The following is a 142,264-nucleotide window of genomic DNA, read 5'->3' as shown; positions in this document are numbered from 1 at the left end:
TCTTTCTTACCCTGTGAAATTACTGATAAAATTGAATCCAATTACATCCCTTCTCTGAAATAATGACAGAATCGGAAAGATCTTGTACAGTTTATCTAGGTTGCAAGTATTGGATCTCACCCTCAAATACAAGTATGAACTTACTGTCACCGGGTCCAAATGGTGCAATGTACAGAACATGTTAATGAGGGCTGAGGCAGTCACCAAAATCAATGTTATTGTCTACACAGTGTTATAAATAAGTAATGGGATATTTTCGAGTCAATTTAACAACATTGCACATTGCTGTTAAAGCAAAATTTCTATTCTCTGGTTTGTTTAATAGTCGCAGTGGAATCACCTATAGGGCGTACACAAACTAACACTGTATCATAATTTTGCTGCTCTTAATATTAATGACCCATGCTGTATCTATACCGGACAATATCTGTAACTAAATTCTGACAATAGGCGTCATCATTTTACTTGGACTTTTCTGTGTGTCTGGTGAATTGATTGGTCAATCTTGAGAGGTGAAAAAAATATCATGCATGATTGAGGGGGAGGGTTAAGTGAGTGGGGGTGGATGGGCTCAGTCCCACGTTAACCCTATATGCGCCAGACCCTTATACTAAAGGGCCTGTGTTGTCTCCAGTTCATTCAGCTGTTTCTTGATGTCAAGTGGACTGAATACAACTGGCTGAAGATGTGATGGTGGAGACCTCAGAAGGAGGCCAAGATTGATCATCGACCCGGCCCTTCTTGCTCAATATGGTTGTAAACACCTCAGCCTTGTCTTATACACTCGTGCCGGGCTTCTCTATACTTCATTGATATAGAACTGGCAAGGTGCTTTCCTGCCTCTGACTTCCAGCACACTGCAAGGCCACTGTGATCTGTTCCACTTTGCCAACTTTTCAACACTTCCCTCCCCCTTTTGTATTCTGCTTTAAGCATTCACACAGCTCACATTTTTCTGTTATTTCTCTCATGGATTTTGCATTTCAAATAATAGCAAGGCAAAGAGCACTCAAGTAAAGGAGATTCCATGCATCTGTCAGGAAAAGCAAATTCCGATTTGGAGATACTTTCATTGGGGGAAAGAAGGTGGAGATCCAGACAGGTTCCTAATTTCAAATAGCCAAAAGTAATAGCTAATGCAGATGAAAACAGTTCATTTAATTTGCACTATGCATACAGATCTGGTCCACACGGAAAAGCGTGTTTATATCCGTGAGTATGCACAGTTCTTTTGGGGCTGTCTGAGTCTCAGCTAAATGTTTCAGTTTAAAAAGCTGATGGAATAGCCTCCTCTAGACTAACGTTTGTGGGGTTTTCTTGCAAACATGATTAAAAAGCTTTAAGAGAGGACTTGCATTTATATAGCCTTTTCATGACCATCAGACATCTCAAAGTGTCTTACAGCCAATGAAGTACTATTGAAGTGTAGCTACTGTTGTAGTGTCAAAAACGCGGCAGCCAATTTGTACACAATAAGATTCCACAAACAGCAATGTGATAATGGTTGGATAATGTTTTTGTGATTTTAATTAGGAGATAAATATTGGCCATGACACTGAGGAGAACTGCCCTCCTCTTCTTCAAAATTGAGCCTAGGTTCTTTTACATCCACCCAGGCAGGCAGTTTGGGTCTTGGTTTGATGTCATATCCAAAAGACGGAAATTTCTGAGAATTTTTGTTTCTCCTCGAACATATTTTAAAACTGGACTGTAAGATTGCAGTTTCCAAGTGGCTGCTGAGAGGACTTCATAATGAAAATTTACCCTCCACACATAAAGACCCTTGCATCAGTGCGTCTTAACTTGTAGATCGCAACCCCCCAGTGGGATCGTGAGATGAGATTTTAGGGTCAGGAGCTCTGAGGCACCAATGACTGTCGTGGAGCTCGGACTGACAACTGGGAGGCAGCTTCAAATCTTTATGTTTTTTTGTGGGTGTGGCAAAACAAACTGCTCTCTGAGACCCGAAAGCTGCTGCAAAAAACCTGTAAAAAGGTAGGTGTTCATTTTTTTTATAGAAAGCCCATTTGATTAATAATTGGATTCCTATTGCTTCAATAATGAAGATCCTTATGAGATTTAATACAGAGAATCCTAAGGTGTTCACTTTGGGAGAAGGGATAGAGAGAGACAATATAAATTTAATGACTCTATTGAGTGTACAGAGACAGGGAGACCTGGCATTCCTGTGTATGGATCTTTGAAGACAGGAGGACATATTGGGGGAGTAATTTGCAAAGCACACAGAATCTTGGGCTTCATAAATAGAGGGATTGAGTACAAAAACTAGGAACCATTTTCAGCTCAGCTTAGGCTTCAACTAGGGTATTTATTGCATCCAGTTCTGGTCGCCACACTTTAGGAAGGATGTGAAGGTTCTTAAGATGGTGGAGAGGAGATTTACCAGAATGGTTCCAGGGAGGATACATTTTAGCAACAAGGTTAGTTTGGAGAAGCTGTATTTATTCACATTGGAGCAAAGAAACTGAGCAGAGATTGACAGAGATAGAGATGTACATGACAAGTTTAGATAAGATGGACAAGGAAAAACTGTTCCCATTAGTCAATGATACAAGGACTAGGGGGGACACATATATAAGGTTTTGGGCAAGTGGTGCAGAATGAGGAAGAACGTTTGTACCCAGCGAGTGGTAATCACCTGGAACTTGCTGCATACAAGGTTGATGGGAGCAGAGACAAATCAATGCTTTGAGAAGGAAACTGGATGGGCACTTAAGAAAAATAAACTTACAGGGCTACGTGGATAGAGCGATAGAATGGGACTGAGTGGATTAATCTGCATAAAGCCAGCATGAATTCAATGGGCCGAATGGCTTCCTTGCTGTAATTACTCAACTCTATGATCGCTCTGGTGTATCCATGGATTCAAGATTAATGTCCACGACACTTCTAGGACCAACCCAGAGAAAAATCATAGGAGCATCAAAAATTTGTGTCCCTTTTTCATTCTTTGAATAATTGATCAGATATAAAAGTGTAGGTGATGGGGATAAAAGGCTAAAGAGGCTGGAGTCCACTAATTGGCAGGGCTCTGTGAGAATGGACATGTTGGGCAACCAATGGCAGGAGCATGGGGGCGGGTTAGTTGGAGGTGAGAGGTCACATAATGAAGCCTCCAGGAATACATCCATTCACCTTAACATTCACATGGAAGAGTGATCTTTTCTCTTCGAACAGCCAATTAACTGCACACTATTGTGTATTAAACAAAGGGTCATATGGGTGGAGGGTCGGGCTGATTTATCCTTAATGATCGGTGTAGTAAAACCATAATTATGTTTATAAACGAGAGGGTAATGATTTCACCAAAACTGGCACTCATCCATCACTCATAATTAGCAAAAACACATTTAATAACATGGATCCCCACGCACCCCAATTCACTGTCAAATGCCCTGCCCCCTAGATGAATCCCTCCAGTTTAAGTTTGAACAGATACTTTCTTCACTGTGGTCAATGGGCAATTAATCAGCAAATCCAGCATAACATAACTAACGGTCAGATGTTGTTTGTGTGATGCAAATGGGAGCGGGGGGGTGGAGGGGTGGCAGGAGAAGTCATCCAGCAAATTCTGGAAATTCACAACTCCTGCTGTATCTCTCACTTTACTGAAAATTCCGGCCTCTTTGTGCATTACAGAATCAAAGAATCTTTACAGTGCAGAAGGAGGCCATTCGGGACAGAGTGTTTTGTGAACGGTGTGTAAACCTCACTAGCAGGACTCAGCACAATGAAAAAATAACAGCCACTGTGTAGAAAAACACACGCACACACATTTCTAGAAGTGATTAAGAAAGAAAAGGAAAATCAGGTAAATAATGAACGAGGTGTTTACATCAGCGACGGACAGCACACACATAGGGGTACTTGGGGGTTGAAGTCAATCCCACAACAGACTCGAGCCCCAATTCACTGACGTTCGGCGGAACTTGAAACTTATATTTTTGTATCAGAGTAGTAAAGAACAGGAACAGTTCCATCTTAGCCAGGGTCTCACCAACACAGGCCCTCCGACCTGCAAAAAGAAAACAATTGCAAAAATTTCAAAGCTGCTCTTCAAAGAAACAAAGTTATTCAGAATGATTTTTAAACTAGCCAATGTTGCATTGCTGTTCTATACGGCAGTATCCAAACAAACATGCCTTGATGTCCTGCGACCAGTCTACATGTCTGTTCAAATTCAAAATAAATTTCTTAATGATTTAAGGCGCCAGCCAGAGCTCAGTGGGCAGCACAATCACCTCTCAAACACCGGGGCTTGTGGGTTCATGCCTTTAAGGACTACAGTATAAAAAATGTTAGAAGCAGTATGTTCGCTGCAAGAAGTGTTAATGCCACAATCTATGGACACAATTGGACAATTGGTAGCTTTGGTTTCACACAGTTCAATATACTATCTGTGTAATAGGAATGTAATGAACACAAGAACTTCTTCAATCTCTTCAGAGGCTGATCATCTGCCAGGACAGGAAGCTGGTGCAACAGTTCCCACTGCCATTAACCTTGGTTGGAGATAGTTCTGATCATAGGACCTGCCTGTGGGTGGGATCTCTGCCAGCATAGTAAGAGCTAAAGTTTGCCAACGAAGGACTGATCACACATCTGCTGGCCAACCACTGAGGTGAGATGAGCATGCATAGTGAAGAGATACAAGAGGAAACCCTTCCGGAGCTCAGGAAGCGATATCAGGAGAAAGAAGAAACCTACGGCACAGCCCCGATCAACTTAGAAGAGGTACGATTCCAGTCAGCTCTGACCTCCACGACCCAAGGGTGCAGCGCTGCTGGAGCACCTTTAAGGCTTTAATGGCTAGTCCTGTAACCCACCAATCTGTGGCCCTGCCTGATTCATAGGGACCGTAACAAATAGTTACCCCCGATGCCTGTGGCGTTTAGATGCCTGCCCTTAACTCAAAGAGCTCTTGGATCAACTGAGCTTGTCCAAATCCAGTCTCTCTTGCCTGACAACAATACAAAATATTGATAAGGAAGTGAAATCACTCACGAAGGAAGCATTTGTATAAATTCTGGAGGTCAGCTGTGAATTTTAAAACCAACATGAGAACGGTAACGGGTGCAGAAGGAGGGCAGTGTAAAATGTAAAGTGGTGAAACATCTATTCAAATCGTTTTAAGGCTGAAAATTCAGAGAAACTAAAATCTCTTAAATTTATTGCGTAATAAACAAATCTGGGGGTTCAACAAGAAATGAGAGCGTGGAAAAAGTGAAGCTTGTCTTTATCTGGTCTCAGTTTTCTTAGTTTTCACACAAAATTTACACATCCTTAAGATGTAGCAAACTGAATGATAGGATTGTCCTGACTAATTCACCATTAGCAAATGCTGCATGATTTTTTTTTGTCATAAAACACCAGATTGACATTAATAGTGTATATTTGCATAAAAGGCGACATGAGAGAATGCATCATTAACCTATTGCACGTATATAGTACGGTAGCTACTCGCCACGCCTATAGGAGGCATATATGGTGCGAATGGCCAACATATCTTGCTTCACCCAATTGAGATGCCAGAAAATGGAACACCACCTTTTTCCTGCTCCCAACAGAGCATGTCCAGCAGTCCCTGAAGATTAGTGGCTAATCACTCAATAAAATCCTACTCCGTTGATATATATGTCCATGTGGTTTCTGTGTCTCGGGCTCCGAAAACAAGATGAAGATTCTCTCAGAAAAAGGTCCTACAAGCCCCACTCCAGAGATTTGAGCACCAAAATTCCACCAATATATAATCCAAAAATTCATAAATTGTGCTACCTGCAGAGAAAGGCATGAAGGCATCTCTCTTCACAAACTTGCCCTCAGCGTCCAGAAAGTGAGATGGGTTGAACTCATTTGGTTTTTCCCATTGGGTTTTATCGTTCAGCACAGAGGACAGCAATGGAATCACGTGGGTTCCCTAAAATATTTAAATATAATTTCAATATGATTTCATTGTTATTTTCAAAAGGAATTACCAAAATTATTCACACAGAAAGAGCCTTTCAGTCCATCGTTCCTGTGGAACTCTTTGAAAGAGTTGATCAATTATTCCCACTCTGCTCTTTCTCCATTACCAACTTAACAACAACATGCGACATTAAAAATGAAACACCCCGAGGTGTTTAGACGTAGTCACATTAAAGGATTCTCTATATAATGGTACATGTAAGCTGATGCGAGCTAGCCGACTTCTTCCCTAATGGTGCACAATGCAATTAGATACAACCTTGAGAGCTCACTTCCTCCCCTACCCCACCCCTTTCCTTACCCCTATTAAATGTCAGAATATTGAGCCCCAACTGTGGCCATAACTCCCTTAAGGTACCTTTGGAATGAAGTATCCTTTGAAGTTTAAGTCCACTGTGGTTTCATGTGTGACGCTCAGTGGCACAATGTCACCAAACCTCTGGATTTCGTGGATCACTGCATTAGTGTATGGCAAACTTTTCCGATCTTCAACTCTGGGAGATCGTTCTGATCCGATAACACTGATAATTTCCTTGTGAACTTTTTCTGCAAGACAAGCACATTTTTAAAATGATTGGAAACACAGTTATAGTTTTATTCAGGCAAGTTCAAAATCACACCCAGGGTAATCCAGGAATATGAAGCTTTCAAAATGATACAAGGTCAGGTCCAGACACGAATCAATCCAACTGCTACTTACTCTGAATCTCTGGATACTTCATCATCAAAAGCATTCCCCAACGAATTGTGGTTGAGATGCTCTCCATCCCTGCAGCAAACAGGTTGATTGTGATGTATGTTAAGTTGTTTTCATGGAAGTATGAATTGGGATTGTCCAATTCCTGCAAGAATTAACACCACAAGAACTCAGAATTGGGATTGGAATCTGTAGAATACGGCATGTGATACATAATCAACCTGAAACATCGATTACAGGGAAATGCAGCACAGAAAAGGAGCCAGGAATCAGAGACAGCAGTGGGATTATTCCAGTGTGGTACTGAGGGTATGCTGCGCTGTCAGAGGTGTCACTTTCAGATAAGATGTTAAAACGAGGCCCAATCTGCTCTCTCAGGTAGAGGAATTACAAGGAAAAGAAGGGGAGTTGTCCCGGGTGCACTAAGATCTTCCATTGCCTTTCGCTTCCTTCGGATGTCCCAAAGCGTTTTGCAGCCAATAAAGTGTTTTCTGAGTGCAGTCACTGTTATAATGTAGGAAACAGGCAGTCACTTTGAGCAGGGCAAATACCCACAAACTGCAATATGCTAATGACTAGGTAATCTCTTTTAGCGATGTTGGTTGAATCCACATTACAACAATGACTGCACTTCATTGGCTGTAATGTGCTTTGGGACATTCTGGGGTACTGAAAGACACTGCAAATGACAGCTCTTTCTTTTTAAAACGTGGGACTCTTTTTAAACCCTTTACATGGAATACAATAACAGAAATACCTGCAAAAAACTCAGCAGGTCTGGCAGCATCGACGAAGAAGAGGAAAGTTGACGTTTCAAGTCCTCATGACCCTTCAACAGAACTAAGAAGAAATAGGAAAGGGGTGAAATATAAGCTGGTTTAAGGGGAGGGGGGGGGGTGGGTGGAGGGGAAGGGTTGTTGGGACAAGCAAGCAGTGATAGGAGGAGATAACCAAAAGATGTCGCAGACAAAAGAACAAAGAGGTGTTGAAGGTGGTGATATTATCTAAAAGAATGTGCTAATTAAGATTGGAGAGCAGGACAAGCAAGGTAGCTCTAGTGGGGGTGGGATGAAATAAACCATGGGTGGAATACATTTAAAAATAATGGAAATAGGTGGGAAAAGAAAAATCAATATAAATTATTGGAAAAAACAAAAAGGAGGGGGAAGAAACGGAAAGGGGGTGGGGATGGAGGAGGGAGTTCAAGAACCAAAGTTGTTGAACTCAATATTCAGTCCGGAAGGCTGCAAAGTGCCTAGTCGGAAGATGAGGTGCTGCTCCTCCATTTTGCGTTGAGCTTCACTGGAACAACGCAGCAAGCCAAGGACAGACATATGGGCAAGAGAGCAGGGTGGAGTGTTAAAATGGTGAGCGACAGGGAGGTCTGTGTGATGCTTGCGGACAGACTGAAGGTGTTCTGCAAAGCGGTCACCCAGTCTGCGTTTGGTCTCTCCAATGTAGGGGAAACCGCATTGGGAGCAACGAATGCAGTAGACTAAGTTAGGGGAAATGCAAGTGAAATGCTGCTTCACTTGAAAGGAGTGTTTGGGCCCTTGGACGGTGAGGAGAGAGGAAGTGAAGGGGCAGGTGTTGCATATTTTGCGTTTGCGTGGGGAGGTGCCGTAGGTGGGTGTTGAGGAGTAGGAGGTGATGGAGGAGTGGACCAGGGTGTCACAGAGGGAATGATCCCTATGGAATGCCACCAGGGGGGGTGAAGGGAAGATGTGTTTGGTGGTGGCATCATGCTGGAGTTGGCAGAAATGGCGGAGGATGATTCTTTGAATGCGGGGGCTGGTAGGGTGATAAGTGAGGACAAGGGGGACCCTATCATGTTTCTGGGAGGGAGGAGAAGGCGTGAGGGAGGATGCTTGGGAGATGGGCCGGACATGGTTGAGGGCCCTGTCAACTACCGTGCGTGGAAAACCTCGGTTAAGGAAGGAGGAGGACATGTCAGCGGAACGGTTTTTGAAGGTAGCATCATCAGAACAGGTGTGACGGAGGTGAAGGAACTGAGAGAATGGGATGGAGTCCCATGGAATCATACATTTACACCACGGGTGGCCATTCAGCCCATCATGTCATGCCAGTTGAACGAAGTTGCCTTTTCTCCCTCCAAAAAAACAAACATAGCCTACAAAAAAATCTACAGTACTTCTTAAGAGGGAAGTGGAGTTTCTACCTGCTGTTGTCTCAACATGAACGCCTCAATAAAACTCCTCAGGTCATTCTCATCCGGTTCCCGATAGTTTTCATTGAAGAAGTTCTTGAAGAAAGCAGCAGTCTGCTTGACATTGGAGAAAAATCTTTTGTGCAATCCAGGAAGGAATCCCAAGAAGGGAAATGCATTGTATATCTATAGAATAGAAATAAGTTGATGATATGTATGTTAATGTCAAAGGAAACCAATAATCTCCTCACATCAGTATTCTGTAAGTAGAAAAACGCAATAAATAAATCACAGAATCACAGAATATTAATGGCACAGAAGGAGGCCATTCGGCCTATCATGTCAGCACCGGCTCTACAAATTATGACCTAGTGCCATTGCCCCACCTTTTTCCCGTACGCCTGCACATTGTTTCTCTTTAAATAGTCACCTAATGCCCTCTTCAATGCCTCAATTGAACCTGCCTCCCACCACACTTCCAGGCAGTACATTCCAGACCGGAACTGCTCGCTGTGTGAAAAAGTTTTTTTTCTCACATCACATTTGCTCCTTTTGCAAATCACTTTAAACCTGTGCCCACTCATTCTTGACCCTTTTACGAGTGGGAACAGCTTCTCCCTATCTACTCTGTCCAGACCCCTCATGATTTTGAACATCTCTATCAAATCTCCTCTTAGCCCTCATCTCGCCAAGGAGAACAGTCTAACCTTTCCAATCTATCCTCATAGCTGATGTTTCTCATCCCTGGAACTATTCTTGGAAACCTCTTCGGCACTCTCTCCAATGTGTTCACATCCTTCCTATAATGTGGCACCCAGAACTGTACACAATACTCCAGCTGAGATCTAACAATTGCCTTATATAAATTCAGCATAACCTCCCTGCTCTTGGAATCTATGCACCTATTAATAAAGCCCAGGATACTATATGCTTTATTAACTACTCTCTTCACCTGTACTGCCAACTTCAATGATCTATGCACATATACACCCAGGTCTTTTTGGTCCTGCATCTTCTTAAATTTTTCCCCTCTTTTTATATTGTCTGCCCATGTTCTTCCTACCAAAATGCATCACCTCACACTTCTCTGCATTGAACTTCATCTGCCACCTATCTGCCCACTCCACCAACTTGTCTGTGTCCTTTTGAAGTTCTGCACTGTCCTCCTTGCACTTTACAACACTCCCAAGCTTCGAATTATCTGCAGATATTCAAATTGTTCCCTGCACACCAAGATCTAGATCATTAATATAGACCAGGAAAAGCAAGGGTCCCAAATCTAACCCCTGGGAAACTCTGCTACAAACCTTCCTGCAGCCCGAAAAATATCCATTGACCATTACTCTCTGCTTCCTATTTTTCAACCAATTTTGTATCCACATTGCTACTGTCCCTTTTATTCCATGAGCAATAACTTTTTCTCCCAAGTCTGTTGTGTGGCACTGTATCAAATGCCTTTTGAAAGTCCATGTACACCACATCAACAGCATTACTCCATTGACCTTTTCTGTTTCCTCTTCAAAAAACTCCAGCAAGTTAGGTAAACGATTTCCCTTTTAGAAATCCATGCTGGCACTTCCTTATCAACCCATATTTTTCCATGAGGCTACTAATTCTATCCAGAATAATTGTTTCTAGAATCTTGCCCACCACTGAAGCTAAACTGACTGGTCTGTAATTGCTGGGCTTATCCTTACAATCTTTTTTTGAACAAGGGCGTAATATTTGCAATTTTCCAGTCCTCCGGCACCACCCCTGAGTCTAGGGAAGACTGAAAGATTATGGCCAGTGCCCCTGCAATTTCCACTCTCACTTCCTTCAATATCCTTGGATGCACCTCGTCTGGTCCCCGGTGCCTTGTCAACTTTAAGTATTGACGGTCTATTCAACACGTCCTCCTTATCAATTTTGAACCCTTCTAATGACAGAGTTTCCTTGTCTGTCACCATGACATGGCATCTACCTCCTTGATCAAGATGGATGCAAAGTATTCATTTAATACCTCAGCCATGTGTCAATGTGTAAATTCCTGTTTAGGTCCCTAATCGGCTCTACTCCTCCTTTTACCACCCTTTTACTGTTTATATGCTTGTAGAAGACTTTGGGATTCCTCTTTATGTTGGCTGCCAGTCTTTTCTCATAATCCATCTTCGCTTTTCTAATATGCTTTTTCACCTTCCCTTTCAATCTTCTGTTTTCCTCTCCGTTTTCAATTGTTTTTTCTACCTGACACCTGTCATAAGCACACTTTTTCTTCTTTATCCTAATTTCTATCCCCCTTTTCATCCAGGGAGCTCTGGATTTATTTGCCTACCTTTCCTTTTCGATGGAATTTTCTTTCACTGTGCCCAAACCAATTCTTTTTTGAAGGTAGCCCATTGTTCAGCTACAGTTTTTCCCGCCAATCTTTCATTCCAGCCCATCTGGCCCAGCTCCGTTCTTGCCTCACTGAAGTTAGCTCTTGTCCAGTTAATTATTTTTACTCTGGATTGCCCATCATCCCTTTCTATCATCATCCTAAAACATACAATACAATGATCATTGTCACCTAAATGTTCCCCCCCGGACACTTGATCTACTTGTCCCACTTAATTTCCAAGAACCATGTCCAACAGTGCATCCATCTTGTTGGATTGGACACATACTGCTGTAGAAAACTTTCCTGAACACAATCTAAGAGCTTTTGCCCCTCTCTGCCCTTTGCAATACCACTGTCCCAGTCTACATTCAGGTAATTAAAGTCCCCCATTATACCTACTCTATAACGCTTGCAGCACTCTGTAATTTCCCTGCAGATTTGTTCTTCGACATCCCTCTCATTAGTTGGCGGCCTATACACTACACTGAGCAATGTAATTGCACCTTTTTTGTTCCTTAGCTCTAGCTTAATTGACCCTTGAACCCTCTGTGACATCCTCTTTCTTCAGCACTGCAAAGATCTCCTTAACCAATACCGCCACCCCTCCTCCTTTTCTTCCTTTCCTATCTTTTCTGAACACCTTGTACCCAGAAATATTTAACACCCAGTTCTGCCCGTCTTTGAGCCAGGTCTCTCTTATCGCCATCATCATGGCCTGAACCTTCTGGCTGGCGTGTGGGGGCAGGCCCCGCTCGCAGACGCATAAAATGACATGCGGTGACGTCGGGCATGCGTCTTGACGTCACCACGCGTCATTTCAATCCTCAGTTCGGTGGGCATGCAGCAGAGTCGGCTGCGCGCCCGCCAAACTGTCAAAGGCCTATTAAGGCATTAATCAACTAATTAAACTGATTCTCAGGGCTGCCCGTCCAACCTTAAGGTTGGTGGGCAGGCAAAGAGCCCAGGCGACCTTTACACCTTTCATGGAACCTCATCCACAGACGGGATGAGGTTTCATGAAGGTTTTATAACTTCAATAAAAAATTTTAATAACATTCATAGACTGTCCCAGCTCATGTGACACTGTTAAATGAGGGGACATGTCCGAATAATTTTTTCAAATCTTATTTTCAGGTTTTCACAATGATAGATGTAACTCAAAATTGTGATGAATGTTTTTCCCTAAATTAACCAACCATATCAAAAAAAGAAACTTCACTAATATTTTGCACCACAGACTCTCTAAGACTCTCCATTCCAGCTACTGCTAGTTCCACATGTTCTTTTCTGGAACGTATTTTTGTCGCTAATGAAAAGTGAGGTTTACCTGGACCATAGTCGAACCACCGAGTTGACTGTTTTCATTCACTCTCTTTACTAAACTGGCAAACGTTTCATCCTCATAATCAAATCTGTCCCCCAAAACTATAGAGCAAATTATGTTGGCCACAGCAGAGTTCAGTTTGATGGTTGGATTAAAGGGTTGGCCTGCAAAAAAAAGAAGAAAAGTCACACACAATTTAGCGCTGATCCTTTATAGCAAATCACAGTTGTATCGTTCATCAGGTAAGATACTGAGCTTGTTCGCTATGCTGTTAAAGGAAGGTAGAGAGGAGGTAGCAAAGACTCTGGCTAGAATGGGGGACAGTTCAGGATTTGAGAGTCGGATAAACGAGAAACTAAAAAACCAGTTGATCACATCAGTAGCGGGAGAAACCCTTGATTCACATCAGAGGAAGGGACAGAGCTATGGGCACCCAGCAATAAGTGGGATTACTTTGGACTGTTCTAGCAAAAAGCTAGCAGGGACACAATAGACCAAATGTCCTCTTTCTGTGATATAGATTTCTGTGATTCTTTAATACTCATCTGCATTTATAAATAATTACAAGCACGCAGAGAAAAGAAACACTGATAATTCTGTTAATTTACCAAACACAAACTCACCTTTATAAGAATCAATCATTCTTATCAGGAAATCAGTTTCCTCAATTATTTTGTCTTCAATGGTTTTTTTGCCCATTCCAAAATCTCGTAATGTGGTTAAGGTGAACCTTCGCATTTGCTTCCATGACTCCCCATGACTAAAAATAATACCTACAATTGAATCCATCAGAAAGAAGTCATAAAAACTTCAAATATAAAGAAAAATATTTACATTTAACAGATATTAATATCTCCTCAGTTGTCTATTAACTAGAATAGAAAATGATGGAAGCCTAGAAATTACTATTGGCGACATTAGGGTTATATTTGCGTGCCATTGCCTTTCACGAAGACACAAAGTTACATCAAATTTACAGCACAGAAGCAGGCCATTCAGCCCAACTGGCCTATGCCGGTGTTTACGCTCCACATGAGCCTCCTCCCTCCCTACTTCATCTAACGCACACGGCAATTGGCATTGGGTCAATTGTTATCTTTAAATTTGAGATTGTTGGTTTCTCTTAACCAAAGGGGTTAAGGAATCTAGAGCAGAGGCAGGTATGCGGAGTTAGGTCACAGATATGGTCTCACTGAGTGTCAGGACAGGTTCGAGGGTCTAAATGGCCAACCCTGTTCTTATGCTTCCAGCCCTAACAGCATATCTTTCAAATCTTAATGTATTAATAAAGATATTAACACCACTGTGTAAAACATGGAAAATAGGATGCCATGTGAATTTGCTAATCATTCTTACACTAACATCACCAAATGTAATTCATAGCTAATCATTTTCAGATATTGTGTGATTAAATATAATCACGTTTTATAGAAATTACAGGAAATTAGTTACTAATCTTATTCAAAGGGTTGATTTTTAACTTCTAAAGTTCTTTAAAACATTAAGCTTTAGAAAAATGAACCTTGGCCAAACTCTGAAATTTATTAATTATCTGAACCAGGGCAAAATGCAGCCAGATTTTAACTTAAAGATTTTAAAATAATGAAGTTAAAGGTGAGAATTACCATATCCCTTCATGGTCACCTCAAATATTGGGATGCGTGCTCTTTCACCAAATTCATCTGCATGGTTGACAAGTGCATCCTTCACTGCCTCATAGCCAGTCAGCACCACCACATTTCTGGGTCCTAGCTTGATGCTGAAAACTGTGCCGTACTTCTCAGATAGCTAGAACAAAAGGAATGAATTTTCATGAACAACTAATTCAACATTTTACATTGCACATCTTGTGCTGCTTCTGAATAATACATCGTAACATGTTCACCAGGGATGAGGAAACACCATAGCTTGATAATGACACTTGCAGTCACCTGATACTGTTACTTACCATAGAGAGTAGTATAGAGAGTCTAGATCTTCACATAATGAGTCCACAGGGCTGCAGTCACAAAAGTTGAAAGGGTAATTTATGTAAGAGCTCACTGGAATGTGAGGTGGCAGATGAATTCTGGTCAGGTGGTAGAAGTGGATACAGGGCCGTTGCCCCAAGCAGCCAGACTATGGTTCTCTGTGGAGGTCTGAAGATGATGGGTGTGCCTGACTGGCACAGGGTGAATACAAGGTGGCTGCTGACAGGATAGTGAGCATTCAGCAATGTGTTGTATTAGGAATGTGGCACAGCAATTGCACGGTGATTGATTGGTAATCCTTAAGTTTTGTGTATCTCCCCATTGTCATGGGGGTTCCCAGAGATCCACATGTGTGTGGTGGGTGGCTCCCTGCACCATTGGGGATCCCACTATCCTGACAAAGCCACATGCACTCTCACCCTGCTTGTTCCTGCCGAGGAAGAGATGGTGTAGTCGCCTCATCGGGATTACATGGCCTCCGTGACCTCCCTCATGCACTAATGCACAGTGTAAGCAGTTCTGTTAGAGGTGTTACCTGCTCCCACCTGTGAATCTCACGGGAAGCCCGAGTCACGTTTCCTCGCAATGTAAATCCAGGACGCGATTGTCCCCTTCCCCTGTCAATGACGGGCCACGTTTCCTACCATCGAACTTCAGGAAATTATTTTAAATAACTTTGCATCTCGTTATTGTGGCCACAAGCCGGAATCATAAAAAGGCGTTCACCTGCAGACCTCACATTCAAGGGGAACTCGGAGGTGAGTGCACATAACTTTGCGCAGCGCTCATGATGATGCCAGCGGCTCCACGGATTCGGGGGGGCATAGGCAAGGTTCCGCAGCGACTTTTTTGTGGGTGGCTTGTGGTGACGGAGCAAAGGCAGTGCCAGGGAGAAAGGGGTGAAGGCAACCTGAGGGCAAGGTGACAGTGCCGGGGCGGTTCATGGCAGCACCAACTGAAGTTTGAGCACAAGCACTTGCGGGGGGTGGTGGGGGGTAGGAAAATGCCTGGGCTGATGGCAAAACATGTCAAAGATCAGCACTCTACTGCAGCTGAGAGTGCTGTTCTACTCAAGCAGCACTAATTCCTCACAGTGCCAATGATTGCTCCATTACTGTTTACCCCTCATGCTGCAGAACCATTGTGTGATTGGGCAAGCTTGAGGATGCCCTTGGGAAATGATGCCATCGAATGCTGATGGAGGGGTGCACTCCGAGTCCCTTGCGTTGTGTGTCACTGACATTGAAAAGTCACCCTCATGGTACAAGCAAACTGCGAAGCCTTGGATTCCAGGTTAGGACAATGCTTCTGAGATGAGAGTTCAGATGCAGTCGAGTGGACATAGCTGCCACCACTCAGTCATGTGGTGTGGGTGGCGAGGGGTCTGGGCATGGTGAACCATCATGCACACTAACACTGGCCATCCACGTGGTGGCCTGGACTCTCCAGTATGTGTTAAGGGGCCTTGAGAGTCAGCCGCAGGCGATGACTTGTCCAAGAGTGATCTTTAGGAGACAATTACTGACCCTTGCATCTCTCTCTTTGATACTGCAGTGAGGAGAAGGAACATGGAGTCTGGTGATCTCACTGTCTGATGATTGTTTATAGGTAGGAGAGAAGAAAGAGAAGAATATGACAGAGGTACCTGGCTAGCCAAAGTTGGGAGCAGAACCCTGGGGGGGTGCATGGCCTCCTCTGCACAAACTCCACAGACCCATCGTTCGTAGGCACATGGCTAGACCCAGGGTCTACAGACGACACACATGCTACCTGCAGATGAGCGAGAGCCCGGTGCCACCGACGCCTGTGCATGCCAAGGGAACTGGTCATGCACATGTGCCACCTTCTGAAGGATTTGGCACTATGGGGACTCGGAGGGCATCCACTGCCACTAACAGTTAAAGTTACCGCCGTGCTCAATTTCTACAGCACTGATCGACAGGATCAGGCAAGGCAGGAAGCAAGAGCGCTGGGATTTGCTGAGATTTCCAGATTCCCAAAGATGCAGGATGCCATCAACTGCACCACTTGGCTCTTAAATCTCTCTGGCAATGAGCGGTCCAGTATGTGAATTGCAAAGGCTTCCACTCTTTCAATGTTCAGCTGGTCTGCAACCATAACCAACAGATCATGCAGGCATGTGCAAGATACCCCAGAAGCGTCCATGACCCTTACATCCTCAGCAGGTCTCAGATCCCTGACATCTTCCAGGGACCACACAGGAAGCAGGGCTCGCTCCCCGGGGACAAGGGCTACCCACAAAGGATTTGGCAGATGACGCCCGCGCAGCGGCCTCAGACCCCTGGTGAGAGAAGGTAGAACGAGGCTCAAGCTGCAACCTGGAGCTTGCTTGAGCAGACCAACGGCATCCTGAAAATGAGGTTCCGGTGCCTGGACAGATCTGGTGGAGCACTGCAGTACACTGCCCAGAAGATGTCACGCATCATAATGGTTTGCTGCGCGCTACACAACCTGGCGATACAAAGCGGGGAGGTCTTGGATGATGAGGAGATGCAAGAGCTTCATTTCTCTTCTGATGAGAGGGAAGTCAAAGGGAATGAGGGTGATGAGGTCCCGGAAGGTGAGGTGCAGGCAATGCCACTGCACTGGCCAGAAGAGGTAGGCGTAGTCGTGAGGCCCTCGTTGCCACAGGATTCCAGGGGGATGATGACGGGATGCAGTAGGGACACTCCTGAGATCTTCACATTGCACCTGGGAACGTCTGGCTGAGGGCAGCGCACATACTCTCTATGATGGGACATATTATCGAGACGCTGCTGAGACACTGCAACCATGTGGACTTTAAGACAACTTTATATTTGACAGCCTTCACCACCTGCTCCCTTCAGCACCACACTGTCAGGAATGGTGTCGAGGTTGGGGGGCAGCACCGCCTCAAAGGTGCTGAGAGCACAAGAGAACATCATGGAACCCAGTGACACTTGGGTATGAGATTCTTGCAGCAAACACAAACCACATGGAGGTGCACGCATCACTAATCTGGAGAGTGACTTTGAAGCTGGCCAATCACTGTGCTCAAAAGATTACACTCTGCATAGGGGAGAGGCCCTGGGCTGCAACAATAACTTTCATTTTGTGCAGGAAACAAGGTTTCACATCTGATTGACACTGCTCATCACAACAAGGAGCCATAGACAAGGAGTATATTTGCAATGGTCAACATTGAGTACAGGTGTTTAACACCCATTGCCACATTGTGCAACTGAATCTTCTTGACCTTTCTAACCCTGCTGCTATGTCTTGGTGCTCCCCCAACATCCACAGTGGAGGTGGAGGTGCCCTGCTGACTGCTACGCCCCGTTGTGTGTGATGATCTTGGCAGGCGTCCTCTCGAGGGCCGAGACCTGGAGGGCCCCGGCCTGCTTTCGGGGTCCTGCTGTGTGGCCGTGGCACCCTCCTCGGCCTGTGGAGCTGGAGCTGCCGGGGTCACAGGAAGAGGGGATTGGGATGGGCCGGACACTCTTGGAGTCACCTGGGTGGATGGTCCTGGCGTGTGCACCTGCTGATCCTGCTCCCTATGGGTGCCCGGGGGGCATCAGGCTGACTCCTTGAGGGAAAGGGCAGCTGGAGTGAGCTCGAGATGCCCTGCAACCCCCTCGTGTTGACACTGATGGATGCCTGCAAATGCCTCACCAATGGAGTGCAGCTCCTGCAGCAGTGCAGCACCGGTGTCTTCAACCAAGGTCTCCATGGCAGCTGCCAATCTACCAGTGTTGACCTCAGTGCATTGTTCATGACATCTTTGTCCATCTCTCCTTTGCCACCACCTATCGCTGGCCTTCTATCCAGCTTCACCTGCTCCACCCCCCCTTAAACAGTAAAAATTTCATCTAATTTTTAATTCTCTTTGGCTCTGAAGAAGATTCTTAGGGACTCAAAACGTTAACTCTATCTTTTTCTCTCCGCAGATGCTATTGCACCTGCTGAGTTTTTCCAGCATTTCCTGTCTTTGTTTCACAATTCTGAGCTCATCATGTTCAAACAAATATGAGAGAAATGGGAATCTATATCTTGTCCTTATATTGGAAACACAGTTTGGAAACACCCAGGTCAAGTAAAGTATTCATACTCTGAAAACTGGCAGATGGCAAAGGCACCACATTCCATGTTAGAAGACAAAGTTTGAGCCTGGGCCTCCAAAATTACCATCTTCTAAACAAAGCTTGTGCATAAAGGTAAAGGGTGGAAAGGTTAGGAGTTGGGGAAGTGCCTAAAATGCAGTCTCTGTTAGCACGCAACCTGGGCATTATCTAAGCAGAAGCAAGCATTCTCAGATAAACATAGAACCTGTTTGTCTTTTAATGCAAAGTGTTTTCAAGGTCAGAAGCCATGCAGAGGGCCTGGAGGTGTGAAGCTGGTCACTCTAGAACTTGAATGAATGGTTTTGTTCTCTTGGGTCAGAGCTGCTCTCAGGGTAGTTGGAGCCTGGGATCCAGGTTGTGTTCAAAATCACGAAGGAGCAAAACAAAGTAGGTAGGGAGAGACCATTCCCGTTGGTGGAAGGGCTGAGAAACAGAGGGCACTAATTTAAGGTAAAAACACCAAAGTTGACGTGAGGAAAAACTTTTTAAAGCAGTGTGTGGTTGGGATCTGGAATGCACTGTCCAAGAAAATGGTGGAGGCAGATTTAATCATGACTTTCAAAAGGGAATTGGATAATTATGTGAATTGAACATTCTCTGAACTACTTCCAATGCAAGTATATCCTTCATTAAGTAACGAGACCAAAACTGTCCCCAGTACTCCAGATGCAATCACACTACTGTCCTGTACATTTGGAACAAGTCTTCCCTACTTTTATTCATCATTCCCCTTGCGTTAAAGGCCAACATTCCATTTGTCCTGCTGTGCCTGCAAGCTAACTTCTTGTGAAGGGGGTGCTCTTTAAATCTTTTATTTCATAATCTGTCAATAATGGCTAGCATTAAGGATTTAGAAACGTCCACTGAAGTCAGTACCCCAATTGCACTGCAAATGCCATTTGTACCCACTTTTGTTTCATAACACACACATTATGTCTATTTGGAAAACAGCCAAAGTGGTGGAGAGTTGAAAGGATACAGGGAACAACACTACACCCAGTTTCTTTACCTGCCCAGCATGATGTCAATTTACCAGCATTGCCCCTGGGGAGAAATCAGTTGCTCTCTGGTTCGTTTTCCGTATGAGACAACAATTTGCATTCATGTAGCGCCTTTGGGGCAGAATGAACTTCTCGAGGCGCTAAACGGAGGTAACAAACAGGTTTCCCATTTACTGTAAGAATCTGGTTGCCTCTTACCTCCATCAAAGATTTGTGCAGCTTCTTCAGATCCAACATGTGCAGGTTGCCAATCACTGGGAGAGGAGAGGGACCCGGAGGAAAGTTGGCGATTCCATGAGATTTAGATCCGGTGTTAAAATACACGAGGAGGATAATGGTCAGAACCCCAAACAAAACCAGGGTGACGGTATCCAAAGGGAAAACACTTACAATCGACATACTGGGCACTAAACTGGCGATAGGAGTTGTTGCAGTTTGTTAGATCTCAGTAACTTCCTGAATGAATTCCACAGTTTTAAATTGTTCATCCAGATTCAATCCAGAAATCTTGTCATATGATAACTTGTGGGCAGCGACAAGGCCTTTTAAATCAACAGGAAGGGCAGGACACAAAAGATTTGTTCCACCCCCCACAAACACAGCCATTCAGCAGTCCTGATATAACACATCCACTTCCCAGACTGTCAGATTAACAGCAGTGCCAATGACACAAAAGTGCAATAGGTTGCACATAGATTTACTATTAATTTTCCTTAATCTACACTTGGGGAGTGTATAATTACCTTTGCTGATAAAAATTAAACAGCTGAACCAGAAGAAACTTGAAGCTTCTTTTCTGTTGTAGAAGCAGTGACTCCCTCCATTGGTCACCACCTTGACTTGGTGGAGAGGATCAGCTGAGCGCTGCCATCGGGAGATCCTTGCTTCTGGTAGGGCCGCCCATAGCAGCAAGATTGGGGGGCCTCACTGGCTGCGAAAGCGGAAGAATGCTGCAGCGGCAGGTGGCCCTGGTCAGCGTGGCTCCACACGTCACCGAAATCTGATCACCAACCTGTCAAGATAACGTGGGCAATGACAGAGCACCAAGATCCTCACTTTGAACAAAGTCTCGCACAGGCTTCTATCAGGGTCCATTTGCCAAGTCCTGTGTCAATGGAAAATTGGTGGTGGGGACAGGGCTGTGACCTGAGAGTCCCTAGTCAAAAATCTGCACAGCGGCAACAGATGTGTGGAAGTCATTGGACGTGTGTTGGGACAGGTGCGTCTTTGGGCAGCAGTATCTGTGACTGAGCAGCCCTCCAGGATATCCCCTGCTCACCCCAAAGGGGAAGGGGCTAGAAAATATACAAACATACATATTAGAAGCAGGAGTAGGCCACTCGGCCCCTCAAGTCTGCCCGACCATTCAATAAGATCATGACTGATCTGATGCCCGAAAATATGGCCTAAAAATAGGCTGTCCCCCTTTTTCCTGGCTGGGGAACTACATCCTGTGGGATCACCATCTTTGTGAAAGAAAAGAAAGAAAGAAAACTTTAAAGGTTCAACCTGAATGTTAAAAAACTCATGGATCATCTAAAGACTAACCATCCAGAAAGAAAAACTGAAATCATCTCACGGGAGCTATCAAGCCTGTAAATTTACATTGCCGCCCTCAATGAGAGCTGCCTTCCTGGGGAGGGGCAGCTGAGGGAACAAACAGGGGGACAGAGCTTCTATTGGAAAAGGAAAAACAATCGGCAATCCTCATGCCCACGGAGGTGGTTTTGGCAGCCAGAATAGAATCTTGGATGCACTTCCAGAACTCCCCAATTGTATAAATGAAAGACTCATGACATTTCACCTACACCTCAGCTGTTGCCAATATGCCACTGTCATCAGGGTTTATGACCTGACCCTTGACTCTGATGAAGATGAGAAGGGAAAATTCTATTCTGACCTTAATTAAAGAGTCATACAGACTCGAAACATTAACTCTGTTCATCTCCGCAGATGCTGTCAGACCTGCTGAGTTTTTCCAGGTATTTTTATTTTTGTTTTTGTTTTGGATTTCCAGCATCTGCAGTTTTTTGCTTTTATCTTAATTCAATCCTCACTGCCATCCCAAAGGAAGAAAAGCTCACCCTGCTGGGGGACTTTAATATCCAGGTTGGCCATGACTCCGATATTTGGAATGGAACCATTGGGAAAAACGGGGTTGGGAACGTCAATGCAAATGGTGTTCTCCTGCTCACAAAGTGGGCTCAGTGTGGCCTCATTATAACCAACACCCGCCTTCTGCCAAACACAGATGGAGGCTTCCTAGATCAAAGGACCGGCACTTCCTGGATTATCTCACTGTTCAGGTCAAAGATCTAAGTGATGTGTCTATCTCCCGATCCACACGTTGGACATGCATGAACATTCACCGAGCAACAAGATTTCGCAACACCCAAACATCCAAGAGGGAAAAGTCAATGTGTCAACCCTAAAGCAGCCTGACTGAAGAGAGGAATTCCAAGTGCAGCTCACAACCAATCTGGAAAATCTTCACACATCCAACTCAACTCCAGGACCATGGGCTCCAATAAAGTCAGCTGTACTAGAATCCTGTGCCCAGGCCATTGGGTTCGAGCACTGTCATCAGCAGGACTGGTTTGATGAAAGGGATGCTGAAAAATATGACCTCCTACAACAAAAAAGTGCAGCCTTCATTGCCTGGCTGAACAACCCCAGGCTGAAGTCAAGAAGGCAGCATTCTATTAGCTCAGAGATCAAAGAAAATCCAGAAGGTAAAGGACATGTGCTGGGACATGAAAGCTCAAGAGATTCAACAATATGCTGACCATTATGACATGCAAAGTATTTTTGAAGCTACCTGGGTCAAATATAGACCAAGGTCAAATGGACAAAATCCCCTTTTGCTCACAGGATTGTGTTTCTCCTCTTAAGGGTGACAATGCCATCCATCAATGCTGGAAAGACAATTTTCAACAACTTCTCAACTGTGAATCTCAAGTGGCAGCTGAAAATCACCTGGCTATCCCTCGACATCCTGTGGAAGAATCCAGGGGTGAACCACCATCGATGGGAGAGCTGCCACAAGCAATCAAACGGATGAAAAACAATCGAGCCTTCAGCCCTGATGGTATTCCAGTGGAGGTCTTCAAAGCTGGTGGGTCTTTGCTCGCATCAAGGCTCCATGTACTCATCCTATTTAGATTTCTGAGGGCAAAGAACTACACCATCCCCACCCCAACTTCAGGAATATGACAATCATAACTATCTTCACGAAGGGAGTTAAATCATTCTGTGGAAACGATCGAGGTATTTCCTCTTGTCCATGGCAGGGAAAATCCTGACACGCATTCTCTTAAACGTCTACTTCCTGTGGCTGAGGAAATCCTCCCAGAGACACAGAGTGGCTTCACACCTTCCAAAGGAACCTCCAACATGATCCTTGTTGTCAGACAAATCTAAGAAAACTGTTGAGAACATCACCAGGAACTCTTCATTGCATTCATCAACCTGACCAAAGTATTTGACTCAGTAAATCACAAGGCTCTCTGGATTGTGCTCCAGAGATTTGGATGTCCAAGAAACTTTGTCACAATCCTGCAATTGCTTCATGATGATATGACTGCAACTGTCTTTGGTGGAAGATTTGAAATAGACACCTTCAAAGTCTGGACTAGGGTCATGCAAGGCTGTGTGCTAGCCCCCTTACTATTCACAATCTACCTGACAGTGGCTATTCACCTCATCATGGATCCACTGCCCTCTGGTGTGTGTTAAGTACTGTCTAGATGGAAAACTCTTCAATCTCAGTCACATCCATGACAAGTCTAAACTGACTACCATGAATATACATGACCTGCAGGTTGTTGATATCTGCACCAGGTTTTCAAGCTCTCTTTGATCTCTACAAACAATTCTCCCTGTCCTTGAGTGTCGCCAAAACAAATTTATATCAACTCATACCTGGACAGCCAAATTTTCTTCCTCCCAAATATGTTGAAGGAGAGACTCTGGAATACGTCAAGCACTTCCCAAACTTTGGCAAGCACCCTCTCTCAAAAGGCCACCATTGATGAAGATATCCAATGCTGGATCAGCTGTGCAAACTCAGTCTTCTACAAACGACAGCATTCAGGGTTTGACCACAAAGGCTTCCTCAAGCCAACAAAAGTCCTATGTACAGAGCAGCTGGCACCACCACCTGGACTGTATATAAAGTACACATAAGAGTGCTAGAGAAATTCCATCAGCAATGCCTGCTCCATTTCTTCTGGATTCAATGGGAAGACCATTTGCGAAGGAAATATGCAAATAAATAGGTAGAATTCATATATATTTAGGACATTATACTTCAAAATTAAGAAAATGTCCACAGGCTAATGGTTAGCCATTTTTACCCAGAAGCCAGAAGCTGGAAATAGGGATAAGCTTAATTGCTTTATTCACTAGGAAAGGAATTTTAGGAAAGATTAATGATGGTATAGCATGGTACTGTTGCCAATATCTATTAAGAAGACATCCCTAAAACTTAGCTCAGTGTATCAGAATTGGACATGATCAGACACCCAACAGAAGAATAAATATTATAGAATTGCAGTTCTATCCAAGCTGGTGAAAAAGAAAACAACTCTTAAAAGTCTCTATTTCTTCATTAAAAGTTTAAAATCACTTTATGAAGATATAGGGCGGAATCGTCCCAGGTTTGCGCTAAGTACGGTAGAGGGCGGGTAAAGCAATGTTCTGGCCACAATGGCGGGTTTTCATGCTGTATCCTCCCAATCCCGTCACATAATTTATGCATTCCCAGGGAACGTGCCATTTCAATGATGGAGGGAGCTCTCATTCACCTGCCCGCCATCACCTCACCGCTTCATCACGCCGGGCGCCATATTTAAATTCCAGCCGTGCGCACACATCTCAGCGCTTCCAGGCCACAACCACTACAGGGAAGATGTTCACGATAGGCAAGAAGACTGTGGTGCCCAGGTTTAGTGGCGCGTCACTGGAATGGCTTTTGGATGCCGTGGAAGCCCACCACGATGTCCACTACCCCGTTCTGGCTGCAGGATGGGCAGCGATGTTACCAACCAGGCTTGGGAGGTGGTGGTAGCTGTGGTCAGCGCCAATTTCCTGTAAAAGAGGACAGCCACCCAGTGCCACTACAGAGTGAATGGTCTCATCCATTCCTCAACTCTCAACTCATACACGCATAAACCCATCACACATCCACAGGGACCTCAGTGCTCAAGGGACAACACCACTAACTCTCACACGCACACACTCACATCTCCATCAGGCTCATATCCTCTCCAGCTCACTTCCTCATTCCTGTCCATGGTGCCGCTCACCACACAAACATCCCACGCAGTGCCATGTGTGCTGCTCACACTCTCTCCATCTGGTTTCATGCAGGAGAAGCTGGCCCACATCAGCAGGGAGAGGTCCCAGACAGAGGGTGGAGTGGCTCACTCACTTTGAGGAGCGTGCCATAACACTGACTGGTGAGGATGCGGACCCTGCCTGCAGTGACAGTGACAGTTCGGAGGCGAACACCCACCTGAGGATCCTGCACCACATCGTCTCTCTCTATGCAACTGTGAGGGCTCTCTCTCCTGCTTTTGACTCTGCTGCCTTGCACTAATTATCTCTTCTTTGGATCACAGGGAGCTCTGCCAAGGGACCAACACCCTCAGCCAGCCAGTCCCTCAGCTCCATCCATATCCTCACCTCCGGCCAAGAGGACACCTCCTCCAGTGAAGAGCTGGAAATAAGCAGCCTCGAAGACCCATCACTGCAGAAGGAGCAGCCGGCCCACGAGTGGTTCTGGAGGGAAAAGCGTTTGTGTGGCAAGACCTTTCAGAGCCTCATGCAAGCACTCTCCCACACATGCATACCCTTCACATTTCACACTCACCTCAATGTCCTGAGCATTTTGAATGCTGCCTGCTGGGGTTCACTTTCAGTTATCCATCTGAGCTGACCTGCATCTCCACCCACCCAATGATCACACTCCCATGCAGCACATAGTCTCTCCCACCACAATGGTTTCTCTTTCCATATAGCAAACATGGTCTGGTTTCATTGTGCATACCACCATCTTTTACACTCCCCCAGTCGCCCATTTCCTCTCCCCCATCACAACTGACCCCCTAGCATCACCTTCCAGCTCCCCTCCGTTACCTATCAGCCAGAACCCTTTTCCTTTGGGGATGTCCAGGCGAATGTTCATGTTCCCTTCCTTCCCAAAAATCCCACCCCCATCCACATTAACCACCCCGACCTCCTCCTTCCCACCCACTGGATCCATGTCTGCCTCCGGGACCCCACCAACCACCCTCACTGTCCTTTCTATTGCTACCTGCAAACCCTCACCCTCCCAACCTACCGCCTCACTCTTCCATCGGTCATTCTCAGCCTTCCTCCATACCACACCCACCCTCGTTTCGCTCCCCAGGAGGCAGGGATTGATCTATCCAACCCCTCCCATGCACGTTCACCTGCATATCCACCCCTTTGCACCCCTTCCCTCCTTTGCACCCCTTCCCCTCCTAGAACCACTTTCCCCCTTGGAACCGCTTCCCCTGCCCAGACCTCCAACCCCCCCTCAACTCCTCCACCCTCCCCACTTGGTCCCAACCTCTTCCTGACTCCTTCCTCCACCCTTACCTCTTTCATCACCTTTAATCCCTCCCCATTCCCAACTCCTTCCTCCAGACTTACCTCTTCCTCCAGCCTCATTTCTTCCTCCAGATTTACTCCTAACCCCTTCCTGACTCCTTCCTCTGTTCTTACTTCTTCCTGCACCCTTACTCCTTCCAATCTCTGCTCCCCTTCCTCCTCCTGGATAGCCTCCACTCTCCAAACTCCTTCCTCCCCCTGGGCACCCTCCCCTCTGTGCTCCCCTTCCTCCTCCGGGACACCCTCCCCTCTCCACACTCTATCCCTTGCACCTTCCAGCCCCCTTACGCCTACCTCCCCAGTTGCTGTCTTCTCCCCCATACCCCCTCCGCCCACCCCATTCTCCCTCCCCGCCAACCTCCCTCTGATACCTTCATTCTCCCCTCCCAACCTCACTCCCCCCACATCTCTTCCTCTCTCAGCTGATCCTAACCCTTCCTCCCCCACCCCCTCATCCATCATCCGTTGTGACCATCAATGGCGACTGCAGAGCCATGTCCGTGAGCATCCACCCAGCAGGCCATGGACATCCCTCCAACGTGCCAATGGTGTCGGGCTCCAGCATCTTCTGCTCCTTGGATGTCCGCGATGTGAGCAAAACCCTGGTGGCAAGTCCCAACTTCTGCAAGTCACAGTTGTCGAGATGTGTTTTTCACCAGCGTGATTTCCCGCTGACGTGTGCGAAGGAACCAGCAGGGTGGGTGGGTGGTGGGGGCGGTGGGTATTGTGGTGGGGGAAGATTGCAGAGGGCAGGCCTTATAATGATATGCAAGATATGCTGATCTATTACAATGAGGTTTCCGATGTCCGATGGCGGAGAACGCAGCACACCGATTGGACGATCACTAACTGGTTTCATGCCGTTGTGAAACCGATTGTGGCATATTGTCCACTGATGTCACTGAACACGCCCGATGCCAGCGGGCACGGAAAATCACCGCCACAGCAGCAATTGAAAGTTATCAGGAATAATATTAGAACATATTATAAGTACAAGTTGACCAGCCATCGGTTCACTGCGTTGACAATAATAAAACCATTTCAACAATTAAATAACGGTGAACTTTCTGGGTCAATCAAAAGGAGGAGTTTTAATGAAGTAGGCGCCTCCCATAGCTGATAATGATGAGGTAACCTGGTTTTAAAGAAGGGTATAAATGTACGAGTTTCCCTTCGGAAAATCAGAGATATTGTTGAAGGGTTTCAGGTCAATTGTGAGCCCTCCAATATTTCTCTGGTTGTTGAGGAGCTGGAAATCTCAAAGCAGAAAGTTTTTTGTGTTCTGCTGGTCAGGCAACTGTGCCACGCTGGGATTTAAGGTAACACATTATTTGAATAGTTGATGGATATCCATAACCGATTTTAACTGCAGCATTGTATTTTACAGTCTTTTTCACTGGATTCTCTATTAGAACTAGGTTTGCTACCTTTTATAGTCATTAACGTTGCGATTTACTTATCCACTTTAAAGTGTATTACATGTTAAACAGTTCTTTAATAAATTTGTAAATAGGTTAGTAAAGTATAACGTCTCTTGTCATCTTCTGTGTGCAGTTTAAGAACCCACCTCTTCTGCATTTTCTGAAAGTGGGAATAAACAATTTTTTGCAAAAGAGACCCCCGGACCCTTATAATATCTGGGTAATTGTAAATCAGCCGGCAAATTATTCAACAGGCTATCTGGAAGAAGGCAGCATCTCTATCAATGCCATGTGTGGCAGACCTGGCCACGCAGACCGTGATAAGACGAGCTGGATCTTATATAACCTTGACAAGTTAGACAGTTGCTGTGAAGTTCTGGGGCTCCCGGACATTTTAGACAGTTCCTGCAGATGATGCTGCGAGTGGATCTAGCTCCCCCACTTAACCAGTCAATAACTGGATTCAAATCTATGCCTATGTCCTACAGGCAACTCAGGGTGGGTCATATTACGGCTTCAGTCAGGGAGATCCTTCATAGCACAGTAAAATCTAACGGCTTGATAGCTGCTTACCGGTTGGGCAAGATTCTTACTAACAGTAAATGGGAGACTGTTCATAGTTGCGGAGCTGACTGGTATGACAATTCTGCTCTCAGGATGCCCTGTGAGGGCGCCCTAGCTGCTTATCCTGATGACCAACAAAGATAGGATAATGTTGAACACAGTCTCCGCCACCATTATCGCCTGGCAGGCTTGGACCATGTTCAGGCACAACTAGACCACACCTATCTAGAGGAGGGGGCTAAACTGCTCCTTAACAAATATTATTCTTATTTACAAAACCATCCTAATCGATGTGGCGAGGTAGATTTTGAGCCTCACTCACTCCCTTAACGCCGGTGGACACAGAACTCAAAAACACTGGCCTATCGCAATCATAAAGGGAAGCTGGATCTTTCCAATACTATTAGAGATTGAGAGGGACAGGATGTCCTGGTTAAAATGCCTTCTCGTACTAACTCCTCTTTGTTTGGTGTCCCTGAACCCGATGATAGATGGAGATTAGTAGTTGATTATACATCCCTAAATAAATTTCTGCCCCTCATTCAGCTCAATAGCAGAATTCTGCTGTGCTTCTCACTGGTATCAGGAGGGAGAAGCACAAATCAGGTATCGACCTCGCAGATGACTTTTGGTCCCACTCACCAGCTGAATGGCTGACAGCCCCAGATGGGGTTCAGTCTGTCTGGACCCACCTCCCTCAGGGTTTCCTTGGTAGTCCAGCACTTTTTCTTGCTCATGTCATTAACATTTTAAAAGACATGCCTAATACTAACTCTTAGGGCGGATGACATCTCCCTTCCTCACAGGGATCTGCAGGATCACTTTAACGCTGTTGGTATGGTTTTATCCCGGCTCACTGCGGCTGGGTATTTAATCAACATGAAAAAGAGTCAGTTTGTCAAGGAGCGAGTAGGATTTCTAGGTTTCCGTATTACTGGGAAAGGTCGGAGATTAAGCCTTTCCTATAAGGAAAAGCTAATTTCAGTTCACCCTAAGACTTTGAAAAACTTGCAAGCCAGTTTGGGGACTCCTAAACGTTGCCAGATCTTACACCGAGCTTTGCTGAACTCCCAGCGCCTCTCTAAGCGAGAGTGGGCGAAGCGACAAGAGGCTCATTTACCCTTTTTTCCCCTCAGGTGGCTTTTCGAAATGACAGCAATTGTGCGGTGATGTACAGAAAGCCGTGGATTTGGAACAGGGAGACTCGCAGGTCCCACTCAGTATCCCTATCCGGACTTCGCCTAAGGGAGCAGCTGCTGCTTTTCACAATGAGAGTCACAACGCTTCTGTTCGCTTTCATTCTTATCATTTCTCCAATGTTGAAAGGAGGTACAGTTAAAAAGGAAAGAGGCATGACTATGATAGGACTGCGTGCCCTGTCAAGACCCTTCGAGGGACACACCCCATGACCATTTCTGCTGAAATCGCAGATTTGCGATCGGTTTTGCGGATGGTATCAGACGAGAAAAGAGCCACTCAGATTGGACACGATAAATGGGCTTCATTGCTGAACGATCCAACACTCGTTTTCAAATTCTTACCCTCAGACATGAACTTAGATCACCGACCTGTTATGGGAGATGATGATACGGAGGAGGGAATTAAACAAATGCCTTTGAGACCACTCACAGAGTATCATCAGGTTATTTACTGCGATGGGTCATCAATGGTGGCTAAACAAGGGACATCGCAACAGGCCTCAGCTGGGATGGAGATAGCGACAGGTCTCTTCCGGGGCTCTTATTCCTTCTATCCAGAGGAATTACTATCTATAGCCCTTGGCCAGCGGACAGCACAGCACGCTGAAGTAGTAACATTGCCATTTGCTTAGATAAATATCACCACCTTCAACACCTCTTTGATCCTTTTGTCTGTGACATCTTTTGATTATCTGCTCCTATCACTGCTTGCTTATCTCCACAACCACCCCACCCTCAACTTCTCTCTCCCCCCGCACCCCCCCCCACCTTAAACCAGCTTATATTTCTCCTTTCTCCTAACTATGCTTCAGTTCTGCCGAAGGGCCGTGAAGGCTCGAAACGTTGACTGATTTCTTCTCCACCGATGCTGCCAGACCTGCTGAGTTTTTCCAGGTAATTCTGTTTTTGTTTTGGATTTCCAGCATCCGCAGTAGCTTTTAGCTTTTTGTTTTTATCTTAGTAACATTGCGCTACGCTTTAGAAGGAGCAGAAGAAGCCTATTACTATACCACTTTAATTTGTACTGATAGTGACTATTGCAAACGGAGCTATAACCTGGACTTTGTGTTCTGGGAACAGACAGGTTTTACTAATCGTAAACATCACCCTATAAAACATGAGTCACTATGGGAAGACATTCTCCATTTGCGGACGGAGAAATGTAATTGTCAGGTAATTTATGGAGCCGGGCATATCACTGTTTCAATCCACTCGAAGGGGCAACAGTCTGGTAGATGGGCAGGTGAAGAGCGCAGTCTGCAATTCACCTCCTCGGGAGGGGCCGCCACGGTTACTGTTCTAACTCGGGCCTTGAGATCAGCTCACCAGGATGAGGAACTGATCCAGCTGTTAGACCTGAGAAAGGAGAATCTGAAAGGATATCCATCCAAGCACTTTTACTCGGACACCCGGACTGATATTGTACTGGTTAAGTTGCCCAAGTCAGTCCGAGAAGCATCCTCGAGTCACAAACGAGAACAACTTGTAAAAGAAGCTGACGAGGGTATAGGTCAGGCGCTTTGCAGTGACTGTACAACATGTTGCGCATTGACTCCTTTACATTGGTGGCCAGGCAGGCTCTGTGCCTGTAAAACATACGTGGCGAATTATGAACCATGTAATCTGTTGTACAGGTACAACACTGGCACCTACCCGGCTATGTGGAAAATTGCCCAGGTATGTTCTGTACACATAAAGCAGGACAAATCCAACCCCACAAATTACTGCCCCATCAGTCTATTCTCCATCATTAGTAAATTAATGGAAGGGGTCATCAACAGTGCTATCAAGTGGCACTTGCTTAGCAATAACCTGCTCACTGACTCCCAGTTTGGGTTCTGCCAGGGCCACTCAGCTCTTCACCTCACGACAGCCTTGGTTCAAACATGGACAAAAGAGCTGAACTCCTGAGGTGAGGTGATAGTGACTGTCCTTGACATCAAGGCAGCATTTGACCAAGTGTAGCATCAAGGAGCCCCAGCAAAACTGGAGTCAATGGGAATCAGAGGGAAAACTCTCTGCTGGTTGGAGTCATACCTAGCACAAAGGAAGATGGTTATGGTTGTTGTTGGTCAGTCATCTCAGCTCCAGGACATTGCTGCAGGAGTTCCTCAGGCTAGTAGCCTAGGCCCAACCATCTTCAGCTGCTTCATCAATAACCTTCCTTTCATCATAAGGTCAGAAGTGGGGATGTTCCCTGATGATTGCACAATGCTTAGCACCATTAACGACTCCTCAGATACTGAAGCAGTCCATGTCCAAATGCAGCAAGACCTGGACAATATCCAGGCTTGGGCTGACAAGTGGCAAGTAGCATTTGCGCCACACAAGTGTCAGGCAATGACCATCTTCAACAAGAGAGAATCCAACCATTGCTCCTTGATGTTCAATGGCATTACCATCACTGAATCCCCCATGATCAACATCCAGGGGGTTACCATTGACCAGAAACTGAACTGGACTAGCCATATAAATACTGTGGCTACAAGAGCAGCTCAGAAGCTAGGCATCGTGCGACAAGTAACTCACCTCCTGACTCCCCAAACCTGTCCACCATCTACAAGGCACAAGTCAGGAGTGTGATGGAGAACTCTCCACTTACCTGGAGGAGTGCAGCTCCCGCAACACTCAAGAAGCTGGACACCATCCAGGACAAAGCAGCCCACTTGATTGGCACAACATCCACAAACATTCACTCTCTCCACCACCGACACACAATAGCAGCAGTGTGTAACATCTACAAGATGCACTGCAGGAATTCACCAAGGCTCCTTAGACAGCACCTTCCAAACCACAACCACTACCACCTAGAAGGACAAGGGCAGCAGATAGATGGGAACACCACTACCTGGAAGTTCCCCTCCAAGTCAGTCACCATCCTGACTTGGAAATATATCGCCATTCCTTCTTTGTTGCTGGGTCAAAATCCTGAAACTCCCTTCCTAACAGCACTGTGGGTGTGCCTGTACCACATGGACTGCAGTGGTTCAAGAAGGCTGCTCAGCACCACCTTCTCAAGGGCAATAAATACAGGCCCAGCCAGCGCCACCCACATCCCATGAACGAATTTTAAAAAGTAACGAATAAATCACCAATCCTTAAACCACCAACACTGGCTCCTGTGAGCCTACTAAGTCAATGCAGAAATCTTTGGTAGATTTTATTGGACCACTTCCCCCTTCATCATGGATAGACATGTTCTCATTTGTGTAGATGGTTGCACATCCTTCTGCTGGCTGGTCCCCGTGAAATCTGTTTCGGAAAACTCACTTGTTGATGCCATTACTGACATTGCTATTGTAGCTGGTGCACCCGAGATCCTACACTCCAATCAGGGCAGTGCCTTTGTTTCCAGTGTCTTCAGGGACTATTGTAAGCAAAGGGGTTAAAGCACATCACAGAACATCATCCACAATCGGCAGGACTGGTGGAACGTAAAAACCAGGAGGTAAAACAGTTATTGACCAAACTCTTGAGAATCAGAGGGAATAAGTGGACCGCCATCATTCCAGAGGTGCAACTATCAATTAACAATGTGTCCACATCTGCTTCTGGGACTGTGTTGCCCAGAACACCCTGTTACTTGATGTATGGAGTTGACATGCACACACCACTTACCCATGGTTCTTTTATTGCTTCTACACTTTCTGGTTCCTTGACCCAACAGCAACAGTTAGATTTAAAACAGGGAATAACAAATAAGCTTCATGCAATTGGTCAGAGGGTACGTGAGTCACATAGACAAAATCTGCTGACTCGTGAAGTATGGCTACCTCTAGCTGGGGAATGGGTACAGGAGAGAAAGTTTGAGCAAAGGCCTGGTTTGAGATCTAAGTGGAGAAAACTTGTTCAAATACATTCCATTGTTAATGAAAGAACTGTGTAAATATTTACTAATTTGCCAACTGGTGGGCAATCTCTTAAAATTGTCCCTGTAGACAACTTGAAGAGGTGCCCTGACCTCTTCCCCGACCAGGTCCTGTTTTCTCAACTCTCAAATGGCCAACGTTCTAGGGTAGGACAAAGAAAATGCTTCAAATGTTAAATCGATCCAAGCCAGTCGACGAAGTACGAAACAAGACTTAGATCTTTTGCTTGATAGTAATGGTAAGATGCAGCCTTACCGATCCCTTCCTCCCAACTCCTCCCTCTCCCCTGGAAAATCTCAGCAGCTCTAGCAGCATCTGTGGAGAGAGAAACAGAGTTAATGTTTCCAGTCCGTATAACTCATCTTCAGAAGAAGTGTCATACCGACTCAGAACGTTTCTCTGTCCACAGATGCTGCCACACCTGCTGAATTTTTCCAGCATTTTATAACAGAAGGAGACTATCTGGTTTATCATGTTTATTCCAATTCATTGAATCATGGAATACCAAAGCACAGAACAAGGCCATTCAGCCCATCATTTCTTTTTTTGTATTCATTCACAGGATGTGGGCTTCTTTGGGCTGGGCCAGCACTTATTGCCCATCCCTAGTTGCCCTTGAGAAGGTGGTGGTGAGCTGCCTTCTTGAACTGCTGCAGTCCATGTGGCACAGGTACACCCACAGTGCTGTTAGGAAGGGAGTTCCAGGATTTTGACCCAGTGACAGTGAAGGAACGGCGATATATTTCAAAGTCAGGATGGTGAGTTACTGCACCAGCTCTTTCTCAGAGCAGTCCACTATTCCCACCCACCCACTCTTTCTCCATATCCCTGCAATTCTTTCTCCTTCAAGTATTGATCCAATTCCCTTTGCAGGTTCCTATTCAATCTAAACCTACCGCCCAATCAGGCAGCTTTCCAACCTGTTTCTGTTTGCCATATCATTTTTCATATTGCCATATGATGAATTTTAATTCTTCCACTTCTTCCATGACACAAATAAAATGGATAAAGTGAACAAGGAGTTTTTCTTCTTCTCAAAACAATAAGTTCCTTAATTCTTTTCATGAGACAATGGCTAGCTTCCCACTTTAAATCACTGGCATACTCCCACACTGACCTCTCTGTCCTTAGCTATCTACACTGTTTCAGTGAAGCTCCAGGTAGACCACTTCATTTTTATAATAGGCATTTTGTTTTACCATTGACTTTAACAACTTCAGTCAACCACAGCTCCCATTCTCTCCCTGTCAACAGCTTTTGGTTTGCTAGGATGATGTATCAGTGCTTCTGGGGATGGAGCAGGTTGCGGATCTAGTACTTTTATTGAGTTATTCATGAAATGTGGAACTTGCCAGGAAGATATTTGTTACCCATCCCTATTTGTCCTTGAAAAGGTGGTGAACAGCTTTCCTGAACCACTGCAAATCATGTGGTGAAAGCATTCCCAAGGTACCATTAGGGAGGGAGTTCCAGCACTGACCCAGTGACGATGGGAGAAGAGCCAAACAGATCCACAACAGAACGGTGTGTGCCTTGGCGGGGAACCGGCAGGGGGTGGTATTGCCACGTGCTTGATACTTTTAACCTTCTAGTGGTAGAGATGAAGTGGGATGTCAATCAAATGGGCTACTTTGTCCTGGAAAGTGTTGAACTTCTTCAGTGTTATTGGAACTGCACTCATTCAGACAATTGGAGAGTATTCCATTGCACCCCTGACTTGTGCCTTGTTGATGGTGGACAGGCTTTGGGAAGTCAGGAGGTGAGCCACATTCACCTACACATCGTGAATTAAGCTCCTAAACTAAAAGTGAAATACTGCAGATGCTAGAAATCTGAAATAAATGCAGGTCTAGCAGCGTCTCTGGAAAAAGAGAGTTAATGTTTCATGTCCAATATGGCTCTTCTTCAGAATGGAAGAGAGGTAGAAACGTGACGGGTTTTATTCCGTTGAATTATTGCATTCTGTTCCTCAGAACTGTCATTACAAGACACACGAGTATGTGAGGTACAGGGTGCCTCATTGCCTTCCATCAGCTACTCAGATTCTGAGAGTTTGCAATCAATCACAAATGACCATGAGGAATAAACCTTAATAGTTTGATTACCATGTTAGATAACCACTGTCTTACCAACACATCCTGGTGCCTTACTAGGACCTTTCCATTTCTTATGGCCCTCTCCTATATAATACGCCATATCCCCAGATCAAGTCGATCTCAGACGGTCTTATACAATGCCTTAGAGCTCTCGGGATTTTTACCAAGATCTCAGACTGGAGAAAAACTCTACTCCCTGCAATCTGCATGTAAAGCATTCAAGTGTGCCGAAAAATGGAACTAGGGCAGAGGGACTATCAGCCAGCACAGAAGATAATTTGGGGTTCCTCCCATAGACCAGTTGATAGGGACAATAACACCACCCCGGCAGCCCTGGCTGTTAATTGGCAGCCAGAGTGAAATCGCGGTCGGGGGCCACTAGCGGGTGGCGGACCGTTTCCCGGCCATTCCTGAGCCAGCAACACTGTGCCTGCCTGATGACCCGAAAATCCTGCTCTTGAAATCTATCAAAGTCCGACATGCCTCATCGGCATCTAATAGATCATCTTTCTGGTAAATTTCATCCATGTAGCCTAACAGAAGATCCAAGCCTCCATCAGTATCCAACTGATGGACCTCCGGCTCAGAAAACACTTTGCTTCTAATTTTACTTTTGTCAGGATGTGACAATGCCAAGGCCACACCTTGTTTCTTTCTTGTTGGGAACATAACCACTTCATTCTTTGACTGGTCTTAAGGTTTAGACTCTGAGAACATTAGTGGGTAATTATACCCTGACAATTCAAGCTAGTTTTCAGCCATTCTTCATCAAAGCTACTCGGATTGTAATCTTCTGCCTGAAAAATCTTTTTCTTAGTTTTCAACCTTCACATTTGGGCAGCCATTCTCTGCTACCATGCTAAACTCCTGACGGCCAGTAGTGAAGGAAGAGGCCAGAAGTCAATCTGCACTCACTTTTAGATTTATTCACAAAGTGAGACACTACAAATTATAACTCTACAAGACATACCAGTTTCAATAAGTCTTTCTTAATATTTGATAAAGTAATCATCTAGTCAATGCCTTCCACCTGTATTTCCTTACCTTATACAATTAATACCAGGACAACTTTCCACATTGTTGGGTAAATGCCAATGTTATAGCTATATTGGAACAGCTTGACTAGGGGCACAGCTACTTCTGGAGCACAAGATTTTAGCACGACAGCCAGGATATTATTGGGGCCAATAGCCTTTGCTATATACACTCAGCTGGTTCTTGATGTCACATGGAATGAATAGAATTGGCTAAAGACTGGCATCCATGATGGTGGAGACCTCAGAAGGAGGCTGAGATTGATCATTGACTCGACGCTTCTGGCTGAAGATGGGCACATATGTCTCAGCCTTGCCTTTTGCACCCATGTGCTGGGGTTTTCTACATTTCATTGGTACAGAGCTGGGAAGGTGCCTCTCAAGTTCCACCACCCTACCAGGCCACTGGGACCTGGTCCACTTCATTAGTTCTCAACGCTTTCTTCCTCTTTTGCTATTATGGTGTGTGCTGTTTAGTGTCGTTCTGTCTATCTGAGTGTCAGCTCAATGTTTTATTTTATAAAGCTGATGGAATATCCCGCTCTTAGCTAACATTGTTTTTTTTTGCAAACATTATTAAAAAAGATTTAAAAAGAAAGAACAGTCTTACATTTGTATAGCCTTTTAATGACCATTAGATATCCTAAAGCGTTTTACAGCCAATGAGTACCATTGAAGTGTAGTTACTGTTGTAGTGTCAGAAACATGGTAGCCAATTTGCACACGATAAGATCCCACAAACAACAATGTGACAATGGCTGGATAATCTGTTTTTGTAACATTAAATAAATAAATAGATAAATATTGGCCAAGGCATTGGCGAGAACTCACCTCCTCTTCTTCAAAATTGAGCCTCAAGTGCATCTGAGCAGGCAGATATGGGCCTTGGATTAATGTCTCATCTGAAAGATGGAGAATTTTTGAAAATTTTCATTTCTCCTCCTGAACATATTTTAAAACTGGACTGTGAGTTTCCTGGAAGTGGCTGCTGAGAGGAGTTCATAATGAAAATATACTCAAAGTTTAAAGACCTTACATTAGGACTTCCCAACTTGTGGGTCGTGACCCGTAGTGGAATCAGGAGATGGGGTTTTGGGGTCATGAGCTCCAAAGCAGCAATGGTTGCCATGGAGCTTGGACCGATTTCTGATCACTGCGAGGCTCCTTTAAATCCTCACATTTTTTGGCGGTAGGCATGGCCTAATGGACTGCAGTCTGAAGCCCAATTGTTGTTGCAAAAAATACATGTAAAAAGGTAGGTGGTTTTTTTTGTAGAAAGTCTATTTATTCAATAATCAGCAATCAGCTTCCATCAATAATCAGTATTATACTACGTTAATAATCATGATGCTATTGGATTAATAATTAGAGTCCCATTGTATCAATAAAGAGGATCATATTACATCAATGCTCAGAATCCTATTACAGTAATAATCAGGTCACTATTACATGAATAGTATGGTGCCTATTGCATGAATAATCAGCATCTTATTGCATAATTAATCAGCATCCTATTACATTAATAATCAGGATCCTATTATTACATTAAAGTCATTTGCCAATTGTGTCAAATACGTTAATAATAACACCCCCTCCACTCAATAGCTGAATCTTGCCCCCGCCCTGCTCAACAGCTCTTGTAACACCCAAATTTCCACTCTGGGGTCCCAGAAAGTCTAAGGCATTAAAATGGAGTCACACCGGGAAAAAGTTTGGGAAGCACTGCCTTACATGAATCTGTCATACCCATATCTCTTTCCAGAAATTAACTTTGCAAATTGATCCTTGCTTTCACATAGAGTCCAAATTGGAAGGCCATTCTCAGGTTGCCAACTCTCCAGGGAACCAAAGCCTGAATAATGGTGGATGATGCATGTCACATGTCATGCCCAGTGAAAGGCATGTCATAGTCATAACTTTAAACATGGGCTGTGCCCATATGCAAGCTCCTGGAACTGCCTTTATTTATTTTTAAATGGACACGATGAACTGTTAAGGTGGCTGACAAGGGGTCAGGTGACCTAAGCAACTTAAACACAGACTACCAAGCTTCTGAAAAGTTCTGGATTGAATTAGAATGGGCGGGGTCTCCCCCTTGAATGGACTGCCCTCCTTTGTGTAATTTCACAACTGCCACTGTCGACGCTTACTCCAAATCACAGGGACAATGGACCACCTAGGCTCATCTGCAGGTTGGCAATATAAATAAGGAAAGCTGAGGCGGCCAGTTATCCACAAGTTAGGTTGGAGAAGCCGTAGTTATTCTCCTTGAAGCAAAGGAGATTGAAGGGAGATTGATGGAGGTGTGCAGCATTAAGGCAGGTTTGGATAAAGTAGACAAGGAAAAACTGCTCCCATTAGCTGATGATACAAGGACCAGAGGGCACAGATTTATCGTTTTGGCCAAGAGATGGAGGCAGGGCTAATTTATCCTTAATGATCGGTGTAGTGAAATTGTAACTATGGGTGGAATTTTCCGACCCCATCACAGTGGAGTCAGGGCTGGAAAATGCAGCGAGCCATTCAAAAGTCCATTGACTTCAGCGAGACCAGAGATCCGGCTGGCGGGAGAGGTTGGAAAATTCTGGCCTATATTTGTAAAGGAGACGATAATGATTTCACCAAAACTGGCACACGTCCATCACTCATAATTAGCAATTACACCATTAATAATAAGGATCTTCACCCACCACAATTTACTGTCAAACGTCCTGCTCCTCAGATGAAGCCCATTCACTCTCCAGCTTAGGGTTTAACAGATACTTCCTTCAGTGCGGTCAATAAGCAATTAATCAGCAAATCCAGCAAGTTCTTAACATAACTGGGAGGTTAAGGCTTGGATGTTGTTGTGTGAAGCAATTGGGGTGGGGGGGGGGCGGGGTGGGGGGTGCGGTTGGGGTGAGGGCAGCTTAAGTCACCCAGCAAGTTCCGGAAATTCTCAACTCATGGTGTACCTCTCAACTCACTAAACGTTCTGGCCGGCTTGTTCATTAGTGACAGGACGTAATGGGAAGACACCATAAACCTGACTAGCTGGACTCAGCACAATGACAAACATAACAGCCACTGTGTAAGAAAACACACGCACACACATTTCTATAAGTGATTAAGGAAGTTGAGAAAAGGAAAATCAGGTAAAGCATGAACGAGGTGTTTACATCAGCGACGGACAGCACACACATAGGGGTACTTGGGGAATGAAAGAAGTCCCACATAAGGCTCGAGCTCCAATTCACTGACATCCGGTGGAACTTGAAACTTAAAATTTTGTATCAGGGCAGTAAAGAACAGGAACAGTTCCACTTTAGCCAGCGTCTCACCAATACAGGCCCTCTGACCGGCAAATAATACAATTGCAAGAAATTTCAAAGCTGCTCTTCAAAAAAAACAAAACTATTCAGAATGATTTTTAAAATAACGAACATGGAATTCAGCTTTTGACAGGATTTATAGGGGGACATGCCTTGAGGCCCTACGGCCAGTCTTCACATTTATTCAAATTGAAAATAAAGTCCTCAATGGTTTAAGGTGTCAACCAGAGCTCAGTGGGCAGCACAATCACCTCGCAAACACTGGGGGTTGTGGGTTCTAGCCTACAATGACCACAGTATAAAAAATGTATAAACTAGTGTGGCAGGGGGATGGGATCCCAGGATCAGATAGGTCAGATTCAGATCAGAAAAATGGAGGTAGCACGTTAGCTGTAACATGGAGTTACAGGAGAAGCAAAGTTTAAAAAGTGTCCAGCAAGGGAAATTGACGGGGCTAAACTGTTTATACTTCAATGCAAGGAGTATTACAAACAAGGTAGATGAGTTAAGGGCACAGGTAGACACATGGCAGCAGGATGTCATTGCTATAACGGAGACCTGGCTAAAGGAGGGACAAAACTAGCAGCTTAATATCCCTGGTTAGAGAATCTTCAGACACGATAGAGTAGGAGGTAAAAAAGGAGGGGGTGGGGGTAGCACTAATGGCTAAAGAATCAATTCCAGTTGTGAGAAGGGATGATATACTAAATGGGTCAACAAATGGGGCTTTATGGATTGAGCTTAGAAATAAAAAAGGGGCAGTCACACTACTGGGAGTATACTACAGACCCCCAAATAGTGAAAGGGAGATAAAAGAACAAGTATGTAGGCAGATTTCTGCTTGTAAGAACAAGAGGACAATAAAGTAGGAGTCTTCAACTATCCTAATATCAACTGGGATTCAAACAATATAAGGGGCAGTGAGGGAGAAAAATTCATGCAGTGTGTCCAGGAAAATTTTTTCAACCAATTAGTGACAAACCCAACGAGAGGAGATGCAATTCTAGACTTGGTCTTGGGGAACGAAGAAGGGCAAGTGGGTGAAGCGACAGTTGGCGACCATTTCGGGGACAGTGATCACAATTCAGTTAGATTTAGCATTACCATGGAAAAGGGCAGAGATAAGGCAGGAGTAAAAGTCTTGAACTGGGGGAAGACAAATTTTGCAGAAATAAGGAGGGACTTGGCTGAGGTGGACTGGACAGCACTGCTGGAGGATAAAACAGTGGAAAACCAGTGGGAAGCACTAAGAAGTGAGATCCTAATTGTACAAAGTAGATATGCCCCCTACAAAAATAAGAGTGGGACTGCCAAATCTAGACCTCCCTGGTTGTCTAGAGGAATACAGGGGAAGATCAAACAGAAAAAGAAAGCACACGATAGGCACAAAGAACTAAGCACTGCAGATAGCCTAGACAAATATAGGAAGTGCAGGGGCGAAGTAAAAAAGGAAATAAGGAAATCAAAGAGAGGGCATGAAAAAAGATTAGCAAGTAAAGTTAAAGATAACCCAAAGATGTTTTACCAATACATTAATGCTAAAAGGTTAGTTAAGGAAAAAGTGGGACCTATCAGAGATGAAGATGGAAACTTGTGTGTAGATGCAGAGGCTGTGGGAAGGGTTTTGAATGAATATTTTGTCTCTGTGTTTACAAAGGAAGGGGAGGACGTAGATATAGTAGTCCAGGAAGAACACTGCGAGATATTGGACGGGATAGTCATAAAGAGAGAGGAAGTACTCGAAGGGTTGAAATCCTTGAAAGTTGATAAGTCACCAGGGCCAGATGGATTGGTTCCAAGGCTGCTGAAGGAAGTCAGGGAGGAGATAGCAGATGCTCTGAGGATGATTTTCCAATCTTCACTAGATACAGGGGAGGTACCGGAGGACTGGAGAAATGCAAACTAAAATGCAAATTAAAAAGGATCAAAGGAAATGCCAAGCAATTATAGGCCAGTTATTCTTACATTAGTGGTGAGCAAATTAGTAGAATCAATCCTGAGAGATAGGATTAACTGTCATGTGGAAAGACATGGACTAGTCAGGGATGGTCAGCATGGATTTGTTAAAGGAAGGTCTTGCCTCACAAATTTGATTGAATTCTTTGAGGAAGTGACAAGAAGGGTTGAAGAAGGTAGTGCAGTGGATGTTGAGTACATGGATTTTAGCAAGGCATTTGACAAGGTCCCACATGGCAGATTGGTCAGGAAAGTAAAAGCCCATGGGGTTCAGGGTAATGTGGCAAACTGGATAAAAGGTTGGCTTTGTAACAGGAAACAAAGGGTAATGGTCAATGGATGCCCTTGCAAATGGAAAGTTGTCTCAAGTGGTGTTCCACAGGGCTCGGTGTTGGGACCCTTGCTGTTTGTGTTATATATTAATGGTTTGGACGTGAACATGGGGGGCACGATTGGGGAAATTTGCAAATGACACGAAGATTGGCCGAGTAGTGGATAGTGTAGAGGATAGCCATAATCTCCAAAACGATATAGATGGGTTGGTGGAGTGGGCGGTAAAGTGGCAGATGGATTTTAACATAGAGAAGTGTGAGGTCATACATTTAAGGAGGTCAAACAGTTACAGGGATTACAAAATAAATTGGGATATACTAAGAGGGGTAGATGAAGTGAGAGATCTTGGCGTACAAGTACACAGGTCCCTGAAGGCAACAGTTCAAGTAGACAAGGTTGTAAAGGAGGCATATAGAATGCTCTCCTTCATTGGCAGAGGTATAGAATATAAAAGTAAGGATATAATGTTGGAATTGTATAAAAAACTGGTGAGGCCTCAACTGGAGTATTGTGTGCAGTTCCGGTCACCATATTACAGGAAGGACGTAATATCTCTGGAGAGAGTGCAGAGGAGATTTACAAGAATGTTGCCAGGGTTAGAAAAGTGTAGCTACGAGGAGAGATTGGATAGGGTGTGGTTGTTTTCCTTATAACAAAGAATGCTGAGAGGTGACTTGATTGAGGTGTATAAAATTATGAGGGGAATAGATAGAGTGGACAGGATAAAATTGTTTCCCTTGGTGGAGAATTCTAGAACCAGGGGACATAGATTCAAGATAAGTGGCAGAAGGTGTAGGGGGGACATGAGGAAGAACTTCTTTACGCAGAGGGTAGTGGATGTCTGGAATTCGCTGCCCAAGTTGGTGGTAGAGGCAGTAACTTTAAATTCTTTTAAAAAGTACCTGGATCTGCACATAAAGTGCTGTAAACTGCAGGGCTATGAGCCGGGTGCAGGAAGGTGGGATTAGAAAGTGCACCTGGGTGTCCTCAGGCTGGCACGGACAAGATGGGCAAACTGGCCTCCTTCTGTGCTGTAACTTTTCTATGGTTCTATGGTTCTATGTTAGAAGCAGTACGTTCGCTGCAAGAAGTGTTAATGTCACAATCTATGGGCACAATTGGACAATTGATAGTTTTGGTTTCACACAGTTCAGTATACTGTCCATGTATTAGGAATGTAATGGATACAAGATCTGCTTCAGTCTCTGGAGAGGCTGATCATCTGCCAGGGCAGGAAGCTGGTGTGACAGTTCCCACTGCCATTAACCTTGGTTGAAGATAGTTCTGATCATAGGATCTGCCTGTGGGTGGGATCTCTGCCAGCATAGCAAGAGTTAAAGTTAGCCAATGAAGGACTGATCATACATCTGCTGGCCAACCACCGAGGGATAACAGTTTGGACATGAGATGAGCATGCATGGTGAAGAGATACAAGAGGAAACCCTTCCGGAGCTCAGGAAGCGATTTCAGGAGAAAGAAGAAACCTACGGGACAGCCCCGATCAACTTAGAAGAGGTACGATTCCGGGCAGATCTGACATCCACCCCCTGCGTTCATTTTGAACGGTCCATCTGAGAGGTAACTGTATGTCTTATCAAATGTAATATTGGAATATGTGCAGTTTGGTTCCTACTCCGTTGATATATATGTCCATGTGGTTTTTGTGTCTCGGGCTCCGAAAACAAGAAGATTCTCTCAGAAAAAGGTCCTACAAGCCCCACTCCAGAGATTTGAGCACCAAAATTCCACCATTATATAATCCAAAAATTCATAAGCTGTGCTACCTGCAGAGAAAGGCATGAAGACATCTCTCTTCACAAACCTGCCCTCAGCGTCCAGAAAGTGAGATGGGTTGAACTCATTTGGTTTTTCCCATTGGGTTTTATCGTTCAGCACAGAGGACAGCAATGGAATCACGTGGGTTCCCTAAAATATTCAAATATCATTTCAATATGATTTCATTGTTATATTCAAACGGCATTATCGAAACTATTCACACAGAAGGAGCCTTTCGGTCCATCGTTCCTGTGCTCTTTCTCCATTACCAATTTAACAACAACATGAACTGTAATAATAAAACAACCCCAAGGTGTTTAGACATCGCCTCATTATTAGGATTATATATATAATGGTACATGTAAACTGATGAGAGCTGTCCACTTATTCCCTAATGGTGCACAAAGCAATTAGATACAACCTTGAGAGCTCACTTCCTCCCCGACCCCACCCCTTTCCCGACCCCTATTAAATGTCACAATATCAGGCCCCAGTTGTGGCCATACATCCCCTAGGGTACCTTTGGAATGAAGTATCCTTTGAAGTTTAAGTCCACGGTGGTTTCATGTGGGATGCTCAGTGACACAATGTCACCAAACCCCTGGATTTCGTGGATCACTGCATCAGTGTATGGCAAACTTTTCCGATCTTCAGCTCTGGGAGGTCGTTCTGATCCAATAACACTGATAATTTCCTTGTGAACTTTTTCTGCAAACCAAGCACATTTTTAAAGTGATTGGAATTATGGTTATGACTTTATTCAAGCTTGTTAAAAATCACACCCAGGGTAATCCAGGAATATGAAGCATACAAAATGATACAACAAGATCAGCTCCAGAGAGGAATCAATCCATCTGCTACTTACTCTGAATCTCTGGATATTTCATCATCAGGAGCATTCCCCAACGAATTGTGGTCGAGGTGGTCTCCATCCCTGCAGCAAACAGGCTGGTTGTGGTGTATGTTAAGTTGTTTTCATGAAAGTATGAATTGGGATTGTCCGATTTCTACAAGAATTAACGCCACAAAAACTCAGAATTGGGATTGGAATCTGTAGAATACGGCATGTGATAGATAATTAACCTGAAACGTCAATTACAGGGAAATGCAGCACAGAAAAGGAGCCAGGAATAAGAGACAGCAGTGGGATTACTCCAGGGTGGTACTGAGGGAATGCTGCACTATCAGAGGTGTCACTTTCAGATAAGACCTTAAAACGAGGCCCAGTCTATTCTCCCAGGTGGATGTATTGCAAGGAAAAGCAGGGGAATTGTCCCGGGTGCACTAAGATCTTCCATTGCCTTTCGTGTCTTTAGGATGTCCCAAAGCATTTTACAGCCAATAAAATGTTTTCTGAGTGCAGTCACTGCTATAATGTAGGGAAAAGGCAGTCACTTTGAGCAGGGCAAATACTCATGAACTGCAATGTTCGAATGACTAGGTAATTCCTTTTAGTGATGTTGGTTGAATCCACATTACAACAATGACTGCACTTCATTGGCTGTAATGTGCTTTGGGACATTCTGGAGTTCTGAAAGATACTGCAAATGACAGCTGTTTCTTTTTAAAAAGTGGGACTCTTTTCAAATCCATTACATAGAATCATACATTCCCAGCACAGAAAGCCATTCAGCCCATCATGTCATGCCAGTTGAATGAAGTTGCCTTTTCTCCTGCCAAAAAAAACAGACATAGCCAATAGAAAATCTACAGTACTTCTTAAGAGGGAAGTGGAGTTTCTACCTGCTGTTCTCTCAACATGAACGCCTCAATAAAACTCCTCAGGTCATTCTCATCCGGTTCCCGATAGTTTTTATTGAAGAAGTTCTTAAAGAAAGCAATAGTCTGCTTGAAATTGGAGAAAAACGTTTTGTATAATCCAGGAAGGAATCCCAAGAAGGGAAATGCATTGTATATCTATAGAATAGAAATAAGGTGATGATATGTATGTTAATGTCAAAGAAAACCAATAATCTCCTCACGTCAGTATTCTGTAAGTAGAAAAACGCAATAAATAAATCAGAGAATCATAGAATTTTAATGGCACAGAAGGAGGCCATTTGGCCCATCGTGTCTGCACTGGCTCTCCAAATGAGCATTATGACCTAGTGCCATTGCCCTGCCTTTTCCTTGTACCCCTGCACATTGTTTCTATTTAAATAATCATCTAATGCCCTCTTGAATGCCTCAATTGAATCAGCCTCCACCACACTCCAGACCCGAACCACTCGCTGTGTGGATAAGTTTTTTCTCACATCACATTTGCTTCTTTTGCAAATCACTTTAAATCTGTGCCCTCTCGTTCTTGATCCTTTTATGAGTGGGAACAGCTTCTCCCTATCTATTCTGTCCAGACCTCTTATGATTTTGAACATCTCTATCAAATCTCCTCTTAGCCTTCTTCTCTCCAAGGGGAACAGTCTAAACGTCTCCAATCTATCCTCATAGCTGAAGTTTCTCATCCCTGGAACCATTCTTGGAAACCTCTTCTGCACTCTCTCCAATGTGTTCACATCCTTTCTATAATGTGGTACCCAAAACTGTAAACAATACTCCAACCGAGGTCTAACAATTGTCTTATATAAATTCAGCATAATCCCCCTGCTCTTGTACTCTATGCCCCTATTAATAAAGCCCAGGCTATTATATGCTTTATTAACTGCTCTCTTCACCAGACCTGCCATAATCCTTCAATAATCTATGCATATATACACTCTGGTCTTTCTGCTCCTGCACCCACTTCAACATTTCACCCCTTCTTTAGTATCATCTGTCCATGTTCTTCCTACCAAAATGCATCACCTCACACTTCTCTGCATTGAACTTCATCCGCCACCTATCTGCCCACTCCACCAACTTGCCTGTGTCCTTTTGAAGTTCTACACTGTCCTCCTCACAGTTTACAACACTCCCAAGCTTCGTATCATCTGCAGACGTTGAAATTGTCCCCAGCACACCAAGATCTAGATCATTCATATATATCAGGATAAGCAAGGGTCCCAATACCGACTGCTGGGGAACTCCACTACAAACCTTCCTCCAGCCTGAAAAATATCCATTGACCATTACTCTCGGCTTCCTATTTTTCAAACAATTTTGCATCCACGTTACTACTGTCCCTTTTATTCCATGAGCAATAACTTTGTCTCCCAAGTCTTTTGTGTGGCACTGTATCAAATACCTTTTGAAAGTCCATGTACACCACATCAACAGCATTACCCTCATCGACCTTTTCTGTTACCTCTTCAAAAAGCTCCAGCAAGTTAGTGAAACGATTTCCCCCTTTAGAAATCCATGCTGGCTCTTCTTTATCAACCCATATTTTTCCATGTGGCCACTAATTCTATCCAGAATAATTGTTCCTAGAATTTTGTCCACCACTGAAGCTAAACTGACTGATGTGTAATTGCTGGGCTTATCCTTACAATCTTTTTTGAACAAGGGTTTAATATTTGCAATTCTCCAGTCCTCTGGCACCACCCCTGAGTCACAGAATCACAGAATCAGAATCACAGAATCACACAGTGCAGTACAGGCCCTTCGGCCCATTGAGTCTGCACCAACACGTGAGAAACACTTGACTTACCTACCTAACCCCTTTTACCAGCACTTGGCCCATAGCCTTGAATGTTATGACATGCCAAGTGCTCATCCAGGGAAGACTGAAAGATTTTGGCCAGTGCCCCTGCAATTTCTACTCTCAATCCCTTCAATATCCTTGGATGCATGTAGTCTGGTCCCGGTGCCTTGTCAACTTTAAGTACCAACAGTCTATTCAACACTTCCTCCTTATCAATTTTGAACTCTTCTAGTGACAGAGTTTCCTCATCTGGCAGTGTGGCCTGGGTAGCATCTACCTCTTTGGTAAAGACGCATACAAAGTATTCATTTAATACCTCAGCCATGGCCCCTTCATCAATGTGTAAATTCCCTTTTAGGTCCCTAATCGGCCCTACTCCTCCTTTTACTACCCTTTTACTATTTATATGCCTATAGAAGACTTTGGGATCCCCTTTATGTTGGCTGCCAGTCTTTTCTCATAATCCATCTTCGCTTCTCTAATATGCTTTTTCACCTACCCTCACAATCTTCCGTTTTCCTCTCGGTTCTCAATTGTTTTTTCTACCTGACACCTGTCATAAGCACACTTTTTCTTCTTTATCTTAATTTCTATCCCCCTTTTCATCCATGGAGCACTGGATTTGTTTGCCTACCTTTCCCCTTCGATGGAATTTTCATTTTTGAAGGTAGCCCTTGTTCAGTTATAGTTTTTCCCGCCAATCCTTCATTCCAGTCCATCTGGCCCAGCTCCGGTCTTGCCCCACCGAAGTCAGCTCTTGTCTAGTTAATTGTTTTTACTCTAGATTGCCTATCATCCCTTTCTATCATCATCCTAAAACATACAATACAATGATCACTGTCTCTTCAATGTTCCCCCACTGACACTTGATCCACTTGGCCCACCTCATTTCCAAGAACCAGGTCCAACAGTACATCCAATTCCTCTGACGCCCTACATCATATCAACAATTTCCAGTACGCTGGCCCCAACTGCCTCCTCTTCACCATGGACGTCCAATCTCTCTATAGCTCCATCCCCCACCGGGATGGTTCGAGGGCTCTCCGCTTCTTCCACGAACAGAGGCCCGAAGAATCCCCATCCACCACCCCTCTCCTCCATCTGGCTGAACTTGTTCTCTCACTGAACAATTTCTCCTTAAACTCATCTCACTTCCTCCAAATAAAAGGTGTGACTATGGATACCCGCATGGGCCCCGGTTATGCCTGTCTCTTTATGGGGTATGTGGAACATTCCTTGTTCCAGTCCTACACAGGCCCCCTCCCACAACTCTCTCTCTGGTACATCGACGATTGCTTTGGTGCCGCTTCATGCTCTCGTCTGGACCTGGAAAAATTTACTAATTTTGCTTCCAAATACCACCCCTCCATCATTTTCACATGGTCCATCACTGACACTTCCCTTCCCTTCCTTGACCTCTCTGTGTCAATTTCTGGTGATAGACTGTCCACCAATATTCATTACAAGCCTACTGACTCCCACAGTTACCTCGACTACAGCTCCTCACACCCTGCTTACTGAAAGGACTCCATCCCATTCTCTCAGTTCCTTCCCCTCCGTCACATCTGTTCTAATGATGCCACTTTCCAAAACAGTTCTTCTGACATGTCTTCCTTCTTCCATAACCGAGGTTTTCCACCCACGGTGGTTGATAGGCCTAGACCGTGTCCGGCCCATCTCTGGCGCCTCCGCCCTCACATCTTCCTCTCCTTCCCAGAACCATGATAGGGTCCCCCTTGTTTTACCTTTCAGCCTATTTCGCTCCCTTCCCCCCACCCCACCCCCACTAGGGCCATCTGTCACTTGCTCATCCTGCTTTCTACCCTTAATATCACCGTTAGCACATCCTCTAGCTAATATCACCACCGTCAACACCGCTTTGACCTTTTATGACATCTTTGGCAATCTCCCCTTTGCCTCCACCTATCACTGGCCCTCTATCCAGCTTCACCTGTCCCAAACCCTTAAACAGCTTATATTTCACCTCATTTCTATTTCTCTTTAGTTTTGATGAAGAGTCATACGGACTGGAAACGTTAACTCTGCCTTCTTCTCCACAGATGCTGAGTTTTTCCAGCTATATTTGTTTTTGTTTCAGATTTCCAGCATCTGCAGTATTTTGCTTTTATCTTAGTGCATCCATCTTGTTGGATCGGACACATGCTGCTGTAGCAAATTTCCCTGAACACAATCTAGGATCTTTTGCCCCTTTCTGCCATTTACACCACCACTGTCCCAGTCTACATTCGGGTAATTAAACTCCCCCATTATAACTACTCTATAATGCTTGCATCTCTCTGTAATTTCCCTGCAGATTTGTTCTTCTATGTCCTTCTCATTAGTTGGCGGTCTATAGACTATACCGAGCAATGTAATTGCACCCTTTTTGTTCCTTAACTCTAGCCAAATTGATTCTGCCCTTGAACTCTCTGGGACATCCTCTTTCTCCAGCACTGCAATGTTCTCCTTAACCAATACCACCACCCCTCCTCCTTTTCTTCCTTTCCCATCTTTTCTGAACACCTTGTACCCAGAAATATTTAACAACCAGTTCTGCCCTTCTTTGAGCCAGGTCTCTCTTATCGCCATCGTCACGGCCTGAACCTTCTGGTCGGCGTGTGGGGGAGGGCCCCACACACCAATGTATAAGATGGTGCACGGTGATGTTGGGAGTGTGTCCCGACGTTACCGAGCGACATTTCCATCCTCAGTTTGGCGGGCGCTCAGCGGAGTCGGCTGCGCGCTGACCGAACTGGCAAAGGCCTATTAAGGCCATTACTTAACTAACTAAATTGATTCTCAGGGCTGCTCATCAAACCTTAAGGTTGGTGGGGGGCAGGCGAAGAGCCCAGGCGGCCTTCGCATTTTTCATGGAACCTCATCCAGGGGCGGGATGAGGTTTCATGAAGGTTTTATAAATTAATTAAAAATTTTTAATAAAATCCATACACACTGTCACATGAGGGGACATGTCTGAATAATTTTTTCAAATCTTATTTTCAGGTTTTCACAGTGAAATTGAACTCCATGAGGCCGCTCTGTGACTCAGGGAGATTTCTGTGCTCTTTTGCACGCATGCGTGGAAGTGCACAGGCCCCGACTCTCCCTCCTCCCCTCGCCCACACAGGGAGCGCTGAGCGCTTCCGGCTGCAAGTCACGCTGGGCGTGCCTTAACCCTCCCCCAGAAGAATGTCCTGCAGCCGCTCTGTGACATCCTTGCCCCTGGCACCATGGAGGCAACAAACCATTCACGAGTCACGTCTACGGCCACAGGAACACCTGTCTGTTCCCCTAACTGATGAATCCCCTATCAATATTGATCTTCTTTATTTTTCCTCCCCTTCTGTACAGCCGAGACGCATGTGGTGCCACAAACCTGGCTCTGACTGCGCTCATCTGAAGAACCAGCGCCCCCAACTGCTTCCAAAATGGAAAACCGATTTGTAAGTAGGATCCCAGGGGACTCCTGCATTACCTGCCTACTTCTCTTGGACTGCCTGGTGGTCACCTATTCCCTCTCTGTCATCAGGCCCTTAAGCTGCGGTGTGACCACCTCTCTGAACGTGCTATTCACCTAGCTCTCAGCCTCCTGGATGTGGCACAGAGACTCCAGCCTCTGCTCGAGCTCTGAAACCCGGAGCTCAAGTTCCTGCAGCTGGCAGCACTTCCTGCACATGTGGTCATCTAGGGCACTGATACTGTCCATGACTTTGCACATATTACAGGACACGCATTCAACTCGACTGAGCTGCCCTGCCATGTCTTAACTCTACTTCCCTTATGTTAACTTTATTCTACTTTGGATTATTTACATTACTTTATTATATTTGCTGTGGATTTCCCTTATTCCTGGCCCTTGAGTTAACTCCAAGTATGGCAACTTGTTTAAAAATATTATACTTTTCTTCTTTACTTACCAAGTCTTACTTACCAAGGCCACCATTCATCTTTGAGGAAAGGTAGAAAAGGAAAGGTAAAAAAGGAAAGGAGTACTTCCTCCCCGAATTCCTTCAGTCACCAAACTCCAACTGAAGCACCCTACTGCAGCCAAAAACAGCACTCCAGTGCAGACAAAGTCAGCACTATGAGATAGTCTACATTTATACTCACTGAACCTAGCCTCAGAAAACCTGATTACAGCAGTTATCTAGTTAGTTAGTTGCAGCTGTAAGCAGAACCTGAATGAGCCCTGCTTTAAGGCTGGACTAATACTCACTTTCTTCCAACCCAAACAGCAACTGTTAGTTAACTGCAAAATTAAATAAAGACTAGACTTTAGATGGAATTTAACCCTTAAACCCCCTCAGTCACCAAACTCCAACTGAAGCACTCTACTGCAGCCAAAGCCAGCACTCCAGTGCAATATTAAATATTATGCAGCTGCCGCATTAAAGTGTCCAAATTGTGCATCCATTAGTGATCATCCTATCAAACAGCTCTGGAACAAAATGTTCACATCTCTCTCGAGTAGATCATTTCCAACCTTCTGCTTTTGAGCTCAGATTTGCAACATTCCCTTTTTTAAAATAAGAACACAGGAACAAGAGGCCATTCAATCCATGGGCCAGATCTCCCATAAAATTATAACCTGGCTGATCTCTATTACAAAAAATACTTTCCTGTCCTGGTTCCATAATCCAAAGGTTCTCAAACCCAGCTGACAGAATAACCTCCTGATAAGTTATTAAGGTGCATTTCTGCAGCAAGCAGCTTAAGAGAGTTTTTGTCTGGAAAATGCTGAGTTTTTTACCCTCCATATTAAATTAGATAATTAAATAGGATGTAACTCAAAATTGTGACTAACGTTCTTTCCTAAATTAAACAGCCACATAAAAAAAAAGAAACTTCACTAATATTTTGCACCACAGACTCCCCGAGACTTCATTCCAGCCACTGTTAGTTCCAAATGTTCTTTACTGGAATGTATTTCTGTGGCTAATGAAAAATTAGATTTACCTGGACCATAGTCGAACCAGCGAGTTGAATGTTTTCGTTCACTCTCTTTACTAAACTGGCAAATGCTTCATCCTCATAATCAAATCTGTCCCCCAAAACTATAGAGCAAATTATGTTGGCCACAGCAGTGTTCAGTTTGATGGTTGGATTAAAGGGTTGGCCTGCAAAAAAAAGGAAAGATCACACACAATTTAGCGCTGATCCTTTATAGCAAATCACAATTGTATCGCTCGTCTGGTAAGACACTGAGCTTGTTCGCTAGGCTGTTAAAGGAAGGTAGAGAGGAGGTAGCAAAGACTCTGACTAGACTGGGGGACAGTTCAGGAATTGAGAGTCGATTAAACTAGAAACTAAAAAACCAGTTGGTCACATCAGTAGCGGGAGAAACCCTTGATTCACATCAGAGGAAGGGACAGAGCTATGGGCACCCAGCAATAAGTGGGATTACTTTGGACTGTTCTAGCAAAAAGCTAGCAGGGACACAATAGACCAAATGTGATATAGATTTCTGTGATTCTTTAATGCTTATCTGCATTTATAAATAATTACAAGCACGCAGAGGAAAGAAACACTGATAATTCTGTTCACTTACCTCACACAAACTCACCTTTATAAGAATCAATCATTTTTATCAGAAAATCAGTTTCCTCAATTATTTTGTCTTCAATGGTTTTTTTGCCCATTCCAAAATCTCGTAACGTGGTTAAGGTGAACCTTTGCATTTGCTTCCATGACTCCCCATGACCAAAAATAATACCTACGATTAAACCCATTAGAAAGAAGTCATAAAAACTTCAAATATAAAGAAAAATATTTACATTTAACAGATATTAGGTTAATACCTCCTCAGTTGTCAATTAACTAGAATAGAAAATGATGGAAGCCTAGAAATTACTATTGGCGACATTAGGGTTATATTTGTGTGACATTGCCTTTCACGCCGTCACAAAGTTACATCAAATTTACAGCCATTCAGCCCAATTGGCCAATGCTGGTGTTTATGCTCCACATGAGCCTCCTCCCTCTCTACTTCATCTAACGCACACGGCAATTGGCGCTGGGTCCATTGTTAACTTTAAATTTGAGATTGTTGGTTTCTGTTAACCAAAGGGGTTAAGGAATCTAGAGCAGAGACAGGTATGCGGAGGTAGGTCACAGATATGGTCTCACTGAGTGTCAGGACAGGTTCGAGCGTCTAAATGGCCTCCCCTGTTCTTATGCTTCCAGCCCTAACAGCATATCAGTCAAATCTTAATGTATTAATAAAGATATTAACACCACTGTGTAAAACGTGGAAAGTAGGATGCCATGTGAATTTGCTGATCATTCCTACACTGACATCACCAAATGTGGTTCATAGCTAATCATTTTCAGATATTGTATGATTAAATACAATCACGTTTTATAGAAATTACAGGAAATTAGTTACTAATCTTACTCAAAGGGTTGGTTTTTATGTTAAAACATTAAGCTTTAGAAAAATAAACCTTGGCCAAACTCTGAAATTTAATGATTATCTGAACCAGGGCAAAATGCAGCCAGATTTTAACTTATAGATTTTACAATAATGAAGTTAACGGTGAGAATTACCATATCCCTTTACGGTCGTCTCAAATATTGGGATGCGTGCTCTTTCACCAAATTCCTCTGCATGGTTGACAATTGCATCCTTCACTGCCTCATAGCCGGTCAGCACCACCATATTTCTGGGTCCTAGCTTGATGCTGAATTCTGTGCCGTACTTCTCAGATAGCTAGAACAAAAGGAATGAATTATCATGAACAACGAATTCAACATTTTACATTGCACATTTTGTGCTGCTTCTGATTAATACATCGTAACATGTTCACCAGGGATGAGGAAACACCGTAGCTTGATAATGACACTTGCAGTCACCTGATACTGTTACTTACCATAGAGAGTAGTATAGAGAGTCTAGATCTTCACATAATGAGTCCACAGGGCTGAAAGGGTAATTTATGTAAGAGCTCACTGGAATGTGAGGTTGCAGACGAATTCACATTGTACAACTGCTGCCCTTGCCTGGTCAGGTGGCAGAAGTGGATAAAGGGCCGTTGCCCCAAGCAGCCAGACTATGGTTCTCTGTGGAGGTCTCAAGATGAAGATGGCACAGGGTGAATACAAGGTGGCTGCTGACAGGATAGTGAGCATTCAGCAATGTGTTGTATTAGGAATGTGGCACAGCAATTGCACAGTGATTGATTGGTAACGTTAAGTTTTGTGTATCTCCCCATTGTCATGGGGGTTCCCAGAGATCCACATGTGTGTGGTGGGTGGCTCCCTGCACCATTGGGGATCCCACTATCCTGACAAAGCCACATGCCCTCCCACCCTGCTTGTTCCTGCCGAGGAAGAGATGGTGTACTCGCCTCATGGGGATTACATGGCCTCCGTGACCTCCCTCATGCACCAATGCACAGTATAATCAGTTCTGTTACAGTTGCTACCTGCTCCCACCTGTGAAGACCTGGGCACATAAAATTTCAATGACACAGCGACCTTGATGCTGCTGGCAGGGCCATCCTTGCCCTCGTGTTTGGCTCTAGGTCGGGTTGTAGGAGGTAGCACGGTTTAGTTGCCACCTCCCTGCTGACTCTGAGTAACCCAGGCAGTGATCTTGCATCAGGTGGAGGTAGGAGAAATGTTCCTGAAAAGCCTCCCGGTGGAGACCCCTCCTTCTCCTCGCTCCTTGCTGGGCTTCCGCTCTCTGAAGCATTCATTCCGTTTGATGGTCATTTTTCAGGCTTGGAACTCCTGCACCCACAGCCTCCATATCTCAGTCACCAAATCCTATGTCCTTCCTGATTTTAAACACCAGCTTTCCAAAACACCTCCAAAAACACACCACTTCACTTCCACAAACTTAGTCTAAGTTGTAAGTCAAAAGCACTTCACCCTCAAGTTGGTGTCTGGTCCTTTAAATAACGTTAGTAGGGGAGGCCCCTCGTGTTGGTGAACTCCCCTCCAGCTGGGAGTGATCAGCACAGGTGTTCACTGAACCCAGTGCAAACAAAGGCCGGGATTTTGCGTGCCTGATCATGATGGGCATGTTCGGTGGCGAGATCGGAGAATCTCGCGAGAACGCCCTCGTCGCATTTCCTGACAACACAAATCTAGGACGTGATTGCCCCCTTCCCCAGTCAATGGCGGGCCGCGGTTCTTGCCATCGAACATCAGGAAATTATTTTAAATATATTTGCATCTCATTATTGTGGCCACATGCCAGAATCATTCTCCCATGATTTCACGATGATGTGATTTACAAGTGCCTTTAAAAGGCGTTCACCTGCAGACCTCAACCTTGAGGGGAACTCGGAGGTGAGTGCACACAACTTTGCGCAGCGCTCATGATGATGCTGGCGGCTCTGCGGATTCAGGGGGGACATGGGCAAGTGTCCGCAGCGGCTTCTTTGTGGCTGGCTTGTGGTTGTCGGAGCAAGGGCAGTGCCAGGGAGAAGGGGGAGAAGGCAGCCTCAGGGCAAGGTTACAGTGCCGGGGTGGTTCATGGCAGCACTGACCGAGGTTCCAGCACAAACACTTGCAGGGGTTGAGAGGGTGGGAGCTGAGGAAAGAAAATGGCTGGGCTAATGGCAAAACATGTCAAAGATGAGCACTCCACGGCAGCTGTGAGTGTTTAGCTTGAACTCAATTGACATGCTTGGAGTCAGCCTAGTCCATCAATGTGCCCACTCAATCAACACTAATTCCTCACAGTGCCAATGATTGCTCCTCTACTGTTTACCCCTTGCGCTGCAGAACCATTGTGTGATTGGGCAAGCTTGAGGATGCCCTTGGGAAAGGTGGCCATTGAATGCTGATGGAGGGGTGCACTCCGAGTCCCTTGCATTGTGTGTCACTGACATTGAAAAGTCACCCTCATGGTACAAGCAAACTGCGAAGCCTTGGATTCCAGGTTAGGACAATGTCTGCTCCTGAGATGAGAGTTCAGCATGCAGTTGAGTGGACATAGCTGCCACCACTCGGTCATGTGGTGTGGGTGGCGAGGGGTGTGGGCATGGTGAACCATCATGCGCACTAACACTGGGCATCCACGTGGTGGCCTGGACTCTCCAGCATGTGTTAAGGGGCCTTGAGAGTCAGCCGCAGGCGATGACTTGTCCAAGAGTGGTCTTTAGGAGACAATTGCTGACCCTTGCATCTCTCTCTTTGATATTGCAGTGAGGAGAAGGAACATAGAGTCTGGTGATCTCACTGTCTGATGATTGTTTATAGGTAGGAGAGAAGAAAGAGAAGAATATGACAGAGGTGCCCGGCTCACCAAAGTTAGGAGCAGAACCCTGGTATTTTTATTTTTGTTTTGGATTTCCAGCATCTGCAGTTTTTTGCTTTTATCTTAATTCAATCCTCACTGCCATCCCAAAGGAAGAAAAGCTCACCCTGCTGGGGGACTTTAATGTCCAGGTTGGCCATGACTCCGATGTTTGGAATGGAACCATTGGGAAAAATGGGGTTGGGAATGTCAATGCAAATGGTGTCCTCCTGCTCACAAAGTGGGCTCAGTGTGGCCTCATTATAATCAACACCCGCCTTCTGCCAAACACAGACAGAGGCTTCCTAGATCAAAGGATTGGCACTTCCTGGATTATCTCACTGTTCAGGTCAAAGATCTAAGTGATGTGTCTATCTCCCGATCCACACGTTGGACATGCATGAACATTCACCGAGCAACAAGATTTCGCAACACCCAAACATCCAAGAGGAAAAAGTTCAATGTGTCAGCCCTAAAGCAGCCTGACTGAAGAGAGGAATTCCAAGTGCAGCTCACAACCAATCTGGAAAATCTTCACACATCCAACTCAACTCCAGGACCATGGGCTCCAATAAAGTCAGCTGTACTAGAATCCTGTGCCCAGGCCATTGGGTTCGAGCACTGTCATCAGCAGGACTGGTTTGATGAAAGGGATGCTGAAAAATATGACCTCCTACAACATAAAAGAGGAGCCTTCATTGCCTGGCTGAACAACCCCAGGCTGAAGACAAGAAGGCAGCATTCTATTAGCTCAGAGATCAAAGAAAATCCAGAAGGTAAAGGACATGTGCTGGGACATGAAAGCTCAAGAGATTCAACAATATGCTGACCATTATGACATGCAAAGTATTTTTGAAGCTACCTGGGTCAAATATAGACCAAGGTCAAATGGATAAAATCCCTTTTTGCTCACAGGATTGTGTTTCTCTTCTTAAGGGTGACAATGCCATCCATCAATGCTGGAAAGACAATTTTCAACAACTGTGAATCCACAGTGGCAGCTGAGAATTTCCTGGCTATCCCTTGACATCCTGTGGGAGAATCCAGGGTGAACCACCATCGATGGGAGAGCTGCAACAAGCAATCAAACAGATGAAAAACAATCGAGCCTTCAGCCCTGATGGTATTCCAGCAGAGGTCTTCAAAGCTGGTGGGTCTTTGCTCGCATCAAGACTCCATGTACTCATCCTATTTAGATTTCTGAGGGCAAAGAACTACATCATCCCCACCCCAACTTCAGGAATATGACAATCATAACTATCTTCACGAAGGGAATTAAATCATTCTGTGGAAACGATCGAGGTATTTCCTCTTGTCCATGGCAGGGAAAATCCTGACACGCATTCTTTTAAACGTCTACTTCCTGTGGCTGAGGAAATCCTCCCAGAGACACAGAGTGGCTTCACCCCTTCCAGAGGAACCTCCAACATGATCCTTGTTGTCAGACAAATCCAAGAAAACTGTTGAGAACACCACCAGGAACTCTTCATTGCATTCATCAACCTGACCAAAGTATTTGACTCAGTAAATCACAAGGCTCTCTGGATTGTGCTCCAGAGATTTGGATGTCCAAGAAACTTCGTCACAATTCTGCAATTGCTTTGTGATGATATGACTGCAACTGTCTTTAGTGGGAGATCGAAATAGACACCTTCAAAGTCTGGACTGGGGTCATGCAAGGCTGTGTGACAGCCCCCTTACTATTTACAATCTACCTGACAGTGGCTATTCACCTCATCAAGGATCAACTGCCCTCTGGTGTCAGTATTAAATGCTTCAAACTCAGTCACATCCATGCCAAATCTAAACTGTCTACCATGAATATACATGATCTACAGTTTGTGGATCACTACAGTGTCATTGCCCACTCTGAAGCTGATTTGCTAGCCACTCTTGATCTCTTCAATTCTGCATACAAGAGACCTGGCCTCTCCTTGAGTGTTGCCAAAACAAAACTCATACCAACTCACACCCAGAAAGCCAAATACTCCATCTTCTATATATATTGAAGGAGAGACTCTGGAATATGTTGAGCACTTCCGAAACCTTGGCAGGTGCTTCTCTCAAAAGGCCACCATTGACAAGGAGATCAAACAATGGATCAGCTGTGCCAGCTCAGTCTTCTACAAACTACGGCAGAGAGGGTTTGACAACAAAGACTTCCTCAAGTCAACAAAAGTCCTGTGTACAGAACAGTTGGGGTCACCACACTCCTGTACTGAAATGAGGCCTGGACTGTATTGTGGTGACACTGAAGAGGGTAGAGATATTCCATCAGCAATACCGCCCCCACATCCTCTGGATTCAATGGGAGAACCATTGACCAAATGCTTATGAGCTTCTTGAAGCCAGCTCCAAAAGCATTCAGGGAAAAATGCAGCAAAATCCATTTTGATGGACTGTGCCCAGATGGTTTTCAGGCTGAAAACCATCTCCCACACCAGGTCCTGTTGTCTCAACTCTCAAATGGTTACTGTTCCAGGGGAGGACAACGAAAATGCTACAAATGTTAAACGGATCCAAGCCAGATGGTGAAATATGAAACAAGACTTAGGTCTTTTCTTTGGTAGGAATGATAAGATGCAGCCTTACCGATCTCTTCCTCCCAACTCTTATCCCAGTGTCCCAGTTGACTCCCATTATGTACTCTTTTAATAAAAACAAATGGTCAATAAGACAAACTTATAGAAGGGATGCGGCACCGGAACAGAAATCAAATTTACAAAAGAAAACTTAGCCAATCAAATTAAGATATCATTTCCAAGGCTGACGTTGCACTCCAGCCCCCGCAGTGCCCACTGGTCATGGAAGGCCTCAAGCAAACCGGTGTGCTCCCTCGTCAGGTCACCCGGCTGCAAGCGTAGCCGTAGAAGAGGGCCAGACTGTTGGTTGGATGACCCGTTCAAACTACCGGCTGCCTGGACCTTGGCCAGGCTCAGGAGTAGGTTTAAAGGAGGTCCTCCTCCTTCCTCACCACCCCTCCGCAATGGGTGGCCAAAGATCAGGAGGGTGGGGCTGAAGCGCAACCAAAAAATTGAGGAGCAGCCCCTTCAAACAACTAAAAAGGGGAAGCAACCTCTGGCAATCTATATGCACATGGAATACAGACTCCTCTAGGCTGCAGAAAACACCTGCGGCCTGATGGCTGTGAACCGCCTTAACCTACGGTTGCATGGCACTGCTGCATGCAACACCCTCGACACCTGGTCCCCGATGGAAAAATGGAGGACTCCCAAAAGAAGGGTCCTCCACTGGGGACCTCCCCCACTGCCAGGTTGCAGGACAGAACACAATGGCGTGTTGACTCCCATTATAGACTCTTTTAAGCAAAACAAAAATCAATAAATTAAACTAAAAATCAATAAATCAGAGGGGGTTACAGCCCCCAGTGGGGCACTGTAACTAAAACAAAAACATGAAAGGAAACTTACAAAATCAAATCAAAATGTCCCTTTCGGTGGTGATGATGTACCCCAGCCCACCAATCATTGAAGGTCTCTAGCGCTCTGGTATATACCACATGCTCCCTCTCCAGGGCCACCCAGCCGTGAACATAGCCACGGTAGAGGGGCAAACAGTCAGGTCAGTTGACTCCCATTATATGTGATCCCACTCTTTAATCAAACATTGCCCATCACCTGTGTATCATTAACAACATAATCAACAAACCATTAACATCAAAGATACCCTGAAGTTCCTTTTGAAGTGTGGTGGCAATGACATTAATGACTGGGAGGAAGTTGCTACCAATCGTTCAAGACTTATCAACTACTTGTCCATCAAGCTACATCACACTTTGAATCACAATGTATTAATGATGAGACAGACTGGCGGCCAAGAAGAAAAAGAAAAGGAAGCAAATCCTGCTCTCCAGATACCACTGCCTTATGGGACATCCTGCCTCAAGTGCCCAAAGATTTGCGGGTCAAGAATTGACCTGGTCAGTCACATGAAGATCCATGGCAGAAACTCATGTCCCTGAGTCGACATCATCCTTGAATTGAGGGACAGCCAACAATGATGACAGGAACAATGGGCGGAATCTTCCCCCTCCCACCGTAAGTTCCGTCCCGGCATGACAAAGTCGGAGTGATTCCTGACACCGAGTGCAGTGGGCTTTTCTATGCAATCATGCACTCCCTGCCTCATTAGATATGCAGACACACATTCCATGTCGACTCTCGTGGCGGGGCGGGCAGGATGTCGGGCGCCCCATCATCATGTCCAGGCACCAGGTTTATAAAGGCACCTAGACAGGTGCTGTACTGTCAGCGAGTCAACTGCAGAGTTTTCACCCAGCAACAGTGAAGGCACAACCATCACAGGGTGGTAAAGAGGGCAACTTGCAGATATTGCTGTTCCCATGCGTCTGGTTTTGATATGTTAACAAACCAAGAGGGACTTCCATCAGAGTTTTACATAAAGCGATCAGAGGAGCGTTTTTGAATTGAGTTGTTTTAGTTCAAAGGGGGATATATGCAGGTTGTAAAAGATGTAAGGTAAAGATAGGGTAAGTTTGTTTTTACAAGTCTAAGAGCTAGGGTAACGAAACATATTTAATCAATTCTGGGAAGAAAGCATTTCTGAACAGATTGGTTGAGACAATAGAGAGATCAAAGGGAAGGAATGCATTTAAAGAAACATTGATACCTAGGTGGGGTAGCTGGTCAGATCTCCCAGAAGACAGCAGGAAAGCTGGGCAGATCTCCAAGAAAACAGTGTGAACAAGGCCAGACCTGAAGACCCAATTGTTGTCAGCCTCAGAGGAGACCCCCCAAGGGAAAAAGACACTGTGTGGTAAAAATTACTGGAATTCTATAGATTTTAAAATCTATAAGGATAGTTGCTGAACAGAAAAGGGGAAAGTTAGCGCTGAGGGTCGTTAAGTTAACATCTTGTGGAACTGTTCTGAAGTAATGTTTACTGTGTTTATGTTTGCTGGAGTTTTTTGAAGAGGTAACAGAAAAGGTCAATGAGGGTAATGCTGTTGATGTGATGTAGATGGACTTTCAAAAGACATTTGATACAGTGCCACACAACAGATTTGTGAGAAAGGTTATTGCTCATGGAACTAAAAGGGCAGTAGCAACATGGATATAAAATTGGCTGAGAAACAGAGGATAATGGTCAATGGATTTTTTTCAGGCTGGAGGAAGGTTTGTAGTGGAGTTCCCCAGGGGTCGGTATTGGGGCCCTTGTTTTTCCTGATATATATTAATGATCTAGATCTTGATGTGCAGGGGACAATTTCAAAGGTTGCAAATGATATGAAGCTTGGGTGTGTTGTAAACTGTGAGGAGGACAGTGTAGAACTTCAAAAGGACATAGATAAGTTGATGGAATGGGCAGATAGGTGGCAGATGAAGTTCAATGCGGAGAAGTGTGAGCTGATGCATTTTGGTATGATGAACATGGACAGACAATATAAAATAAGGGGTGAAAGTTTGAAGGGGATGCAGGAGAAGAGAGACCAGGATGTATATGTGCATCGATCATTGAAGATAGCAGGACAAGCGGAAAGAGTAATTAATAAAGCATATAGTATCCTGGCCTTTATTAATAGGGGCGTAGAGTGCAAGAGCAAGGAGATTATGCTGAACTTATATAAGACACTCGTTAAACCTCAGCTGGAGTATTGTGTACAGTTCTGGGTGCCACATTATAGGAAGGATATGAACACATTGGAGAGAATGCAGAAGAGGTTTCCAAGAATGGTTCCAGGGATGAGAAACTTCAGCTATGAGGATAGATTGGGGAGGTTGGGACTGTTCTCCTTGAAAAGAAGAAGGCTAAGAAGAGATTTGATAGAGATGTTCAAAACCATAAGGGGGCTGGACAGAGTAGGTAGGGAGAAGCTTTCCCCCCCCCCCCGTAAAAGGATCAAGGACAAGAGGGCACAGATTTAAAGTGATTTGCAAAAGAAGCAAATGTGATGTGAGAAAACACTTTTTCACACAATGAGTGGTTCAGGTCTAGAATTTACTGCCTGGAAGTGTGGTGGAGGCAGGTTCAATCGAGGCATTCAAGAGGGCATTAGGTGATTATTTGAATAGAAAAAATGTGCAGGAGTATGGGGAAAAGGTAGGGCAATGGCACTAGCTCATAATGCTTATTTGGAGAGCTGGTGCAGACACAATGGGCTGAAAGGCCTCCTTCTGTGCCATTAAAATTTTGTGGTTCTGTGATTCTGTGTGAAGCCATTCTTGTATTTAAGTGTAATTGTGTTTTTTTCTCTATTTTCTTTTAATAAACGTTAATTCTACTATAAAATCATCACAACTAGTCAGGGACATAATTTTCTGATTTCAGAATCTTTCATCATACTATATAAATTGCAAAGACCATTTTGGCAGCTGTTTCAAATTTCTCTCTGGGATTTGGACAGCTCAGCATTTACCATCAGCCATGCCATAACATAATTGGAGGTTCTTTGTAGGATATTAAAAGAACAATTCCTTGATTGGCTTGGAATTGGTGAATTTAAAGACAACGAGGGTGAGGAGTATACTGAAAAAGGAGTGGTATTGTGAGATTTTAAAGTAGGAGACTGCAATATGGCTTTGGTGGTTGCTAAGACTTGTCTGGGAGTTGAAGTTATAACCTTGGTTGATTTACAAAACGTAACTAAAGCTAAGTTAATGGAATTGGCAGATAAGTTACAATTAGGATTACCTGCAGGGGTAAGGAAATCAGGCATAATTGAAAGTATTTTAATTGACAGCATTTGAAATTGGAAGGAATATCTGAGACCAAGTTCTCCAAGGGGGTGGGTCATTGGATTGGGCTCAAATTCAGTTGTAAATGAAAAAGATTGAACTGGAGGAAAAGGAAAGGGAATGAGCACTTCAGCTGGAACAGGCAGAAAGGCAGGAGAGAGAGAAAGAAAACAGGAAAGGGAATTGGAACTGAAGAAATTAGCAATGGAGGAAAGAGAAAAAGAGAGGGACAGAGAATTCCAGCTTAAAATGCTGGCAGTTAAAAAAGAGACACCAGAAGGTCATGCAGGACTTATTTCCAAATCAGAATCCAGTGGGGAGATGTTTAAATTTGTACAAGCTCTTCTGAAGTTTGAGGAAGGAGATGTTGAAGCATTCTTTACCTCATCTGAGAAGATAGCTAAACAGATGAAATGGTCAAAAGAAATTTAGACATTGCTATTACAGTCTAGGTTGGTGGGTAAAGCTAATGAGGTTCATGCATCGCTATCAGAAGAAATACCTGGGGAATATGATGTAGTGAAGAAGGCTATTCTGAGTGCCTATGAGTTGGTTCCAGGAGCATACAGACAGAAATTTCGACATATGAGAAAACGGCCTGGACAGACTTATATTGAGCTTGAAAGTGTCAAACTAAGTAATTTTGATAGGTGGATCAGGGCATTAAAAATGGAAAGAACCTGTGAAGCCCTTAGGGAAGGATTCTTTTGGAAGAATTTAAAGATTCACTTCCTTCAGTAGTAAGAACCCATGTGGAGGGACAAAGGGTTAAAACTGCTAGGCAGGCAGCAGAGATAACAGATAATTATGAACTGGTCCATAGATCTAAACCTTTTTTGCGACACCCTTTTCAACCTGAGAAGGATAGAAAATGGGAAGGTGAGAGCAAGGTTGGTAGTCAAAGGAGAGAAGGAACAGCTGGAGATTCTAAGGAGATTTCACCTCAGACTAGGAAGGAAGGTGCTGAGAGTGAAAGGGATGTAAGGAGGCTTAAATGTTTTCATTCACTTTGTATGGCCAATTTTATTACAATGTGCTGGGGGTTACATGGGAAACATTGTGGATTAGGTAGGAACTACAAAAAGTACTGTAAAGTCAAAAGTTTTTAGAACAAGACAAATTGGTAGGATTTGTTCAAGTAGAAAAACAAGTCACAGCCTATTCAAAGGAATTTTGAAAGGAATGTTGAAGACATGTTTAAAGATTTCATCTGTGTGGGGAAAGTCTTTTCACCTGTACAAGGTGGCAAAGATATACAGATTATAAGCGATACAGGAGACAATAAATCCTTAATCATATGGGATAATGATATTTCTTGTCATGAGGGAATTTTGCAGGATAAGGTATTAATAAGGGTAATTCATGGAGAAACAAAAAAAAAATTCCATTGTGTAAGGTGAATTTAAAAAGTAGCTTGAAAACAGGTGAAGTGATTGTAGGAGTAGTGGATAAATTGCCTATTTCAGGGGTTCAATTTACCTTAGGAAATGTGTAGCTGGGTCACAGATGTTGGTGATGATGACTGTAGTTGAACAGCCTGTGGAAAAGCAATCCACAGAAGTGTTGCAGGAAGAACATCCTGGTTTGTTTCCAGACTGTGCGGTAACACCATCACAGATTCATAAGTTGAGACAGGAGGAGGAGGAGTCTAGAAGACAGGGCAAAGAGACTGAAGTGCAACTAGCTGATACTATCTTTGATAAGGTTGTTCAGGAAGAGAGAATGGAGGAGAATGAAGCTGAAGCATTAGCTCAAGGAAATTGATAAGAGTTACAGCAAAACGATCTGAAAATAAAACAATTATACCAAACAGCTTACTCGGAAACAAAGGTGAAGTGTATTCTAGAATGTTATTATCTTAAGGATAATATATTAATGAGTAAGCGGAAGCCTTCTCATGTTCCGGCGGATCAGAAGTGGGCAGAAATACATTAGGTAGTAATTAGGAGACAGGAAGGAAATTCTGAAAGTAGCTCACGCAGTTCCAGTAGAGAGGACATTTAGGAATATAGCTGAAATATAGAAGCAGTTTTACTGGCCTGGATTGCATAAAGGTGTAGTCAGGTTTTGTCTAACAATTCACACATGCCAGGTGATAGGAAAACCTCAAGCAGTAATAAAACCTGCATCTTTAATTCCTATTCCACCATTTACTAGGGTCCTAATTGATTGTGTAGGACCCCTCCCTAAGACAAAATGTGGAAATCAGTACTTGCTGACAATCATGGGTGTATCCACTAGATTCCTGGAAGCGATACCATTGAGAAACATCACAGCAAAAAATATTGTAGAGGAATTAACCAAATTCTTTACCAGACAAGGTTTGCCAAAAGAAATACAGTCGGATCAGGGTTCAAATTTCATGTCACAGTTTTTTAGGGAAGTCACGAACAGCCTAGGGATAAAGCAGTTCAAATCGTCAGCTTATCATCCTGAGTCACAAGGTGTGTTAGAGAGATGGCATCAAACTCTAAAGACCACAATGAGGGCATTTGGTCAGGATTACCCACAAAACTGATATGGAGGAATTTTGTCAACAACAAAACAAAAACAGAATTACCTGGAAAAACCCAGCAGGTCTGGCAGCATCGGTGGAGAAGAAATCAGTTAAGGTTTCGGGTCTTCATGACCCTTCGGCAGAACTGAGTATAGTTAGGAGAAAAGTGAAATATAAGCTGGTCTAAGGTGGGGGGGGCGGGGGGAGAGAGAAGTTGAGGGTGTGGTGATTGTGGAGATAAGCAAGCAGTGATAGGAGCAGATAATCAAAAGATGTCACAGACAAAAGGATCAAAGAGGTGTTGAAGGTGGTGATATTGTCTGAGAAAAGTGCTAATTAAGAATGGAAGACAGAAATTTCCCACCTATTTCCATTATTTTTAAATCTAAAACTAAAACTTTTTTAGTCTTTCCACCCCACCCCCACTACAGCTGTACCTTGAGTATCCTGTCTTCCATTCTTAATTAGCACTTTTCTCAGACAATATCACCACCTTCAACACCTCTTTGATCCTTTTGTCTGTGACATCTTTTGATTATCTGCTCCTATCACTGCTTGCTTATCTCCACAACCACCCCACCCTCAACTTCTCTCTCCCCCCGCCCCCCCACCTTAGACCAGCTTATATTTCACTTTTCTCCTAACTATACTCAGTTCTGCCGTAGGGTCATGAAGACCCGAAACGTTAACTGATTTCTTCTCCACCGATGCTGCCAGACCTGCTGGGTTTTTCCAGGTAATTCTGTTTTTGTTTTGGATTTCCAGCATCCGCAGTAACTTTTAGCTTTTTGTTTTTATCTCTGTGAGGAATTTTGTTCTTATTATTCGCTATTAGAGGTGCACCTAATGACTCAACAAAGTTTAGTCCTTTTGAATTAGTATATGGTCATAAAGTGAGAGGACCATTCTAACTAATTCAGGAGAAGTTAGTGAGTAGGAATTCAGAAACTACACTCTTGGACTATGTATCAAAGTTCAGGGAAAGATTGAAAAGAGCATGTGAGTTAGCTAAAGAGCATTTAAAAATATCCCTGAAGGTGATGAAGACAGTGCAGATAGGAAGGCAAAGACTCGTGGCTTTGTAGCTGGGGAAAAAGTGTTAGCTTTGTTGCCAGTGTCAAACAAACCAATAAAAGCCAGGTTTAGTGGGCCTTACCAAATTGAAAAGAAATTAAGTGAAGTGAATTATTTGGTAAGAACTCCAGATGGAGGAAAAACCCCAGAGGGTATGTCACATAAATATGCTCAAAAAGTACTTTGATAGGGAAGATAACCAGAAAGAAGAAGTATTAGTAATGATGAATCAGGAAAAGGAAGATTCTGAAATTTACTCTCCTCAAATTCAATTGGACGATGAGGAAGTGCTTAAAAGTTGAATGAAATACAAGTTATCTTCCAGATAAGAATCGAAGTGACTTGAGAGAGCTATTGCAGTCACATAGAACTATCTGTGGGCATAAATTGGAAAAAACAAAGGTAACTGTACATGATGTAAATGTGGGGAATTCTGTTCCAATCAAGCAACATCCTTATAGGTTGAATCCAGTAAAATTATCACAAGTGCAAAAAGAAATTGAATTTATGCTCAAGAATGGCACTATTGAGTTGAGCTGCAGCAATTGGTGTTTACCTGTTGTGATGGTACCGAAGTCAGATGGAACACAAAGGCTGTGTGTGGATTATCGAAAAGTGAATGCAGTGATAAAAGCAGATTCATACCCTATTCCACATTTGGAAGACTGCATTGAGAAAGTGGGACGGTCAAAGCTTATTACAAAGATTGACTTGCTGAAAGGATATTGGCAAGTACCTCTATCGGAAAGGGCAAAAGAGATTTCAGCTTTTGTAACACTCGATGGACTCTATCAGTTCAAAGTCATGACATTTGGTATGAAAAATGCACCAGCAATCTGCCAGAGACTAGCGAATAAGGATATTGCTGGACTGAGTCACTGTGCTCTGTACATTGATGATTTGGTGGTATTCAGTCAAAAATGGGAGGAGCACTTACAGCATCTGGGAGAAATATTCAATTGACTACAAGAAATTAATTTAGCTGCGAACTTGGCTAAGAGTGAATTTGCAAAAGTACGGGTGACATATTTAGGCCATACTGTTGGACATGGTAAGATGGCCAGACAAAATGTAAAAATAAAGGCGATTGACAAGTTCCCAGTGCCTTCAACAAAAAGGAAAGTTTTACGATTTCTAGGCATGATTGGTTTTTACAGGAAGTTTGTGCCAAATTTTAGCAGTGTGGTTGCTTCTTTGGCTGAACACTTAAAAAAGAACAAAAAGTTCAACTGGACATCAGAGTGCCAAAATACATTCAAAAATCTGAAAACTGTGTTGACAACAGTGCCAGTTTTAGTGACACTGAATTATGCCAAGCAGTTTAAATTGGCTATTAATGCAACTGTTGTGGGTTTTGGTGCTGTATTGTTGCAGGAAGATGATGCAAGTATTGAAAAGCCCGTGGGATATTTTCCAAAGAAGTTAAATATTCATCAACAGAAATACTCCATTGTTGAGAAGGAAACATTGAGTTTGGTACTAGCATCACAACATCTTGAAATTTATGTTGCCAACAATTCATCAGAAACAGTTGACTGACCATAATCCATTAAAGTTTTTGGAAAAGTTTTGAAACTGGAATGCTAGACTGTTTAGATGTTTTTGTTACAACCATTTAACTTGCAAATTATATATGTCACTGGATGAGTAAACCTAAATGAAGATGCATTATGAAGGGTTTAAGATGTAAGGAAGGTTGGACGTGTGAAAACTGGAAAAAAAGGGCTGAAACGGACCCCATTGTTACTGAAACCTTGGGTATATTATCATGTTGATGCATGCATCTTATAATGTGATAGTATAGTGTATAGAGATAAGTAGTAATTAATAAGAAAATAAGAAAAAGGTTGAGTAGATGAAATTGTCTTTTTGAATTGTGACGGTTCATTTTCTAAAAAAGGGGGGAGGTGTAAAGAAAACAAGAAATTGTAATATTTTTCATCTGCTAATATCACTATCATTATTCTTATGTACTGTTTATTCTACTATAAAATCATCACAAGTCGTCGGGGACATAATTTCCTCATTCTATATAAATTGCAAAAAACATTTTGGAAGGTGTTTCAAGTTTCCCCCTGGGATTTGGGCAGCTCAGCATTTACCATCAGCTGTGCCATAACAGGAGGGATAATTAGTGCATGGCAGTGGCCTGTGAAACAGGACACATCACTCATAGCATGGTTGTCTGATGGATGTTGCACTGCTGGATCCTCACTTGGTAGAGCACTGCCGATCACACATCAGCACAGGAATGGTCCAGATCCTTGCCAGAAAGCTGGATGGCTCTGTTTTCAAAGTCCGTGAGGATCTTGATTTCAGACATTCCTCCACCAGTCTGTGACTTCTCCCTGTTGTTGTGTGCCAGCTTGTCCTGCATGAATAGAGACGGAGACAATGTAAGCAGGACATCTGCCAGGCCAGATGATAAGTATGCCTGGCATGTATGGGTGGTGAGTGGTCCCATGGATGGGATGAGGACAATGAATGTGAGTGTGAGATAGAGAATGATGATATCCCTTGAACTGGCAGTGAGTGAGAGCCCTGTGGATGTGTAATGGGTTTGTGAGTGTGTGAGTTGAGAGTGATGAGAAGAGTGACTTACCCTGGCGGAACGGAGGAGATCACTCTGCTCTGCTGTAGTCTGAGGCTACCGCATGGGCGTCATCAGTCACATCCCCTTGGATGTGAGCCATCCCTGCAGCTTCTGTGGACCATGGACGATGTCAAGGATCTGTGACCAACTGAGAATGTAGGAGCCATGCACACTCCCTGGAAACTGTGTGCACACCTGCAGGATGCGTTTATGGTGGTTGCGCACCAGCTGCAGATTCAGTGAATGGAAGCCCTTGTGGTTGACATAATTGATCACTTGTTGTGACAGAGATCTGAGCACCACATTAGTGCAGTCGATCGCACCCTGCGCCTGTGGGAAACCACAGGCCCGGGCAAATCCTATCGCTCTTGCATCCAAGACTGCACATGTATAGTCCTCATGTTTTGCAATTGGACATGGAGAGCATTGCCTTGGCCCGGAGCTGCCTCTGTCTCAGGATGGTGCGTGTTTCATTTCAAACTATCTCCACCACCTTTTACTCTCCTCCTATCACCCACCACCTTCCCCTCATCACCATTGCCCCCCACAATGTCACCTTCACTCTCCCCTCAATAACCCTTGAACCTCCCCCCATCACCCTGGAACCTATCACTGTTAATTTGGACCTTCCTTCCCTCCCCACTGAGCCCATCCAAGTCACCATTCCTATATGCACCTTGCTCGGTCCCACTCCTGCAATCTGTGCCATCATCCTTGACCCCCTCAATGACCCCCCCCCCCACCCCCCCGCCAGATGGGAACTATACATGCCATACCCAGACCCTGACCCTAGCACCCTATCGCATCCCACTTCCCCCTCTCCCAGGCACTGTCCCCTCATAACACCAGATACCCACTTCCCATTGACTCGGCCAAACCCTCATTCTGAAGCACTCTAGTCCCACCCCACCACCCCCTACCCCTTCATGGTTGAGTGGATGATTACAAATTGGTTTCACAATGTCGTGAAACTGATTTCTGGCCTTCTCGCTCACACTGCCAAACAAGCCCTAAATACGGCACCCGGCATGGTGAAGCGGTGAGGTGATGGCGTGGCCGGAAAATGAGAGCCCACCTGCCATCAAAATGGCGTGTTTCCCATGATTTCACAATTAACGTGGCGGGTTTGGGACGATACAGCATGAGAAGCCGCCATTGTGGCCAACGGGTACAAAGTCACTTTCCCCACTCACTACCACATTTTTTGCAAATCTGGGCCGATTCCGCCCCTTGTCACGATGGAAAGACTAACCACATGGGCCCTTGTCAGGCAGCTCAGGAGATTGTCAGGAGACTTGCAGTTGAGCTGTAGTGGGAGACCTGGCCCGCCATCAACTCACCATAAACATCAGGAGGGGACTGTCCCAACCTCGTTTCCTGACATCGGGAAACTGATTTTCCACTCCCCGCCATATCTTCCACCACCGCCCACCACGAACCCTGCTGATGGCGAGAGGGGGCGATTCCAGCCAATGATTTATGAACATGGTTTGCTCCATCAGGGAACCTGATCAGTAAAAGTTGCTCTTGATCTTTCAGTGTGTATCTGAGAATTTGCTGAAATAAACCAAGCCTGAATTTGAAATATAATACATGTTTTCATTCCCACAGGAAAAAAATTATCATCTGCCAAATCTGTAAATGACCTGGACTTAGCAAATCATTGTTTTGCATTATAGAAAAGACAGCTAAATATGCCTACACTGTTGAACATTTTGTCCTCCAACACTTATTTGCAGGTTGAGGGTAAATATTGATCAGGACACCAGGAACACTCTACTGATCTTCTACAAATATTACCATAGGAAACATTACACCCACCCGAGGTGGTAAACAGATGCCTTACTTTACATGTCTTGCCCAAGTTACAGGGGTGTGATATTGGAGAATTCCAGGAGTGCAAAACATCCTGATAGTGAATACAGGAGCAGGGAATTTCCTATCTCCATTTAGATAATGCTTAATGCCCTCGGCAAAATGTCACCAGGAGAAAAAAACAACCTTCATCCGATAATATTGGCCATGCTACACTGGAAAAAATTGAGTTACCTTGCAATGCACAGCAATCAGCGGACTCTTTCGGACTTCACTCAATGACATCCCAGCCACTGCATGCATTCAACGCCCAATAGGTTTAGGTTTCTGAACAGTCAGTCCTCAGTGTTGTCTCTAGCACCCTTTTCTTCTTGGACCAATTGAAGTATGAAAAATTAATTATTTTTGAAGGTCAATAATCTCAGCTCCAGGACATTGGAGCAGGTGTTCCTCAGGTTAGAGTCCTACCTTCAACTACGTCATTAACGATATTTCTATATAAGGTCAGATGTGAGGATGTTTGCTGATGATTACACTGTGTTCATTATATTGTAATTATTTTATAATTTTAAAATTCTTCAGTTCCCTGAGGCAGCTCTCTGCCTTCAGGGGGCTTTCCTTCCGCGCTCCCCCCCCACTGTGCCTGCGCCGGCTTCCGTGCTCTCCCTCCTCCCACCCCCACCCCGCCAGTGCTGAGCCTTTCAGCACGCCTTTCACGCTAGCTGGCTGCTAATTGGCCGTGTGAAATCGCGGCCGGGGGATGATCACAGGTGGCGGACCGTTTCCTGGCCACTCCCAGGCCCGCCCAACGACCTGAAAATCCTGTCCTTAGTTTCCATCTTGCTTTATTGCAACAAATTAACAAGTGATGTAGCAATGTTGACGATTTTTAAATACAGAGTTCATGAATACATACAGAATGGTGCCTTGCAATGAAGGAGGGTGCCAGGATACCTTACTGGTGGATAATAAATAATTGATGTCAGTTGGGACAGAAGTAAGGGCACTACAATTTGCTCCGGTATCCTTTGATCAAAATGGATCAAAAAAATCAGGAGTCCTGTTGGTGACTTGATACCTGCTTCCTGTATGTTGGAAAATGCAATGGCTGTAGGATAGCAAGTGAAGACAGGATGGGGTTGAACTCCAGGTACTAGGCAATGGAGGAACTGTCCAACCAACATTGGTGTCCTTCTTGAAGCCAGCTCCACATGCATTCAGGCAAAACTCCTGCAAAATGTAAGTTATGATGAACTTATATAAGACACTGGTTAAACCTCAACTGGATTGTTGTGTACAGTTCTGGGCGCCACACTATAGGAAGGATGTGAACGCATTGGAGAGACTGCAGGAGAGGTTTACGAGAATGGTTCCCGGGATGAGAAACTTCAGTTATGAGGAAAGGTTGGAGAAGTTGGGACTGTTGTCCTTGGAGAGGAGAAGGCTCAGAGGAGACTTGATAGAAGTTTTCAAAATAATGAGGGGCCTGGACAGTGTGGATAGGGAGAAACTCCAAATGGATCGAGAACCAGAGGGCACAGTTTTAAAGTGTTTTGCCAAAGAAGCAAAAGTGAGGTGCGAAAAAACTTTTTCACACAGCGAGCGGTTAGGGTTTGGAATGCACTGCCTGGAAATGTGGTGGAGGCAGATTTGATTGAGGCATTCAAGAGGGCATTGGATGATTATCTAAATAGAAACAATGGGCAGGGTTACGGGGAAAAGGCAGAAATTGGTACTAAGTTGAAATGCTCAGAGAGCCGGTGCAGACAGGATGGGCTGAATGGCCTCCTTCTACACCGTAACAACTTTGTGATTCTACAAAATAAATTGGGATCGGCTAAATGGTTAAATGATCCTGTCAATGGCCTCAATTGGCCATTGACAGGTTGGCGGGCCCACAGCTGCTTTTCCTGCGCCCCCGCCTTCCTGAAAATTTAAAAGGGGCGGGATGATGTCAGGGGTTCCGCCCAATGTCATCCCGCCTCATTTTACATGCCGGCAAGCGGGCCCCGCCCCCTGCTCGCCAACGGCAAAATTCTGCCCAATATTTTTCACTTAAAAAGCATAGTTTTACTGACTTTTGGGGACTCAAATCATCAATACATAGACACTGCTAGGACCAACCCAGAGAAAAATCATAGGAGCATCAAAAATTTGTGTCCCTTTTTCATTCTTTGAACAATTTATCAGATATAAAAATATAGGTGATGGGGATAAAAGGCTGACATCCAATGAAGAAGCTGAAGTCCACTAATTGGCTGAGCACTGTGAGAATAGACATGTTCAGCGCCCAATGGCAGTGACATGGGGGCGGGTTAGTTGGCGGTGAGAGGTCAAATGATGAAGCTTCCAGCAATACATCCATTCACCTGACCATTCACATAGAAGAGTGATCTTTTCTTTTAGAATAGTCAAATAACTGCACACTATTGCGTATTAAACATAAGTGATGAGTGGGGCCGACTTATCCTTAATGATGAGTGTGGTGAAACCGTAATTATGGGCACAATTTTTGGGTTGGTGGGTAGTCACAATTGGCGAGCCCGGGAGTGGCCAGGGAACAGACCGCTGACCGCGATCAGTCCCCGACCGCAATTTCACACTGGCTGGTCAATTAACGGCCAGCCAGCATGAAATTTGCGCTGAAAGGCTCAGCGCTGCCAAGGTGGGGGTGGGAGGAGGGCGACCGCTGAAGTCAGCACAGGTGCTGGGGGAGCACGGAAGGAAAGCTCCCTGAAGGCAGAGAGTTGTCTCAGGGAGCTGACGAATTTAAAATCGTTAAAAACAGAATGTAAAATCGGGAAAAAACGTCCACACTTCAGAATGAGACACCTCTACATACTGATGATGAAAATTTTCTCAAAACATTTTAATCTTTATTTTAATCAATCACCGAAACCTCATGGATGAGGTTTCCCCAAAAATGCAAAGACCACCTGGCCGATTCGCTTGCCCGCCAACCATAACATTGGACGGGCAGCGAAAAATCGCCGTCAATCGCTACTTTAATGGCTTTAGTAGGCTTCTTAATTGTCGGCGGGCACGCTACCAACTCTCGCACGTGCCCACAGACCGAAATGTTGCGCGAGTGTGTGACGACGTCTGGGTGTTCGCCAGACGTCATCGCACACTATTTCACGCTCGAGCGTGCAGGCGAGCGGAAAATTCTGCCCTATGTTTATAAAGGAGAGGGTAACAATTTCACCAAAACTGGCACACGTTCATCGGTCATAATTAGCAAATACACCATTAATAATATGGATCCCCACCCACCCCAATTTACTGTCCTTAGATGAAGCCCATTCACTCTCCAGTTTAGAGTTGAACAGATTTGAATGGGAAAAGAGTAACTAAAGCCAGTGTTGGCCCTCTACAGAGTGAGTCTGGGGAATTGATAATGGAAAACAAAGAAATGGCAGAAGCGTTGAACAGGCATTTTGTGTCAGACTTCATGGTGGAAGGCTTAGGAAACTTCCCAAAGGTAATTGAAAATCAAGGGGTGATAGGGAGGGATGAACTTAAAACAATCACCATCGCCAGGGAAAAGATTCTAGGAAAATTATTAGACTAACAAGTCCCCAGGGCCGGAGAGCCTGCATCCTAGGATCTTAAAAGAAGCGGTGGCACAGATAGTTTATGCATTGGTTATAATCTTCCAAAATTCCTTAGAATCTGGAAGGGTCCCAGTGGATTGTAAAATAGCTGATGTGATAACTTTATCCAAGAAAGGAGATAGGTAGAAAGCAGAAACTAGAGGCTAGTTAGCCTAACATCTGTCATAGGAAAAGTGCTAGAATCCATTATTAAGGAGGTTATAGCAGGATACTTAGAAAATCGCAATGTGATCAGACAGAGTACCTTGTGAAAGGGAAAATGTGTTTAACTAATGTTTTTTTGATGAAGTAACATTCAAGGCGGATAAAGGAAAACTGGTAGATGTAGTGTACTTGGATTTCCAAAATGCATATGATAAGGTGCAACATCAAAGGTTACTACAAATAGTCGTTTGATAGTACAGAGCTTGAGGATCAGTTAACTGTCAGTCACCATCACTGGTGCATTCTCCATGGCAACACCTCAACCAATCAGCGCTCTCTTCACATACAGTATAAAATGTTGTTTTCTCCTCATAACGGTGTTCTTGCGAAGTGCCCTTGTGAGTGCAAGACAAAAAGCTTCGACATGTCTCTTTTTTCAGCAATACTAAAGGTTATTACACAAGATAAGAACACCTGGTGTAGGGAGTAACATATTATCATGGATAATGGATTGATTGACTAACAGGAAGCAGAGAGTAGGGATAAATAGGTCTTTTTTGAATTGGCAAGCTGTAACTAGTGGAGTGCCACAGGAATCAGCGCATGGTCCTCAAGTAGTTACAATCTATATTAATGACTTGGATGAAAGGACTAAATGTATGGTAGCTAAATTTGCCGATGACACCAAGATAGGTAAGTTGTCAAGAGGAGGTAGACAGTCTGCAAAGGGATATAGACAGGTTAATGAGTGGGCAAAAATTTGGCCGATGAAGTATCTTGTGAACTTGTCCATTTTGGCAGAAATAATATAAAAGTAGCACATTATTTACATTGAGAGAGAATGCAGAACTCAGTGATACTGAGGGATCTGAGTGCCCTGGTACATGATTCACATAAAGTTTGTAAGCAAGTACAGCAAGTGATCAGGAAGGCAAATGGAGTGTTGGCATGTATTGCAAGAGGAATGGAATATAAAATTAGGGAAGTTTTACTGCCACTCTAGAGCCTTAGTGAGACCACATCTGGAATACTGTGTGCAGTTTTGGTCTTCTTATTTAAAAAAAGATATAATTGCTTTAGAACCAGTACAGAGAACGTTTACTCGACTCATTCTTGGAATGAACGGCTTTTCTTATGAAAAAAGGATGAACAGATTAGGCCTTTACCCATTGGAGTTTAGAAGAATGAGAGATGATCTTACTGAAACATGTAAGATCCTGAGGGGACTTGATAGGGTGGATACCAGGAGGGTGTTCCCTGTTGTGAGGGAAACTAGATCTTGGGGACATGGTTTAGGATTAAGAGGTCTCCCTTTTAAGACAGAGATTAGGAGAATTTTTTTTCGCTCAGAGGACCATTAGAGTGTGGAATTCTCTTCCCCGGCAGCTTGTGGAAGCTAGGTCATTGAATTTATTCAAGTCTGAGTTAGATAGATTTTTGTTAGACAAGGCAGTCAAGGGTTATGGGGGTGGGGGCACAGACAGGGAAGTGGAGCTGAGGCAACAACCAGATCAGCCATCATCTTATTGATTGGTGGAGCAGGCTCAAAGGGCTGAATGGCCCACTCCTGCTCCCAAGTCCTATGTTCCTACGTCCTAGATACTTTCTGTAGTGCAATCAATGAGCAATGAATCAGCAACCCAGCAATTTCTTAACATAACTGGAACGTTAAGGTTCACATGTTTGTGTGATGCAAATGGTGATGGCAGCATAGCTCGCCCAGCAAATTCTGGAAATTCAAAACTCATGGGGCAGAATTTTACAGCCCCATTTCGATGGGGACGGGGCTGTAAAATGCAGCAAGCCATTATAAACCCCATTGACTTCAGCGGGAACGTAAAGTCCCGCTGCCGTAAAATTCTGCCCATGGTATATTTCTCAATTCACTGAACCTTCTAGCCTGTTTGTGCATCAATTGTGAATATGCCATAAACTTCACTAGCATGATTCAGCCGAATGACAAACATGACAAGCAAAAGAAAAAACATTCATTTCTTCAAATGATTAAGCAAGAAGATCAGGTAAATCATGAATGCTGTTTACATCAGTGATGGGCAGCACACACATACTGGTATTTAGGGGATGAAGTAAAACCCACACCAGACTTGAGCTCCAATTCACTGACATGAAAGGATTACAGTATAAAAACTCATTGGGAGCAATATGTTCACTGCAGGAAGTGTTAATGTCACAAACCATGGGCATAATGGGAGAGTCAATAGTCTACTGAACTGTGTGAAAGCAAAACTATCTGCATAATAGGAATATAATAAACACAAGAACTGCTTCATTCTCTGGAGTGGCTGATCATCTGTCAGAGCAGGAACTTGGTGAGATAGTTCCGACTGCCATGAGCATTGGTTAGAGGAAGTTCTGATCAAAGGATCTGCCTGTGGGTTGTATCTCTGCTGGCATTGCAATAGTTAAAAGTTAACCAATGAAGGATAGGTCACATACCTGCTAGCCAACCATTGAGGAATAACAGTTCAGGCATGAGATGATCATGCATGGTGAAGAAGCTTTTCCAGAACACAGGAAATAAATGTGGAGAAAGAATAAACCCAGGGGACAGCCCCAAGCAACTGAGAAGAGGAACAATTCCAGTCAGATCAGACCTACGCAATCTGCATTCATCTTAGACAGTACATCTGAGGGATAGCTGTACATCTGAACCAAGCTTAATATTGGAATAAGTACAGTTTTATTCACTTATTGAATGTCGCTCAATAAAATCCTACTCGGTTGATATATTAGTCCTTGTGGTTTCTGTGTCTCGGGCTCAGAACAATAACAATGGACTTCAGAGTCTCTCACAAAAAGGTCCTACAAGTTCCACTCCAGAGACTTGAGAACAAAATCCCGGCTGGCGCTCCCAGTGCAGAACTGGAAGTGCCACTGTCAGAGGGGCTGTCTTTCGGATGAGACGCTAAACCGAGGTGCTGTCTGCCATTGTGTGTGAATTGCCTGCAGTGTTTCCCTACATTTCAATACTGACGATGATTCAAAGACATTAGCGTGATGCGTTTTATGATTCCCTGAAATTGTGAAGGTGCGTTTTTAATAAATGAAAGTTTCATTAATTCCCAGACTATGTGTCATTTGTAAGCCAATGTATTATTTACTTTCTTTCAATGTATAAATCGTTCTCAACCATATAACTGTTTCTTTATTTCTTTTATATTAATGAATGTAGACTGGTTGCTTGGTGGCCTGTGTGCAGAGTTTGTCTCATGGTGGTAACATGGACCATCGAACAGAAGCAGTACCTTGACTGCTGACACATGAAGAATTGCATTGTTGGCCTGTGGATGCAAGGCAGGATGGTCAATTTAGTCAAGACACAGCCTTGTCAGAATTAGCAAGCTCTGCAAAACAAATTAAACTGTGCAAGAGAACTGGCGTCAGACCATGAGAAATATGGACCCTTTTTGTGCTCATTAGAGTTAATCTATCTGTACCAGCCTGGGATTGATAACTGTAAGAGATAACAAAGCGGTGTCAGGCTCTGTGGCTCTGTTCCTTCAAACATGGCCTTGTGAGAGGACCAGGGCATAAAGACGAGGGAGAAAACACTGATGCAATTGAAACCAATTAAATGAGCTAAAAACAGGTATTACCTTATATGGTAAAAGGTCAGAGCCCAAAACAGTATAAGATCACACAAAGACATCATTTCTGCAGTGGATAGAGTGGTTTGGTCAGCCGCTCTGAAGATGCACATGGGACCTCATCAGCTTTAGAAAGCTTTAAGGTTTAGTGAAATGAACCTTGGCCAAACTCTGAAAATCATTAATTATTTGAACCAGGACAGAATGCAGCCAGATTTTAACTTGTAGATTTTACAATGATGAAGTTAAAGGTGAGAATTACCTTGTCCCTTTACGGTCGTCTCAAATACTGGGATGCGTGCTCTTTCACCAAATTCCTCTACATGGTTGACAAGTGCATCCTTCACTGCCTCATAGCCGGTCAACACCACCACATTTGTGGGTCCTAGCTTGACGCTGAATACGGTGCTTTACTTCCCAGATAGCTAGAACAAAAGGAATAAATTTCCATGAACAACTAATTACATTGTACGTCTCGTGCTGCTTCTGAATAATACATCGTAATAAAAACAAAAAGCTACTGCGGATGCTGGAAATCCAAAACAAAAACAGAATTACCTGGAAAAACTCAGCAGGTCTGGCAGCATCGGTGGAGAAGAAAAGAGTTGATGTTTCGAGTCCAACATGACCCTTCAACAGAACATCGTAACATGTTCACCAGGGATGAGGAAACAACATAGCTTGATACTGACACTCGCAGTCCCAAGATACTGGCACTTACCATACAGAGTAGTAGAGAGAGTCTGAATCTTCATGTAATGAGTCACTGGGCATGGGTGGGCTGAAGCCAAGAAAAACTGAAAGGGTGATTCAAGGTCCCACATGAGAGACTTATAAAGAAGGCAAATGCACATGGGAAACAGGGTAATTTGATAAGGTGGATTCAAAATTGGCTTATTTGTAGGAGACAGAGGGTGATGACAGAAGGATGCTTTAGTGACTGGAAGCCAGTGTCCAGTGGTGTACCACAAGGATCTGTGCTGGGTCCCCTATTATTTGTCTTTTATATAAACGACATAGATGACTATGTGGGGGGTAGGATCAGTAAGTTTGCAGATGACAAAGATTGGCTGTGTGGTTAACAGTGAGGTTGAGTGTCTTGGGCTACAGGAAGTTATAGATGGGATGGTCAAATGGGCAGATAAGTGGCAGATGGAATTTAACCCTTAAAAGTGTGAAGTGATACACTTTGGAAGGATTAATTTGACAAGTAAGTATTCAATGAACGGCATGGCACTAGGAAGTTCTGAGGAACAAAGAGACCTTGGCGTGTGTGTCCATAGATCTCTGAAGACAGAGGGGCACGTTAGTGGGGTGGTGAAAAAGGCATATGGGACACTTGCCTTTATCAATCGAGGCATAGATTACAAAAGTAGGCAGGTCATGTTGGAGTCGTATAGAGCCTTGGTGAGGCCACAGTTGGAGTACTGTGTGCAGTTCTGGTCACCACATTATAGGAAGGATGTGATTGCACTGGAGGGGGTGCAGAGGAGATTCACCAGGATGTTGCCTGGGATGAAACATTTAAGCTATGAAGAGAGGTTGGATAGACTTGGGTTGTTTTCGCTGGAGCAGAGAAGGCTGAGGGGCGACCTGATCGAGGTGTACAAAATTATGAGGGGCATGGACAGGGAGCAGCTGTTACCCTTAGTTGAAGGGTCAGTCACAAGGGGGCATAAGTTCAAGATGAGGGACAGGAGGTTTAGTGGGGATGTGAGGAAAAACTTTTTTTACCCAGAGGGTGGTGACGGTCTGGAATGCGCTGCCTGGGAGGGTGGTGGAGGCGGGTTGCCTCACATCCTTTAAAAAGTACCTGGGTGAGCACTTGGCACAGGCACATCATAACATTCAAGGCCAAGGGCCAAGTGCTGGTAAATGGGATTAGGTAGGTAGGTCAGGTGTTTCTCACATGCCGGTGCAGACTCGATGGGCCGAAGGGCCTCTTCTGCACTGTGATTCTGTGATGTGCCAATTCACCAGAGTGTGAGAATGCATGTGAATTATGGGGAGATGATGGCCCAGTAGTAATGTCACTGGACTAGTAATCCAGAGGCCCAGCCTAACACTCTGGGGGCATGGGTTCAGATCCCATGTTAGCAGCTGGTGGAATTTGAACTCAATTAATAAAACCTGGAATATAAAGCTAGTATCATCAGTAATGGTGACCATGAAGCTACCATCAATCATTGTAAAAACCTCTCTGGCCTGCCCACTAATGCCCTTTAGGGAAGGAAACCTGCCACCCTTACCTGGCCTGGCTATGTGACTCCAGACCCCACAGTGTTTGACTCTTAAATGCCCTCAGCTCAAGGGCATTCAGGGATGTGTAACAAATGCTGGCCTTGCCAGTGATGCCCGCATCCCATGAAAGAATAAAAAATAGAATTCACATTATACAACTGCTGTTTTCTGTGCCAGGTGCAGACAGTGTTATTTTCATGCTTCAGGGCTTCTGTAACACCGGTATCAGTGGAGCTACAAAGCCCAATGTTGCTCTCATAATGTTAAAGCCAATATAACAGAAATGGAAATCTTATCTCGATATTGAAAAAACACAGTTTGGAAACACCCAGATCAAGTTCAGTGCCAGATGGCAAAGCCACCACATTCCATGTTAGAAGGCAAACATTGAGCCTGCGTCTACATAATTACCATCTTATAAACAAAGCTTGTGCATAAAGGTAAAGGGCGGAAAGATTAGGAGTTGGAGAAATACCTAAAAAACAGTCTCTGTTACACTCAACCCGGGCATTATGCAAGCAGAATCAAGCATTCTCAGAAAAACATAGAACCTGTTTGTCCTTTAATGCAGAGTGTTTTCAAGGTTAGGAGCCATGCAGATGGCCTGGAAGCTGGTCACTCTAGGACTTGAATGAATGCTGTTGTTCTCTTGGGTCGAAGTCGCTCTTGAGGTAGTTGGGCCTGGGAACCAGTTTTTGTTCAAACTCATGAGGGGGCTGAACAAAGTTGATAGGGAGAAACTTCTTGTGCTGTTATCCATAAATATGACCGTAAGCTCCCCATGAGGTGTCACTTTAGTAGGCGCACTAATTCACCCAAAGATCTCTGTCTATTGCACCATGTGCCCCTCACCCATCACCACTGTACTTGCTGATATATATTGGTTCCAGTCTGGCAACGCCTTGATTTAAGCGCACTCATTCTTGTGCTTAAACTCCTATCTTTTTAATCTTCCTGCAAAATGACAGATCAGTGAGAGATGCTGAAAGAATTTGATGTGACACCAGGCCAGTTTATACCTATGTAAGGGTAAGTGCACTACTTACCAAGAAAAAAACTGTTACAGATAGCTAAGATTGCCCCTCAACTCCACATTCCTGCCTACCCCTGATAACCTTTGACTCCCTTGTTAGTCAAGAATCCATCTACCTCTACTTTAAAAATATTCAATGACCTTGCCTCCACTGCTCTCTGGGGAAGAGAGTTCCGAGACTAATGACCCTCTGAGAGAAAAAAATTCTCCTCATCTCAGCCTTGAATGAGAGACCTCTTATTTTTAAATGGCGTCCCCTGGTTCTAGTCTTTCCCACAAGGGGAAACATCCTTTCAGCATCCACCTTGGCAAGTCCCCTCAGGATTTTATATGTCTCAATAAGATCCCCTCTCAATCTTCTAAGATCCAAAGGATACAGGTCCAGCTTGTTCATAAGATAACCCTTGATCCCAGGTATCAATCAAGTGAACCTTCTCTGAACTGCTTCTAATGCATTTATATCCTTCTTTAAATAAGGAGACCAAAACTGTACACAGTACTCCAGGTGTGGTCTCACCAATGCCCTGTACAACTGTGGCAAAACATACCCACTTTTATATCCCTTGCAATAAATGGCAACATTCCATTTGCCTTCCTAATCACTTGTTGTACCTGTGTACTAACTTTCTGTGATTCATGTACCAGGACACCCAGATCCCTTTGCACCTCAAGAGTTCTGCACTTTCTCCACATTTAAATAATATGCTGCCTTTATTTTCTTCCTGTCAAAGTGAACAAGTTCACTTTTTTCTTGCATTATACTCCATTTGCCAAATTTTTGCCCACTCACTTAACCAATCTACATTTCCTTGCAGGCTCCTTATGTGCTCTTCACAACTTACTTTCCTACCTATCATTGTGTCATCAGCAAATTTAGCAACCATACATTCATCCAAGTCATAGATATAAATTGTAAATAGTTGACACCCAGCACTGATCCCTGGGGTACTCCATTTGTCATATCTCACCAACTTGAAAATGCCCATTTATGCCTACTCTCTGTTTCCTGTTAGCTAACCAATCCTCTATCCATGCTAATATGTAACCCCTTACACCATGAGCTTTTATTTTGCGTAGCAACCTTTGATGTGGCACTTTGTCAAATGCCTTTTGGAAATCTAAGTACAGCACATCCACAGGCCCCCCTCTATCTGAGTTTTTTGTTACTTCCTCAAAGAACTCGAATAAATTAGTCAAACATGATTTCCCTTGCACAAAACCATGTTGACTCTGCCTGATTGCATTGAGATTTTCTAAGTGCCCTGCTATAACTTCCTTAATAATAGGTTCTAGCATTTTCCTTATGACAGATGTTAAGCTAACTAGCCTATAGTTTCCTATCTATTCTCCCTCATTTCTTGAATAGAAGAGTCACGTTCGATATTTTCCAATCTGATGGGACTTTTCAGAATCTCGGAAAGTTTGGAAAACTAAAACCAATGAATCCACTATTTCAGCAACCACTTCCTTTAAGACCCTAGGATGAAGTCCATCAGGACCTGGGGGCTTGTCAGCTTTTAATTCTAATAATTTTCTTAGTACCCTTTCCCTGGTGATTGTAATTGTTTTAAGTTCCTCCCTCCCTTTCACTTCCTGATTCACACTTATTTCTGGGATGTTATTTGTATCCTTTATAATGCAGACACAAAATACCTGCTCAGCTGGTCTGCCATTTCCTTATTTTCCATTAATTCCCCAGAATCACTCTCTAGAGAACTAACGCTCACTTTACTTACTCTTGTCCTTTTTAAATATCTATAGAAACTCTTACTATGTTTTTATATTTATAACTAGTACTTTTTCATGTTCAACTTTCTCCCTTCTTTTTAATCTTTTAGTCATTCTTTGCTGTTCTTTATATTCTGTCCAATCTTCTGACCCACCACTCGTCTTTGTGGAATTATATGCTTTTCCTTTCAATTTTACACTATCTATAACTTCCTTAGTTAGCCACAGATGGTGTGTCCTTCCCTTAGGGTCTTTCTTACTCATTGGAATGTATCTTTTCTGAGTATTCTAAAACACCTGCCACTGCATCTCTACTGACCTATCCCTTAACTGAATTTCCTAATTCACTTTAGTCAGCTCTGTCTTCATGCCCTCATAATTATCCTTAAGTTTAAAACACAAGTCTTAGATCCCCTCCTCTCTCCCTTGAGCTGAATGTGAAATTCAGTCATATTATGATTACTGCTATCTAGGGGCACCTTCACTATGAGGCCATTAATTAACCCTGTCACATTGCACATTACCAGATCTAGTATAACTTGTTCTCTGGTTAGCTCTAGAATGTGCACCAGATGGCCAAAGATCAGCAGCTTAAGGCTGAAGTGCAACCACAAGTTGAGGAGCAACCCCATCAAATAATCAAAATGTGGTGGCCATCTTGCACAACCAATGGAACATGGACTCCTCAAGGATGCAGAAAATACAGATGGCCTGGGAGTCCGTGAACCACCTTAACCTTCTATTTCACGGGACTGCAAGGTGCAACATCCTCCATGCCAAATCCAAGTGTCTCTTTATACTTATTTTTGAGTACAATCAAATGAACAAAATGAATACATTAAAAGTGTCCCTTTATACTTCTTACCAATAAAACAAACCAAATAACTAATTAACAAATTGACATCCCCTTAAAGGGACACTGTAACTAAAAGCGAAAACTTAAATGGAAACTGAAAAAACTAAAATAATATTTTGGGGTTTGATGATGGGCTCCAGCTCCTGCAGTGCACAGTGGCCACAATATGCCTCAAGCTCACCAGCGGACATCGTGTGCTCCGTCTCAAGGGACACCCCAGTGTGAACATGTCTGCGGAAGAGGAACTAATAATTAAATAATCAAAATGGGACAGCAACCTTGCACATCCTATACAGACAAGGAACACAGACTCCTCAAGGCCGCTGAGAATACAAGTAGCCTGGCAAGTCCATAAACCATCTTAATTGTTTGTTGGATGGGACTGCTGCATGCAGCACCCTCAATGCCAAATCCCTAAATATCTCTTCATACCCTTTTGAGCATACCAATAAATTAAACAAATGAACTCGATCAAATTAACTAATTAACAGCCCCTTAAAGTGGCACTATAACAAAAAAACCCAAAACTTTAAAGGTAACTTAACACATTAACTTAAAATAACACTCCTGGGGCTGATGATGCACTCCAGCCCCTGCAGTGCCCACTGTTATGGAAGGCCTCAAAGCGTACCAGCAAACACTGCATGCTGTCTCTCCAGATAATTAGGCATTATCCACAAAGGGCCATAGACATCGCCCTCCATTAAAGGGGCAATGGGTTATATATAGCTTGAGGGGCACTACTCCATAAGTGTGGGGCAAGGATGAGGAGACAGGCCTCCGTGAACTACCAAAGTCATTCTCCATCACACGCTAGCCAAACTGAGCCCCATAAGTGTCTTTTCATATGTGCTCAAGTAATTATCTAATGAATGCCCTCAGCTGTATATCCTTAACCTTAAGTTATACAATTAACATATTCCCTTCTTTTCTTTAAATGAAAGCTAACAATTAATATTTATAAGCAATATTTCAAAACAAATTGAAGAAAAATATATATATATACTGTGCCAAGCTTTAGATTACAAGATGTCCCTCTTCCAGGACCCCAAATAATTTCTTGGTATGAACTTTTCATAAAAGAATGAGATAATTGATGACTTACATCAGTCAATTTGATCTTGGAAATTTCCTTTCTCTCCAACATTTGTTTCACACTAGCAAGGTCAATCATTAATCTTTTTTCACTTACACTTTTTGTAGAGTATACAGTATCCCACAAGGAACAAGTAACCTCTGCAGCATTCAATGGGCAAACCGTCTTCAGCATACCCCTTGTATAGAATGCCCCCCAAAATATTTGACAAAAAGAATCCTATATCTACTGCTTTTACATGGGCCAGTGTTTCTCTAGGTAAAGTACTTTTAACAACTTGTTATATTTGCCCGCTTCCCGGGCTAAAGAGCAATTTTCGTCCACAAAAATTATGAAACCAGCTGCACTCAAATACCCATCACAAAGATTAGCATGAGAAGCATCAATGAAAATAACTACTTTCATGTTCTTTGGGTCATCCAAGGATGGAAACTTAAGTATGCATTTCTCCATATTCAATTTTTTAATGTTTTATTTGCCCTTAAAAATTTTTCAACTTCGGGATATTTCGTTGTAGTACATATTTCCAATACATTAAAATGAAGATCCAGTCTTGTCTGAGTGCATAACCAGTTCAACCTGACTCTCCAGGTCGCTGCTGAAGCTCCCTCTTGCCAACTTTCCAGCTTGCAGCTTACTTCTGCAGCTTAAACTGCTCCACCTGCCTCTTGCCACTCATTTTGCAGGCCCTCACTCACAGCAAAGGTTCAGGAAAGGGAAGTGGCGAGTGAGAGAGACGGCAAGAAGGAGGTTCAGTGAGCACGATCACTGGCAACCAGGAGGGTCGGGGAGCGGGTGAGGTGGCAAGCTGGAGCTAAGTAGAAAGAGTCAGCATGCAGTATTTCTTTTAGCATAAAATAAATTTAACAATATAAAAGTTTTAATTTACGAATATAGGAATTTAGTGAAGTATTTAAATACAGGGTATAATGTCTTAACGCTTTGTTCTGATGAGAAAGGTCTTATAGAACCTAATTACAGCTTTATATTGGGTATAATGGGAAAATCTGATTCGCTTAACATTGTTTCATTTAAAGTTGCAATTTTCAGGAAGGCAGCTACAACGTTAGGTGAGGATTTACTGTACGCCATATCCCCAGAATTAAAGCCCATCTCAAACAGTCTCGTACAATGCCTTAGAGCTCTCCAAGTTTTCTCTGAGATCTCAGCCTTGATAAAGCTATTCTTCCTGCATGTAAAGCATTCAAATGTGCAGAAAAATGAAACAAGGGCAGGGGCACTATCACCCAGCAGAAAGTAATTTGGGATTCCTTCCATAGACCAATTGACAAGGACGATACCCACTAACCAGCTGAAGCCAACGCCTTGCATGAACTACCCAAGCCAATGAAGTTGTCAACTCGCAGTTTGGTTGATCTGCTAAGGTTTTATACAGCATTTCATCATGACTGCAGTTATTTGTACTAGAACACTGGAGGAGCACTTCATGCACATGAGCAGATACAGTGCCAGTCACAGTGAATCAGGCTGTGACTTTGTCATTTGCAACCAGACGGACACCTTAAATTAAGCTTTGAGATGCAAATTGAAACTGAGTAAAAGGGACTAAATTAAAACAGAATTGTGTTAGAATTGACTGTTCCTCAAAATGTTCTGCTCATTTATCAGTCATTATTACTAAAGTTCTGAAAAAAAGAAACATACTATTGAAGCTTTCATCTTGCACTCATCAGGACTGAAATTTTGCATTCTTGTATCAAAGGGATGAAGGGGTACTGATTGGTTGGCAAGGCATTGCCATGGAGAATGTATCAGGCAATTATTGTCCCCCACACTTTTGTTTAATTCAAAAAAGGCACAATGCCTAGATATGCTTTTTTGCCTTCAAAGGTAGCTTCTAGCAAGCCTAGATAAGGAACATTGTGAGCTCAACTGATAACCCTAAATTGGTTGTTAGTGTAATTCTTAGCACACTCTGGATTGTCCGGCAAGTGTTGTCCATTCGCAGAATCACATCTAATGTTAAACATTATTTTCTGAATTTTGCAAGCACGGGCTGGTTATGTACGTTCAGTACTCTGCTTATTGCGAACAACCAAAGGGATGTGGTGTTTGATATGATGCGTGATTTGTTGGGATGTACAGCCTACGCACCTGAGATTGCACCGGCACTGAAACTCATATACCACATTACTCATTTGTGTGGTAGGCAGAACATCTTTTTGGCTTGATGGCAACATCCTGTTAGTGGAGAATACAGCTCGTGTGGCCACCACATGGTAGCAGGATGAAATGGTTAGCTTCACCTGTTGCTCAGATTTTTGAGATGCCTTGCCCATCCAGGGTAATTTGAGGTAGGCTGAACACTTTTCAGGTACGAAAGTGGCAGCTTTAGGCCTATTCATGAGAATACACGATACACAGCAAGCAATGATCTGAATGAGGGAGCCATTCTCCTGCAGGATGGCTTTGACGTACCCTATTTCAGCATCAAGCTTGCACGGTGAGCAAATGGCTTGGGCCTTTTAATGAGACAGCCAATAAGCTCAATCTTATAGTGTGTGGTGCTCTAGGAATCTGTGGAAGGCCTATTTCTTCAGTAATCAGGATCATCCCGTCACTGGGTCAAAATCCTGGAACTCCCTTCCTAACAGCACTGTGGGTGTACCTGCACCACTTGGACGGCAGCAGTTCAAGAAGGCAGCTCACCACCACCTTCTCAAGGGCAACTAGGGATGGGTAATAAATGCTGGCCCATCCAGCAAAGCCCACATCCCGTGAATGAATTTTAAAAAAATCCTGTGACAATAATCAGGATCATAATACATTAATAATCATGATTCTATTAGATTAGAGCCCTATCGCATCAAGAATGAGGATTATATTACATCAATGCTCAGAATCCTATTACTTTAATAATCAGGTACCTATTACATTCATAATCAGTGTCCAATTACTTTAAGTTTCAGTATATTACTACATTAATCATCAGGAATAATATTACATTAATAATCTGGTGCTTATTGCATCAACAATCAGGATCTTATTGTATAATTATTCAGCGTCCTACTACATTAATCAGGAATCTTTTACATTATTTACACAGTGTCTATTGCATTAATAATCAGCTGCCTATTGAATCAATAAGCAGGAAGCTAATATATTAATGATCAGGTATTTCAATTAATAATCATTATCCCATTACAGAAATAATCAGGAGTTTGTTATTACATTAAAGTCATTTGCCAATTGTGTCAATCATGATCTATAAGATTAATCATTGCTATTATGTTAATAATTAGAGTCCAAATACATTGATGGTCCATTAAGAATGCCCCTATACCCCACTCAACAGCCGAAGCCTTCCCCTTTCCTCTCTAATAATCCCCCAAATTTTCATTTAGGATCAGACAAAGTCTGAGGCCTTACATGAATCTGCAACATCTATTTCTCATCCCAAAAATTAACTTTGCAAATCGATCTTAGCTTCTGCATAGAGTGCTGATTTGGAAGGCCATTCTTGGGTTGCCAATCCCCCAGAGAACCAAAGGCAGGGCTATTTGAATAATGAGGGAGATAGAGAATGTGGTTGAACAAAAAAGGGGTGGATGATGCAGGTCAGTTGGATTCTTCCAGCGAGAACCAGGCCAAATACGATAAGTTGAGGCGGGAAGTAGAGTATTTATTGCGTCCAGCTCTGGTCACCACACTTTGGGAAGGATGTGAGGGTTTTTCAGAAGGTGGAGGGGAGATTTACCAGAATGGTTCCAGGGAGGAGGGATTTTAGCAGTAAAGTTAGTTTGGAGAACCTGCATTTATTCTCACAGGAGCAAAGAAAATTGAGGGGAGGTTGATAGAGCTGTACATGACAAATTTAGATAAGGTAGACAATGAAAAACTGTTCCCATCAGCTGATGATACAAGGACTAGGGGAATGCATGTTTAAGGTTTTGAGCAAGTGATGCAGGATGAGGAAGAACGTTTTTACCCAGCGAGTGGTAATCACCTGGAATTTGCTGCCTACAAGGATGATGAGAGCAGAGACAATCGCTGATTTCAGAAGGAAACTGGATGGGCACTTGAGAAAAATAAACTTACAGGGCTATGGGGATAGAGCGAAGGAATGGGACTGAGCAGATTGATCTGCAGAAAGCCAGTATGAGTTCAACAGATTGAATAGTCACCTTCCTTGCTCTAATCACTCTACTCTATGATCACTCTAATATCTCCATGTGTTCAAGATTAATGTCCAGGACACTGCTAGGACCAACCCAGAGAAAAATCATAGCAGTGTCAAAAATTTGTGTCCCTTTTTCATTCTTTGAACAATTTATCAGATATAAAAATATAGATGATGGGGATAAAAGGCTGACATCCTATGAAGAGGCTGAAGTCCACTAATTGGCTTGCTCTGTGAGAATGGGCATAAATACGGGAAATGCTGGAAAAGCTCAGCAGGTCTGGTTGCATCTGTGGAGAGAGAAACAGAGTTAACGTTCTGAATCCGTATGACTCTTCAGAGCTGTGGTGATGGTCTGGAATGCACTGCCTGGGAGGGTGTTGGAGGCGGGTTGCCTCACATCCTTTAGAAAGTACCTGGATGAGACCTTGGCACGTCATAACATTCAAGGCTATGGGCCAAGTGCTGGTAAATGGGATTAGGTAGGTAGGTCAGGTGTTTCTCACATGTCAGTGCAGACTCGATGGGCCGAAGGGCCTCTTCTGCACTGTATGATTCTGTGATACGGGCTTGAAACGCTAACTCTGTTTCTCTCTCTACAGATGCCTGACCTGCTGAGTTTTTCCAGCATTTACTGTTTTTATTTCAGTTTTCCAGCCTCTGCAGTATTTTGTTTTTATTTTAGTCAGAATGGACATGTTGGGCAACCAATGGCAGTGGCATAGGGGTGGGTCAGTTGGAGATGAGAGGTCAAATGATGAAGCCACCAGGAATACGTCCATCCAACTTACCACTCACATGGAAGAGTGATCTTTTCTTTTAGAACAGCCAAATAACTGCACACTATTGTGTATCAAACAAAAGGAGCACATGGGTGGAGTGTGGGGCTGATTTATCCTTAATGATCGGTGTAGTGAAATCTTAACTATGTTTATAAGAAGAGAGTAATGATTTCACCAACACTGGCACTCATCCATCACTCATAATTAGCAAATGCACCATTAATGATATGGATCCCCATCCACACAATTTACTGTCAAACACCCTGCTTCTTAGATGAAGCCCACTCACTCTCCAGTTTAACAGCCACCATGTTAAAAACACACACACACACACACACCTTTCTAGAAGTGATTAAGGAAATTGAGAAAAGGAAAATCAGGTAAATCATGAACGAGGTGTTTACATCAGCGACGGACAGCACATACATAGGGGTACTTCGGGAATGAAGTAAATCCCACACCAGACTCGAGCTCCAATTCACTGACATTCGGCGGAACTTGAAACTTAAATGTTTGTATCAGAGCAGTAAAGAACAGGAACAGTTCCATCTTAGCCAGGGTCTCACCAGCACAGGCCCTCCGACCTGCAAAAAATACAATTGCAAAAAACTTCAAAGCTGCTCTTCAGAAAAAAAACAAAGCTATTCAGAATGATTTTTAAAATAACAAACATGGAATTCATCTTTATACAGGAGTTCCAAAACAAACATGTCTTGATGTGCTGCGACCAGTCGACATGTCTGATCACATTGAAAATAAATTCCTTAACGGTTTAAGGCGCCAGCCAGAGCTCAGTGGGCAGCACAATCACCTCTCAAACACCGGGGCTTGTGGGTTCAAGCCTTTAAGGACTACAGTATAAAAAATGTTAGAAGCAGTATGTTCGCTGCAAGAAGTGTTAATGTCACAATCTATGGGCATAATTGGACAGTTGATAGTTTTGGTTTCACACAGTTCAATATACTATCTGTGTAATAGGAATGTAATGAATACAAGATCTGCTTCAATCTCTGGAGAGGCTGATCATCTGCCTGGGCAGGAAGCTAGTGCGACAGTTCCGACTGCCATGAACATTGGCTGGCAAAATTTCCGACACATAGCATGATCATCACTGGGTGGGGCTTTTGCTGGTATAGCGACAGTTAAAGTTAATCAGTGAAGGACTGATCACACAACCGTTGGCTAATAGCCAAGTGACAATAGTTCGGGCATGAGATGATCATACATGGTGAGAAAACCCTTCCAGAGCATAGGAAGCGATATCAGGAGAAAGAAGAAACCTATGGGACAGCCCCGATCAACTTAGAAGAGGAACAACTGTGGTCAGGTTTGACCTCTGCGACCTGCATTCTTCTTGGACAATCCATCTGAGTGGTAACTGCATGTATAAACCAAACGTCATTTGGAATACATGTAGTTTAGTTCACTTATTGAATATCGCTTACTAAAATCCTACTAGGTTGATATATTTGTCCTTGTGGTTTCTGTGTCTCGGGCTCAGAACAATAACAATAGACTTCAGAGTCTCTCACAAAAAGGTCCTACAAGCTCCGCTCCAGAGACTTGAGCGCAAAATCCAGGCTGACACTCCCTGTGCAGAACTGGGAGTGCCACTGTCAAAGGGGCTATCTTTCAGGTGAGATGCTAAACCGAGGTGCTACCATTGTGTGCGAATTGCCTGCAGTGTTTCCCTACATTTCAATATTGACTATGATTCAAAGACATTGAGGTGATGAACCTTATGATGCCCTGAAATTATGAAAGTGCATTTTTAGAAATTAAAGTTCCATTAATTCCCAGTCTGTGTTTCATTAGCTGGTCTCAACTTTGCACAGGTAAGTAGGTTTCGGCAGTCTTAGGAAAAAGTCAAAGTGGCCCGGATTCCAGCTCCTGATAGCTTTCAACTGGGGAGTGAGCAATGTGCACAGATAGTGGATCAGACTTTGCAATGACAGTAGCCCATGTGTTTGCAGCCCCACAACCACATCCCGCCCCCCGCAAAAAAAAAATAATAAAAATGCAATTTCCTTAATGTTGCATTTCCATTTTATTTTCCCCAACAAGGGAGGGAAAATTCCATCAATATATAATCCAAAAATGAATAAGCTGTGCTACCTGCAGAGAAAGGCATGAAGGCATCTCTCTTCACAAACTTGCCCTCAGCATCCAGAAAGTGAGATGGGTTGAACTCATTTGGTTTTTCCCATTGGGTTTTATCGTACAGCACAGAGGACAGCAATGGAATCACGTGGGTTCCCTAAAATATTCAAATATCATTTCAATATGATTTCATTGTTATATTTAAAAGGCACTACTGAAAATATTTGCACTGGTGTTAATTTAAAGAAAACATTTCCATTCAAATTCTGGCCTCCTGACCATCTCCGAAATTATTCACACTGCCAGCGGAGACCATGCTGGTCTCCTGGGCCCTTAATTCTGGAATACCCTGCCTTATCCTCTCCACTTGTCCAAGCCTCTCCCCTTCAGGCCCTACTTTTGTGCTCGCCATGTCTTAGTTGGTTGCATATTCACCTCTGTGTCACAAGGTTCTGGGTTCAAATCCAACTGCAGGGCTTGTGCACAAAAATCGCCACTACGATACAAGAGTACTGCAATATCAGAGGTATTTTCTTTCAGAGGAGACATTGAAATGAACGGAGGTACCATTTCTGTCTACTAGTGATGTAAAAGACCATCTGGCTATTATTACAACATTCTTGGTATTGGTAAACTAATACAAAATACTTAATTGGTCTGCAGTGGTATATGAAACAGGAGCTTTATTGGAACATATTTTACATTGTCCATGAGGCTGTATGCAATATCAAATCATGTAACATTGCATCACTCCCTGTGATGATATACAATTAGAATTAATTATTAACAACCCAATGTGACACATTGCACTAGACTACAATTATCACATTGCTGTTTGTGGGAGTTTACTGTGTGCATTATCGGCTGTTGCATTTCTTACTTTCTTTAAAAATTCATTCACGGGATGTGGGCTTCGCTAGCTGGGCCAGCATTTATTGCCCATCCCTAGTTGCCCTTGAGAAGGTGTTGGTGAGATGCCTTCTCGAACCGCTGCAGTCCATGTGGCGCAGGTACACCCACAGTGCTGTTAGCAAGGGAGTTCCAGGATTTTGACCCAGCGACAATAAAGGAACAGCGATATATTTCCAAGTCAGGTTGGGGAGTAACTTGGAGGGGAACTTCTGGGTGGTGGTGTTCCCATCTATCTGCTGCCCTTGCCCTTCTAGATGGTAGTGGCCGAGGGTTTGGAAGGTGCTGTCTAAGGAGCCGTGGTGAATCCCTGCACAGATTCTTTACAACGATGACTGCACTTTGAAAGTATTTCATTGGCTCTAAAGTGCTTTGGGACATCCGGTAGTTGTGCAAAGCATGACATAATTGCAAGGCTTCGTCCAAACCCTGCCTCTTTGACCAAGCTATGTTACCTGTCCTAGTATCTCCCTACGTGGCTCGGTGTCAAACTTTTTGATATTGCTCCTGAACAGTTCCTTGGGACATTTTACTACATTAAAAGATGCTATGCAATGTAAGTTGTTGTTGTTAAGTAGTATACTTTCAATTTATTCTCCATTCTCCCCTGCTTTCTCTACTCCTTTACAGCTTAAAATAACTCAGAATGATGCAACAAAGAAAGAGGCTGTTTGGCCCATCATTTCTGTGCCAGGTCTTTGATTGAGCTGTCCAATTAGTCCCACTCCTCTGCTCTTTCTCTACTATCAGATGAACAACTAGCAACTGCAATAAAACATCCCAAAGCATTTAGGCATTGACAAATTGTTTAGATTATATATAAAACGGTACATGAGATAAGTATTAGCCACTTGGGCACTAATGGTGCACAATGCAATGAGATTCAGCCTTGAGAGCTCTTACCCTTCCCCACCCCGCCACCACCCCCCCAACCCCCACCTCAACCCCCACCTCACTCTCTATTAAATGTCAGAATATCAGGCCCCAGTTGTGGCCATACTTCTCCTAGGGTACCTTTGGAATGAAGTATCCTTTGAAGTTTAAGTCCACTGTGGTTTCATGTGGGATGTTCAGTGGCACAATGTCACCAAACCTCTGGATTTCGTGGATCACTGCATCAGTGTTTGGCAAAGTTTTCCAATCTTCAGCTCTGGGAGATCGTTCTGATCCAATAACTCCGATAATTTCCTCGTGAACTTTTCCTGCAAGCCAAGCACATTTTTTAAATGATTGGAATTATGGTTATGACTTTATTCAGACAAGTTTAAAATCACACCCAGGGTAATCCAGGAATATGAAGCTTACAAAATGATACAACAAGATCAGCTCCAGAGAGGAATCAATCCAACTGCTACTTACTCTGAATCTCTGGATATTTCATCATCAGGAGCATTCCCCAACGAATTGTGGTCGAGGTGGTCTCCATCCCTGCAGCAAACAGGTTGGTTGTGGTGTATGTTAAGTTGTTTTCATGGAAGTATGAATTGGGATTGTCCGATTCCTACAAGAATTAACAGCACAAGAACTCAGAATTGGGATTAGAATCTGTAGAATATGGCATGTGATACAGAATTAACCTGAAACTGGGAAATGTAGCACAGGAAGGGGGCCAGGAATAAGAGGCAGCAGTGAGATTACTCCAGTGTGGTGCTGAGGGAATGCTGCACTATCAGAGGTGTCACTTTCAGATAAGATGTTAAACCAAGGCCCAGTCTATTCTCTCAGGTAGATGTATTACAAAAAAAAGCAGGGGAGTTCTCACTGGTATCCTAAGACTGTTTTGAGTTCAAATACAGCAGTGCTTTCTCAGCGAGAGTTTTTATTGAACTGATGTAAAATGCAGCCGACAGAGAGCTCCTGTATGACAGAGCTGACATGGCTACAGCAGGCCAGATAGGACATGTAGTACTGTTGCATTTCAAAACCTAAAAATCCCCTTTTTCCTAACGAACAAAAGACAAGCCAGTTATGATAGTCACAATGCAAATGGCAGTCCTGCCTTTTGAAATGTATCACTCTTTACATAGAATCATACATTTACAGCACATCATGCCCTGCTGGATTGAACAAAGTTGCCTTTTTTGCCCCAAAATATCATAAACATAGCTTATAGAAAATCTACAGTACTTGTTAAGAGGGAAGTGGAGTTTCTACCTGCTGTTGTCTCAACATGAATGCATCAATAAAACTCCTGAGGTCATTCTCATCCAGTTTCTGACGATTTTTGTTAAAGAAGTTCTTGAAGAAAGCAACAGTCTGCTTGGTGTTGAAGAAAAAATTTTTGTGTGATCCAGGAAGGAATCCCAAGAAGGGAAATGCATTGTACAGCTATTGAACAAAATAAAGTAATGCTATTTACATGAATGTCAAAGCGATCCAATAACCTGCTCACATCCCAGTCTTCTGTAATTAGAAAATTTCAATAAATAAATCTTTGAAATATTATGAATCTATCGCATTAAAGTGTTCAAACTGTGTACCCATTAGTGATTGTCTTATTAAACAACTCTAGTATAAATGTTAGATTGTTACCAACCTGCTTCTTTTTAGTTCAGATTTGCAACATTTCTCTTTATTAAATAACAGCACAGGGACAGGAGGAGTCTATTCAGTCCCTTGAACCTGATTCCCCCATTAAGTTAGATTATGGCTAATCTCTATCTGAAAAGCTATTTACCTGTCTTGGTTCCATAATCCAAAGGTTCTCAAACTGGCTCAAACACAACTGACAGAATAACCTCCTTCCAGTGAACTATTGAGCCGTGCTTCTATGGCACATAGCTTAAGAGAGTTTTTGTCTGGAAAATGCGGAGATATTTTTTCCCTCCATTTTTAATTAGATAATTAAACAGGGTGCAACTCAAAATCATGACTAATGTTCTTATCCAAATTAACCAGCCATGTAAAAAAGCAACTTTACTAATATATTGCACCACAGATTCTTGGAGACTCCACTCATGGATCCCTTCCAGCTACTGCTAGTTCCAAATGTTCTTTTCTGGAATATATTTCTGTGGCTAATGAAAAATGAGATTTACCTGGACCATAGTCGAACCAGCGAGTTGAATGTTTTCGTTTACTTTCTTTACTAAACTGACAAACATTTCATCCTCGTAATCAAATCTGTCCCCAAAAACTATAGAGCAAATTATGTTGGCCGCAGCAGAGTTCAGTTTGATGGTTGGATTAAAGGGTTGGCCTGCAAAAAAAACACACACAAACTAGTGCTGATCCTTTGCAGCAAAATCACAATTGAATTCCTCATCAAGTAATTAAGACACTAGGCTTGTTCCCGAGGCCATTAAAGGAAGGCAGAGAGGAGTTGGCAGGGACTCTGACTAGAATTTTCTAATCCGCCTTAGATATACAAATTGTGCTGGGGGAATGGAGAACAGTTCATGAATTGGGAGATGGATAAACTAGAAAACAATGAACCAGTTGCTCACATCAGTTATGGGAGAACACCTTGAATTCATGTTAGGGAAGATACAGAGCCACGGACACAAAGCAGTCAGTGAGATGGTCAAAAAGTTAGCAGAGGCACAATGGATCAAATGTCTTCTTTCTGTAATTCTGTCCCAGAACTTCCAATCTCTGGGAGGTTGTACCCCGTAAGTACCCCAGAAGGTGAGCAATGCCCCCCTCAGCCCCAGAAGTCCCCATGCAAAGACTGAATGGGGATCTCCCAGGAAGTTTGAACTTCCGTTGGGCAATTACCCTGCACTGGGAACCATCCGATACTCCGATTTAAATCACAGACTTTGGATGGTTCTGACTCTTTTAGCAGAATAGTCATCCAGGAAAAGTTAGAACAATTAAAATCACTTCTAACTCCTGAACCACTCCCCCCGCCAACACCTCACTGAACCCCCTGACTACACCCCCAAGCCACCACCTTACTCCCTCACCCACATACCTTACAGACTTACCTTCTCTCCTGCCAAATTGGTCAGGGCCCTTAAACCTACCTGGTTTAAAGCACCGAATGCCATAAAAAGGACATCATCATTCCCCCGGATGCTGCTGCACTGCACTGAAGAGTCCCAGGGGCTGATACACTGCACATTCCTCTGCAGGCCCGTGTTGGAAGATCGGGCGAGAAATGTGCAGCTCCTGACGTAGGCAGTCTGACAGTGATTGGCATTCCTCGGAAATTCAGGCCCATGGATTTCTGTGATTCTTTCATGCACATCAACATTTATAAATAATTAGAAATGCACAGAGAAAAGAAACACTGATAATTCTGTTAATTTACCTCACACAAACTCACCTTTATAAGAATCAATCATTTTTATCAGAAAATTGGTTTCCTCAATTATTTTGTCTTCAATGGTTTTTTTGCCCATTCCAAAATCTCGTAGCGTGGTTAAGGTGAACCTTCGAATTTGCTTCCATGACTCCCCATGACCAAAAATAATGCCTACAATTAAATCCATCAGAAAGAAGTCATAAAAACTTCAAATATAAAGAAAAATGTTTGCATTTAACAGATATTAGCCATCTCTTCAGTGGTCAATTAACCTGACTAGAAAGTGTTGGAAGCCTCAAAAATGCTATTGGTGACATTAGGGTTATATTTGTATGACATTACCTTTCTCACAAAGACAAAATTATATCATATTTACAGCACAGAAACAGGCCATTCAGCCCAACTGGTCTATGCTGGTGTTTATGCTCCACATGAGCCTCCTCCCTCCCTACTTCATCTAACGCACACGGCAATTGGCGCTGGGTCCATTGTTAACTTTAAATTTGAGATTGTTGGTTTCTGTTAACCAAAAGTGTGAAGGAATCTAGAGCAGAGGCAGGTATGGGGAGTTAGGTCACAGATATGGTCTCACTGAGTGTCAGAACAAGTTCGAGGGACCAAATGGTCTCCCCCAGTTCTTAGGTTCCCAGCCCTAACAGCATATCCTTCAAATTCTTAATGTATTAATAAAGGTATTAACACCTTTGTGTAAAACGTGGAAAATAGGGTGACATGTGAATTTGCTAATCATTCCTACACTAACATCACCAAATGTGACTTATAGCTAATCGTTTTCAGATATTGTATGATTAAATAGAATCATGTTTTATAGAAACTACAGGAAATTAGTTACTAGTCTTATTCAAATGGTTGGTTTTTATCTTAAAACATTAAGTTTTAGAAAAATGAACATTGGCCAAACTCTGAAATTCATTAATTATCTGAACCAGGACAGAATGCAGCCAGATTTTAACTTATAGATTTTAGAATAATGAAGTTAAAGGTGAGAATTACCATGTCCCTTTACGGCCGTCTCAAATATTGGGATGCGTGCTCTTTCACCAAATTCCTCTGCATGGTTGACAAGTGCATCCTTCACTGCCTCATAGCCAGTCAGCACCACCACATTTCTGGGTCCTAGCTTGATGCTGAAAACTGTGCCATACTTCTCAGATAGCTAGAACAAAAGGAATGAATTTTCATGAACAACTGATTAAACTTTTTACATTGCACGTCTTGTGCTGCTTCTGAATAATACATCGTAACATGTTCACCAGGGATGAGGAAACACCGTAGCTTGATAATGACACTCGCAGTCACCAGATACTGGCACTTACCATAGAGGTTAGTATAGAGAGTCTGGATCTTCACATAATGAATCTCTGGGATGAGTGGGCTGCAGCCAAGAAAAGTGAAAGTGTAATTTATGTAAGAGTTCACTGGAATGTGAGGTTGCAAACGAATTCACATTGTACAATTGCTGCCCTTGCCTGGTCAGGTGGCAGAAGTGGACACAGGTAAGCCAGCCAGACTATGGTTCCCTGTGGAGGTCTGAAGACGGTGGGTGTGCCTGACTGGCACAGGGTGAATACAAGGTAGCTGCTGACAGGATAGTGAGCATTCAGCAACATGTTGTATTAGGAATGTGGCACAGCAATTGCACGGTGATAAGATTGGTAATGTTAAGTTTTGTGTATCTCCCCATTGTTATGGGGGTTCCCATAGATCCACATGTGTGTGGTGGGTAGCTCCCTGCACCATTGGAAATCCCACTATCCTGACAAAGCCACATGCCCTCTCACCCTGCTTGTTCCTGCCGAGGAAGAGATGGTGTACTCGCCTCATCAGGATTACATGGCCTCCGTGATCTCCCTCATGCTCCAATGGATGACATACGCGGTTATTTTCAAGATGTTGCCTGTTCCTACCTGTAGAGTCCAGGGCACATAAAAATTTGCTGACACAGTGACCTTGACAGCTGCTGGCAGGGCCATCCTTGCAAGGGGAATGGAATATAAAAATAGGGAAGTTTTACTGCTACTGAACCAGACCATATCTGGAGTACTGCATGCAGTTGTGGTTTTTTGGAAAAAGGATATAATTGCATCAGAAGCAGTTCAGAAAAAGTTCACTCAATTCATTCCTGGGATGAAGGGCATACTTTAAGGAAGGTTGAACAAGTTGGACATATATATTCCTAGTGTCTGACTCGAGGTCATGTTGTAGGAGGCGTCACAGTCCAGTTGCCACCACCCTGCTGACTCTCAGTCACCCAGGCATTGATCCTGGGTCACTGGTCAGGTGGGAGAAATGTTCCTGAAAAACCCTTCTGTGGAGACCCCCTCCTTTCCCTCTGTCCTTGCAGGGCTTCCCCTCTGAAGCATTTGCTCTGTTTGATGGTCATTTTGCCAACCAGGAACTACTGCACCCACAGCGTCCATATCTCAGTCACCAAATCCAATGTCCTTCCTGATTTTAAATGCCAGCTTTCCAAAACATATCCAAAAACCACACCACATCACTTCCACAAACTTAGTCAAAGCAGAAGTGAGTCAAAAGCACCTCACATGGGAACATAGGAGCAGGAGTAGGCCATTTGGCCCTTCATACCTTCTCCACCATTCAATAAGATCATAGCTGATCTGACTGCGGTCTCGACTCCACTTTCCTGTCTGCCTCACATAACCCTTGACTATCAAAAATCTATCTAACTCATCCTTGAATAAATTCAATGACACAGCCTCCACCGCTTTCTGGGGAAGAGAATTCCACAGAATAATGACCCTCAGAGAGAGAAAAAAAACCTCATCTCTGTCTTAAAAGGGAAACCCCTATTTTTAAAATTGCGTCCCCTAGTTCTGGTCTCCCCTACAAGAGGAAACATCTTCCTGGTATCCAAACTATTAGGATCTTACATGTTTCAATAAGATCACCTCTCGTTCTTCTAAATTCCAATAAATTTAGGTGGAACCTGTTCAACCTTTCTTCATAAAACAAGTCTTTCATTCCAGGAATGAGTCAAGTGAACTTTCTCTGAAGTGCTTCTTTTTTTTCTTTATTAATCCATGGGCTACATGTGTCACTGGTCTTGCCAGCTTTTGTTGCCCATCCCCAATTGCCCTTAAACTGACTGACTTGCTAGGCTATTTCAGAGGGAGTCAACCACACTGCTACAGATCTGTAGTCACATGTAGGCCAGACCAGGTAAGGATAGCAGATTTCCTTTATGGTCACCATTACTTAGGCTAGTTTTAATTTCAGATTTTATTAATTGAATTTAAATTCCACCAGCTGCTGTGTCCCCAGAACATTAGCATGGGCCTCTGGATTACTAGTCCAGTGATAGTACCACTAAACCATTGTCAAGAAGACCAAAACTGTACATAGTATTCTAGGTGTGGTCTCAGCAACACCCTATACAGCTGCAGTAAATCTTCCTTACTTTTACAATTCATTCCCCTAGCAATAAACACCAACATTCCATTTGCCTTCCTAATCACTTGCTGTACCTGCATAATAACCGTCTTGTGATCCATGTACCAGGACACCCAGATCTCCCTGTACCACTGAGTTCTGCAATCTCTCTACATTTAAATAGTATGCTGCTTTTCTATTCTTCCTGCCAAAATGGACAAGTTCACATTTTCCCACATTATACTCCAGCTGCCAAATCTTTGCCCACTCATATAACCTATCTCTTTACTTCCTCTTGAAATCTTATGGCCCTACCTATCCTAGTGTCATCGGCAAAATTTAGTCCCTCCATATGAGTGATTGATATGGATGGTAAATAGTTGAGGGTCCCAGCACTGATCCCTATGGCACTCCACAAGTTACAGCTTGCCATCCCGAAAAAGACCCATTTATCCCTAATCTCTGTTTCCTGTTAGCTAACCAATTCTTTATCCATGCTAATATGTTATCCATATACCATCAGCTCTAATTTTGTCTGGTGGCACCCTTTTGGAAATCCAAGTACACCACTTCTACAGTTTCCCCTTTATCCACCTTGCAGCCTCTGTTAGCACGCAACCTGGCATTATCTAAGCAGAATCAAGTATTCTCAGATAAACATAGAACCTGTTTGTCTTTTAATGCGGAGTGTTTTCAAGGTCAGAAGCCATGCAGCTAAGCAGAGGGCCTGGAGGTGTGAAGCTGGTCACTCTCGGACTTGAATGAATGGTTTTGTTCTCTAGGGTCAGAGCTGCTCTTGAGGTAGTCTGAGCCTGGGATCCAGGCAGTGTTCAAAATCACGAAGGAGCAAAACAAAGTAGATAGGGAGAGACCATTCCCATTGGCGGAAGGGTCGAGAACCAGAGGGCACTAATTTAAGGAAAAAACATCAAAGGTGATGTGAGGAAAAACTTTTTAATGCAGCGAGTGGTTAGGATCTGGAATGCACTGTCCAAGAGAATGGTGGAGGCAGATTTAAGCATGACTTTCAAAAGGGAATTGGATAATTATGTGAAGTGAACCTTCTCTGAACTGATTCTAATGCAAGTATACCCTTCCTTAAATAAGGAGATCAAAACTGTCCCCAGTACTCCAGGTGCAATCACACTACTGTCCTGTACACTTGCAGCAAGTCTTCCCTACTTTTATTCATCATTCCCCTGGCATTAAAGGCCAACATTCCATTTACCTTCCTAATAACCTGCTGTGTCTGAATGCTAACTTCTGTAATTCATGTACAAGGGCACCCAGATCCCTCTGTACTGCAGCATTTTGCAGTCTCTGCATTTAAATAATATTCTACTTTTCTATTCTTCCTCAACAGGCAAGCTGACGTTTTCCCACATGATACTCCATCTGCCAAATTTTTGCACGCTTGCTCAACCTATCTATATCCCTTTGCAGACTCTTTGTGACTTTGTTTCACTACTTGAAGGGCTGTTCCTCAATTTTTCGGTCGAACACGCCTGATCTTTGGCCACCAGGTGTGTAGGGGAGCGGGCAAATCAGAGGAACTCCCTGTGGAATTGTGGTGGAGAGTGACAGAACGACAATAGGGGTACAACACTACAACCAGTTTCTTTCCCTGCTCAACATGATGATAATTTACCAGCATTGCCTCTGGGGAGAAATCAGCTGCTCTCTGGTTGGTTTGCAGTGTGTCGACAATTTGCATTCATGTAGCGCCTTTGGGGCAGAAGTGACCTTCTCGAGGCGCTAAACAGAGGTAGCAAACAGGTTTCCCATTTACTGTAAGAATCTGGTCGCCTCTTACCTGCATCAAAGATTTGTGCAGCTTCTTCAGATCCAACATGTGCAGGTTGCCAATCACTGGGAGAGGAGCGGGACCCGGAGGAAAGTTGGCGATTCCATGAGATTTAGACCCGGTGTTAAAATAAACGAGGAGGATAATGGTCAGAACCCCAAACAAAAGCAGGGTGACGGTATCCAAAGGGAAAACACTTACAATCGACATCCTGGACTGTAAACTGGCGATGTGTCCTTGTCACAGTTTATGTATCTTCCTGAATGGGCTCCAAAGACCCCTTCAAGGGTAAGCTCTCACAGGTCGAAGAGGTGTTCAGTGGTTGCTCCCTAACCAATTGGACTTTCCACTGCTGAAACTTTGTCCTGTAGTTAGCTGGGGGCGGGGGGGAGGTAAAGCCTCTTCACCTTTAACAGGAAAAGAGCGGGACGTAAGAAACGTAGTCCCTTGCCCGGGGCCTCAAACGCTCAACCACACAACAGTCGCCAGGTACAACAGACGCACCTCCCAAGCAACGAGAAATAACATTGGGTGTCGATCACACACAGAGAGAGAAAAAAAAATGAATAGGTTCCTCAAGGGTAAACCATTACTTTTCTCCCCCCTCTGCTTGGGGACTATATATATTGGGGACCTTCTCTCCTGGGAAACCGCGAGACCAGCGGAAGGTCAATCAAGCGAAGACGTCGGAATAAAGATTGGGGAATGAAACAGTTTAAGTCGGAGTGATTCGGTGAATTAATGAGGTTCAGGTTTAGAGGTATTCATCGAAATCATTCGCTCAAACGGGGCACTGGCTGCATTGTTGAAGAGGGAATAGTTTGTTCTTTTGGTCATGGGTGGGGCATCTGCCACCTGGTGTTTGCAAGTCCCGCGCCATGTGGGGACTTCCCAGGACACTTCAGGGGAGAGCGCGTGTGTGGGAGGCGTCCGCAGCTCAAGCGCTGGATTCCCGAGCATTGAAGGTCAAGATAACTGGAGGCATCAGGGAGGCGAGTGACCATCGGCTGGAGTAGGAAGAGGCAGGAGGTTTTAGGAGTGCGTGCCGCACTCACAAACAGGTACTCAGGGCTGGAGACTTGTGGGGAGTGACGATAACCGCAGACTGGACCATGGCACCAATGGCCAAGGGGACAGTAACGGGTGGGAACAGCAAAGAGTAGAAATGGTTATGGAAGATTCCATAGACAAGGGGGCAGGCGGGCATTTCTGTAACTATCGTTGTGAGATCTACATGGTGTATTGCCTCCCTGGTGCCAGGGTAAAAAAACATCAGGGAGAGGGTACAGAATATACTGCAGGAGGAAGGGACTGAGCCAGAAGTTGTGGTATACGTTGGTACCAATGACATGGAGAGGGCAGGCATTTATCTCCTACATCAGGTTTTTAGGAGCTATGGAGGAAGTTAAAAAGTAGGATTTCAAAGATAGTAATATCTGGATTACTCCCAGTGCTAGGCGCGAGCGAGAGTAGAAATAGGAAGAAAGCAAGGGTCAATGTATGGCTTGAAGCATGGGGCACGAGGGAGAGCTTCAGGTTCTTGGGGCATTGGGACCAGTTCTGGGGCAAAAGGCACCTATTCAAAAGGGATGGATTGCACCTCAACAGGACTGGGATCAATGTCCTCGCAGAGAGGTTCACTAGTGCATTTGGGTAGGGTTTAAACTAAATTCATAGGGGTATGGGCACAAGCATATAGAAGTAGAAAAGAGGAATAAGGTGCATAAAGTTAGAATACTAGGCAATGCTAAAGAAGGTGCTAAATATTCCTGGCTACAAAGTACTCAGAAAAGATAGGAAAGGAAGGAAAGTGGGAAGGGTGGCAGTATTGATTCAGGAGAACATTGCAATGCTGGAGAGAGAGGATGTCCCAGAGAGATCAAGAACAGAATCAATTTAGCTAGAACTAAGAAACAAAAAAGGTGTAATTACATTGCTCGGTGTAGTCTATAGGCCACTAACTAGTAGGAAAGATATAGAGGAACAAATTTGCAAGGAAATGACAGAAAGGTGCAAGAATTATAGAGTACTTAAAATGGGAGACTTTAATTATCTAAATATAGACTGGGTTAGTAGTAGTGTAAAGGACAGAGAGGGGCAGGAGTTCTGAGAGTGTATTCAGGAGAATTTTCTACAGCAATATGTTTTCAGCCCAATGAGAAAGGAGACCTGGTTCTTGGGAATGAAGTGGGCCAAGTAGATCAAATAGCAGTGAGAGGACATTTAGGAGGACAAAGATTATTGCATCATAAGGTTTAGGTTGGCTACTGAAAAGGACAAGGAACAATCCAGAGTAAGAATAATTAACTTTTTAAAGTTCATTCATGGAACATGGGCGTCGCTGGCTAGTCCAGAATTTATTGCCCATCCCTAATTGCCGTCAAGAAGGTGATGGTGAGCTGCCATCTTGAACTGCTGTAGTCCATGTGGCGGAGGTACACCCAGAGTGCTGTTAGGGAGGGAGTTCCAGAATTTTGACCCAGTGACAGTGAAGGAATGGCAATATATTTCCAAGTCAGGATGGTGAGTGGCTTAGAGGGGAGCTTCCAGGTGGTGGTCTTCCCATCTATGTGCTGCCCTTGTCTTTCTAGATGGTAGCAGTTGTGGGTTCAGAAGGTGCTGTCTAAGGAGCTTTAGTGAATTCCTGCAGTGCATCTTGTAGATGGTACACAGTGCTGTCACTGTGCATCAGTGGTGGAGGGAGTGAATGTTTGTGGATGGGGTGCCAATCAAGTGGGTTGCTTTGTCCTGGATTGTGTCAAGCTTCTTAAGTGTTGTTGGAACTACACTCATCCAGACAAGTGGAGAGGTTTCTGGTCAATGGTAACTCTCAGGATGCTGATAGTGGGGGATTCAGTGATGGTAATGCCATTGAAGGTCAAGGGGGCAATGGTTAGATTCTCTCTTGTTGGAGATGGTCATTGCCTAGCACCTGTTTGGCGCAAATGTTACTTGGCACTTGTCAGCCCAAGCCTGGACATTGTCCAGGTCTTGCTGCATTTGGACATGGACTGCTTCAATATCTGAGGAGTCGTGAATGGTGCTGAACATTGTGCAATCACCAGCGAACATCCCAACTTCTGACCTTATGATGAAAGGAAGGTCATTGATGAAGCAGCTGAAGATGGTTGGGCCAAGGACACTACCCTGAGGAATTCCTGCAATGATATCCTGGAACTGAGATGATTGACCTCCAACAACCACAACCATCTTCCTTTGTGCTAGGTATGACTCCAACCAGTGAAGAGCTTTCCCCCGATTCCCTTTGACTGCAGTTTTGCTAGGGCTCCTTGATGCCATGCTCGGCCAAATGCTGCCTTGATGTCAAGGGCAGTCACTCTCACCGCACCTCGAGAGTTCAGCTCTTTTGTCCATATTTGAACCAAGACTGGAATAAGGTCAGGAGCTGAGTAACCCTGGCAGAACCCAGACTGAGCGTCAGTGAGCAGGTTATTGCTAAACAAGTGCCGCATGATAGCACTGTTGATAACCCCTTCCATTACTTTACTGATGATGGAGAGTAGACAGATGGGGTGCTAATTGGCCGGGTTGAATTTGTCCTGCTTTTTGTGTATGGGACATACCTGGGCAACTTTCCACATTGCCAGGTAGATGCCAGTATTGTAACCTCCACTGGAACAGCTTGGCTAGGGGCGCGGCATGTCTGGATCTCAAGTCTTAAGTGCTATTCCCAGAATATTGTCAAGGCCCAGCCGTTTCTTGATATCACGTGGAGTGAATTGAATTGGCTGAAGATTGGCATCTGTGATGCTGGGGACCTCCGGAGGAGGCCAGATTGGATTATCCACTGGGCACTTCTGGCTGAAGATTGTTGCGAATGCTTCAGCCTTACCTTTTGCACTGATGTGTTGGGCTGCCCCAGTATTGAGGGTGGGGATATTTGTGAAGCTTTCTCCTCCAGTGAGTTGTTTAATTGTCCGCCACCATTCACACTGGATGTGGCAGGAATGCAGAGCTTCGATCTCCTCCCCCTGTAGCAGAAGATCGGCGCATAAACCCTCCCCGCCCCCCCCCCACAAGGAAACATCGAGGCATCTGCCTGTCTTTGTCTCCTCTATCTCCCCCTCTCCCTTTCCCTCTTGCTGTTTCCTACTCCCACTCCACTTTGGTTCAGACTGTTCTTTTTTGCTTGAATCGGGGTGGGTGTAGCACATTTCGATGGCGATGTCATCTTTGCCGGTGGCAGGGCCTTCTCGGGCCACCTATGCTGGGGCGGTGGCCTCTTCGGCGCCTGCTTCTCCTGCGGTCCTAAAGCCATTTAAATTGCAGATGCATCAGCTTGAGGTGAAGTGCTACACCCACCCCACCATGTGACAATCGAGGTCTGCATCAAGGCTATGGCCGGGGCTGTCGACCCCTTGGCCGTAGTCGCAGCCTTGAAGATGTACGGGAGGACCATGTTCTTTCTGAAGACCCAGCAGGCGGTGCACCCCGCCCTCGAAAAAGGGCTCACGGTGAGCGGGACGTTCCTGGCAGTGGAGGCCACCACCCAGAGATTAATCCTTTCTAAAGTCCTGCCCTTTGTCCCCGATGAACTCCTCCTCTCCCACCTCTGTCATCTGGGGGAGGTGAGGTCGGGGGTGGCACGGGTCCCGCTCGTCCTGAAAGAAGCCAGTCTACGCCATGTGTACTCCTTCTGGCGCCAGGTTTTCGTTGGCCAGGCCCAGGCGGAGTGCTCTGAAGGAGGTTTGACGTTGCCGACGAGGGTGCCGCCCATCATATCTTCTGATCGGTGGACAGTGTGTGGTGCTATGTCTGTAAGAAGATGGGGCACGTGAGGAAGAACTGCCCCGCCTCCAAGGCCGCCAGCCAAATCCAGGCGGCAGCGGCTGGCACCACACCCTTCCTTCCTTCTTTCCCCTCCCTCCCTTCCTCCCTTCTTTCCCCTCCCTCCCTTCTTTCCCCTCTGACAAAGCCATGCTGAATATCCCTGATCAAACCTTGCCTCTCCAAGTGGAGATAGATACTCTCCTTCAGAACTTTCTCCAATAGTTTCCCTACCACTGATGTGAGACTCACTGGCCTGTAGTTCCCTGGCTTATCTCTACAACCCTTCTTAAATAGCGGAACCCATTAGCTGTTCACCAGTCCTCTGGCACCTCCCCTGTGGCCAGAGAGGAATTAAAAATTTAGGTCAGTGCCCCTGCGATCTCCTCCCTTGCCTCCCTCAGCAGTCTGGGACACAAATCATCCGGACCTGGAGATTTGTCCACTTTTAAGCCTGCCAACACCTCCAATACCTTGTCACTCCCTATATCAATTTGCTTAAGAACCTCGCAGTCTCTCTCCCCGAGTTTGATACCTTCATCCTCATTCTCTTGGATGAAGATGGATGTGAAGTATTCATTCAACACTCAATCTATGGGTGGAGCCAGAGGACATCGCAAGAGTGTTGAATGAATACTTCACATCCATCTTCACCCAAGAGAATGAGGATTCTTAAGCAATCTATGGGTGGAGCCAGAGGACATCGCTAGCTCCCTTGGTCCCTTATGGGCCCTACTCTTTCCCTGGTTATCCTCTTCCCATTTATAGAATATCTTGAGATTTCCCTACTTTTACCAGCCAGAGCTTTCTCATATCCCCTCTTTGCTCTCCTAATTGCTTTCTTAAGCTCCACCCTGCACTTTCTATACTCCACTAATGCCTCTGCTGATTTGCTTCCCTTGTACCTGCTAAAAGCCTCTCTTTTCCTTCTCATCGTTACCTGACTATCTCTGGTCATCCATGGTTCTCTGGGCTTGTTACTCCTTCCTATCACCCTAGAGGGAACATGTTGAGCCTGTACCCTCCCCATTTCCTTTTTGAACACCCACTACTGTTCCTCTGTAGATTTCCCCACAAGTAACTGTTCCCAGTCTACCTTGGCCAGATCCTCCCTTATTTTACTAAAATCCACTCTTCCCCCCAATCCAAAATATTTTTTTGCAACTTGTCGATTTCTTTGTCCATAACAAACTTAAACTGTACCATGTTGTGGTTGCTATCACTAAAATGCTCGCCCACCACCACCTCAGCCACCTGTCCGGCTTCATTCCCCAGAATTAGGTCCAGCAATGCACCATCCCTTGTTGGACCCTCTATATATTGACCTAAAAAGTTGTCCTGTACACATTTCAAGAAATCCACTCCATCCAAGCCCTTAACACTATGTCTATCCCAATTAATGTTGGGAAAGTTGAAATCACCTAATATAATTACCCTATTGTTATTGTTTTTACACACCTCCACAAATTGTGCATATATTTGCTCCTCAATTTCCTAACTCCCTGAATTCTTGATGCAAGACCTCATCCCTCTTTCTACCTATGTCATTGGTACCAATATGTACCATGACCTCTGCCTTATCTGCCCTGCAGCCGTTCAGTGACATCCAGGACCCTGGCACCAGGGAGGCAACATACCATCCTGGAGTCACGTTGACGGCCACAGTAGCGCCTATCTGTTCCCCTGACCCCTATTACTATTGCTCTTCCTCCCTTCCTCCCCTCCTGTACCAACAGGCTGCTTGTGGTGCCAGAAGCTTGGCTCTGTCCGCACTCCCTGGAGGAACCAGTGCCCTCATCAGCCTCCAAAATGGAATACCGATTTGCGAGCGGGGCCCTAGGGGACTCCTGAACTACCTGCCTGTTTCTATTGGACTGCCTGGTGGTCACCCATTCCCTTCCTTCCTCAAGTCCCTTCATCTTCATTGTGACCACCTCTCTAAACATGCTATCCACGATGCTCTCAGACTCGCAGATGCTGCACAGTGTCCCCAGCCGCCGTTCCAGCTCTGAAACCCGAGCTTCCAGGAGCTGCAGCTGGACACGCTTCCTGCACACATGCTGGTCCCAGGCACTGGAAATGTCCCTGGCTTCCCACATGGAGCACGAGGAGCACACCATGGCTTTGAGCGCTCCTGCCATGACTTATCACTTTAAATTAAACCTTTTAATTCAATTACTCTAGGGCCCTTCTTTCCTGATCCTCATTACTATAGAATATACAAACTATAAACCACAAAAAGACCTTGAACTATAAGCGATTAAAGTAGTAAATACCTTACCCACTACTTACCAGTGATTCCTTTCCCTTGTAGCCTCTACTGCTGTAGCAGGGCAAGACCACTCTCTGAAGATTTAAGAAGTTGGATAGCAAGGAAAAAACGCAAAAAATGCTTCCTGTTCTAGGAGACAAAGCTACATGGCTCCTGGAGTGGAGGGGGGGGGGGGGGGTCTACATGAGCCACCTAGCCTCCAATTCAGGCAGGGTGGCTATCTTGGTAGCCCCACATTTTCAGTCGAAGATCTTAGGGGTCAAGGAGTCTGTGCTGCACCTTACTGTGCACCTGGGGGGCGTGACACTTCAATTTGTGAACGTGTACACTCCGCTGGGTGCACAGCAGCAAGCGAGCTTCTTTTGAGGAAGTATCCACTTATCTTGGCTCCATCGATGCAGGTGAGTGCATTGTCCTTGGAGGGGATTTCAGCAGTACCCTCGAGGCTAGGGACCGCCTCGGTGCCCCGCAACGCAAGCTCGGTGTGAGTAAATTGAGGGACCTGGTCGGGTCCTTCAACTTGATGGACGTCTGGCGACATCTCCATGCTGACTCCAGCATTTTCACTTTGTGTCACCTGGAGTCGGAGCATCCAGACTTGACCGCCTTTACATTTCCAAGGCGTTCGTGTCCTGTGTTCCATCGGCTTCCATGTAGCAGTTGCCGTGCTCAGACCACCATCTGGTGTAGGCAGAACTCGTTTCATTCTGTGTTCAGACGGGGTCCACGTACTGATATTTTAACAACTTGCTGCTGGAGGACGAGCGGTTCCTGGACTTGTTCTGTTTTTTCTGGGTCAGCTGGAGAAGGAAGCTGGGAAGCTTCCCCTCGAGGCTATGGTGGGATGTTGGCAAGGCTCACATCTGCGTCTTCTGTCAGGAGTACGCGAGAGGGTCGACAAAGAGGCGGAAATCCAGGGTCAAAGAGTTGGAGAAGGAGGTCCTGGACGTGGAGGCACGTCTCGGTCAGCTCGATGAGGACCTGGCCCTGCAGCTGGCGTACAAAGAGAAGAAGGGTGCGTTGCGGTACCTGCAACTCGTCAGGTCCCGCGGTGCGTATGTGAGGTTGCAGATCCAGTTCTTCTACTCGCTGGAAAAAAGGCACGGGGTCCATCACCAGCTCCTTACACTGCTGGCCGACGACAGATCCCTTGTCTCGGTGTCATAAACCAGCTGATTGCTGCCATGTTGTGGCACCAGCTGGTCATTATGACCTCTCTCCCGAAGTTTGTCACAAAAATCCAGAGAATGCTCGTCGATTTCTTCTGGGACAAAAGGCTGCACTGGGTCGCTGCTGAGGTACCGAGTCTCCTGCTTAGGGAGAGCGGTCAGGCACTGCTGTGTCTACGCACCCAGGTGGTGACTTTCCGCCTTCAGGCCCTGCAGCGATACCTTTACAAAGAGCCTCCTCCGACATGCTGTGCCCTGGTGACGTATTTCTTCTGTGAGGTGCACAGCCTGAATTATGACATGCAGCTCCTGTTTATAGACCTGAGGGGCTTTCATGGCTCCTTGCAGGCGTTACCCGACTTTTACCAGGACCCGATCAAAGTCTGGAACATAGTTGCCTCGCGCTGCAGCTCTCTGCCATCGGGAGCGGCGGCTATCATCAGAAAGCTGCTGCTCAGGAATCCGCACCTCCGCCACTTTAGGTGGCTGGCAGAGGGGGGAGGGCTGTGGCTGCTGGGGTGACCAGGATCGGGCACGTGCTGAGTGGCGGAAGAGTGGGCTGGATGATTCCTCAAGAGTTGGCGCATCATGCGTTGGTGGACGCCCGGCTTGCAGCTAATGCCATCCATGACCTTAGGATGGTCGTGATCGGCCCCGATGTCATACATGCTCTCGAGGACGTTTTGGTGTGTGGTGGGCACCCGTCCGAGTGTACCCCTGCTCGGACAGAATTCCACATCAGCCCCTCCCTCGGGTGCCAGAGCTCCACAACCCGAGTCGTCTCACAGAAATGCCCTCCGTGCTCTTTAGCCCAGCGCAATGGGCTGCTGCTGCACACCCTTCACCTCCTTACCCTCGCCTGGGCCCCCTTGTTGCCGTCCGGAGGCGGGGGTCCCAAGTGGAGGACTCTCTATGCGGGAGTCCTCCCTCTTACCATCGGGGATCTGGGGTGGAGGGTGTTGCACACAGCAGTCCCATACAACCGTAGGACGTGTCAGTTCACGGACTCCCAAGATGCCTGCGTTTCTGCGGCCTTGTGGAGTCCGTGGACCACATATATACAGGATGCTATAGGCCGCACTCATTTTTAATTATTTAAAAAATTTGTTATTTCATTTTTGGTTGCACTTCAGTCCCACACTCCTGATCTTCGGGCACCCGATGCAGAGAGGGGCAGGGAGGGAGGAGTACCTCCTCGTGAACCTGCCCCTGGGCCTGGTCAAGTTGCCCATTAACAGGTCCAGGCAGCAGGCGATCGAGGGGGTCATCCGGCCCGACTGTCTGCCCCTTTTCCGCGGCTACCTTTGCGGCCGGGCGTCCCTAGGGAAGGAGTACACGATGTCCACTCGCACCATCAAGGCCTCCTGTGCTCGGTGGGCACTGGGGTGCTTTATTGGCCCCTCTAATCACATTTTGGTTTAATGTTTGCAAGTTTCCTTTAAATTTTGTCTTTGTTTTTGCAGTTTCCCTTTAAGGGGCTGCCTTTTACTTTGTCCCTAATTTTGTTAATTTAGTTTACTTGGTTGACTCGAAAGAGTCACATGGACTGCAGCAGCTCAACAAGGTGCCTCACTACCATCTTCTCAAGGGAAATTAGGGATGGGCAATAAATGCTGGCCTAGCTGGCCACACACACCCTGTAAAAGAATTTTTAAAAGACTGCATTTCACTATTTCTTGCACCAGTTTTGTTTTTATGGTACCAATATAGCCCTATTCCTTATGTAGTTCGGGTCCTCAATGATAAAATTTATATGTACTTCAGTGCCTGTAACGTAGGAATGGTTTGGTTTGAATTGGCTTGTAATTTTAATTCAACATTACCCTCCTGTTCGCCACACCTGTTACCTGATGAACTTGTAGATTTTTGTTGCTATGTGATTGAATATTTAAGCTGATTACTTATATATGAATATTTTGATGCATGTCACACTTCAATTCAGCCTTTAGGCTGTGAATGTGTTTTTGAATAAAATACCATTATTATATAACCTGAAGCTCAGGTAATGCCACAGATAAGTCTCCAGTATTTCACCCAAGCGAGCACTCTTGCACATTTGAGCTCAAGAGTGTGTTGGTGATATAATTAACCCAGATTCCACACCTCCACAGCTGAGCTCACATTCCCACACACGAACATTATCCAGTCTGAGAAATGGATAAGGCAAGTTTATTTACAAAAAAATGCTTACAAATTTCTCAAATGTGATTTTTGAGATCACACAATGCACTAAAGATCACGTCTGCACCAAATACCCAACCAGGGTATTCACAGAACATTGACAAGGGGAAGACATCTAATGAATAATTTTCTGTTGAATGTATTAGTAGGCCACAAGTATGACAAGGGGTTAAGGGCTACACAAAAATGTAATCAGAGGGGAAAAAACAGTTAGTTTTAAAAACAGTTAAAATGAAATGAACCATTTGTCATACTAAGTATTTATTCCACACTTTATTACACAGAAACTTGTCTTCTTTTACAATATATACAGATTCAGTAGGAAAATAAGTCCATCAATGGCCTCTTGTTCAGTTTGTAGATACATGCTTTCCTCCTGTTAGGTTTTCATCTGTTGTTTTTCTGCTGTATTACTGTCGAGAAGATCTTTGAATCCCAGTTTCTCCAGTGGTTCTTTTGTCATCAGCTGCCTGTAAAACAAAAACAGTATTGGATGACCAGTCCTGGGAGATGTGTGCATCCGGTATTTATCAGTCATCTGGCAAAGGCACTCTAAAGGCAACTTAATGAGTTTAAGTTAAAAGCAAAATATTGCAGATGCTGGAAATATGAAACAAAAACAAAAATTGCAGGAAAAGCTCACCTGTAGTACGCTTGCCTCTGATTCAGAAGGTTGTGGGCTCAAGAGCCACTCCAGAGACTTGAACACAAAAACTAGGCTGACATACCCAATGCAGTACTGGATGAGAGGTTAAACCGAGATCCTGTCTTTCAGGTGAGATGTTAAACTAAAACCCAGTCTGCCCTCTCAGGTGAACATAAAGATCCCATACTGGAAAGCTGAATCTCACAAGATAGGATTCACAAGGGACCTAGGAGTTATCCTCGCTCTCAAAGGCCACTGGAGTTCAAAATAACCATCAGCACTTGGACAAATAAAAATGCAAGAAATAGGTGCTGCAGTAGGCCATTTGGCTCTTTAAGCCTGCTCTGTCATTCGACAAGATCATGGTTGATCTTCCACCTCAACTCCACCATTCTGCACTATCCCCATATCCCTCACTACCAAAAAATCTATCGGCCTCTGTCTTGAATATATTCAATGACTGAGCATCCACAGCCGTCTGGGGTAAAGAATTTCAAAGGTTCACAAACCATTGTGTGAAGAAATTTCTTCACATCTCAGTTCTAAATGGCTGACCACTTCTTCTGAGACTGTGTTCTAGATTAGTGTTTTTATATGTGATAATCTTTTGAAGGCTGGAGGGGCCATATGGCATAGCCCTGCTGCTATTAATGATGTTCTTAGGGTTATAGGATTGGAGAAAGTTGCAAAGATAGGGAGGGATGAAGAAACAAGAATGAGAATTGTAAAATCAGTGACTAATTCTTTCGCGATTCTGCTTTAGAACTACAAAGCGCATTCAATATTTGAGGGAATAAGAGAGAGAGGAAAATTAAAATTGAAAGTATATGGAGTAGAAATAGAGATGGTTACAAGAGGAGACTTGTTAATCGTTACTATTTAAATCGTTTTAAATTAACACAATTACAAAGATTTTGGTTGTAAAGTTGACATTTCTTAGGTTTACATGCTTTGGTGCTGTACCTTTGCATTCTACACTCCAGGTATTCCTTTGATTGCTCTCTGCACAGAGAATTGCCAAACTTATTCTCACGGAGGCAGTTCATAAATTTCTCCTTAAATTCTTTACATTCACCTGCCAAATTTTGAAAAACCAATTGTGTTAAATACGTTGAGGCTTTCACATTTCCATTACCGCTGTGATGCACCGAGGAAGCAGCAGCAGAACCACTTGCAATATTGCCTGGCCCGCGCCTTGGGGGGTGGGGGGTGAGGGCACGTGGCTGGCCGGGGGCACAGAAGCGTAGTTTGGGGGAGTGCCAGAAGGCGGGCAAGTGGGGTAGGAGGGGGTTAGAGGGGGGTTACGCTGGGGGGATTAGAGGGGGTCACAGTGAGGGTGGTTACAGTGGGGGGGGTTGGAGGGGATTATGGTTGGAGGGGGGTTACAGTTGGGGGGGTTAGAGTGGGTTATGGTGGGGTGGTTAGAGGGGCTTATGGTGGAGGGGGGTGTTCGAGGGTTACTGTGGGATGTGTTAGAGTGAGTTACAGTGGGAGGGGGTTACAGTGGGGGTCACGGTGGGGTTATGGTAGTGGGGGGGTCACGGGGTGGGGTTACAGTGGGGGGGTCACAGTAGGGGGGTTAGAGCGGGTCACAGTGGGGCGATTTTACGGTAGGGGGCTGGTTAGAGGGGTTCACAGCAGGGGGTAAGAGGGGGTCATGGTGGGGTGGGGTTACGGTGTGGGGGGAGTTAGAGGGGGTCACGGTGGGGTGGGGTTACGGTGTGGGGGGAGTTAGAGGGGGTCACGGTGGGGGGGGGAGTTAGAGGGGGGTCACGGTGGGGGGGGCAGTTAGAGGGGGTTACGGTGGGGGGGGGCGGTTTGAAGGGGTCACGTGGGGCGGGGTTAGAGGGGGTCACGGTGGGGCGGGGGGGTTAGAGGGGGGTCACGGTGGGGGGTGAGAGGGGGTCACGGTGGGGCGGGGGGTTAGAGGGGGTCACGGGGGGCAGCGGGGTTAGAGGGGGTCACGGTGGGGGGGGGCGGTGTTAGAGGGGGTCACGGTGGGGGGGGGCCGGTGTTAGAGGGGGTCACGGTGGGGGGGGCGGTGTTAGAGGGGGTCACGGTGGGGGGGGGCGGTGTTAGAGGGGGTCACGGTGGGGGGGGCGGTGTTAGAGGGGGTCACGGTGGGGGGGGGGCGGTGTTAGAGGGGGTCACGGTGGGGGGGGGGGCGGTGTTAGAGGGGGTCACGGTGGGGGGGGCGGTGTTAGAGGGGGTCACGGTGGGGGGGGGCGGTGTTAGAGGGGGTCACGGTGGGGGGGGGGGCGGTGTTAGAGGGGGTCACGGTGGGGGGGGGCCGGTGTTAGAGGGGGTCACGGTGGGGGGGGCGGTGTTAGAGGGGGTCACGGTGGGGGGGGGCCGGTGTTAGAGGGGGTCACGGTGGGGGGGGGGCGGTGTTAGAGGGGGTCACGGTGGGGGGGGGGGGGCGGTGTTAGAGGGGGTCACGGTGGGGGGGGGGGCGGTGTTAGAGGGGGTCACGGTGGGGGGGGGGCCGGTGTTAGAGGGGGTCACGGTGGGGGGGGGGGCGGTGTTAGAGGGGGTCACGGTGGGGGGGGGGGGGCGGTGTTAGAGGGGGTCACGGTGGGGGCGGGGGGGTTGCGTGACCCGGGCCCTCTCTATCGGGTCTATGAATCCCCCGCTGCCTGGTCGAGCCGCCCACCCAGGTGGTCCAGGGGGAAGGAGCCCTTGTCCGGCGGCCTGGGGTTGAAACTCTTGGAGCTGAAATTCATGGCGGTCGACATCTTCCCGCAACTTCCGGTGACAGGCAGGCAGGAGAATCGAACTCCCAGAGCATCGCTCAGCCAATCGAAGGCAGAGAAATCGATCCCCCTTGCTCAGTGCTGGGAGGAACCTGCATTGCTCCATAATAAGCACTTAATCACTTTTCCAAGCTAATATTTCTGTAATACAAAGGCATAAATAAAAACTTACTTTTGTTTACTGAGTGAAACAGCTGATTGGAGGGTATTCTTTCCAAACCAAAACTTAGTGGTTATGAGTTTGCAGTCTGTCTATATTTGATGACACATGATTACATTTACTGAAAATTGCCATCAATATGGTTTCTTCTTCCACCTTTGCCAATGAATATTCCTTCCCCCCCCCCCCCCCCCCCCACTCCCATTTCATTGTGGGACTAACTTATGGAGGCCATCAGCCCCTTGAAACTGCTTCAATGAGATCATGGCTTGGTTTCATATCCCTTAGCCTTGCCAAGCATGTGCAGTTTTTAAAATTTTCAATCAAGCAATACACTTCAACGAATTAGAATCCAGTTGCTCCATCACGCAAGCTGTCAATGTTACCAACCCAGGCTTCCTGCAATAGATTTTATGTTTCGCAAGGAGACCAGTTTCTTATGGGCTGAAACTTGCATCCTTCGTGAATGGGATAGAGTGCATCGACCCGAACAGCTACATTTCACTTTTAGTGTATTTTATTGCAGATCACGTCAGATTGGCAAAAGAATCAAAGGTGACACAAGGACATTAAGCCTTTCTTTGCTACAAGTGGTTAAGCTGTGGTTAAGATCTGAACAGGTACTGAATACAGATTCAGCAGTAGCTTTCAAAAGAATATTGGATAAATACTTGAAGGAGGAGAAATTGCAAGGATATGGAGAAAAAAATGGGACCAAGTGGATTGCTGTTCAAAAGAACCAGCAATCAGTGGTCCGAATGGCCCCCTTCCTTGCTGTATGAATTCTGTTTGAATTCTATGATTCTATGTCCACTATATCCTGCATGTGCCAAAAGATGATTGCGTTACATTCAAACTGAAAACTAATAAATGTACAACTTTTAGCATTGTGGGTGCTGGGGTGCAGTGGGGAGATAGGGATGTCAAATAGTGAATAGTAGATTGCCCAACCATTATAAACCTCACCCAGCTCCCCTTACTGGTTTTCAAGTTGAAAGTTCTACCCAGAGTCCGGATTATTTTCAATGGAGATAACTTCAAAAGAGAAATAGTACAAATATTGAGAAACCAATAAAGTCCTTAAGGGGCTAAAATAGCTCCTTCAGAATGTGCTTCTTATGCATGACTTTGGAAGAAGCAGCTTTTCATAGACTTTTACTGCAACATTTTTCTGTGGCTGTGTTGATGTTACTTGGTTAGCAGATCTACGCTTATTGACAGGCCTGACAGATAGGCAGGCATGCAGCTGGGGCCCTATTTTATAGGTGATCTAAACTCTCGACTATTTCTAAAACACATTTATCCTGAGTATTTAAGTTTATGGTCAACAAGAATGCAGACAGTTTTCCCATGTGACACAGGATGAACATTCTGCCCTCACTGCCGTAAACTATCCAATAATCCGATGTGCCTAAAGCACTTCCTCCTGAAGTTGAATGGATAAACTTTGTCGGTCATACTTTCTTTCCCAGTACAAACAAGTTGGAGAAATGCAATTATCTGTGTGTTACTTTTCCGACAATCGTGACTGACAACTTTTTAAAATTCATTTGTAAAAGGGAATGTTTCCAAATACAACATTCTTCAATAGCTGACACACCACAAACATTTGCAAGCATAACAAATGTATAAATGTCAGAAATCTGACAGTAAATGCAGAGACCAATTTAAAATAAGGATTAAAAAACAGGTAACTACATTCAATGCCAACTGTTTGAATTTTATTCTAAGACTTGGGTTTGTGTGATAATCTCCACCTCGCTATCTCTCTTTCCTCCTTTAAGGTGCTCCTTAAAACCTACCTCTTTAACAAAGCTTTTGGCCCTTGGCCCACCATACCTCCCACATTCTATCGTCGGTAAACTGGAGATCATCCAAAACTCTGCTGTCCATGTCCCTACTTGCACCAAGTCCCATTTATCCATCACCCCACCCCCCCCCCCCCACCCCCCCAACCCCCATGCTCGTTGACCTACATTGGCTCCCAGTTAAGCAATGCTTCAATTTTTAAATTCTCATCCTTGTTTTCAAATCTCTCCATGGTCTCACTACCTCTGTAATCTCTTGCAGACCCACAACCATTGGAGATATCTGCTCTCATCTAATGCTGGCCTCTTAATTTCAATCATTCCACCATTGGTGGCTGTAATTTAAATTGCCTGGGCCTTAAGCTCTGGAATTCCCCACCCTAAAACTCTCCGCCTCTCTAACTAACTTTCTTCCTTTAAGAAGCCCATTAAAACCAAACTTCTGGCCACATGCCCTAATAGGTAACTTGAGGTTTAATTTGGTTTATCACGCTCCTATGTTTTATTACATTAATTTGCCTTTAACGTGCAAGTTGTTGTTGTATAGTTTCTGTGAATTTTTTTATATAGCAGAATTATCAGACAGAAGTTACACATTCTGCTGGAAGACAGGAAGTGAGCAACTTCTCGCTTTCTTATTTTCCAACTGCCTTCAAAAAATGGAGGGATTTGTTAGCCAGTTGATTCAGTGAGTTCCTTGAGCTTTACAAAGTAACAAGGCCCCAGGAATAATTGTCGCCTCTGTACTGAGTTTGCTGATCTTAACTCGGGCAGTAGGAAGGGTGCTGCAGTTTGTCGCGGCACCCTTGTCTTACGCAGATGGTTGGTCCTGCTCTCGGTTATTGTTTCAGCGACTCCTGCTGAAAGTGCGTGTTTTGGGACATCGGGCTGCAACCCAGAGACGAAAGGAAAGAAAGATTTGTGTTTATGTAGTACGTTCCACGGTCACCAGGCATCTCAAAGCACTTTACAGCCAATGAAATACTTTGTGATGTTGATTGATAGATGGATAATGGCCAGGACACCAAGGATACCTCCCCTGCTCTTCTTTGAAATAGTGTCATGGGATCTTTCCCCACCCAAACAGGCACGTGGGGCCTCAATGTTATTATGACATGACATTTTTAATGGTCCGAAGAAGGGTCATACAGTCTCAAAATGTTAACTCTGTTTCTCCTTCCACAGATGCTGCCAGCCTAGACCTGCTGAGTTTTTCCAGCATTTTCTGTTTTTATTTCAGATTTCTAGCATCCACAGTATTTTGTTTTTATTATAACATTATCTCGATAGGCAGAACCCCATTCGTTAGCTCATCTCTAAATTGTGCTTTCAGAGACCACAGAAGTGAAGAAAAGGACAGGGCTTAAATGGATGATAGGATATTAGCTTTATTTAACAGAATCAAATGGCAGATTTGATATTCTGCCAGTGTCTAACAGTGCACTGTTAAACAGCCCATCAACCAACAATCAACGACATTCTGCCTAAGTATTCTTGTTCACCAGAGGAGGGTGCTGTGAGTCCAGTTTACACTTACTGCTCAGGAAAAGCTGAACAGGCTGGGGCATTTAAGAAAAGTGAAGTGAGAGAAGACCTAATAGAGACCTTTAAAATTATGAAAGGGTTTGGATTGGGTAGATGTGGAGAAAATGTTTCTATTTATGGGGAGAGACCAAGACTAGAGTCCAATACATAAATATAAGATAGTCATGAATGAAACCAATAAGGAGTTCGGGAGAAACTTCTTTAGCCAGAGAGTGGTGAGAATTGGCATGACAGTTCTTCTCAGAGTTGGCAACTAAATTATTAGAGATAAATATTTTGTTCTTAAAGTCTTCATTTATTGTGAAACTCACTTTGACAGGGAGTGGTTGCAGTGCACAGCATAAATACACTTAAGGGAAAGCTAGACAAGCTGATGATAAAAAAGGAATAGAAGGATATGCTTTTACAGTGAGTTGAAGAGAAGTGGCAGGAGACTCATGTGGAGCATAAGGACCAGACATTCAGATGCTCTGTTTCTCTGCTGTAAACTTGATGCAGAGAGCTGGAATGGACACAATGGGCCGAATGGCCTCCATTAGTGCTGTAGCCACTTTATGATTCTATATCATTCCTCAACGGTGTCAGCTGTAGTTCAGTTGGTAGCTGTCTTGACACTGAGTCGCAAAGTTCAAGTTCCACGCTGGGACTTGAGCACCAAACGCAATGCTGACACTCCAGTGTAGCAGTGAGGGAGTGCTGCCCTGTTGAAGGCACTTGCCGGGATTTTCCGACCCACCCGCCACCGGGATCTTCCGATTGTACTGAAAGTCAATGGACTTTTGGCTTTCCCGCCACATCCTCCATGGCGGAATGCCATGGTGGGGCCGAAAAATCCTGACCACTGTCTTTTGGATGAGACACTAAACCAAAATTCTATCTACCTGCGTGAGTGGATGTAAAAGATCCCATGGCACTACATCAAAGAAGAGCAGGGGAATTTTCCCCGGTGTCCTGTCCAATGTTTATTCTTCACTCAATATCACAAAAGCACATTATCTGGTCATTATCACATTCCTGTTTGTGGGAGTTTGCTGTGTGTAAATTAGCTGCTATTGTTTCCTATATTGCAACAGTGAGTACACTTCAAAAGTACTTCATTGGGGTAAAGTGCTTTGAGATGTCAGGTCATAATGAAAAGCGCTTTTTAATGCAAGTCTTTCTTTACGTACCTTTCACGTGTTGCTGTTGTAATGCCTGGGCTTCCCACACATAAACGGTATTATCTAGTCACTAGCTGACTGTGATGAGGAAAGCCTTAGATGCTCTGAGCACATTGTTGCCCAAAGAACAGCTGTTGGGACGGTTAGAAGCTGTAACGGTTGCTGCCGATTGAACAAGAAGCACAGGAAAGTTGAAGTTAGTTAGAAGGTGTGGTAGAATGGGCAGATGTCCATTGAAGGCTGATGCAACCTGTCTGTATAGAGATTAGAAAGCATGGAATGTACTGGTTAACTGGGTGGAGAAGACACAAGAGAGAGAGAGAGAGAAAGAGAATGTGTGTGTGTATGTGTGAGAGAGAGATGCTATCCTAGTCATTGAGGTCAATGTAACATCAGCCCTAGATGCTGTTCTTTTGCCCCTACACCCAATTTATATTCACCTAGGTTTGGTGGTAATACCATTTACTTATTAAGTATTAGATGTCACTTAGTTGGGAGCACTTGTGCCTTTGAGTCAGAAGATTTTAGTTTCAAGTCTTACTCCACAGGCTTTGAATACAATATCTGGAATATCTGAAGGAACATTACCATTTTTTGGATGAGTTGCTAAACTGAGGCTCCATCTGCCCTCTTGAAGTAGATGTAAAAGATTGCATGACACTATTCGAAAAGCAGGGGAAATCTCCTCAGTGTCCTGGCTAATATTTATCCCTCAACTAACATCACAAAAACAGATTATTTGGACACTTATCACATTGCTTTTTGTGGAAATTTGATGAGTGCAAATTGGCTGCTGTGTTTCCCACATTACAACATACACTTCAAAAGTACGTCATTGGTTGTGTAGTGCTTTTGGAGGTTAACGGAAAATTTTGAAATGGTTTAAAACTCGACTGACAATTGCTATTGTGTTTCTAGCCCAGCCAATGTTTGAGCCTGCATTGCTCCCGATGAGGATCGTAGGGTCAAGGATTGAAGCTGAGCAAAATAGGCTTTTGATGGTTGACTGCGGGGAAGAAAAGGCCACGTAGTGTGGAACCAACACTCTTAGAAATAAAATGAGGAAGGAAGCTGCTTTGTAAGGGGTTCACGCCTATTTAAAATAAGTAGTCCCATATCATCCTTGGGTGTTCAGGCCCTGATCTCAGCCTTTTTTTCACCCCCTCACACACACACACACACCGCCCCCCCCCCCCCCCCCCCCCCCGCCCCCCCGGGCCACCTTTCAAGTAGGAGGGTTGATAACCAGAGGACACAGACTTTAAATAATTGTCAATAAAAGCTGGGCTCAGAGAAATGAAAGAAAGACTTTCATTTATATACGGCCAAACCTTCCAGTCTTTGGATCATTAAAGACCAGACATACAACCGAGATGCGTGTCAGGACCATGTGGAAGTCCTGACACATGAACTTCCACGGGAATTGCCCAGAAAGTTTCAACTTTCAATGAGCAATTCTCCTGCTCTCCAGGAACCCCTGCGAAAGTCTCCGGCTCTGAGTTAGAGTCAGAGACTTGGGACAGATTCGATGAACTTACCTGAATATTTAAATAGGAAATGTTAGACAGAAAAATCCTAGACTAACTCTGGGTAACTCCAAAACTGACCTCCCAATCACTCACACTGAGCCCCCCCATTACCCCCCACTACCCCACCCGACCACCAGACCAGACTATCTCCCGCCCAACCCCCCAATACCCTCCTAACCCCTCCACCTAACACCTGACTACCTGACCCCCGACTACCTCCCCAACCGCCTGACTACCCTCCCGATTTGACCCGACTATCCCCCCAACCTGACCCAATGACCCCTGACCTGACCCAAATACACCCAATCTGACTTCACATTTCCCACCAACCTACTCCCCTACCCACTTACACACCTCCCCCATTTAACCACCTCACTCACTTACCCCCTACCCACTTACCCACCTACCTACCTCACCTACTTACGCACACCCACCTACCCATCTCACCCACCTATTCCCTACCCACTTACACACCTACTCACTCACGCACTCACCAATTCACTCACCCATTCACTAACGTTCATTCACTAGCATTCACACTGGAATTTAAACCTACCATTCGGCGGCTAGTGTTGTAAAAAGGGAACGTATCTTATCTTCCTCCAACTCTGCTACGACCGGATGGAGTTCTCAGAACGCTGCGCTCTGTATTTCTGGGACAACTGGATTCAGAAGACCCTTGTAGAAAATTTCCAGACAAAGCCGCAATCAAACAATGATTGCTGCTCCTCAACAGATCTAGACCATTGTTCTTTTCACAACCACCAGCCATCTCAAGCACTTTACAGGCAATGAAGTGCTTTTGAAATGAAGTCACTGTTCCAATGTAGGAAAGGAAGCAGCCAAATTGCCCACAGCAAACTCCCACAAACAGCAGTGCGATAATCTGGTTTTCTGGTATTGATGGAGGGATAAATATTGGGAAGGACACCAAGGAAAATTCTCCTGTTCTTCGAAATGGTACGAAATTTACACCTACCAATGAAGGCAGACCGGGCCTCAGTTTCTTCTTATTCAAAAGACAGCACCTCCAAAAGTGTAGCACTCCTTCAGTACTGCACTGGAGTGGCAGTTTTGATTTTTGCATGCATGTCTTGGAGGGGACTTATGAACTACAAACCTTCTGACTTCAAGGTAAGAATGCTATCAGTTGAGCCATAGCTAACATAGAGATGTGGAGAAGTTGCATAAAAAGTGTTAAATCTCTTTCAGTACTAATGAAAGATCATTAAGTAAGTAATTCGTCATAGTCCACAAAGGGCCATAGGCATTGTGCTTCATTTGAGAGAATAATTGCTTATACACGGCTTAGAACATAAGAAGTAGGAACAGGAGTAGGCCATTCAGCCCCTTGACCCTGCTCCGCAATTCAATAAGATCATGGCTGATCTTCTTGTGTATCGATTTCCACATTCCCATCTACCCCCAATAACCTTTGATTCCCTTGCCTAACAATAATCTAACTACCTCTGCCTTAAAAATATTCAATGACCCCGCCTCCCCCACCTTCTGAGGCAGAGAATTCCAAAGTCGCACAACCCTCTGAGAGAAAAAATTTCTCCTCATCTCTATCCTAAAAAGGCGACCTCTAATTTTAAAACAGTGCCCCCTAGTTCTGGACTCACCCACAAGCGGAAACATCTTTTCCATGTCCACCTTGTCAAGGCCATTCAGGATCTTGTATACTTCAATCAAATCACCCCTCATTCTTCTAAACTCCAGTGGAAACAAGCCCAGTCTGTCCAACCTTTCCTCATAAGACAGCCCACTCATTCCAGGTATCAATCTAGTAAACCTCCTTTGAACCACCTCCAATGCATTTACATCCTTCCTTAAATGAAGAAACCAAAACTGCACTCAGTATTCAAGGTGCCGTCTTCCCAATTCCCTGTATAACTGAATCATAACATTCTTACTTTTATGTTCAATCCCTCTCGGAATAAAGGATAGCATTCCATTAGCCTTCTTAGTTACTTGCTGTACCTGCATACTAACTTTTTGTGACTCATGTACTAGAACATCTAGATCACCTCAGAATTATGCAGTCATTCTCCATTTAAGTAGTACTCTGCTTTTTTGTTCTTCCTGCCAAAGTGAACAGCTTCACACTTTCCCACATTAAACTCCATTTGCCAGAACTTTGCCCACTCACTCAACCTATCTATATCTATCTGCAACCTCCTCGTGTCCTCTTCACAATATACTTTCCTACCTAGATTTGTGTCATCTGCAAATTTAGCTACCATGTCTTCACTCCCTTCATCTAAGTTGATGTAAATCGTAAAATGTTGAGGCCACAGTACAGACCCCTGTGGGACGCCACTCATCACATCCTGCCAATCAGAAAAAGACCTATTTATGCATACTCTCTGTTTTCTGCCTGCCAGCCAATCTTCTATCCATGCTAATATGTTACCCACCATACCATGCGCTTTTATTTTCTGTAATAATCTTTGATGTGGCACTTTATCAAATGTCTTTTGAAAATCCAAGTACAGTACGTCTACAGGCTCCCCTTTATCCACTGCGCATGTTGCTCCTTCAAAAAACTCCAGTAAATGGTTAAACATGGTTTCCTTTCACAAAATCATAATGACTCTTCCCAATTGCCTTGAGCTCTTCTAAGTGCCCAGCTATAACCTCCTTGATGATGGATTCTGATAATTTCCCCACGACAGACGACAAGCTAACTGGTCTATAGTTTCCTGTTTTCTGCCTCCCTCCCTTCTTGAATAGAGGGGTTATATTTACTACTTTCCAATCTGATGGAGCCTTTCCAGAATCTAGCATATTTTGGAAAATTAACACCAGCGCATAGACTACCTCATTAGCCACCTCTTTTAAGACCTAAGGATGTAGTCCATCGGGTCTCGGAGACTTGCCAGCCCGCAGCTCCATCCTCCATGAAGTACCACAGCCAGAACAAAGCTTGAACTTGCCCTGTTGGTGTCATTCTGCATCACACACTAGACATCTAGCCAACTAAGCTAACCAGCACTCTTGTCATGTTCCTCCCGTTGGGTCGCTTTGCTCAGTGAACACAGTTGCACGCCTATCTGCTGGTGAGTGAGTTGATAAACAAGCTGGTGAGTTTCTGCAGACGCAGAAACCAATGTAAGATGAAGCACATGCTGTTTATTAACACAAGTAACAGAGTACTAACATAATATGTGCTTCTCCAACCAGACCCTATTCTAAACTGCGGATTCATATTGTAGCCCGCTCTACACAGCAATTGGGTAGTACAGTCAACACCTGGTCAATCTGCTCACATTCTCTTAAACGTGTATTGTACCTCAGATTACCACACCTCCGCTGAAATGTCATTAACCTGAAACATTTGGCTCTGTTTATCTCTCTCCACAGATGCTACCTGACCTGCCAATATTTCCAGCATTACTCATTTTTATTAAGGAACTTTTATTTCTATACATAGGACTCTTCAGCCCCTGACATCCATACTCACATTTTAATAAATTACAATCACCATCAAATGACTTACCCAGATGTTTGCTACAATGCTTTGGTCTATTCTGTTTCTAACTTTCTTTTTTCATATATTCATTCATGGGATGTGGGCTTCACTGGCTGGGCCAGCATTTATTGCCCATCCCTAGCTGCCCTTGAGAAGGTGGTGGTGAGCTGCCTTCTTGAACCACTGCAGTCCATGTGGTGTTGGTACACCCACAGTGCTGTTAGGAAGGGAGTTCCAGGATTTTGACAGTGAAGGAACAGTGATATATTTCCAAGTCAGGATGGTGAATGACTTGGAAGGGAACTTCTAGATGGTGGTGTTTCCATCTATCAGCTGCCCTTGTCCTTCCAGATGGTAGTGGTCATGGGTTTGGAAAATGGTGTCGAAGGAGCCTTGGTGAATTCCTGCAGTGCATCTTGTAGATGGTGCACACTGCTGCTAGTATGTGTCAGTGGTGAAGAGAGTGAATGTTTGTGGATGGGATGCCAATCAAGCAGGCTGTTTTGTCCTGGATGGTGTCAAGCTTCTTGAGTGTTATGGGAGCTGCTCTCACCCAGGCAAGTGAGGAGTATTCCATCACACTTCTGGCTTGTGCCTTGTAGATAGTGGACAGCCTTTAGGGAGTCAGGAGGTGAATTACTCGTCGCACGATTCCTAGCCTCTGACCTGCTGTTGTAGCCACAGCATTTATATGGTTTGTCCAGCTCAGTTTCTGGTCAATGGTAACCCCCAGGATGTTGATAGTGGGGGATTCAGTGATGGTAATGCCATTGACCGTCAAGGGACGATGGTTGGATTCTCTCTTGTTGGAGATGGTCATTGCCTGACACTTGTGTGGCGCGAATGTTACTTGCCTCTTGTCAGCCCAAGCCTGGATATTGTCCAGGTCTTGCTGCATTTGGACATGGATTGCTTCAGTATCTGAGGAGTCGCGAATGGTGCTGAACATTGTGCAATCATCAGTGAATGTCCCCACTTCTGACCTTATGATGGAAGGAAGGTCATTGATGAAGCAGCTGAAGATGGTTGGGCCGAGGAATTCCTGCAGTGATGTCCTGGAACTGAGATGACTGACCTCCAACAACCACAACCACTTTCCTTTGTGCTAGGTATGATTCCAACCAGGGGAGAGGTTTTCCCCCTGATTCCCATTGACTCCAGTATTGCTGGGGCTCCTTGATGCCACACTCAGACATATGTGGTTTTGATGTCCAGGGCAGTCATTCTCACCTCACCTTGCAAGTTCAGCTCTTTTGTCCATGTTTGAACCAAGGCTGTAATGAGGTCAGGAGCTGTGTGGCCCTGGCGGAACCCAAACTGAGCATCAGCGAACAGTGAGATAGAGGCCACTCTATCCAGGCCTTTCAGTATTCTGTAAGTTTCAATCAGATCCCCCCTCATCCTTCTAAACTCCATCGAGTATAGACCCAGAGTCCTCAAACGTTCCTCATATGTTAAGCCTTTCATTCCTGGGATCGTTCTCGTGAACCTCCTCTGGACCCTCTCCAGGGCCAGCACATCCCTGAGATACGGGGCCCAAAATTGCTCACAATATTCTAAATGTGGCCTGACCATATAAAGCCTCAGCAGCACATCCCTTCTTTTATATTCTAGTCCTCTCGAAATAAATGCCAACATTGCATTTGCCTTCCTAACTACCGACTCAACCTGCAAGTTAACCTTAAGAGAATCCTGGACTAGGACTCCCAAGTCCCTTTGCACTCCAGATTTCTGAATTCTCTCCCCATTTAGAAAATAGTCTATGCCTCTATTCTTCCTACCAAAAGGCATGACTTCACACTTCCCCACGTTGTATTCCATCTGCCACTTCTTTGCCCATTCTCGTAACCTGTCCAAATCCTTCTGCAGCCTCCCCGCCTCCTCAATACTACCTGTCCCTCCACCTATCTTTGTATCATCTGCAAACTTAGCCAGAATGCCCTGTTAATTAATTAAATTAATTAATTGTTAGTTAATTAATTAAAATGTCCCAACTGCATTAATTTAGTATTCTAAGGGGTGAACTAACATTCACTCTGTGAGACAAGGTTAAATGCCAATGATCAAGTGGTGTATTTTACCTAAAATCTTTGAATGAATAGAATGCCATATTCAAATCAAGATTTACCTTTTCCCTAATACTGGGGTGATGTGTGAAAGGGATTTGTTGTGAGTTACACAGGCAGCAGAGCATTGGACAAGCTTAAGTTTATAGAAGATGGAAAGCCATCCAGGAGAGCATTGGAATAGTCGAGTCCCCGGGTAACAAAGACAAGAATGATGGATGGAGGCAGGGGTGGAGACAGGCGATGTTACATCCTTAACAAAAACAGAAAATGCTGGAAAAACTCAGCAGGTCTGACAGCGTCTATGGAAAGAGAAACAGAGTTGACGTTTTGACATACGGACAGTCCGTAACATTAACTGTGTTTCCCCCTCCAGCGGAGTTTTTCCAGCATTTTCTGCTTTTGTTTCAGATTTCCAGCATCCGCAGTATTTTGCTTTTATCTTGATGTTACACCCTTGTTAGGCAAGGATTTTAAAGGTTGTGGAACCAAAGTGGGAAGATAGAGTTAAGATATAAATCGTCTATGATCTAATTGAATAGCGGTACTGCATCAAGGGGCTAAATTGCCTCTTCCTGTGCTTAAGTTATTCATAACATCAAAATAATAAATTCCTCAAAGTTTACTTTTAACATACTTCACTTTATTTGTCTGTATTCATTGATTAGCACTCACTGAGAAAGAGAAAGTGCTCTGACTCTGTTTCAGGCTCCAGCTTACTTCAAACATATAGAGGTGGTTATCAAGCAAATTCCATCAGAACAATCCTTCCTCAATCACACTAAGATAAAAGCAAAAAACTGCGGATGCTGGAAATCCAAAACAAAAACAAAAATACCTGGAAAAACTCAGCAGGTCTGGCAGCATCTGCGGAGAGGAACACAGTTAACGTTTCAAGTCCATATGACTCTTCAACAGAACTAAGTAAAAATAGAAAAGAGGTGAAATAAAAGCTGGTTTAAGGGGGGAGTGGGACAGGTAGCTCTTCAAAAGTAGATCACCATGGTGATGTTAATGGGGACTGGAAAGTCATGCCAAGAAACGACCTGAGGCCGAGTTGTTCCACAACAATGGAAAGCCACCTTGACATTACACGTACCGCCCATTGTGCTATTACAATGAATCAACTTACTCTGTTGAAGTATTGCATTGCACACTTTGTTCTCTGAGGCTTCTCTGCCTGTTGGCCTTTAAGGAGCTGCAGCATTTTAAAATGACATTTCCCTTATTCTGCCTCTCATTTGTCATCTATCTAAGGTGGTCAAACATAACCACAGAAGCAGAACTTGTCGTTAACTAGTGAAGAGCACCCTGTGCTTGAAGCAAATGATCACTGTTAGCAGAGGCACTCTATTCATTACATGATGAAAAAGATTATGCATTTCTGTTTCTGCCAAATGAAATTGTTAAATACATTGAAGATTTGATGCCCTGTACATTTGCAAAGTATATTTATAAATTCAGGTATGAACATTATGAACTGGATATTCTTGCCCGCTTCAGAAACAGATGAGCATGCTGTACTGACAGAATCCCATCTCATGTTCTTGGAGAGGACCTCAATTAAGGGCAGGGTTGAAGGCATATTCCTGCTCCTGACTGGCATAACAAATCCCAGAAGGCTGGAAAATGTGGTGCTGTTTAAAAGGAGCAAAGACACTACTTGGAGCCTTCTGGTTTAACTAGATGAAATCAGCATGCAGCAACTCAACATTGTTTTTACATTCATCCGTGGGATATGGGCACTGCTGGCAAGGCTCAATTCATTGCCCACCCTAATTGCCCTTGAGCAGGTGGTCATAAGCAGGCTTCTTGAGCCACTGCAGTCCATGTGGTGTAGGTACACCCACAGTGTTTCTATAGGGAGGGAGTTCCAGGATTTTGATCCAACACTGAATGAACTCTCCAAGTCAGAATGGTGATGTGGCTTGGCAAGGAACTTGCAGGTGGCGATGTTCCCATGTACCTGCTACCTTTGTCCTTCTAGGTGGCAGAGGTGCTGTTGAAGGAGCCTTGGTGAGCTTCTGTGCTGCATCTTGTTGGCTGTAATTCAATGGTAACGCTCTCGCCTCTCAGTCAATAGGTCGTGGGTGTGTGTCGCCCTCCAGAGACTTGGACAGAAGTAGCAAACTGTTCCAAAGCCCCCCACAATTGAAAGAAAGAAATACTTGCTTTTCTGTAGCACATTTTATAGCCTCAGAACATCGCAAAGTGCTCAATAAAGTACTGTTGATGTGTAATCATTGTTGTAATGTAGGAAACAAAGCAGCCAATTTGTGCAGAGCAAGCTCCCAGGAATGACCATGTAATAGTAACTAGATCATCTGTTGTAGTGATGTTGGGTAAAAAATGGCCACAGGACACCAGAGAGAACTGCCCCGCTCTTCTTCAAAATAGCCATGGGTTCTTTCACATCTATGTGGAAGGACAGATGAGACGTTGGTTTAATGCCTCATCCAAAGTATAGCACCTCTGATAGTGCAGCAGTGGGACTGTCAGCCAAAATGATGTGCTTGTGTCTCTGAATGAACCCACGACTTCCATGGCATGAGAGATGAACTTAACCCTAAAGATCAAGGTGTCAAATCAGTTTGGTTAGAGATAAGAAATAGCAAAGGTAAGAGGTCACTTGTGGGAGTCATTTACAGGCCCCTTAATAGTAACTACACTGTAGGATTGGGTATGCAGGAAGAAATAGTAGGGGATGATAAGAATGATTCAGCAATAATCATGGGTGGTTTTAATCTACATGTAGATTGGACAAATTAGATACATACATATGAACATATGAATTAGGAGCAGGAGAGGCCACTCAACCATCTGAACCTGCTCCGCCATTCAATAAAATCATGGCTGATCTGATTTCAACCTCAAATCCACATTCCCGTCTACCCCCTATAGCCTTTCACTCCTTGCTTATCAAGAATCTATCTACCTCTGCCCTAAAGAATGACAAAGGTAGCCTGGAAGGTGAGTTCATAGAGTGTTTTTGGGACAGTTTCTTAGGGCAGCACGTTCTAGAGCCAACAAGAGAGCAAGCTATTCTAGACCTGATAATGTATAATGAGACAAAATTAATTAATGACCTCATAATAAAGGAGCCTCTAGGTATCAGCAATCATAACATGATTGAATTTTGCATTTAGTTTGAGGGAGAGAAGAGTGGGTCTAAGATGAGTGTTTTAAACTTAAATAAAAGCAATTACAAGGGTATGAAGACAAAGCTGGCTAAAGCGAACTGGGAAATTGGGTTACGGGGTAGGTCAGTGGAGATGCAGTAGCAAACATTTAAGGAGACATTTCTTAACGCTCAGCAAAGATACATTCCAGTGAGAAAGAATGAGTAGAAGAGCAGGATGCACGATCATGGGTAACCAAGGAAATTAAAGATAGTGTCAAATTTAAAGAAAAAAAGTTCAATTCCGCAAAGATTAGTAGTAGGACAAGAGATTGGACAGAATTTAAAAACCAGCAAAGGATGGCTAAAAAAATGAGGGAGAAATTAGAGTATGAGAGATAACTAGCTAGGAATATAAAAACAGACAGTAAGATTTTCTATAAGTATTTTAAAAGGAAAAGAGTAACTAAAAGAAGTGTTGGTCCTCTTGAGAGTGAGTCTGGGGAATTAACAATGGAAAATAAGGAAATGGCAGAAGCGTTGAACAGATATTTTGTTTCTGTCTTAATTGTAGAAGACACAAATAGCATCCCAGAAATACTTGTAAATCAAGAGGTGGAAGGGAGGGAGGAGGAACTGAAAACAATTACAATCACCTGGGGAAGGACACTGAGAAAACCATAAGGACCAAAGGCTGACAAGTTCCCAGGGGCTGATGGCCCGTCTCCTAGGGTCTTAAAGGAAGTGGCTGCAGAGATAGTGGATGCATTGGTTGCAATTTTCCAAAGTTTACTAGATTCTGGAAAGGACACATCAGATTGGAAAACAGTGAATGTAACTCTTCTATCCAACAGAATTGGGTAGAGCAATGTAGATGGAACGACTTTTCTTAGCAGTATGGCACTTCCTGTGTTTTCACATGTTGATCTAAAACATAAAGGTCATGGAGTTAGAAAGAAAAATTTAGGCAATCGAGAGAAAAACTATTTGGAAACTTTTGATCACTGGGATGTGTTTATGTTGAATGATCATTTATGGAAATCACATGTTTTATGGGTGTGGTTGCTAGGTCAGAAAGCCAAGAACCGAAGTCAAATAGCTGAGAGAACTCTAGTTGTGAGAGTGTGATGTTTCCAATATCTGACAGAGCAGGAATGTCAAATGACAGCTCATGGCCCAATTTCAACCATGGGCACCAGAGCAATTCAGCTCTCAAAACCATGCCAAAACTGTTCTCTTTACATTTATATCTAATTTTCTGGTTTGACCTGTTGAGTGCTGACGTTTCAACAATTGAATAAATTCCCAAAGCAGAATTGTTCAGCTTATGCAAATATGGATATTGATTTGATCTTTATTTGTGTCCCCTGAGGGTCCATGGGAAGCTACATGATCTCTGCAAGGGCAGAAAATGTAAGACTTGGTGATTTCAAGGAACATAGAGTTGTATTCCTGTAACGCAAGAGGTGAAGAATAGAACTGGAACCAATCTTTCAACACTTTTATATACAGAGCTACACAATTCAAACATGCAACTCTGAACCCAACTACCACAGATTCAGTCTATTCTTATTTATAGGAGCACAGATGAATCCCCAGTTAATGTGCTCCGCCAGCATACAATTAAACACAATTAATATACAATTAACAAGCAGTCTTAATAATTAAACCATTTTCGGACTGCTTAAACTGTGCAACTGAATCTCCCTACTCCTGTAACCTCCTCCAGCCCTACAATGCATCGAGAACTCGGCATTCCTTCAATTCTGGCCCTTTGAGCTTCCGTTACTGCCCTTGCTCCACCATTAACGGCCATGCCTTTAGCTGCATAGATCCTAAGCTTTGGATTTCCCTCCCTAAATCTCTCCACCTCTCCAAGTGATGTCACAGGAAAGCTGTGACCTGATTGGTTGATAGGAAATCTGCACCAAATTTGAAAAAAAACTGCAAAGCTAATTAATAAATTAATTATCTAAGTAGAGATGGCTGGGCAGGTGATGTGCTGTAGCAGTATGATGTGGGAGCTGGCAAATCCCATTGCGAGCCGCAGTGACCACATCTGCAGCAAAGTTGGTTGCTGGAGGAACTCCGGCTCAGAATTGACGAGCTGGAGTCCGAGCTCCGGACGCTGCAGCACATCCGGGAGGGGAAGAGTTACCTGGATGCTTTGTATCAGGAGGCGGTCACACCCGGTAGATTAAGTACCTCAAGTCCGGTCAGTGGTCAGGGTCAGCAGGTTGTGACTGCAAGTGAGGCAGGTAGAGGGATCCTGTGTTCAGGAATGGAGGAGCCTCAGCTCTTGACCTTGTCCAACAGGTACGAGGTACTTGCTCCCTGTGTGGATGAGGAACAGGGCTGTAGGGAGGATGAGCCAGCTGACCACGGCACCGTGGCACAGGAGGCCATTCAAGAGCGGGGGGCAAACTGACAAGTGGTAGTTGTAGGGGATTCTATAATTAGGGGAATTGATAGCTTCCTTTGTAAGCAGGATCGAGAGTCCCACATGGTATGTTGCCTGCCTGGTGCCAGGGTGAGGGACATCTCTGACCGGCTTGAAAAGATATTGGAGAGGGAGGGGGAGGATCCAGTTGTTGTGGTCCACGTCGGGACAAATAACATAGGTAAGACTAGGAAAGAGGACCTGTTTGGGGATTATCAGGAACTAGGAACTAAATTAAAGAACAGGTCCTCAAGGGTTATAATCTCCGGATTACTTCCCGAGCCACGTGCAAATTGGTATAGGGATGCGAGAATAAGGGAAGTAAACACATGGCTAAAGGAGTGGTGCGGGAAAGAGGGGTTCCATTTTGTGGGGCACTGGCATCAGTATTGGAACAGGAGGGATCTGTACCGTTGGGACGGTCTCCACCTGAACCGATCTGGGACCAATGTTCTAGCGAAAAGGGTAAATAGGGTGGTCAACAGGACTTTAAACTAGAAAGTGGTGGGGAGGGGAAGGGTAAAACTCCAAGAAGTATGACTAATGGGAAACAAAGCAGCAGGTTAGCGTGTGGGGGGGTGGATTCAACTTCATGGAAAATTATGAAAAAACTGAAAAGAAAGGAGAGCCCAGGAGAGGCTTTTAAAGTCTCCAGAACACAAAATAGGACAGAGTGTTTGGAAGGGGCTAGGAATCCAACTTCAAGCACATCAGATAAAGGGACGACAATGAGAAAGGGGACGGGAAATACAGGACTGAGGGTGTTGTATCTGAATGCACACAGTATATGAAATAAGGTAAATGAGCTTGTGGCGCAGATTGAAATTGGCAGTTATGATGTGGTGGGCATTACAGAGACACGGCTGCAAGGGGATCAGGACTGGGAGCTAAATATCCAAGGATATACATCCTATTGAAAAGATAGGCAGGTTGGCAGAGGGGGTGGGGTTGCTTTGTTAGTAAGAAATGAAATTAAATCGATAGCAAGGAATGATGTAGGGTCAGATGATGTAGAATCTGTGTGGGTAGAGTTGAGGAACCGCAAAGGTAAAAAAACCATAATGGGAGTTATGTACAGGCCTCCAAACAGTAGTCAGGATGTGGGGCACAAGATACACCAGGAGATAGAAAAGGCGTGTAAGAAAGGCAAGGTTACAGTGATCATGGGGGATTTCAATATGCAGGTAGACTGGGAAAATCAGGTTAGTAGTGGATCCCAAGAAAAGGAATTTGTGGAATGTCTACGAGATGGCTTTTTGGAGCAGCTTGTGGTGGAGCCCACTAGGGAACAAGCAATTCTAGATTTAGTGATGTGTAATGAGGCAGATTTGATAACGGAGCTTAAGGTGAAGGAACCCTTAGGAGGAAGTGACCATAATATGATAGAATTTACCCTGCAATTTGAGAGGAAAAAGCTGGAATCAGATGTAACGGTATTACAGGTGAATAAAGGCAACTACAGAGGCATAAGGGAGGAGCTGGCCAGAATTGACTGGGAGATGAGCCTAGCAGGAAAGACAGTGGAACAGCAATGGCAGGAGTTTCTGGGAGTAATTTGGGAGACCCAGCAAAAATTCATCCCTAGGAAGAAGAAGCATACTAAAGGGAGGACGAGGCAACCATGGCTGACAAGGGAAGTCAGGAACAGCATAAAAGCTAAAGAGAAGGCTTACAATGCGGCGAAGAGCAGTGGGAAACCAGGGGATTGGTAAGCCTACAAAGACCAACAGAGGACAAATAAAAAAGAAATAAGGAGGGAGAAGATTAAATATGAGGGTAAACTAGCCAGTACTATAAAAGAAGATTGCAAGAGTTTTTTTAGATATATAAAGGGTAAGAGAGAGGCAAAAGTGGACATTTGGCTGCTGGAAAATGACGCTGGAGAAGTAGTAGTGGGGAACAAAGAAATGGCGGAGGAACTGAATAGGTACTTTGTGTCAGTCTTCACGGTGGAAGAGACGAGTAACATCCCCAAAGTTCAAGAGAGTCGGGGGGCAGAGGTGAGTATGGTGGCCATTACCAAGGAGAAGGTGCTACGAAAACTAAAAGGTCTGAAGGTGGATAAATCACCTGGACCAGATGGATTACACCCCAGAGTTCTGAAGGAGATAGCTGAAGAGATAGTGGAGGCGTTAGTGGTGATCTTTCAGGAATCACTGGAGTCAGGGAGGGTCCCAAAGGACTGGAAAATCGCTAATGTAACCCCCCTGTTTAAGAAAGGAGTGAGGCAAAAGACAGGAAATTACAGGCTGATTAGCCTGACCTCGGTCGTTGGTAAGATTTTAGAGTCCGTTATTAAGGATGAGATTTCAGAATACTTGGAAGTGCATGGTAAAATAAGGCAAAGTCAGCTTGGTTTCATCAAGGGGTGGTCATGCCTGACAAATCTGTTAGAATTCTTTGAGGAGGTAACAAGCAGGTTAGACAAAGGAGAGCCAATGGATGTTATCTACTTGGACTTCCAGAAGGCCTTTGACAAGGTGCCGCACAGGAGGCTGCTCAGTAAGATAAGAGCCCATGGTGTTAGAGGCAAGGTACTAGCATGGATAGAAGATTGGCCGTCTGGCAGGAGGCAGAGAGTGGGGATAAGGGGGTCCTTCTCAGGATGGCAGCCGGTGACTAGGGTAGTTCCACAGGGGTCAGTGTTGGGACCACAACTTTTCACTTTATACATTAATGATCTAGATGAAGGAACTGAGGGCATCCTGGCTAAGTTTGCAGATGATACAAAGATAGGTGGAGGGACAGGTAGTATTGAGGAGGCGGGGAGGCTGCAGAAGGATTTAGACAGGTTAGGAGAATGGGCAAAGAAGTGGCAGATGGAATAGAACGTGGGGAAGTGTGAGGTCATGCAATTTGGTAGGAAGAATAGAGGCATAGACTATTTTCTAAATGGGGAGAGAATTCAGAAATCTGGAGTGCAAAGGGACTTGGGAGTCCCAGTCCAGGATTCTCTTAAGGTTAACTTGCAGGTTGAGTCGGTAGTTAGGAAGGCAAATGCAATGTTGGCATTTATTTCGAGAGGACTAGAATATAAAAGCAGGGATGTGCTGCTGAGGCTTTATAAGGTTCTGGTCAGACCACATTTAGAATATTGTGAGCTATTTTGGGCCCCGTATCTCAGGAAGGATGTTCTGGCCCTGGAGAGGTTCCAGAGGAGGTTCACGAGAACGATCCCAGGAATGAAAAGCTTAACATATGAGGAACATTTGAGGACTCTGGGTCTATACTCGATGGAGTTTAGAAGGATGAGGGGGTATCTGATTGAAACTTACAGAATACTGAAAGACCTGGATAGAGTGGACATGGGGAAGATGTTTCCATTAATAGGAGAGACTAGGACCTGAGGGCACAGCCTCAGAGTAAAGGGAAGACATTTTAGAACAGAGATGAGGAGAAACTTCTTTAGCCAGAGAGTGGTGAATCTATGGAATTCATTGCCACAGAAGGCTGTGGAGGCCAGGTCATTGAGTGTATTTAAGACCGAGATAGATAAGTTCTTGATTGGTAAGGGGATCAAAGGTTATGGGGAGAAGGCGGGAGAATGGGGTTGAGAAACTTATCAGCCATGATTGAATGGCGGAGCAGACTCGATGGGCCGAATGGCCTAATTTCTGCTCCTATGTCTGAAGGTCTTATGGTCTAATACTCTCTCCTACTTTAAGGCACTCTTTAAAACATTCCTCTTTAACCAATCTCTTGGTTATCTGTCCTAATATCTCTTTGTATTGCTTGGTATTAAACTTAATTTGATAACATTCCTCTGAGACACTTGGGGAACATTTTACTATGTTACAGGCACCATATAAATGCAAGTTGTTCTTGAGTCATAAATCGTCCCAGTTAAGTGCGGTGGCGAGTGTGAAAAACTTTTTTACCCGCTGGCCGCAATGGCAGATTTTCGTGCCGTATCGTCCCCTTCCTGCCTCATAAATTATGCATGGGAAACATGCCAGGTCACTGGCGGGAGGCCTCCGATTTGCCCGCCACACCATTACCTCACCGCTTCCTTACTCCGGGTGCCATGACTAAACTGCAGCTGTGCACACAGTTCTCAATGCTTGCAGCCCAGGACTGCTCCAATGATGACATGGCCCCAAAAGCCAAGAATAGTGCAGCTCTCCAATTCAGTGACACATCCCTAGGATGCCTTCTGGATGCCGTTGTGGCCGACTGCGATGTCCTCTGCCCCCGCTCTGGCTGCGGGAGGCCAACAGTCTCACCACTCTGGCGGTGGTCAGTGCCATGCTGCACACAGGATGTCAGCCACCCAGTGCAGGAAACGGATGTATGATCTTATCCATGCTGCCAGGGTAAGTCAACCATCTCATCACTCTAAACTCACACACTCACAATCCCATCACACATCCACTGGCACCTCAGTCACTGCCAGCTCAAGGGGCATCACCACTCACTCTCACACACACCCTCACATCTCCACCTGGCCTCATCTCCTCTGGAGACTGCTTCCTCATCCCGTGCATGGCTCCAATCAGCACACTCGCACCCCTGGCATCCTTCTCCTTTGGCCTGGCATGTGCCTTGCTCACACTCTCTCCATCGGTTTTTATGCAGAACAAGATTGTGCACAATCAATGGGAGAGGTTCCAGACCGGGGCCGGAGTGCCGGACATCAAGGTCCTCACTCCGTTCGAGAGTCGAGCGTTGGAACTGGGCGGAGAGGATGTCCACCATTCCTGCAATGACGGTGAGATCAGCGGCAAACACCTATGTGAGGATCCTGCACCACATGGTCCATCTCTCAGTGCTGCTGTGAGCCCACTGTCCTGTGTTCCACACAGCTGCCGAGCACTAATAATCTCCACTTTCTGTCCTCGGCACATCTGCCACGTCGCCCTCAGGCAACCATGACCCTGACCCCAGCATCGAGAGCACCTCGGGTGAGGATCCTGAGGACAGCATCATTGAAGACCCATCATGGCGCTCACTCACATCCTCCGCCAGCGCAGTGACTCACACCTCGGTGGGACCTAGATGTAGAGCAGCCTCGGGATCACAATCTGGTGAGCACAACACACAATCTGTTCCTTAGCAGGCTGAGGCAGGGACATTCGAGGTCGCTGACACACGGAGGACTGCTGGAGGCAAGGAAACTGCTGAGTCCGAGTCAGATGATGAGTCTCTGGACTCAGTCCCCAATCAGTTGTTGGAGCTGCAAAGACAATCACGGGAACATCAGGAAGGGATGACTGGTACACTCCTCAGATCACAAGGGACGATGGAGGAGTCCGTCTGCTTTCAGCCTGAGGTGATAGCACCAGCATGCTGATGCACCAAGGTCAACACTGGCAGGATGGCGGCCGCCATGGAGACCTTGGTCCAGGACATCGGCCCTGCACTGCTGCGCAGGCTGAACTCCATTGTTGATGCCATAATTGGCCTCCAACAGTGTTAATGTGAGAGGGGTGTGGGCCAGCTCAATCTCACTCCAGCTTCCCATTTTCCTTGAGAAGTCAGCCAGGGGCTGTCAGCACCCATGGGGAGGAGGACCAGCAGCTCGACACCCTGGGGCCATCCACCCAGGTGATTCTGGGAATGTCCGGCCGATCCAAATGTCCTCCACCTATGAGCCTGTCATCTCCAGCTCCACAGGCTGAGGAGGGTGCCACTGCCACACAGCAGGCCGGGGTCCTCGAGGTCTCAGCCTTCCAGAGGATGCCCACCAAGGTCAACACAGACGGGGCGTAGCAGTCAGCAGGCTGCCTCCACCTCCACTGTGGATGTCAGGGGAGCATCAAGACATAGCAGCAGGGTTAGGAAGGTTAAGAAGATGTAGTTGCACTGTGTGGGCGCAGGTGTTACTCACTTGTACATAATGTTCACTGTTGTAAATAAGCTCCCAAGAATGTCTCCCTGCCTATGGCTCCTTGTTATGATGAGCAGTGTTCGTGTCACTCAGATGTGAAACCTTTGTTCCTGCACAAGATAAAGGCAGGCGTCTCAGTCCAGGGCCTCTTCCCTGTGCAGTATGTAATATTTAGAGCAAATTGATGGTCCGGCTTCACATTGATTGGACACATTAGTGATGTCTGCACCTCGATGGCGCTTGTCATTGCTGCCAGAATGTCGTGGGCAGGCGTCACAGAGTTCCGTCATTCTCTCTGTGCTCTCAGCGCCTTTAAAGTGGGGCTGGCCCCCATCTCTTCAGCATCTGTGACCAGTGACGCTGTGCTCCTGAAGGGCTCAGGTGCTCAAGGCAGACAAAGGTCCATGTGCATTTAAAGTTTCCATGCGTCTCCATGATATGACCCTGATCACAGAGTGCAAGCAAGTTGCCCTCAGCCAGACAGGAGTCAGACATTCACAGAGGCAATATGAAGATCTATGGCGTGTCCTCACTGCATGTCTTCATCATCCTCCTGGAATCTTGCAACTATTGGAGCCTCTGCTGCGTCTCCATGACATGAGCCTGAGCACTGAGGGTATGTGCGCTGCCATCAGCCACACAGGAGTCAAACGCTCACAGATGTAAGGTGAGGATGTCAGGACTGTCCTCACTGCATCTTGTCATCATCCTCCACGAATCTCGCGGTTATCAGGGTCTCCCGAGGGCACCTGCCTCGTCTGACCATTGTGATGGTCTCATTGCCAGAATCCTTGGCTTCGAGGACACCATCATCCTCATCCCCTTTGACGCCCTCCTCATTGGAGGAAACGTGCAACTCTACCATCTCCTCCTCACCCAGATCCACCCCCCCGTTGCAGCGTCAGGTAGTGTAATGCGTAGCAAGCTACAATGATGTGGACAGGATAAAATTGTTTCCCTTGATGGAGAATTCTAGAACCAGGGGACATAGATTCAAGATATGTGGCAGAAGGTGTAGGGGGGACATGAGGAAGAACTTTTTTACACAGAGGGTAGTGGGTGTCTAGAATTCGCTGCCCAAGTTGGTGATAGAGGCAGAAACTTTAAACTCTTTTAAAAAGTACCTGGATCTGCACCTAAAGTGCTAAGCTGCAGGGCTATGGGCCGGGTGCAGGAAGGTGGGATTAGAAAGGGCACCTGGGTGTCCTCGGGCTGGTATGGACAAGATGAGCCGAATGGCCTCCTTCTGTGCTGTAACTTTTCTATGGTTCTATGTGCGACACCCTCTGAGGACTGTATTGCAGTGCTCCACCAGACCTGTCGAGGCACCAGAACCTCATTTTCATTATGCCCATCATTTGTTCCACCAAAGACCAGGTTGTGGCATGAGTCTTGTTGCACCGTTGCTCTGCTACAGTCTGAGGCCGCTGCATGGGTGTCATCAGCCACGTCCTCTGTGGGTAGCCCTTGTCCCCGAGGAGCCAATCCTGCAGCCTCTCTGGATCCTAGAATATGTCAGGGATCTGAGACCTGCTGAGGATGTAGGAATCGTGCGCAGACCTGTAGGATGTGTATGTGATGGTCGCACACCAGCTGAACATTCAGCGAGTGGAAGCCCTTGCAGTTGACGTAGATGACTGCTTGTGCCATGGAGATCTAAGTGCCACATGAGGACAGTTGATGGCACCCTGCACCTGTGGAAAACCAGAGATCTGCGCAAATCTCAGTGCTCTTGCTTACTGGCTTGCCCGATCCTGGTCGAACTGCACAAAGTTCTGTGTCTTCATGAAGATGGCGTCCATGACCTCCGGATACGCTTGCAGGCGGAGGCTTGCGAGATCTCACACAGGTCAGCTGTGGAGCCCTGGAAGGAGCCACTGGTGTAGAAATTGAGCGCCGCAGTCACTTTCACGGCCATTGGCAATGGATGCCCTCCATGTCCCCGTGGTGCACGATGGAGGGTGCTGGCCACTATTTGAATGGCCAGTGTGTAATGCGCTTCATGTCTGTCTGAAACCCAACCCACCTCCGTCCCACTCCACTTGACTGATTGGCGGCAGCTTCGGCCACTGGACTGCATGCTGTGCTCTCAGCTTAGGCGCAGGCATTTTCCTAAACCGCACTGCAAGGCTGCACTGTTAGCTTGGACCATAAGGAATTCTGGTCCAAACCCAAATAAGGACATTGCAAGGGGCCCTGAGCACCTCACCAGTGACTAGGCCATGACCACCTTTCGCAACTTGCCCTGTCGTCCAATTGTTCTGCAGCCCCCTAAAATGCAC

The 142,264-nt window shown here is 44.6% G+C and overlaps 3 protein-coding genes and 1 long non-coding RNA gene across 5 annotated transcripts; all 4 read right to left on the bottom strand.

The window, feature by feature from the left end:
• Positions 1 to 3,607: 3,607 nt before the first annotated feature.
• On the bottom strand, positions 3,608 to 20,269 carry LOC144690981 (cytochrome P450 2K1-like). 2 transcript variants are annotated; one of them, XM_078558928.1, is made up of 9 exons: positions 19,808 to 20,269; positions 14,161 to 14,323; positions 13,159 to 13,308; positions 12,539 to 12,699; positions 8,865 to 9,038; positions 6,689 to 6,830; positions 6,347 to 6,534; positions 5,797 to 5,938; positions 3,608 to 4,036 (listed from the first exon to the last, which is right to left on the bottom strand). In XM_078558928.1, exons 1-9 carry the CDS (start codon positions 20,006 to 20,008, stop codon positions 3,858 to 3,860), a joined length of 1,500 nt encoding a protein of 499 aa, XP_078415054.1. In that variant the 5' UTR covers positions 20,009 to 20,269; the 3' UTR covers positions 3,608 to 3,857. The 2 variants fall into 2 exon arrangements, with proteins under 2 accessions (XP_078415054.1, XP_078415055.1); XM_078558929.1 differs by lacking the exon at positions 8,865 to 9,038 and having other exon boundaries at positions 3,767 to 4,036.
• LOC144690985 (uncharacterized) lies at positions 3,608 to 39,742 on the bottom strand. Its single transcript, XR_013579022.1, has 2 exons — positions 39,454 to 39,742; positions 3,608 to 3,729 (listed from the first exon to the last, which is right to left on the bottom strand). It is a non-coding gene; the product is annotated as an uncharacterized LOC144690985 (long non-coding RNA).
• A 3,981-nt stretch (positions 39,743 to 43,723) lies between these two features.
• LOC144690308 (uncharacterized) lies at positions 43,724 to 103,269 on the bottom strand. Its single transcript, XM_078557663.1, has 18 exons — positions 103,055 to 103,269; positions 98,842 to 99,004; positions 97,849 to 97,998; positions 96,617 to 96,777; positions 95,733 to 95,906; positions 94,938 to 95,079; positions 94,593 to 94,780; positions 92,685 to 92,826; positions 90,977 to 91,153; positions 64,827 to 64,884; positions 59,403 to 59,646; positions 53,931 to 54,093; positions 52,948 to 53,097; positions 52,341 to 52,501; positions 45,548 to 45,721; positions 44,670 to 44,811; positions 44,325 to 44,512; positions 43,724 to 43,954 (listed from the first exon to the last, which is right to left on the bottom strand). Exons 1-18 carry the CDS (start codon positions 103,253 to 103,255, stop codon positions 43,724 to 43,726), a joined length of 3,009 nt encoding a protein of 1,002 aa, XP_078413789.1. The 5' UTR covers positions 103,256 to 103,269.
• A 10,158-nt stretch (positions 103,270 to 113,427) lies between these two features.
• Positions 113,428 to 116,886, bottom strand: cox19 (cytochrome c oxidase assembly factor COX19). The gene is made up of 3 exons (XM_078559303.1): positions 116,755 to 116,886; positions 115,065 to 115,176; positions 113,428 to 113,925 (listed from the first exon to the last, which is right to left on the bottom strand). The coding sequence occupies exons 1-3, from the start codon at positions 116,834 to 116,836 to the stop codon at positions 113,835 to 113,837; spliced, it is 285 nt and encodes a 94-aa protein (XP_078415429.1). The 5' UTR covers positions 116,837 to 116,886; the 3' UTR covers positions 113,428 to 113,834.
• Between the last annotated feature and the right edge of the window lie 25,378 nt (positions 116,887 to 142,264).

The sequence above is a fragment of the Cetorhinus maximus genome, chromosome 15, assembly GCF_964194155.1.
Source record: "Cetorhinus maximus chromosome 15, sCetMax3.hap1.1, whole genome shotgun sequence".
Lineage (NCBI taxonomy): Eukaryota > Metazoa > Chordata > Chondrichthyes > Lamniformes > Cetorhinidae > Cetorhinus > Cetorhinus maximus.
This window is presented reverse-complemented; position numbering and strand designations above follow the sequence as displayed.

What these genes read in the sequence shown, in the direction of transcription:
- LOC144690981 (XM_078558928.1), bottom strand. Translation starts at nt 20,008, where the DNA reads ATGTCGATTGTAAGTGTTTTCCCTTTGGATACCGTCACCCTGGTTTTG. An exon ending in TCATGTTGAGACAACAGCAG is followed by an intron (nt 6,831 to 8,864) that starts GTAGAAACTCCA and finishes TAATTCTTGCAG; the next exon opens with GAATTGGACAATCCCAATTC. An exon ending in GAAGTATCCAGAGATTCAGA is followed by an intron (nt 6,535 to 6,688) that starts GTAAGTAGCAGT and finishes CTTGTCTTGCAG; the next exon opens with AAAAAGTTCACAAGGAAATT.
- LOC144690308 (XM_078557663.1), bottom strand. Translation starts at nt 103,255, where the DNA reads ATGTCGATTGTAAGTGTTTTCCCTTTGGATACCGTCACCCTGCTTTTG. An exon ending in CTTCATGCCTTTCTCTGCAG is followed by an intron (nt 91,154 to 92,684) that starts GTAGCACAGCTT and finishes TATTTTTTGCAG; the next exon opens with GTCGGAGGGCCTGTGCTGGT. An exon ending in CCAGCTACACATTTCCTAAG is followed by an intron (nt 59,647 to 64,826) that starts GTAAATTGAACC and finishes GTTGCGCTTCAG; the next exon opens with CCCCACCCTCCTGATCTTTG.
- cox19 (XM_078559303.1), bottom strand. Translation starts at nt 116,836, where the DNA reads ATGTCGACCGCCATGAATTTCAGCTCCAAGAGTTTCAACCCCAGGCCG. An exon ending in CTTCCCCCTGGACCACCTGG is followed by an intron (nt 115,177 to 116,754) that starts GTGGGCGGCTCG and finishes AAAATTTGGCAG; the next exon opens with GTGAATGTAAAGAATTTAAG. An exon ending in CTGGAGTGTAGAATGCAAAG is followed by an intron (nt 113,926 to 115,064) that starts GTACAGCACCAA and finishes TTTGTTTTACAG; the next exon opens with GCAGCTGATGACAAAAGAAC.